This window comes from Castor canadensis, chromosome 12 (genome assembly GCF_047511655.1).
Source record: "Castor canadensis chromosome 12, mCasCan1.hap1v2, whole genome shotgun sequence".
In the NCBI taxonomy this organism is placed as follows: domain Eukaryota; kingdom Metazoa; phylum Chordata; class Mammalia; order Rodentia; family Castoridae; genus Castor; species Castor canadensis.
In genome coordinates, this window is record NC_133397.1 from 56,577,934 (window position 1) to 56,722,112 (window position 144,179).

General features: G+C 44.4%; 1 protein-coding gene across 2 annotated transcripts; it reads right to left on the minus strand.

The window, feature by feature from the left end:
- Positions 1-2,667: 2,667 nt before the first annotated feature.
- Positions 2,668-116,812, minus strand: Spred2 (sprouty related EVH1 domain containing 2). 2 transcript variants are annotated; one of them, XM_020161680.2, is made up of 6 exons: positions 116,155-116,812; positions 36,429-36,606; positions 26,931-27,099; positions 24,737-24,801; positions 8,209-8,346; positions 2,668-5,971 (listed from the first exon to the last, which is right to left on the minus strand). In XM_020161680.2, the coding sequence occupies exons 1-6, from the start codon at positions 116,178-116,180 to the stop codon at positions 5,312-5,314; spliced, it is 1,236 nt and encodes a 411-aa protein (XP_020017269.1). In that variant the 5' UTR covers positions 116,181-116,812; the 3' UTR covers positions 2,668-5,311. The 2 variants fall into 2 exon arrangements, with proteins under 2 accessions (XP_020017269.1, XP_073905956.1); XM_074049855.1 differs by lacking the exon at positions 116,155-116,812 and adding an exon at positions 53,465-56,187.
- Positions 116,813-144,179: the final 27,367 nt, after the last annotated feature.

The window sequence follows — 144,179 nt, forward strand, 5'->3', positions numbered from 1 at the left end:
ACTTCAGTGTGCCTCTGAGCTGGGCCCAGCCTTCTATGCAGAACTGCTGGGACAGACACCATGAGTTCTTCCAAGCTGCATGGCCTGACTCCCCAGAACTCAAGCCAGGAATGACAACCAAATTCAGAATCACAAAGATGTAGAAATGAATCGATTGTAGGTCCAAATATTCAAAAATCCGCAGCGTGCTTCCACCTCTTATATCTTGAAACAGGTTGTTTTCTTCAGCTCCTGATGCTTCCTTGGGGACCAGAACAAAGAACAGAGAAAGGGACTCCAATCTTGAGAGTGCCTCCTGCGGAGACGCTGAGGGCAGGGGTGATTACTTGGTATGAGGCCAAGGGAGGCCAGATCGCGTGCCTGACTCTCTACTTCACCTAACTGACCCTTCTTGCCACAGTAATCACGTGAAATGTGTTTTCTCTCTTTAACATGATTTTGATCAGCAAGAGGGCCCCTCCAGCCTTTCCATTGGGCAATGTCAGGACTGCACCTGCGAATGGGCAAACACATCAGCGACAAGAAGAGCCTGAGGAAACAATTATCTTTGTTTTGTTCCTGCAGCACTAACCGAACAGCACCCTGTGACTAGGTGCCCACCAGTCTGTGATCACCACCTCCTATATAAACTGCCCCTAAGCTAGCCTCCCGGTGAGATGGACTTTGAACAAGGGAGTCCTCCATTGTCTTGATTAGCTGGCTTTTTGTACAAAGTTGACTTGCTTCAACACTCTCTCTGGATTTCACTGAGTGCACAAGCTGCTGGATTGGGTCCCGTGACAATTATACCTGAGGGAACTCAGAAGGGTGAGGTCATTTGCCCAAGGGCTACTGGCGGAATGACTGTCCAGTGAGCCAGGTGCCAGTGGCTCGTGCCTATTATCCTAGTTACCCAGGAGGCAGAGATCAGGAGGATCACAGTTCAAAGCCGGCCCTGGGAAAATTTGTGAGACCCTATCTCAAAAAACCCATTACAAAAAAAGGGTTGGCAGAGTGTCTCAGATAGTAAGAGCACCTGCATAGCAAGTGTGAAGCCCTGAGTTCAAACCCATGTCACCAAGGAAAAAAGAAAGACTGTGAGCTTAGAGTTACATTGTTCCTATACTGTGCTCCCTCATGTGTAAAGTTGAAATGACCCTCCATTTTGCAGGTGAAAGATGCTGTGTAGTGTGTCCAGTTCCTGACCAAGCACAGAGGGCACCAAAGACAAGCTACTCCCAGGACAGCCTAAGGGCATGGAGGCGGCTCTGGCTGCCAACGTGGAGGGAGTGGGGGGAGAGAGGCAGCGTGGCAAGGCAAGACCCTGGGCTCTGCAGCCAGCTGGGCTGTCAGCGACCTCACGTGACTGCAGGTCACATTAGTTACTCATTCTAAGCTTGGGTCCCTCAACTGTAAAACAGGGATGACCGGAGGGGTAACAAGACGGTCACGTAAGGTCTTAGGACGTCTCCTCTAATGCAGTGCTGGAGCCACCCCAGGTCCTCCTCTCATCGCCTAACTTCAGCACTTTTTAAAATTTTTTTTATTATTCATATGTGCATACAATGCTTGGGTCATTTCTCCCCCCTGCCCCCACCCCCTCCCTTACCACCCACTCCGCCCCCTCCCTCTCCCCCCACCCCCTCAATACCCAGCAGAAACTATTTTGCCCTTATCTCTAATTTTGTTGTAGAGAGAGTATAAGCAATAATAGGAAGGAACAAGGGTTTTTGCTGGTTGAGATAAGGATAGCTATACAGGGAGTTGACTCACATTGATTTCCTGTGCATGTGTGTTACCTTCTAGGTTAATTCTTCTCAAACTAAACTTTTCTCTAGTTCCTGGTCCCCTTCTCCCATTGGCCTCAGTTGCTTTTAAAGTATCTGCTTTAGTTTCTCTGCATTAAGGGCAACAAATGCTAGCTAATTTTTTAGGTGTTTTACCTGTCCTCATATCTCCCTTGTGTGCTCTTGCTTTTATCTTGACTTCAGCACTTCTTTTGGCTTTTCTCCCGGTTCTGGGGATTGAGCCCAGGGCCTTGTTGCTAGGCAGGTACCCTACCACTCAAGCCATGCCCCCATCTTCTCTTTGCTTTTCACCCTTCTCAGTGGCTTGGAAAAGTCCCCATTTGGGGAAGTTAACACTAAGATGGAGGGGCTCTCTCTGCACCTCTTCAAAAGAAGGACTCTACTCACTTCTCTAGAGAAGGAGCCAACTTTCCTCTGGGACACTCAAAATACCCCATGCTTTACTTCCTCTGGGGATTGTCACTCACTATAGCTTTTGAGCATTCCAAGAAAGCATTTGGAAAGCAGAGCAGGCCAAGAGAGCTGCTCTGAGGAGGCCGAGGGTTATGCAGTTTTAACCATTGTCTACCCAAATACCCACTCCCTCCTGAGGCTGAGCAGGATCTAGTGGAAAACTGGAAGTACAGCTGTTCCCTGAGGAGCACTTGGGAGGGCAGGCCAAGGATGAAGGGGTGTTCCCCTGGCTGGGCTGTGTGTGAGATCTCAGCCCAAGGACCTCCCCTTGGGAATATGACATAACTACAGGCAGGAAGGGCCTCACAAAAACAGACTGGTGTCCACACATCCTTCTGAGAAGGAAACCCCGTCCCATCCTGTGTGCAAGATACCGAGGCTCTACCACTACCCATTTCCAGCTGGACAAATACCTCAAAGTCAGTGATCTGATAGGATGTTTTTATATTTACATGGTACATTTTAACGCAACGGCTACATTGGTCAAACATATTAGAAACCATAAAAAAAAGTTAAGAACTAAAATATACATCATACACTTGTATATATATTTTTACACAGGTAAAAAGGCTTATTATAAAAAAATCAATACAACAGGGTTTTTAGTATACAGGTAAAGGATGAATTATGCTTCAGGCACTTTAATTTGTTAATGAGAGCAAATAGCTTGGGGTGTGTGTGGGGGTGTGTCCAGGAAGCTTCTAAACAGAGAATCTTTTGGTTAATGTTTTGTTACCACAGATACAAAAATAAAATCTGAATAATTTCTCTCAAATGATTGACGTCAGTATGGCAAAGCTGACTGGGAAAATACTACACACTGTTCAGCTGCAGTGTGGCGATTAAAGAGATGTATTTACACAATGTCCCCATGGCTGTCATTGTGCCCTTAACCGCTGCCTTCATAGATCAAAAAGGATATGCAGAGAAAGATTTGCTAGCATAACTCTTAAAAGGGTTGGAAACTCTTGGGCAAGGGTAAAGGAAGACCAACAAGAAATGACTAAATAGAGGTGACAAACACAAGGTGGCTGGTATGGGTGTGTTCTCCTTGAAATAAATAGGGGACATGAACTGAGGTCTGACAAAACATATATTAGTGTTGTGCTTTGCAGAGGTGACCTTAGAGAAAGGCCCTGAGGCGATCCCTCAGGCTGGGGCAGGTGGTCTCTCACAGCTTGGAGGCTGGCTGAGGGTATTTTAGATGTGCTCCTGGCAGGGAAGGGCTTCTCCTTCCTTCCATCCAACTGGAGGGACAGCTCTCTGCTCCTTTTCCATACTGGAGAGCCCCAGTCAGTCCAACAAACAAAAAACGTCTACCAACTAACTCATAAGCAACTGGGTATTTACACTGATGATCTGTCTAAAGAAATGTGACAGGCTCTCAGCCGAGCTGAAAACATTCCCACGAAGGTAAGCATGGCTAGCATTTTCCCAGGACAATGGGCAGGCTAGAAAAAAGTCCCTTTCCTTGAAGACTGAAATCCTGTGTGCAATAAAGAAGGGAAGGGGAGGGGAGGAGAGGGGGACTAGACTATGCCTTTGGCTGGCAATTACCATGGAAAGATGGTGGTGGGAAGAACAGCCAACGGCGACAAGCCTGTCCCCCTGTGTTCTCCACAAGGTTGATTGTACTATGCTAGGTCCAGGTAACCACTCTACTTTTCTTTTTTCTTCAGTAAGAAGATTTGGCTATTTCTTGTAATATATTAGAAAAATACTCTTTCCCAGCTAATTAGAAGCCTCCTACATGGCAGGTGACAGTAGAATCGGTCTGTGACCAAACCATCTGTGCACCCAATGTGGCAAGTCTGGGAGTGGAGTTGCAGGAGAAAGACACTTAGGCATCGGAAGTTTTTTACATATGGCCTTGTTTTTTCCCAAGTACAAATGAAGAATGTGGTGATGTGAAATTGAGTCCACCATGAAAACAAAAATGTAAACCACACACAAAACGTAACCCACCACTCTCAATGAAATGTCTGACGTTTAAAATTCCCCCTGGATAATAAAAAAGTCACTGGGGGGAGAGAGGGGAAGCTCCAATAGGTTTATTCACTAGAAGCTCGGTGTTTCTCAGTTGGAACTTGCTCATAGAACATTGGTTTGTATTTGAATAGAATATTTGGTTTGCAAAACAATGAGCAAAATTTCTTACTTCATTAATGTGTTATCTTAATATTGCTAAGTGTTTAGAAGTGGTGGCAACACAACTGTAAAAAATTCTATTTTAGGGAAAACTGGGGAGGCTTGTAGAAACCTGGAATCCCCTTTCTAGCCCTGGACCAAGAGGATGCAATGCAGTTTAAGGACTTTTTCCTGATTCTCACAAGTTTATCTGAAGTTAAGGCTCAATTCTCAGTCATTTTACAGGTGAATATTCTGCATCAGTTAGTAAATTCAACAGATTTGGTGGGGGAGAAAATGAGGATGAGTGAAAAGTGCAGCTCACATGGGAAATTTGGCTTTGGAAAAGATAAAGCAAGACTTTTGTGGTACAAAATTGTTAACTAGCTCACCTCCTACACGTGATAGCCGCCTGCAGGTGACAATACTACGTGTGATAGGGTTTCATCATTCTGACATCACATTTCCCCAGGGACCTACTGCTTGCTAGCAACAGGCACGGTACACCCAGGAGTCTTCGATGTTCTTGCAAAAGTCAACTGGAAACCCCACCCAAACCCAGTAGCTTCCACCGCAGACTCCTTGGAACTGGAAGAGGCAGGGAGGAGCGACAGAACATCGAGGCATGGCTAAGACAGTTAGCTCGACTACGGTAGGTAACACAACACGAGTCCATGCGGAAGGTTCCTTTCCTCAAAACACTGTGCGAGCGAGTGGATGGGTGTGTGGCTGACGTAGTGGGCGCTGGGGAGTGAAGAGTCCACCAGGCAGGCAGGTTCCCCAGGCTGGAATGGCGCCTCAAGGGACCAGGGGAGCCAGGAGACCTCTTGCTCTCCTCTGCCCCTTGGAGTGGAAGGGAACAGGGGAGCAGATGAGAGTGTGTAAGATAACAAGTTCCCTCGTGGCTGTGGGTGAGGGACAGGGAAGAAGGAAGGGAAACTGAGTCACGCAGCCGCTTTGTGCTTCCCGCCACAGCACCTGCACATTACTCCGCAGTGGTAGCAGGCCCGAAGGGGCAGGTAACAGCACATACAGGGGGCCAAGAAAGACAAGGCCAGAAGAGCCATCCACCGGAGGCAAAACTTCTCGTCGCTGGTATCGCACGAGCAGGGGTCTGTGTAGTCCCCCTCGGGGTCCGACATACAGTGGTAGAGCATGCTGTGCGCGCACCACATGCAGCTCACTCGGCGGATGCAAGTTCTCACGGAGTCGGGCGCGTCCTGGCAGTGGCCCCTCCGGTTCTCCTCGTGGTTGAACATGTCCCTGCAGTACACGCACCGCGAGCGCTCGCCGTCCTCCTTCCTCCGCCGCGACTTGCCCCGGGGCGGCTGCGTCTTGATCACGCTGCGGCCCTTGGGGTCCTCACCGAGGCCGAAGTCTGAGGAGTCCACATAGGGGTAGTTGTAGTCGTGCTTGGGGACCTCGCCCTTGGCGAAGCGCACGTAGGAGTCCGCGTCCTCCGAGGTGTCCAGGTACTTGCTCCTGACCGGTGCGTGCCGGTAGTCCTCGTAGCCGGTCATCCAGATCTTCTCCCGGGGGTTGATGCGCACGATCTCCTCGTCGTCGTCCGGGAAGCTCACCTGGGGGTAGGGCCTTGGCATCCGCTGCCCCGGGAAGAACCAGAGATGGTTTTACACCAGTGGCCAAACTCACAAAAATCTCCCTCCACAACCTCTCAAGTGTGCCTTTTACCTTCACTGAGGCATTTCTTGGGGAAACTGACCCTCACCCGCCCCCTTACTGGACTACTTGGTCAAAAATGGATTTTGAATTGGGAGTCTCAAGCCATTGCCGGATCAGCAAATCCGTTTAATGGGTTGAGTGGAGCCTTGTCTCTCTTTTTGTGGAAATTTTACTACATATGCGGGAAAGTGAGCACATGCGAGGGTATATGACAAAATTTGAAAGCCTAACACTCTTTTATCAAAAGGCAGAACCTGCCTGCCCCCACCCCAGGGTGCCCTGTGCAAGGTCCTGGGTTTGCTTCCTAGAACCAAAAAACCAAAACCAAAACCAAAACCAATAGGGATGTAGCTCAGTGGGAGAGCCCTGGGTTCAAATCCCCAGTACCAAAAAAGAAAAATCAACCACACACACATATTGGAGTGCACTGCATGTTATAAAGGTTACATTCTGCTTCATGAAGCTTCTCATTATCCATGTGTGTACAAGTGCACAATGGGTCAAAACAGATGCAGTCCACGGTCACAAGAGCAGTTGGGGACATACTAGAAAGTGTCGTTTAGGGCTAGACCCAGAGCTGCACTGGCTAACCTTCAAGTCCAAGATGCACTGTCCCTCAGCGTAAGAGATTTCTCTGTTGTTAGTCCTGCTACAGTGCCTCAACCAGAATGGCAGGTGCTGAGGAAATATTTATTGAATGTATGCCCTGGGTATCTCAGCTGAGAGATGAATGAGATCCATTCTCTGCCACTCACATTCTCTGAAGGCACAGAAGTGCCTCAGGCAAGAAGCACGGCTCTGGGGTGATCCACTATAGTCAATGTGGAATACGACATTTACTAGCAGGACTCAGTTTCCCTGACTATCAAACTGTATAGAGTGCTGTGAGCTGAAAAGAAATAACCTGTGCAGGGGTGAGCTAGCACCTGAGAAAGGATGCTGGACACCTGCTACTGCGGTTACTGTTACAGTAACCACGGTATCCCACGGAAAGAGGTCTGCTCATTACTTCCCACCAGATCATGAGATCCTCAGCCCAGGAGCCATGGCTCACTCATTCTCCACATCACAGTTTCACAGCCTTTGAGAAGTCACAATCTGGAAGGATTTAAAACAAATCTTGGCCTTTCCAAATTTTTTGTTTTCCAAAGTAAGGAAAGCCAAAACGTCAATTTCCAGCTACTGCTACCATGATGTGATTTTTAAAAAGACCAAAAAAAAAAGAGGCACACAATAAAATTATCTTTAAAAAAGAAAAGTTAAAACAGCTGGGTGCTGGTGGTTCATACCTGTAATCCTAGCTACTTGGGAGGCTGAGACCAGGAAGATTGTGGTTCCAGGCCAGCCCAGGCAAGAGACCATATCTTCAAAATAACCAGAGCAAAAATGGACTACAGGTATGGGGTATGGCTCAAGTAGTACAGTGCCTGCCTAGCAAGCGCAAAGGCCCGGGTTCAAACTCCAAGTGTCAAACAAATGTAGCTTTATGTTAAAAACAAAAACAAGACAAAAAAACCCCAAACTTCCTGCCCAGTTCTCATTTCAAAGCAGCCTGGGAGCCACGTCACCCACACAGGCACCAGTCCAGGCCCCACGATTTGAGAACTTGTTCTATAAAGCAGCCACTCAGTATAGATCTGCTGATTACTCAATTCCAGACTGCAGCCACCTCTCCTGAACAAGACTGGGCCTGCAGCCTGCTGTGCCAGGGGGCTTGAGCCAAGCGTGCAGCATTCTTTTACCCAGTCCAGGCCTTGTGTTCTCATATCATGCCAGCAGGCTCTTCAGACAGAGGAATAGAGAGGGCAGAGGCAGCCTAGCACCTGTGTGAGGACAGGCATGGATTTGAATCTCATTCCCCACGTACTCCATAGTTCTTCCACATACTCAGCTATAAACCTGGGCTGCCCATGACCTGCCTCCTGGGATAATTTGTGAAGGTTAAACCAGACAAAAGATATAAAGGGTGTGGTGAGGTATTTGGCACATTTAAACACTGAGTAAGGCCGAGCTACGTTCAGCACCTCCACTGTGCAGTGGGGTACAAAGTAGGAGAGCAGAAGGGGCTTGGTCTGGGCATCTCGCTGAGTGGGGGAAGGAGCCATTCCAGAACCCACACTGATGGATGGTCCCCTTGGGGGAAGAGAAAGTCGCTTACCTGGTCGAGGTGATAATGGTCCATGGGGTATGGGTCCAGGGTATAAATCCTCCTGTGCTCACAAGATGTGGGAGAGGAGATTGTCCGAGTAGGTTGTTCCCTCTTCTGAGAGGAATTAGAAGAACTGTCTGTAGCTGTCTGTTTAGAGGGAAGTAACCAAGAATTAATTAAAAAACACACTGAACCCTAATGTGCACTATTCAAATATAGTCTACTTCTCAGTTGTGGCGTTTTGCTGGACTTTACAATCTTGAGCTTAAAGGTCTAGGTTGTCCAAACAGGACATGGCTTTCAGTGGGTGGAAAACCCAGTCAACAGGCTCTGGAAAGGTAAGCTGGTTTTCTCAATGTAGGATCAGGGCTGGGGTTTAGGAGAAGGTCTCAATATATCTGCTCCCATGGGTGGCTCTAGTGTGATCTACCATGAGTACCCTAGTTGTGACCCTAGCTGTGAGGCACTATGGCAAGCAGAGGAGATGCTCCTAAGTGAAAATAATACCCAAGTATTTACATGTGGGGCAATCCCAGCCTGGGAAAGTCTTTCCAGGAAGAACTTTTGTAATCTCTGGGGCTGAAGGCAAATCTTTGAGGTCACTTTAACCTAGAAGTGAGGTAGATGATTGCAAAGATTGAGGGCCAGCTCTGTGGTGGGTGAGTGCAGAGCTGGTTTTCCTGGTAGAAGTGATGAGTTCCAATCAGAGCCTCCATAACCAAATCAATGGAGGTGATCAGGTATCAGTGTGGCCTGGAGCTGTAGGCACAGCACACACAACCCTGCAGACATAGGGGATCTCACTGCCTCTCGACATTCCACCTAAGTGCTTCCTGCTCCTCTGAAACTCCATGAAGCAGGTGACCCAGGTAAGTGGTCATCCCACAACCTTCAGGGCCTAGGAGTCCCCCACCCATAAAGATACTTGTTAGGTACAGCTGATAGCCACCCTTAGATCAGAGTACCTCAGAGCCACCCTGCCTTCTGCTTCCTTGAAGTGAATACCATCCCACCCCTGCCAAAGACTCAGATGAAAAGAAAGATCTGTCTTGATATTTTGGTGCACTGTTTCTGTCACATCTATAGGAACTCCTTGTTGGCTGTTGCTTCTTTTTCCTTTTGTCTCATTTGTTTTTCACAAATCCTTTTGGGGACAAGGCTAGGTTAAAACACATGACATTTAAAAGTTCTTCTTATCATCTTCCCTCTTTGCAAAGTAGTACACACTCAGAGAAATAGCACTGTAAGAATTCAGGAAAATATTGCTACTATATGACATAACTACTGTTAATTTTTTAAGACCTGGTTAGACATCCCTTCTGGATTTTTTTCTACTTGGCTCACTTGATATGGGGCTGATGCCTGTTTCTGATCCCCCAATCAACAGTGACTAATTCCCATTTGGATACACAGTAGTCCTCTCTGATGTAATACAGAAATTTGGTAAGAGACGTCAGAAAAGCTGCTGTCCATCTCTGAAACCAAGGCCTGAGGGTCCCAAGCCTGGAATTTGGGTAAAGGTACAGGGGAAGAACCTAAGGATGAGGTGAGGCAGCCACCTCTTCCCCAATACCATTTGAGCTGGATTCAGCTAAGCCTGACTCCTGACCCACTCCACAACGTCTCGATGATGTGAACCAGAATGTGCCTGGTTTGTTACTTAGGTGTTCATTCTCTTGCTTTTGATTCCTTCCCTTTGGTGTAGTTCCACCTGCATCACATTCCTGGCCTCTCTCTTTCTTCATCTTCTTTTCATGGAGGTGGAGTAGAACTGGGCAGAGTCTGCCTCTCCTTCCACTGCCTTTTGGGAGCCACCTGAGCAGCAAATACCATATGCTGGATGCCATCCTTGTGTCTGTGGGGTCCACCTGGAGGTTGGGGGGGTGCCTGCATGCTTGGTAGGCAGGTCTGTCTAATCCTGAGGTCCAGTACTGAGAGGTCTACTTCCTGCAGATATAAACCACGACTGACCTCCCATCTAGTGGACCCAGAGAGGGTCTCCCATCTTCCCCTCTTCCCTCAGGTTCAGAGCTCAGATAGGAAAGAGCTGTTACGTGCCTTTCCAGTTCCAGTCACTGAAAGAAACCAAACTAATCCCTAAGACCTTTCACTCTTTTCTACACTCTGTTGCTCACTACCTTTCCTCAGGTTCCACCACACAGGTGGTGGCAAGGCAGATAAACAAAGCCTGGTATTTCTAGATTATTACCTTGCTGCCTCTCAGGTGAGTCTACCTCCAATTCCTACCCCACAGGTGTTTTGTTGAGATTAATACAAGTACAGATTCTCCAAGTAAGAAGGTATGCCTTGCTTTCTACGAATCCAGGAGACAAGGGGATGATTCTCACAATACAAAGGTTTCTGAAAATCTCAACAAATACCCATCAGTTAAATTTTTATTCAGCATCCATATTGCAGTCATCTGTTATGCTAGATGTCACATGTGTATTAAACATTATAACATGCTCCTAGCAGTTAGTTCTAAAAATTCAGTTAACACATCACGGTCACCTCTGCATTAGTCATCTATTCACCCCAATCCACCAGTTTCTGCGACTCCTGCTCGGGTTAACAATGTGTAGGAAGTCATTCTGAGAAATGGGGCACACCCACTTTTCCCAGTATCCGCTAGCCAGCCAGAAACACCACCTCCCTATACACCCATCCCAGCACTGCAGCCCCACACCATGAAGTGCAAAGCTCCCCAAATGTTTGCCTATGAAGTGTCACCGAGAAAGGTCTAATCTACTCTAACGATGGCTTTGTATCAAGGAGCAAGAGGGCTGTACCCTCCTTATGCTCCTATGGCCACAACGGAGGCTGTGGCCCAGCCAATGCCCAGCTGCTCCAGATCTGTTGGAAGCAGAGGCTTATTTGAGATCCACACCATCAGACACATCTTGCAAAGTGGTAAGGTGACCTATAAACAAAGGAATGTACTATCAGGGAGTCTCCTTGCATGTGCATGTACCTGGTCTCCCTCCACAGAGCCATGGAAAAGCACCCTGCATGGTGTGCTATGCATGTGCACACATAAGCAGGTGTGGTTCTTAAACATCCTGTATTTGTATGTACAAACAAATGACACCAATCCAGCAAAACCTGGCAATCACACCCCCTCTGGCTGTTTCATCCCATCTTGTTCTTGGGTGGATGTCTCTGAACTGCTGAGGCTTCGATCTCAAGAACACAGCGGAAGCTCTCTGGGAGTACTCTGGACTTGGGATTGCAGGCTCCTAAGAGCGGCAGCATCCGCAAGAAGCCTCCCAGCACCCAGACAGACCAATGCCAGAGCTGCTTTCTGGGCAGCAGACTCCCAAGAGTTCCATGATGCAGTGAGCACAGCTTTCGCCACCTTCAAATATAACCTCCATAAATAAATAAAATAAATAAATAAATCATCAGTCTTGCCTCTGGGTTTCACTCTGATGCACTGTCAGTGTCCACTTATTAAAAGGATGTCCAATTAAGAAGTTTGCAGCCTAACCTAAGGCACTAAGGAACAAAAACTCTGTAGAGTATTACAATGCCAAAAATAGTAAGGTCTCAGCTCTGGCAGACTAGATGCAAATCATTCTCTGCTAATTATAAAGTGTGTGACCTTGGTCAAGTTCAACTTTAATTCCAGTTTTCACATCTGTACAATGACACTGAAGTCTTCAAGGTTAATGCAAAAGTGAAAAGAGATTTCAAATGCCCGTTTTCTATGGGAGAGTTACTGATTCACTATGTGATTTGGTGCCTGGTCACTCTGCTCAGCTAGCTCCCTTATAAAACCTCAACTATTTTATTGACATTTATGCTTTTTTTTTTTTTTCATCTCAGTGCAGCTTTTGGCGAGGCTTCCAGCAAAAGTGCCCTGTTTGTATCGAACTTGACCTTCATGGAACAACTTCTAATGACTCTCTATTAGATTTGATGTTTCCAGTTAACTGTAGTGACTATAAAGTACATGTGTTTCCTTCTGTCTTTATATCAAGTACACTGACCATATTCACTCTCCTTTACCCTTTCCATTCATACTCCCCCTCCCACTAGTACATTTCTGACCCTTCATTTTTCAGAGTTTATATTCATTGTCTAAAGGGATCTCACTGTGGTATTTCACATATGAATCAGAATAGTGCTTTAATCAGACTATCCCTATTACTCTCCCTTACCCTAACCCCTGTACCCCAATTATTCAACAGCTTTCAGTGTGTTTCGACATTATTCATTCTTTGTCCTTTTCCTCCTCTTCCTCCTTCTGGTCTTGACTGCTAAGGGCTTCCATCAGGAGACATTGGACAGGGATGGCAGATAAAGGACAATGATGGAAGGTGTAGATTTAACTAAGATAAATTATAAGTGCATTTATAAATGTCACAAGTACCCCCAAGTATAACAATAATATGATTAAAAAAAAAAAAGACACTGGATGTCACGCATGACTTTACCTGCTGAGATGATAATTTTACTAATCAGTTAGTAAACTGTAAATCATTAGTAATCAGTTAGCTTTTTCCACATAAGCCATCATCCCTGGGATAGACTTTATAGTCTTTGCATTAAGTTTATCTTACTAATATTTTATGTCATTTGTTAATATCTATCTATCTATCTATCTATCTCATACATACATACATTTATTTTGAGACAGGATCTCACTATACAGCCCAGGCTGGCCTTGATTTGCCTGCCTCAACTCTCCAGTTGAGCTCTGGGCACTTGGTGTGTGCCACCACATCTGGATGATTTAATAATAGTTTATGTAGAAACTTTGCATCTAGACTTGTAAGTAAAATTTCAATTTTATTCACTTCTTTTCTTTCTTCCTTTCTTTTTTTCAGTACTGGGGTTTGAACTCAGGGCCTACACCTTGAGCCACTCTACCAGCCTCCCCCTCTCCTTTTTTGAGATAGGGCCTCCAAACTATTTGCCTGGGCTGGCTTCAAACCTCAGTCCTCCTGATCTCTGCCTCCCAAGTAGCGAGGATTACGGTGTGAGCCACCAGCACCAGGCTAGTCATTCCCTTTTTTAAAGGGTAACTTTCAACTACATTTTTTGTTTTTTCTATGATTACTGCAAAACCTCACATATTTTGAACAATAAATAAACTTGTGCAACCTGGTTTCTAACATCTCCACGTGAGTGGTTAGTGAGCCTAGACAAGACTTTGAGAGGGAAGAACACAGAAAGAACAGAGAATGAACAAAGAGAAGGGAGTTAGAGGGTACATGTGTGACAGTGGGCACTGCTACCTTTAAAAAACAGAAAATTGAGACAGGACGAGATGGACCAAATCTACTCTGGTAAGTAAAAAATAAATAAATAATAGTAGTAGTAGTAGTAGTAATAATAATAATAATCCATCCTTTTTTTGTGGGTTTTAGGGATTGTGCTGGGCACTTTGTGGGATGTGGACTCATACACAGAAGGTAACTATGTCACTGGGACAATGCTTTGTGGCAGAGGCAAGGGTAAAGGCAAGACCAGGATGCTGGTCTCATGTCTTGGAGCACAGGCCGTGGAGCAGCAGGGGCAATTGCAATGCCAGCAGCATTCTATCTGGGTGGACAACGCAGACCAAGGTCCAGAGGAAGAAAAATGAACACCTGATAAACTTCTTCAAAAACAGCAAGCTTCCAGAGGCTGGATTCTGCAGACCTATGCTGGGGCCGTGGCTTAAGTGGTGGATAGACGGCCTTCCCAGCAAGTTCTAGGATCTGAGTTCTAACCCAAGTACTTCTTCCCACAACCAGTTATTTCCTTACCTCTCCAGAGATTAATGAGAAGAAAAGCAGAGCTCTAATGTGAAGATATCTTGCCAAGAAACCTGAATCTAAAGTGCAAAGGACACACTGGGCTGAGGCCACCTGGACTCATGAAGTGGGCACTGCCTCAGAATGGCAATGCTGCTGGTTTGGTTGGGAGTTGGTCTGAACCAAAGAATCAAGAGGCCAGACCTATTGCTTAGTCAACCAGTCACTCTGGGACAGAATCCTGGCTGCTGACCACAGCCTTTTTGGGGTACTCAGGATGAGTCAGGACTCTACAATGCAAACTGACCTGAGTGTCCAGAACTGTCTCCCTTCAATGCCTCTGGATTTTCCCTCTAAATCTTGATTTTTTTTTCCCCCAAAAGGGGGTTGGGGTAGAGAGCAAGGCAGCTGCAGCAGGCAGACCTAGTTGTATGCCTGGGGCTGCCTTCTCAGGGCCACCCAGCTACAGCTTTTTCAGTACAGTGGCTGGCAACTGGCAGTTTCCTTCTTTTGATGGGACAATCCCCACTTCCGGAGAATGAACAAAGAAGCACAGCCATTTCATCTCCCTGCGTCCCAGAAACACAGAGCTGATTGAAGAATTCGAAAGTCCTCTCCAAGTGGCCCATTTTACGGTACTGCGGTTTGAACTCATGGTCTTGTGCTTGTTGGGGAAGCACTCTACCTTACTATGTATTTTTTGCAGTGCTGGGTATTGAACCCAGGACCTCCTATAAGCTGAATAAGTGCTCTACCACTGAACTACACCCCTAGCCCTTTTTGTTTGTTTGTTTTATTTTTTGTTTTGTTTTGAGACAGGGCCTTGGTATGTAGTGCAGATGGGCCTGATCCTTCTGCCTCTGCTTCCTGAGCACTGGGATTACAGGCATGATTCACTATGCTCCACTCCCAGTGGCCATTTCAGAATGTCAGAGGTGTACATGTTTGACTGAGTAAGGCAAAGACAATAAAAAGTTTAGAAGTTGCTTAAGGAATTAGACCATATCACTCAGTGCTGCTAAGCAAAACTAGCACTTCACAGAGGGAAGTGGAAGCCCTCAGTTTCCTTCTGTGTAAATGGTGAAGATTTTGACAGTCTCCTACAACTTTATGTGTAACCCTTCTCCTTCCTAAGATCAGCACAGGTCAGAAGCGTCTGACTAAGTCTGCTGCTTAGGTGGTTCAAGAGTGACAGGAGTAATTCAGCTTAAGTAGAATTTCCACCCTGTCTGTAGATGCTGCTGTTTTCACTTTTTTGGGGGCAGTACTGGGATTTGAACTCATGCTTGCTAGGCAGGCACTCTACTGCTTGAACTATTTCTCCAGCCTGATATTTTGATTTTTTTAAAGGTGGCTAACTAGAAGTTATAACCTCATTCACATTATTTTTGCTGCATCAAAATAGAGCTCAATAGCTAATTCAACCAAAGCAGTATTCGTCCTGTTTCGAAGGTCTCTCATTTTATGAAACCACAGACACACTGATCCCTAATTCCCTCATTCTCAAGCTGGGAGTGCACCAGTGACCTAGACAAGCCGGAAGCCTGCAGAATCCATGGGGACTCACAGACCCCTCCCCCCCAATCCTCTCTCCCTTGGCAAACAGAAAGATGCCGGTTATTTTGTCAACAGGTCTTTGGGAACAGGTAGCTCCAGGTCACCTGCCCTCAGGCCTCTATTGGTTCCAGGTGTCCTCTTTCAAAGAGGCAAGCCAGCAGGAAACAGGTCAGACGCATAGCCTTGTATGATTCCACCAGCAGGCAGTTTGGGCCTAAGAGGCAGCTGCTGGGGAAAAGGTATGACTCTGGCCTGACTCTGGGACACTATGCTCTCTAGGATCTGGAAGACTCTTCCATTGTGAAAAATCACAGAAACAAAGCAATTTTTAATATAAGTCTTATGCCTGGGGCGGGGGGGTGTACATCAGTGGTATAGCACTTGCCTACCTGGTGTGAAGCTCTGGCTTCAATTCCTTGCGCTGCAAAGAAAACCAAACAAAAGACCCAGCTTTACATTTCTAAATTCTGAATTCAGATGCCACGTTGATATGGAAGGAAAGGACTTTGATAAACCCACAGTTCAGCTTCACTGGAAGGGCTGAGGGTTTGGGAGCAGGGAGGCTGGGTTTCAGGTAGTGCTGAATAGGTACTACTTGCTATGAATGAGTAAAACAGAAAAACAGCGTTCTACAACCCACAGTTTCAAAAAGAGGTGATCACATGTGTGTAAATAAAGACACGCACGGGTGTGAGGGCTAGCAAAATGCCTTCAGGCTTCCTGAAATGGAGAGCATTTCAAAGCTTTTGTTTGGATTCCTTAGACATTTAATTGCTTTAATTTAGCCACTGTAGGTATTACACACTGAACTAAAAGATCCTCTTCTTACTATGTAATGTGAGCTTGATAATTACTGTCAATTAGAACATAAAGGGGCCCTCATCGTCTTCTGAGAACTTCGCACCCCTCTTGTGCTGGGTCTCAGCCAGCAGTAGGTTGGGGGTGTGCTGCTGTCTGATGTGAACCACAAGATGGAGGGCTGCCCCGCCCAAAACAGTGTTGCTTTTCGAAATGCTGGAGATCAAACCCAGAGCCTAGTACATGATAAACAAACACTCTAAAATACCCCTACCCCTCCTCTTCTTTAGACAGGTTCTTACCATGTAGTGCAGGCTGGCCTCAAACTTAGTGATCCTCCCACCTCTCCTGAGGGTGGGGATTACTAACAGCCATGAGTCACTATGCTTGGCCCATTTTTGCTGATCTTTATTTTCTCATTTACTTACTGCTCCCCCTCCCCACTCTTGCCCCAATTCCTTAGTTTCAAAGGTAAAGACAGAGTTGGGAATGGTGGCACACACCTGTAATGCCAGCACTTGGAAGGCGGAAGCAAGAGGATTGAGAATTTAAGGCCAGTTTGGGCCATGTAGTGAGATACTGTTTCAAAAATGAGACTGGCCCTTCAAGCAGGCACTTCTTTATTAGAGGGATCTGGTACATTGAGTATGTAAAATTTTCTGAAATTTTTGAGTAAGCACTTCCCTCAAATTTCTCTGAGAGAGCCAGACGTCAGTGGCTCATGCTTATAATCCTAGTTACGTGAAAGGCAGAGATCAGGGGGATCAGGATTCAAAACCAACCCTGGGCAAATAGCTCAAGAGACCCCATCTTGGAAAAAAAAAACCAATACAAAATAGGGCTTTTGTGGAGTGGCTCAAGTAGTAGACCACCTGCCTAGCAAGAGTGAGGCCCTGAGTTCAAATCTAAGCACCACCAAAAAATAAAGAAAAGAAAACAGAGAGGGGTAGCAAGCAGGACTCAGACTTCACATTCTGGAACTAAACACAGGCCACATTCTCTCTCTGAGCCTTGCTGACTTTATCTGCAAAGATGTACCGAAATTAGTCACATATGACAGGGAATGCAAAGTACCAGGGACAGGGATGGCTTCACACCTTAGTCCCTTTCTTCTCCTCTTCTGGGGCTGGAAAAGAGACTCAGAAGAAATCCATTTCTCTGAAAAGGTTTGGAGTTCAAGGGCCTGGTGGTGAAGGCAGGACCAAGATGAAAATCCAGGTCTCTCCCCTGACTCCAAACTCCACAAACCTCAAATCACACCGATTTCGCCCTTTGTACAAATTCCCCTTCTTAGAAAAACAGAAAAGGAACCCCAATCATCCCACAACCTTTTATGCACCAATGTTTCCTAGGGATGGCGTAATTTTGTCCTCTTCCTCTATAATAATGATCACAAATTTCAACAAGTTCACTGTTCCCACAAAGGGCTGTGGGTGTGCCTCAAGCAACAGAGTGCCTGCCTAGCAAGTGGCAAAACTCTAAGTTCAAACCCTAGCACCACCAAAAAGAAAAAAAAAAGAATGAAAGTGAGCACATAGCACAAACACTCAAAAGCTCACATAGGATAAAGCAAGGTGCTTTTCAATGCTTTGGTTTTAACCATGTGCCTCAGACAACACCTGGGGTAGTTGGGAGGGACAACTGCATAACAGTCAGAAAGTCACAGAATGCTCGAAATAAACAGGATGTCAGGGGTTCAAGCATAGGGCATGAGGAAGCACCAAGTTTTCTAGTCTGGGCAAAACGTGGCCACAGGCTGACGCTGACGCAAAGGATGGCACTTTTCCTGTGTGAAGGGGGACTGCCTACAGGAAAAAAAGGGACGATGAAACTGTATGCAACCCAAATGGAGCCCTTCTCAGTTGGGTTCTGAGGGCATGAGGCTCCACACAGAATGAGGGTAGTGACTGCTCAAGCCTGAGAAGGACAGTGCACAGAAAAGAAGTGAAGTTGCTGTATGATTAGGGTGTGGTTGAGAAGGGCTTCCCAAAGGCAGAAAATACACCCTGCTGTTGGACACCCAGAAGGGGACAAAAGCCAAGCACCTTAAATATGGCAGACCTTCCTGCAGTCAAGCTTCAAATAACTGACCTCAAGAATACAAATTTCCTGCAGTAGGCCCTGAGTCCATCACAGGAACGGGCCACACGGAGTACTGGTCACGTGTTCATCTCCTCTCTCCACTTTGCATCTTGGGTACAAGCTGCAAAGTTGTTTAAAAAGCAGAATAGCTGAAGTATCATACCTGCCATTGTTCAATCAAGGAAGAGAAAACAGCAGTGGCGAAATGGAAAGGCTGGTGGATGTTGGTGGTTGCTCCTCCCCAACGAACCAGTTGTGTGACCTTACGTGAGTCACTCAACTGACTCGTGGCTGCTCCTACAATGGGTCTACAAAGTGGGGCATATCCTACTTCATTTGCCCGAAGAAGGAGGCTAGAGCAGATGAGCTCACAATCCTTTTCCGTTCTAAAACCTAACCCTAATCTGCAATTCTAAATCCCCAGCATGTCTACAGCCCTCCTTGCCTCTCAGCAAGCCAAAAGCTCCCACCTAGCTCCTGCCAGCTGTCACACTAGCTGTATAGTGAACTGTTTGTACCCATGGGTTCCACATCCATGGACTCAACAAACCACAGATTAAAACTATTTGGAAAAAGAGGGCTGGTGGAGTGGCTCAAGCGGTAGAGCACCTGCCTAGGAAGTGTGAGGCCCTGAATTAAAACCCCAGTACCGCCACCCCACCATCACCCCACTGCCACCAAAAAAAAAATTTGGAAATAGAAACTACTTCTGTATTGAGTATGTCCAGACATTTTTTCCTTGCTATTACTCCTTAAACAATACAATTTCACAACTATTTATAAAGCAGGTACACGGTGTTGGGCAGTATCAGGTGTCTAGGTTACGAGGCGGGCATGATTTACAGTGCACAGGAAGATGTGCAGACCACAGGCAGCGAACACTGTGGTATTTTATACAGGGCCTGGAGAACTAGAGAACTTCTGTAGTCATGGTGGCACTGCATCCAACAGTAGCCAGAAGAGGAAAAACACAAAAACAAAAACAAAAACAGCGACAGTCGCAGAGCAATCAGAGCCACAGAACACAGCCTCTGAGTCTTTCTAATCTCGGTAAACATCAGGATGGCTGTAACTTGTGTTCCTCTCCATCCCATCTTCTCCCTTGACCCTCCTTCTAAGAAAAGCCCCTTTTTCTCTTCCCTCTTTTCTTTAAAAAAAAAAAAAAATCAAAACAACACATCTAGCATTTAATAAGTCAAACAGCAACCACTTGTGCCACCACTCCCCATCTTAGCCTCTCATTCCCCAAAAAACACTTTGAGCTCTTGTGCCTCTTCCTTCTGGTATGTCTCCATTTTTAAAATACCATAGTTGTACTACTTTTGAGATGTAGATATTATTTAAGGACTTCTTATTATGGAAGATGAAGACTTGACCATACACTCAAGTATCTTCCCATAAAGCAAATATTTCCCTAATCCCCCAGCTCAAGAGCCGGGGTCCAGCCACTCAGCACAAGGAGGACAGCTGAGTTGGCGACAACATTTGACCACGAATTCTGGATTAGCCTGCTCCAGAAGTATGTGTGTACTGCAGCTGCATCCTCCCCAGAGCATTTAAAATTTATCCTTGTTCATCCATGAGCATGACAGCAACATTTTCAAATGATTTTAAGTTTCTCCAGCAGTAAATAAACCACCAAGTTTTAATGGACCCAATTTTCCAAAAGGAATTTGTACAACTTTTTAAAACATGGCCATCAAACCTGGGGCATCTCCAGTCTCTACAGCCCATTCTCTCCTTGCCGCTACAGTCCCAAACAACCTCTTTGTTGCCAGCTAAAGTGCTGGGAGCCCAAGTTTACATGAGAACTGACCTCAGTTGAACCCCTTTTCAGCTCTGTCCTCCTTAAGTTCCCCAGCCCTGAAGTGAAAAAAAAAAAAAAAAGTTGTTGGAGGCACCAACAAGAGTGTGTCAACTCTTAGCAATGCCCTAAACTCTCCTGTCACAGAATCTAGCCTCTTTGAGTTGTTTTATTTTCTTTGCATTATCCAGCTTAAACACTTGTACCAAATGGCTCAGACACTGGAATTCCCTCTGAGTCCACATTCAATGCTGGACTCAGCATTGAATGCCACCTTGTTGACAACTGGACTCATCATTGTAATGGAGGCCCCTCATGGAGTTGAGGGGGTCAGTGGCTGTGCTGCAAGGTAGAAAGTAGGCAAGAGGACAAGAAACCTGAGCAGGTACAAGCTTATTATAGTGAGTGCCAGGTCTAACCACAGACGGAGCAGAAAACACAGCTGAAAAATCAACATGAACCCGAGAAGCCCTCAAACATCATCCACTTTAAACTCCCTGAGGATAACACTAAAGCAAATGAGTAAAATATGAAAACCTGTAATGGGACCACTGTATCTGGGCCATCTCCATCTCCCCATTCACTGAACACCTACAGAGTGAAGGTTTGCCAGCTTGTAGCGACCTCGATGACAAATAAATAACCTGCTTATAAACTGTTAGCAGAACACTCATTCATTCAGCAAATAAAGTATGAAGGAGGAAAGGACAGGCTTTCCAAAGCAAGAGCGAAGTAAAGTGCCATGGGACTGTGAAGAGAAGTAACAGTTATAACTGGTGAGGCACAGATATCAGGAAACATGAAATAGACAGTCAGAGCGATTACTAGCCAGGAATTGCTGCTGGTGGCTCTGGCAGGAAAGACAAGGACAGGCACAGGCTGGGCCGGTGACACGGGGAGTAAGGCGGAGGAGGCCTGCAGAGGAAGCAGTGCAGGGAGGTGGTACCAAAGTACACAGAAGGGCATTTCCCGCATTGGGAACATGGCATCTCATTCCAAGAAGCAAGAAAGACAAGCAGGTTTGGGTAACTGTGACATCTGGGAAGGTGTGAGTAGAGAAACCTCATCATACTTTCTGCGCACCCAAGTTCATACAGCCACTCCACAGGCATGCTGGGTGTGGTGGTGGTGTGTGCCCCTTCCTCTAGGTTTATTCCCTGTATTAGTCTGTTTTCTGTGACTGAAACAAAATACCAGAGGCTGATAACTTTATAAAGAAATTCACTGAGTTCACAGTTCTGGAGGTTCAAGTTCACAGTGCTAGTATCAGCTTGGCAAATGAGGGCCCTGCTGCAGATGGCATTACCATGGTGGGAACATGTGTGGGAGACCACATGGCAAAAGAGGAAGACAGAGAGGCTGCGGAGGGACAAGCCAACAAGTCTCTCTTGAAAATGAAGCAGGGGGTACCATAGAACTAGGTTCATCTCTTCTGAGGACTGCCCTCAATGACCTAAACACCCCTCTACCTCTGGAAGATTCCAGTATCTCTTAACATTGCCACATTGGGGACCAAGCTTCCCACACCTGAGCCCTTGAGGGACTCACTCATGCATATCCAAACCACAGCATTCCTGTGGAGAACACTAGGGAATGCTTAAGCTCTGTGCACACACAGTATCCACCATATTGTTTTTCTCCTAGCCCCAAGCAATCTCCTGAAACAGGGGACTTCTGACCCCAGCAGAAGCTAAAAGATGGACTGTTTATTTCTTGAGTCACAACTCTAAAGGTTTTTCCAATACACAGGCTGCGCTCTTAGAAAGCAACAATAATTCTGGTCCATCGTAAGTTGTACAAACCTGTTCTTTGATAAATGAGTTCCAAGTTCTAAACATCTGTCCTCCCAATAAATCTCAGAACACGACAACACTTAGGAAGCTGTAGACTATACAAGAGATAAAGAGCTTGCTCATTTCCTTGGCTCTGTATTTCAGATTCATTTACTATCTCGGGACGGAAAGTCTCGTTACAGGGACCTCAGGAATGAACGAGCTCCCCTTTTTCCGTGGGCTTTGTTCCTAACAGTCAGTGTCTAAGGATGGGCTTTTCCTGGGGAAGGGAGGTGCCATTATTAATAGATCCTTGTTTGTAAACAAATGGAGGCAACTGAGCGCCACATCAGGGTCCACACGGAACGTGATCCGATCGGTGGCGTTCCTTCCCCTGTGAGTTTTCAAGCATCTGGAAGCAGCAGGGCTGTTTGTAAACTTTGTTCTGAGCACTCGGCACTACCCTAGTGCAGCGGACCCCTGTGGCTTAAAGGACAAAACCAGGAGGGATTCTGGCTTCCATCACCTCTTTCCCTCTCATCCTCTCCCAATTCTATAAATTACTTCTGGCAGGTAGCTGGGAAGCAGCTGCGAATGACAGTTTTGCTCTGGAGCACAGGAAGCCACCTTTTAACCCTCCTGCTGTTGTTTGTCTCCCAAAACGTGACAAAAGAACAGATGTAAGCAACATGCCAACTGTTGAGAGGATCTGCTCAGAGCACTAGAGGAAGCTTGTTCAGAGCCACATCACACCAGTCACTCCAAGCAAGGACAACCGAGTTCATTTCCTGAAACCCCTACGCACACTGTTTGTGTCAGGCTGGCATGGCCGATGCTCAGGCAATCCACCATTCATACCTCAGTTCCTGTCTTTGCCCCTGACTCCTTCACCAGACCCCCACTCAAATGCCAGAGGTCCAGTTCAGCCTCACCTCCTGGTGTGGCCTTTTCTTCCAACCAAGTACTAGCCAAGTCAGACCCCGCTTGGCTTCCCAGATCAGGTGAGGGTTCATCTGTTCAGGGTGGGACCGGCCTTAGACAAGTGAGTCCTGTTCTGACCCCAAGTCCCTCCCTCATCCCTGCCAGTTTCTAGGCCTCTCCTGAGTCAGGCTCATCTCTGCAAACCACCCTGATAGCTCCTTGAGGGTTGGACACATGGCTTGTACACCTTTGTAATCCCAAAGCAGTGGTGTTCATAGCACTAGCTGCAAATCAGGAGTGCACTGGGATGTTTAATGGGTACACCCAATATTTTAAAATGGAAAATGAAAGCCAGATTACAAAAGACAGTCCTGAGATAACTGGGTAACAATGACATAGATATAAGGTGAAATTAATCCCTATTAATTCACTTAGGGATAGGAATGGAGTGACCGTGTAGGGAATGCCTTATTTAAAACAAGCAAACAGTTAAAAACAAACAAACAAAAAAACTCAGAAACTTTATTCAGGGCTCAAGTGACAGAGCACTCGCCTAGCTAGCATGAGGCCCTGAGTTCAAACTCCAGTACTACCATCAAAAAACCAAAACCAACTTCATTCAACTTTATTTTTTGGAGCAGTTTTAGGTTCACAAGAAAAATTGAGTGGATGGAAGGTACTGTAAGTCCTATATATTCCTCGCCCCCATACACAGCCCCCCTACTCGCAATACCCCAACTAGAGTATCCACTTGTTAAAATCAGTGAGCCTTCACTGACACATAAGGATCACCCAAAGTACACAGTGTACATTAGCATTAATTGTGTGGCATATTCTATGTTCTTGGACAAGGTACAATGGCATGATAACACAGACTAACTTCAGTCCCCTAAAGTTCTTGTGAATGCCTTTTTAAGGAGATGCATGAGGGAGAATTTAGGGGGACTTACTTTCAAATGGATTAAAAAAAAAAAGGTGCATGTGTGCACATGGCCCATGTGTGTAATTATACACACTGGCACAAATCAAGCTACTGTGCCAGAACGATACAACTGCTACAGGTATTCACTATGCCATTCTCTAAATTTTTCCGTATTTTGGAAGTTTCATAATAAACAAAACAAAATATCAGAATGCACTGCACAAAGCACAGTTTGTTTTTAGGTCATCTATTAATGCAAGTATGTCTTGTGGGTCAAGGTCCTGAGCTGGCAAATGCTGCCTGACATTAACTTGTGGCTCTAAGTACACAGCAGGCAGGCAACGAACTACTTGTTAATTAACTTCCAGAAGCACAGGATTTAAATGAAAAAGCAAGCTGAGAAATCATTTTGTCCCCAGTTACATCCCATTAACTCAGCTGTGTCAAAACATCTAAGCACTTTCCTCCTTGAGCACACTTGGGCCTAACCTCAACTCAGCCTCTAGGCCTTTCTTATCAGATGTGAATTACTCATCAGGAGAGGCCTTCTGGCTTGCTTCTCTGTGCCAGGGAACATGTTAACAGAAGAGTCCAAGAAGGGTGACCAACTATTCCTAGTTGCCTGTGTCTGTGGTGTTTCCCAGGATGAGGGACTTAAGGTGCTAAAATTGGGACTGTCATGTTTGAACTACAGCAGCTGGTCCCTCTAAATCTGAGAGAAGACTTCGTGAGAACTTGGACGGTTCCAGGAGAGCTGTGCTGCAGTATGAGCAATGGGGAAAACCGAACACACAAAAAATTGAAGCAAGACAGGTATCTTAGTGTTCACATAGCAACGGCAAAGGCCACACTGCACAGGATCTCTCTTGCCCTCAGAGAGCCTTTCTCAGATTATCTATTCCTCACCTAGCAAGGAAAGCAAAGGTTGCAGGAGACTTACTGTAAAAACGTCATCATCACCAAGCTCAGCTTCATTATGAATAGTGGAAGATGATGTTGTTGAGCCTAAAAAGACAAAAATAAAAACGTGTTTCCACAGAGTAGAAGTCAAATTTAATTATTTAAAAAGATTTACTTGTTTGAACCCAGAGCCTTACACAGGCCAGGAAGGTGCTGAGCTACAACCCCAGCCTTAACGCGTGCATTTTAATAAAACCATGCTCTGTTCCTTTTCCGTATGAATCGTTAGCAGAAGCGAGTTACCGGGGAGTTCAGTGTTTTAATGTATTACTGCCAGAGTAACTACAACTAACTCACTCCTCAAACTAACCATTCATACTATTATTCCAATCCCTCAAACTTCTCCACCAGCCACTAGAGGCAGCGCCATGGAGGTGGTTGAGGGGTGCAACTCTGTAGTGACCTTGAGGTCCCAGTATTGTAGGGAAAAGTCCTGGACAGGGACTCCACCCTCCCCCCACCAGTTACACCTGCTATAGTCTCAGGTGTAAACTAGACTTAGCTTTGCTGATCTTTTCATGTATCGATGAGGAAGTTCTGAATGACTAGGTTAATGGTCACCTCCAGTTCTAAGTTCACATACTACGCAGCAACCCCAGATTGTGGAAGCTATATTCTAAGCAGACACCTGGCCTGTTGGCAATCCCAGAAACCCAGGGAATTTTGTTTTTCCAGGTCGAAATAAGGGTCCTGTCAGAAAACTCATCAATTACACCACTGTGGAATGAGCTGGCCAGTTAAGTTCAATTCACTTACTTGTTCTCCCTTTTCTCTACTTGTGAATCAGCACAACTGCCTCAATTTTCCCAACTGATAGCACCCAGTAATGGTCGATTAGAATTAACCTAATTGACCAAAAGAAATAGCCCCCAAAAACAACATTTAAATTTGCATAATCAGTAGATATATCAGAAGAAAAAATTATTCCCTGCCTTTTCCTTTCTTGATCAGGTCTTTTAAAATGGGCACTTAGAAACTATTTGCTACTATACAAAATTGCAATTAAAAGACTTGCTGAGAAAGGGATGAGAAACACTTTATTTCCAGTGAGAGATCACAGAAGGTGATTCCTAGTTGTCTCTCAGGATTCCTCTCTATTCTTTGAAAGAGTAAGGATAGAGAAAGGATAGAGAAAAAAATTACAAGTGGGAGAAATCAAATTTCCGGTGTCACTTGAGTAAGTACATGGATACAATGCAAACTTCTATTGATAATATCAGAGCTATCTTCTCTCTAAACATTTAAAAGCTATGTTTAATATTGACATTTTACCTTATTATTTTTTCAGTACTAGGGATTGAATTTAAGATCCGGCACTTGCTAAGCGAGGGCTCTACCACTTGAACCACATCCCCAGCTTTTAGCTTTTAGTTTATTTTTTAGATAGGGTTTCATTCATTTTAGATAGTTTTGTCCAGGCCAGACTCAGATAGAGATCCTTCTATCTCTGCAAGTCCACGAACAATAACTTCAGAACAGTTGTATTTCTTAAGCAAATGAAATATCCTTTTTCGACTAATTTCCCAAAATTCTGAATTTGCAATTAACACATGTTGCTTGAAATTTCTTTCTTCACAGGATCCAGACATGGCACTAACTAGATATGCTGAAATGGAGAGTTTGTATGTTTGAACCTGTGGACTGTAGCCAAGGCTAGCATGAATAACAAATGCACATACAGGCCAGGATCAGATGTAGCAATACACACTGTCACCCTCTGAGTATGGTCTACACCAAACCAGGACCCCAGGAAAAACAGACCCCTATTGTTTACCCAGGCTCTGATTTCAGAACAGTAAGCAGACCTGGGGCAATCTGGACCTGCCAGAATCCAGTCTCTGCTTCTCAGCCAAGATGGACCAAAAGTAGCCCTTTCAATAGTCAGCACAAGGTGAAATCAGTCAAAACCTCATTGACATGAAATCCGGAACTGCTTGTTTTTCCAAAGCACATTCTATCAACCAATTATGTTCACTCCTACCTCTGAAATCCATCACTTCTGCCCCTGCACTGTCATTTTACTCTCTTTGGAGCTTCCCAAAGTTTTGGCATCTATTGAACTGGCCCCCAAACCCTCCCACAAACCACAAATATATGATGGCAGACTGTTGGAATTCAGAAGAATCTGGAACATTTCCATAGTCCCACTAAGGGTACAGTGACAAGTTCAGTACCTTCTATAAGGTCTTCAATTGCTTTCCTCACTCCCCTGTCAAAGGCTCGAGCATCAGCAGGGCTTTGGAAAGTAAGTCCAAACTTCCTATTATCGACCTTCCAATGATGAAACGTTGGATTGGCTTTGGTGTAGACCAAGTCCTTTCTTACATAGCATTCCAATACCACCTGAAGGATTGAAACACAGGCTGGTTACTTGCAGAACAGCCGTGATGGTGTTTGGTTACAGAAGTCTACCTGGGAAGCATCATTGGTGGCAACTAACAAAAACTATCCACCCCTTGCCTTCACATGAGAGCCTCTCCACCTGGGAAGAAACCAGTGCTACCTGTTCCTCCTGCTCTAACTGTGGAGCATAAGGCTGACGCCCAGGTCTTGAATCTATTCTGTTATGACCTTGGTACTAACAGCTCTCAATCTTCCCTCCCTTGTCCTCATGGGAGGCTGGCTCCCTGGGACCCTAAGTTGAACAAGTTGAAAATTACTGAATTTCTCTGATATTTCTGTCACTAGTTTCTTCTCTCAATTTTGTCATACCTGGCAATGTCAACCCTTCTCCACTCATTCTCTCTGGCTTAAAACCTCCATGGCCATCTTTGCTTCCTGAGTTTCCTGCTTTTCCTTGTCCAATTAGTCACCAAGTCCATTTCCTTTGTCCTCCGGCACCTTTTCTATGAACCTCATTTCAGTTGCTGTCACCCCAGGGTGGGGTGCTATTAACTTTACATCAAGATCCTTATGCCACTCTCCAAGTTTCTAACAATGTCCTGGCAGAACTAAATTTGTTGAGTTTTAACCTTGATTGATCTTTTTAATCTTTAGATCAAGACCCTTGATGTTTTTATCTCTAAGATGGAGATAACACCAAGGTTATCAACGAGAACAAGAATGTGCTCAGAAGTCACTGAGAACACTAACAGGGCCACACTCATTGACTCCACCATCAAGGTGTGGTCTTGTGTTCACTCAGTTCTCCTGGTTACTTCACAATTTAGTACCTGATTTCATATTACTATCGCAGCTCAATGTGCATTACTCTCATTCTCCTAACTAGATATCAAGGGATAGCATAAAACCCCTGCTGTGTCTAGCACAGTGCTACTGGTGACAAAGATACAAGAGTTTATTTCACATTAAAGAAAAGAAGATGCAAGCTACTCATATGACTGCAACTTCATGCTTTATTCATAAAAACACCAAACCAGCTAGGATATTCCCATGGCTTCATTTTAAACACCACAATGATTTTGCTGAGTTTTAATAGCCTTGATCTTGTTCTGGCAAAGCTCTGTAATTAACAGAATGTGATCTTATTAATTTAGACTACGTGAAGGGCACGTGTGAAGAACTGCCTAAATTAGTGCAAATTTGTATTAAAAATATTTTTAAATGAGTACAAATTTCAAGAACACATCAAAGCAAAAAGAAATTAAATGTTGCCTAATAAATGTTCGCTAACTTAATAAATAAGATTAATACTCAAACTGGTATATTAATTAGCAGTCCCAAGCAATTAACTTTATAACATTGTATTGAAAGAGGACAATAGTTCTCTCCCACAATTCTATTTATGATTAAATTGCTTATTATGGCCATTTTCCCCTAAGAATAGTACAATGATTAAATGTGAGCCCAACCCCATTCCAAACTGGGGAAAGCCAAATCACCAAGGCTTTATCTAACAAATGTTATCTATTTTAGAATGTAATGGTCTCAAAATAAATGCTTTTTTGCAAAAACAAAGACTCAGTTTATCCATATTTTTAGGGTAGAAAAAAAATTAGTCTTTGGTTAACATTGTCCAACTGTGAAATTATTACAAAGGTATTATTTTAGAAAAGTTTAAGTAAAGTAAGTCCCTCCATTTAAATGAGAGGATGGGGAGAAATCTGGTACCTCTTTATGTCCTTGTAAGTAAACTGACACCATTATGTATCTAAGTTTATCTAGGTTTAACAGTGAAAATGAAACAGTTCAGCTGCCTTGATCTTTAGAACAGATATAAGGGCTCAGGGGAAGTTCTGACACACACAAAATCAGACATGAATGTAAAACTCAAGAAGGGCTTTGAAAACATATTTTTTTAAAAAGACATGCATGGGGAGAAAAGTGATTAGAGTCTTGTTGGAGGCTTTAAAAAACTGACAAGAGTTAAGTAACTGAGATGAATGCAAGACGCCTCTATTCCAGTCTTACTCTTTCTCCCTCCTCAACATCTGTTTCCATGTCACCCACAGTCCATACGGTGGGGAACACCCCACTTCCCTTGCTGTGTCTTCCTTAGACATACAGAAGTTTGTGTGTTTGAAATGTAGCCACACCCAGAAAGTGTTTGGCAATTTGTCTTTTGTTTTTTTTTTTTTTGGGGGGGAGAGGTTTTTTTTTTTTTTGTCTTTTCTTTTTTGGTGCTGGGATCGAACCCAGGGCCTCAGGCATGCTAGGCAAGCGCTGTACCACCGAGCTACATCCCAGCCCTTGTCTTTTGTTTTCCTTAAAAACATGCCATAGGGGATGGGGGAGTCCACATATCTCAGTGGTAATCATGTGTTTGATGCCCTGGTTCAAATTCCCAGCACCAAAACATAAAAGCAAAACAACGAAAGCTGTCTAAGAGATGCAGGAAGGGACTAACAGATCTGCCTGGTGGCTGTGTGATACTCCTCCATGTGGATATACTGGATTGACTCCAGCATCCTCCATACTAAGAGACAGTTATGCCGAGTGCTATGGCTCACATCTAGCTGCTCAGGAGGCAGACATCAGTAGGATTGTGGTTTGAAGCCAGCCCAGGGAAATAACTTGCGAGACCCTATCTCGAAAAAACCCTTCCCATGAAAAGGGCTGGTAGAGTGGCTCAAGGTGTAGGCCCTGAGTTCAAACTCCAGTACTGCCAAAAACAAAACAAAACAAAACAAAAAAACCCCACCAATATTAAACAAAAACTAACGGACATTTAGGGAATTTGTAATCGGTCACTTTTATGGACAACACTGTAATCAATTTATACATTAACACTTTCCAAAGGTTGGACTATGGGCCTTTTAGTCTCCTTGAAATCCCAGACCCTTTAGGGGGGGTCTAAGATGAGAAAACTATCTTTAGCATCATAATAAGGCATTGCTTTTCCCTTTGTACTGTGTTGACATTTCTGCTACTGGAGGAAAAGAAATGGTGAGTGGAAGTGTCAATAAAGCATCATGGTGGCACCACACTGTACTAAAGCCACCCGATTCTTCACCACTCTGTCTAAGGGAGAAATGTCAGTTTTACTGAGGCATGTCCTTACTGATACAGTAGAAATTATCTGATTCTGTCTTGGCCTCTGATTGCACCGAGTTCTCACACTGCCTTCTGCATCCAGCATGCTCTAACACTCCACTGTGGATGAAGTACAGGAAGAAAACCTGGCTTTGCAAGAGGCACAGGCGGGGAGGGAGGAGTATTTCTCCAGGCCTTTTCTCTTCTGTATATGAGGAGGGATGACAGCCTTAAGGGAAAGTGTGGTGTGACTGTTTCAGCAGTGAGCTGAGCTACCTGTGTGTTTCTTGGGTCATTTTTATTGGAAAAAGAATCAATAGAGTGAACTTGTTCAAGGGACATGGTACACATGTACTGAATTGCCACCACAAAACCCCCTCATTTGATTAATGTGTACTAATTCAAAAGACAAAAAAACCCCAAAAAAACAAAAAAACAACCCAGTAAGACCAAATATGTTTAATCAGAGTTGGGAATTTGACAAGACATTTTGTCACTTCAAGGAAAACCGGAGATATTTGTTGCCAATAATAAAATTTGAACTTTCAAGTGAAAATAAGAACTTTGGATAGCTCTCCTACACTTAAACACTTTTCTTTCTTTCCTTTGGTACTGGGTTTGAGCTCAGGGCCACACACTTGCTAAGCAGGCAGGCACTCTACCACTTGAGCCACTCCGTCTGCCCTTTTGGTTATTTTTGAGGTACTGCTTTATCCTGGTCTGGCCTCCTATTTAGGCTTTCCCAAATAAATGGAATGACAGATGCTTGCCACCAGCCCAGTTTCTTATTGGTTGAGATAGGGTCTCATGAACTTTTAGTCCAAACTGGTCTCGAACCGTGATTCTCCCAACTTCTGCCTTCCAAGTAGCTAGGAGTACAGAGTCGAGTCATGGCTCACGTATCACAAGTCTGTGGTATTAAGAAATGTCTGATCTTCTTTCGCTCGGCCTGGTGGACTGCACTGTAACCCCAGCTACTGTGAGGGATGAGGACAGCAAGTACGAGGCCAGCCTGGGCAACTCAGATATCTTGTCTCAAAGTAAAAGACTAAAAGGGCTGGGGATGCAGCTCAGTGGTAGAGCACTTGGCTAGCATGTGTGAGACCCTGGGTTAGATCTTCAGTACCTCCACAAAAAAGAAAGAAAAAAGGAATGTAATTATTTTTTGATATTATAGGATGAAATGGGCCAACATTTGGGAGCTCTGCTTAACTCACTAACCCCTTATTTTCTAGATGACTGATGGATGTTACAAAATCAGGCAGGAGTAAAGAACCATCTAAAGTGAAAGTAAACCAGTGCATTTTAATGTAAAAGAACACGAAAATTTCTTATCACTGGTTCCAGATTCCATCCATAAAAAACTACTACTGGTTGGAATTTGATGAGGTATCAAAGAAGAATTATCTGAAAAGATTATTAATTATTTCCTCCTTTTCAACTATCTTTAGATACTTCAACCACAATTATGTCTTACAACAGACTAAAAACAAGAGAATTCAACCTTTGCTATTAAGCCAGATACTAACGAGATGTCCAAAAATACAAATTCTTATGAATTATTTTTTTAAAAATTATTTTTCTTCTGAATGAATTTTTTTAAAAATTATTTTCTTATGAATTATTTTTTTTGGCAGCCCTGGGGTTTGAACTCAGAGCCTTACCACTTGCTAGGAAGGTGCTCCTAAAGCTTGAGCCACTCCCCTGGCTCATGACTTATTTTTGTTCTGCAAAATAGTTACATAGTTATTTGTTGGGAAAATGTTATTTACTTACAATATCATTATTATTTAAGAGTCCTTTAAGAGTCCCCCCCACCCAGTACTTGCTAGGCAGGTACTCTATCTACCATTTGAGCCCTTTTTGTGTTGGGTATTTTCGAGATAGGTTCTTGCAAACTATTTGCTGGGGCTGACTTCGAACCATGATTCTCCTTATCTCTGCCTCCTGAGTAGCTAGGGTTACAGGAGTGAGCCACTGGTGCCTGACTTGTTTTAATTTCTGATATGGTAAATATTAATAGCTATAATTCAGCAAAAAAAAAAAAAAAAAAAAAGAGCTCTTTAGGGGCTTTCATACTTAGAGTGAAAAAGTTTAAGAACTGTGGCCAACCATACATCTCTGGGTGGAAGTCTGCTTCTACGGAATAGTGTTCTAGATGTGAACTGTGAGTTACGCACATTTAAGATAAAACCCTGTCAATTTTTTTCTTTTTTGGCGGAACTGAGGTTTGAACTCGGGGCTCCAGGCTTGCAAAGCAGGGACTCTACTGCTTGAGCCACACTTCCAGGCTACTTTGCTTTGGTTATTTTGGAGATGGTCTAACTATTTGCCGGGGCTGGCCTCTAAATGAGATCCTCTCAGACTCCTAAGTAGCTAGGATTACAGACAATTGCCAGCACCAATGCCCAGTTTCAAATTGCCTTTTCGAGAGCTGTGCCAACTCACCTTCCCACCAAATGTGAGCATGCTCACTGACCTACACAAGGCCACTGACTGAGATGGTCAGTTCTTAAGATTTTGTGATTCATCCTCATGAACTGGTTTCTGACAGAATTTGCTTAAGGAATAAACTCCCCTAATCCATTTAAAATAAGATGGCACTCAGCAAGTTTTAATTTGCATATAATTTTTCAGGAAAACTTGATTGTCCCCATTTTAACCAAAAATTATCTGAATTAACTACTGGTAAATGGGTGTCTGGAACACATGTCTGTTTCCCTGCACAAACAATGACAGGTAAGCTCACAAGGCCCCCCAAAACAAACGAAACATGCTCACAACATGCTGCATTCTAGAACTACACTGGAAAAACTACTGGCAAAACAAATGCTTCTGTCAGAAAGAGTTCTCCATACAGTAGATGGAATACTGGGGGGGGGGGTCTGACACCATCCACCCAACAATGGCCTCCACACCTCTACACTCATCACTGCATCTCTGCAAAGCTTGGAAGGACAAAGGAGGAACCACTGTGTCTGCAAAGGACAGCGTGTGGTGGTGGTGGTGGTGGTGTGGGGGTGGTGGTGGTGGGGATGGTGGTGGTGGGGGTGGTAGTGGGGGTGGGGGTGGTGGTGGTAGTGAGGGTGGTGGGGGTGGGGATGGTGGTGGGATGGTGGGGGTGGGGGTGGGGGTGGGGATGGTGGTGGTAGTGGGGGTGGGGATGGTGGTGGTAGTGGGGGTGGTGGTGGTGGTGGTGGTGGGGATGGTGGTGGGGGGGTGGGGGTGGGGATGGTGGTGGGGATGGTGGTGGTAGTGGGGGTGGTGGGGGCGGGGATGGGAGTGTATGGGGACAGGCATCAAGAATTTCCCAGAATGTGAAACAGGCAAGGACTGTAACAGTGAAGTACAACTTGGTGCGTGCGTGTCAGTATGGTAACTGTAAGAGTGAGAGTGGAGAGGGACGGGAAGAGGGAGAGACGGAGCAATGTGATGGCAGAAGAGATGAGGCTGTCTTTCAGGACAACATGACCTGCAGAACAGCAACAAACAGAAGAAACTGGCCCACAACTCCAGCGGGATGGACAGAGACTGGAACTGCCTTGTTAGTAGTAGTGACAGTTACTGCTGTAAAGAGGCTGTGCTTTGTCCTCACAAAGAAATGGACCCAGCGCTGGCTCTGCCACGTCTGTGGTCCAGACCCAGCAAGCAGACACTTCCTGAGCTCAGTGTGGGGACAGGAGTATCTTACTCCTTCAGAATGTAGCAGGAATTCACTGAGGGTGTTTGTGTTAAGGGCCTTGAATGAAGTGGTAAAAGACTGCGATTACAACGGACAACTCATTGTAAGACAGAAGTTCATAAATACCTTTATAAAATTAAGGGCGGTGGGCTCCACAACGCTAAAGGGATTGAAATATTCTATGACAAACCATAAAGATACTAGGAAACATAGCATATGCAACCCTTCACAGAAGGTAACAGGCTAACATAACAACATAAAAAGGGGGGAAATAAAAAAAAAAATCTATCAAAATTTTGTACAAAAAGAACATCAACAAAAATAAAAAGGCAAGTAACAAATTATCAAAATATATTTGTAGCAATATGGCAGAGGAACAGTAATATTTTTATATATAAGCAAGCACATATCAAGGAGAAAAATAAGGTCCCAATAGATAAATATACAAAGAACATTAACAGATAATTTATTATGACTGTTTAACAAAGAGAAAGATATCATTTCAGCTAGATACCACTGTTATTTTAGCAAATGAGTGAAGACTTAAAACAAGACCCTCCATGTGTCATATACATGCTAGTAATACATATATCAAAAGTCTGAAAATCTGACTCCTCCAAATTATTTAAAAAAAAATAATGTGGAAAATGCATGAAGTTTGTGTCTTTATAACACTGGGGCTGGGGAGGGGAGTAGAATGGAAAGAACCTTAATAGGTGACACAGAGGAGATGGCCAAAACAATGGAACACCAAACTGGTATAAACAATGCTACCGACAGGGGCTGGAAATGTAGCTCAATGGCAAGGTCCTGGGTTCAATCCCAGCCCCACAAAAAAGAACCAACAACAAAAAACGCCCAAGCCTGATTACAAACGCTAATTATAGCTATATAAAAATAACTATGCAGGGGACAGAAGGCACTACACTGAGGTCTAAAGGTGGTTTATACACGTGCAATTTGGGTTTGATTTTGGGATTGTTGTGAGAAGGTATCAAACACTGGTACCAGACCCCAGAAACTGGTCAACAAGAACGAGAAATTTTTCCAAATTCTGATCTCGATTACCATACAGGCTGCTGTAGACATACAATAGAATACAGCCAAATGATAGAACGCAACACTGCACTTAACACAGGGAAATGCTGAATACACAGTAGCTATTTCACCTTTTCTTGGAAGTAAGATTACATTGCCTTTATTCCAAGAATCTTATGCATAATTATTTGACTACTATGTAGGAAATTCCCTGAAGATTCTTAAGATTAGCTGTATTTTCCTTTTGAATTTTTTAGAAATGAACCAAGTGTGAAAATGCCATTTCCATTAATCCTTATGTAACATTTACACAGTTCTGTCTTACCTATTTAGTGACTTTTTAAAACTATATTCTTATAGCGGTTGCAAAAGATTAAATTCTTGCACTTAACACATAAAATTCAACAGATGCCACTGCAAATGGTCTCAAACACAACACTGATTTTTTTTTTTTTGCAGTGCTGGAGTTTGAACTCAGATCCTACACCTTAAGCCACTCTACCAGCCCTTTTATGTGGTGTTTTTTTTTTGGGGGGACAGGGTGTCATGAACTATTTGCCTGGGCTGGTTTTGAACTGTGATCCTCCTGATCTCTGCCTCCTGAGTAGCTAGGATTACAGGCGTGAGCAACTGGCACCAGCGACGCTGACATATTCTTGTCTGCACTTTCTCTGTAAGATCCTGTGCAATCCTGCACATTTTGGAAGGCAGCTGTGCTCACAGTGCACCACCACCAACAATCTTGAGCATTTTGAATCATCTGTAGGCTTCTGAATACACACTCCATGATCAAATACAGTCAGGAGTACTATTCTTCCGTGTTTAGGGCCGTTAATTTTAAACAGACCTGGGACTGGGAGTATAGTTCAGTGGTAGGCTATGTGCTTAGTACATGAGGTCCTGGGTTCGATTCCCCAGCACCACATAAACAAATAAAACCAAATAGACTCTGTTTTCCTCCTAGCATAACACAGAACTGGACATCCAAGCTCCTTCATGAGACCGTATGTTATGAACTAACAATCCCTCACTCTTGTGAGATAATGATTACTTTTCCAAGTATTTATTTATAACATGGATAATTATTTATAGACATGTCATACCACTACTTCTTGTTACTTTCTTTTTCCAAACTGGCTTTACTCCTTACTTCTGAAATAAAAGCTACAGCATCTCTTAGATAAACATTTATTTAGAGGGAGCCAAATGCCAGATGACACTCCGTGCCTTGGCGCTTTCCCTTCCACCACCCAAACCTCAATGGCAAGCTCCAGGAGCAAGCCCAGCATTCGCAAAACTCAGGGCTTCAACATTCTGCACTGTTAGGTGACTCATAATAAAGAGTCTGCTTTCGTTTTAAAATACCTTGTGCCATGACAGAAAGAAAAGCCATATTGATCACCAAAAGAGTCTGAAGTCAGAGAAAGAAGTAAAAAATACCCAAGGGAAGAGGGCTATAAGTTAAATGCAGAGAAATCAGTCATTGCTCTTTAACCGCGTGGTGTGTGTCTGCCATTACCAGTTTGTCTTTCTGCCGTTCACCATGGATGAGAAAGCCGCTGCGTCCATTGCCTTCGGGGTGCATGACCTTACACACCCCTACGCGACTGATCCCGCCTCCTTCCTGTGGGAACCATCCCCCGCTGGAGTCATCTCTGGTCATAACCACAGCCTTGACACGCACAATATAGCTGTCACTAAAACGACAACAAGAAGAACGGGGCATGATAACGGTCTGGCAGCTGCAGAACATGCTTCACAACGCAAGATGATCGCCATCCAGGGCTTCTCTGGACCTGGCCACAGAAAACCTGGGCCAGGCAGCCCCGTCTCAACTTTTAGGGGAAAAACACAACATATAAACTCAATATAAAAGTACATTTTAAAGGCGATACCTATTAACTAAAAAGACATATGAGAGTCTTTGAAGATGTACAGAGGCATATTGTTTTCCAGTTGCTAGTTTTAAGTGTTAATAATAAAACGGATAAGCTGATCTCTAGAATTTGAGATCTATCTTAAAGAGGGTGTTATGGTTTCAACCTTTTACACTTAGTTTACAATAAATGACCAAGTCTTAACTTTTTTGTTTGGCAGTACTGGGACTTGAACTCAGGGCTTCATGCTTGCTAGGCAGGTGCTCTACCACTTGAGCCCCAAGCCTTAACTTTTTATGAGCTAATAATCTTCTTACTTAGTACAAGAATAAGATAATCTACTATCACATCACAAATTTTCCATGGAATCATTTACATTGGTGGAAATATTTTAATTCAAACAGCTCTTTACACACTCATAGCCTTTTCTTATGGTTTTATTTTTTTTCCAGTTTAAAACTGTGATTTTGCAATAAATTCTTTTGTACCTTTGCCAAAAATCTTTTCTTCTCCTGAGACCAGCTCTAGATTTTCATTCTTCACCACTTTTGGGGGAAATTATTTGACCTTTGCTGATAAGCAAGGCCAGGAAGTTCTTCTTTGATGTTTTTTCTTTGGATAGAGCTCATTTTTTAACCATTCAAACATCCCCTGTATACCAGGTGCTGCACTAGGTTCTCAGAGAACAAAGATCAGAACAACAGAGAGCCCTCCTGTCCTTGGGCTCCAGAGCTGGGGAACACGGAAACAGTCTCTCTACCTAACTCTTGCTCACCTCACCACAAAGACAAAGTCAGCCAGACTTTCTCTGACCCCAAGGCTCAGCCTTCACTGTGACCAAATTGCCTCCCACCGAGTCCCTGGGACTTAAGGCCCAATGGGGCCCTACTTTCCTTGTCTCCTTTGGTTTTTAAAAATTGTAGCAAAGTAGATCTAGCAGAAACTGACTGTGTGAAGCATTAAGTGCATCTGCATCGTGTGTAGCCATCACCGCTTGGCCTTCCCACCAATGTCTGCACACCCCCAGACCTCAGTTTTAAGCACACCATTGCCTTCTGGCTTTGCAGTTCCCGCCCTCTGATCCCAGCAAGCTTCACCCCACTGGACGGCTGTCTACTGCTGCCACCACCTTCACCTCGCTCTCCATGTCCTTCATGTCCTCACACTGATTCCCAACTTCAGTTCCATCACAACACGACTGCTCACACTCTGACTCCTGTGCCCTTTCTTTCCTCATTGGAACTCCTGGCACGACCCAAACAGGCTAAATCCTACCATGTATCTGCTCCACGCCCCTAAATCCAGCTGCTGAACCTGCTGAGAGGGAAACCCCCACTGTGTTCACAGGTATCATTCTAAAGTCACAGTCACTAACCTCAAGTGCCACCGGCATCCTACTACATTTGCATACTCTGCCCCAGGACTTGGCTGTAACATCTCTGATCCTCCCTCCATGTGAACACCTGCTCTGTGCCCACAGTGTCCACGTTTATGCTGCCTCCTGGCCTCTTCCCTGATGCAGACCAATGACAACAACAGCCAATGTGGCTTCTCCGCCTGGGCAACCAGTACACACCTCACCCAAGAAGTACCAGACTGAGTGAGCTCTTGATTCCCAATGCCTTCCCACCCTCCGGCTTCACCCTTCACCTGACCCCAGCTGCCATGCTTTTCCCCTGAGATGATCTCAAAAGCCTTCTAACTGGCATCCTTACTTCATGCTTGTCTGATTTTCCCCGAAAACAGAAAGGCTAGTCACTCAGATGATAAATACTGTATTCATACAAACTAACAGAATCCCTGTAAAAATAAAGTATTCTATCCTCATTTGCTTATGAGCCACAAGATTCCCTTTTCCCCAGCAAGTAGACTGGAAGAAAAGTCACAAGTCACACATGCTCACCTGTCACTAATTCATTCACCTCAGGAGTCAACATGCTGGAGATTTAGAACACCTGATATCGGCGGTGCAGGTGGCTCATGCCTATAATCCTAGCTACTCCGTAGGCAGAGATCAGGAGAATCATGGTTTGAAGTCAGCCCCTAACAAATAGTTCTGGAGGCCCTATCTTGAAAATACCCATCACAAAAACAAAAACAAAACAAAAAAACAAAAACAAAAACAAAAAACAGGCTGGCAGAGTGGTAGAGTACCTGCCTAGCAAGTGTGGGGCCCTAAGTTCAAACCCCAGCGCCGCCCCCAACCCCTCCCCCAAAACCAACATGTGATGTAACATTTGTTTAGATTAGTTCTATATAAGCAATTCTGGAGAATACCCACATTTCTCTCCCCTGTACCCTATGAATTTCAGAAACACTAGGGTCCTCAGGATTTGTGACCAGCATGTTACAAGTTCACCTCTGAGGGAACTGGCCCAGGTGAAGAACTGAAACTCCACACCTCTTGTATAGTCATACTTTTACTTTTTTGCTGTTCCACTTGTGGGCTGTTCTCCCTTCAGCTGAGAGAATTAAGCAGAAGAGAAAAAGAGGTTGTGTTAGTGCCACAAACATACTTCCAAAAAGTACGCATTTGAGACTAAAAACTCATACCCCAGCGCTACACTCCTTTGCATTGCTGCCTGCCGCTCTATCCTTTTTCAATGAGGACCCAATAAATCTTTGATTTTTTCCTAAAAATCAAAAACATACCCCACCCCTCTGCTTCCAGATTACAAGGCTGTCACCTTTGGCCTTTGTTTGTGCTCAGTGGCTTCTGCCTTCCTGCCTTAAATCCTTCTACCTAGCAAGTGCTTTCCCAAAGGCAGACTTCTTTCTCTGTGATGGGATGGGAGGTAGAAGGGCTTTGGTGGGGTGGGAAGAAGCCACTTCCATCCCCTCCCACAACAACCCCAACAGCCTCCAGCTATTTAAAACAATGCAGGGGGATGGAGCTGCACTAAAAGCTGAGAAGCACTTGGGATAATCCAGCTGCATGGCCACTTGCCAATGGCTTCCTATCTGTGCCATGCTGATGTTACTCAGGCACTTCAATCTGCCCAGACCAAAAATGACAATGAACTCTACCACCAAAAGAGGAAGACCTCCTTCCCAGTTTCTGGAATGGATTAAGCAATATCTGTTTAAAAGAGGCACAGCGGTTTGCTTAGGAGAATGGATCAGGTAGGGAAATGGCAGTGTAGCTTAAATTTGCACAAGAAAAATACTGCTGGTATGCCTTGAACCATTTCTGAAATCTGCTACCCTTGTCAAAAATAACATTTACGAAGTTTCTGAATTTGACAACTGCTGCACAGTGCACTGGCGAGGACCTGGTGAAGCTCAGGTTGTGACATGAACACTAACTGAATGGAGCCTGGGTCTGAACTTGAGCTATACAACCCCCAACAACCAGTGTCATTACCAACGGTGTTCCACTACCGCCGTCAAAACCATACTGTGTTCTTTAGCTGCATCAAGAGTAAAATTGGTGGACTGGGCTCTTCCATTTAAATGTGATTTAAGGAAAAAGTTTTACGTTCTCAACACATGGACTTATCCATCCTATGACCACCCTTTGCAAAAGAGGCAAGTAACATCCTATAGCAGGATAGGAAGGCAAAGAAAGAACAATTTCAGAACTAGACTAGCCCCACAAATGAAAGTTTTAGATTTCAGCCTTTCTGCAGCAAGTTTTCTCAAGATGCAAAGCAGGCCACGTTGCAGAAGTAAACAGAGTAGCTGCAGGAATCAGGGACCAGGCAGCTGAGTGTCCTGTAAGACTTCAGGGCCAGGCAGGCCAGCAGGGTCCCACAACTCACTTAATGGAGGAAATCTCTTTTTGACCTTCAGTCTTTCTTTGTAAAATGAAGACAGCACCTACCCTGCTGGTTAAAAGTAGTGATGAAATTCAAGTGCTGAACCCAGAGAAGTTTGATAAGGTGCAGCCATCATTATTTTTGCTGACAGGCTAGCTTTGATTGCTAAGATGGGTCCTTGAAACCCCAGTCCCCCAGCCACTGGGGAATGGGTTTACAGTCATCCTGGCCTTTTCAGCTGCTACAGCACAGGGGCAGGGAAGTTGCCAGGCCCTTCACAGTGGGAGAACATTTGAGATGGGTCCCCTACTTGTCAACAGAAGTCGGTTCCATAAAGACCAAGCTGAATGACGCATGGCAAGCACACCTGCAGAGGAAAGAACTCCGTCTGCCATCTGTGAACTGGCCCTTTGCTCCAGCCCCCCCTTCCTGAGATTCTTTCAGGATGGAGACTGAAACTTTTATAAGCCCCAGAAATTCTCCAGGCCCCACTTCATCACCAGCCCTTATCTGATTACATGGTTCCTTTATCTCCCCATTACGCTAAACATTAGATTCACTTCCTCCCAGCTTCTACTCCACTCTTCCCCACTTCGCCAGACCTTGAGAGGGATTAGCTGAGATCCCAGCCTCTCCAGACCAACTCCCAGACGCCAGCTGAGCCAAATATAACATCAGCTTCTCCGGGAAGCCAGGCACACTCACTTTATTTTAATCACATACCCATGCCCCATCTTCCTCGTGCCTAGACTTATAAAGACACAAATTAAACGTGTATGAGAAATACACGTGGATATGAGCTACATACATACATACATACCTAGTGATCTCTGTCAAATGAATGAACAAAATATTTTGGAAGAATTAAATATATTGAGAAACCAAAGGTACTAGTAATAGTCTATTAGGTCAGGTAGTGGTTTGGTGGGTGTTCATTTAAGTGTCAATTACTTAAGTATTTTTAAAAAGTGAATTGCCCTGGCTTTAGAAATTTACAGATTCCAACTGTTGAGAATAATAATACAACCTGTAATCCCAGCATTAAGAGGCTGAGGCAGGAGGATTATGAGTTCAAGGCCACCCTGGGCAAGACCTTGCCAAAAAAGAAGGAAATTGACAGATTTTGAAATTGCTGGGTAATGTGGCTTTCTGCATGGCAGTAATGTGCTTTTTACATTGTGTACAGGCTACCGAAGGTAGAACACTTGTCCCACATGCTTAATGTCACGGGGAAAAAAGGCCTCTATATCAGTTACCAAAATGTGAATGGTTAGGTCATTACAAAAAAAACAGTGTTAAGTACACTAAGAGCCCAGCATGGTGAGTATGTCTATCAGGAATCTGAGATAGGTGTCCTAGGGGTCCTGGAGTTTGAGGTCAGCCTGGGCTACACAGCAAAACTCTATCTCAGAAACTAACATTCACTTATTGGCAGTGGGCAAGGTTGGGATGGCACGAGCTTGTCTCAAACACCACAGGGCAGGTATTGTGAAGCAGAAGACACTTTGTGAAGGTTAAATGTTTGCTTTATAAAGAGAATCCATGTGCACAATATCAGTTAGGAAGGCTGAACAGTGGGCTGAAATCACCCAAGAAGAAGGCTTCCCCACAGACAGTTAAGATCAGAGAAATCAACCACAAAATACCTTTCAAGGTCACCTTTGAAACTGCCTTACCCCAACATCTGCTACTGCCACTAACACGATCCATGCACTTGTTAGTTGAACAGGTCACAGCTTCACACTGTAGTCTGAACTCACGGTGCTACCGTGCGAAGCGAGTGGCCAGATCCACTCAACAGTGTGGATCAGTTGAGTGGCCAGATCCACTCAACTTGCTTTTCTGAGATGCTCCGCTAAACTTGCCTGTGCAGGCATTAAAACCCCAGGGGTTACAACACAGCTTCAATACCTTTCATCTTCATTATCAATTTTGGTATTTTTCTAATGCTATGAAGTAAGTTTTCAGGAATGGAACCTAAAAAGGTGTGTGTGCAGGGTCTTTGCCTTCTGGCGAGTGGAGACCTCACTTTCATGCAATAACCAATTAGGCCAAGAGCCACAGGCACCCTGCTTATATTGTGGGAGCCCCAGATCCCTCTGGGGTATGGATAGGTTTGCTTCCCTCTCTCAGAGCTGGATCCAGAATCTGTGAATTCAAACCACAGAAAATATTTTAGGAATCTTCATTATAGTCTTGCACCACAAGCCAGAAATTCTGCTGTCCCACAGAGTCACTAAGTGCCCTGCGTCCAAATCCTGCCCTTGGAGCAGGAGGTAAGGGACATGTCCACCCTCATGCATGCCTCCGATAAACCAGAGCTTGTTGCTGATGCTACCTAGCTACACGGAGGCACATAAATAAACCTACTCAGCACATACCACTGTCTATTGCACACCGTACAGGGCCATGTTCTCTACTATTATGAAAGACACTGGCAATACAACTGGTATTTAAAATAGGAATACTACTAAATTTAATAATCATTCTTTAGAAATAATCCTAGCAAGTCAAAGTTTAGTAGGCATGGGCCTTTACTGCTTTTATTTTCCTACTGAAATTTTAGTACAAAAATGCACTTTTAAAAAAGTAAACTCCTATTTTTGTATCAGTGATCCTGATTCAAAACTGAATGCTTCCATCTTGTTGAACATACACTACAGATTTAGCATGCCGTGTGCTTCTATAAAACTGCCCTTTAAATCACAATGCATTGTAAACATACATATTTTCAGTCTCCAACTGCTACCTTACACCTTCACGCCACAGAAGCCAGAGCTGCAGATCACTACACATTCTGGCACATTCTTGGCCCTACAGGCTTCCTTGGGAGTGCAATGAACCCTCTGCTGGGCTGTCCCAAGGCAAAGGGACCAGGCAGTGTGCAGTTCCCCAGTATGGTCTCTCTTTCTTTGCTGGTGTATTCTGTGACCCATGATGGCCAAGAAACGGAAATGAAGCAAAGACACAAAGGAACAAAGACCAGGGCTGCAAGTTAAACATGTAAGCTTTACAGCAGCTTAAGAGGCCTTGGAGGAAATTATTGGGGAAATACCAGCAGACAATTAGAGGTCCTTGACACCCACAGCCTGGACAATTGATTGAAGCACTGTTTTAAACATGAGCAAAATGTTTGCTGAGGTCCTTAGCTTCAGAACCGAAAGCCAGGTTTTAAAAAAAAAAAAAAAAAAAAAAAAAAAGGCTCTCTGGCCACTCTCCCTGAGCACAGTCCCTTGAGGTGGAGTGCAGCAGCCAGCCAGGGGGAACGCTGGGCTGAGGGTTCAGGATGAGCGAAGAAGAGAGCCAGAGTTTGGTTGTTTCTTGATTGTGTTGTACACACCACTGGGGAAGGAGACCAGCCACTTCTGCTTGAAATTTGAAGACTTAGCTCTAATCCTTACTGACAGCTGAAATTCTAACTTTCTCACCTGGGGTCCCTAGGAACTAGAGACCCTGGGCCTCGACTTTTTAAATCCCAGGTGGGTTTCCTGGACAGTCATGGAGGACCCCTGTGTTCTGTGACAGCCAGCCAAGTGTCTACAGCTCAGTGGGTCAGTTCCCTCAATTGTTGGCTTTGAAATGCATGTGAAATTATTTTCAAGTTTGAAAGCGCTGGAACCAGGAAGTTAAACTGATAGTATGTTCCAATGACAAGAACAACAAATCCATAGATTTAAAAGCTTAATACAATTTAAGAATGAAACAATTATACTGTTTTGGAATTTAAGAAAGTCAGAAACAATTTTTTAAAGGAAGGATTTCTTAAACTTTGTATCAAGTAATTCTCTGCACTGTTCCAGGTGACGACTACACAGGCACATGATGGGAGAACTAAGATTCTTTTTAAGGCAAATCCCCCATCCCAGACAAGACCAAACCCACCAGCCATGTCCTCCTGTCTGCTTCCAGCCCTGCTTTGACCTGTAATGTGCTGTCTACTGTAGATAGTCAGTGAACTAATAAGATGAAAACAGACATGCGAGGGGGTGTGTTTTGTTGTCGTGTCGAATCTATTAGAGTCAGACACTTCTCTAAATGTTAACGTAGACATTTTAAGGCCAGTTAAGACATTTTAGGAAATCATGGGAAAATTTTATCCTAATTGGTTGTTCATTAACTTCTGAGTTTTTGTCAAAGACCATTAAGACATGCACAACTTTGACATGAGTAAAGGACTTTTTAAAAATGAACAGGATTTTATTCAAATCAAGAAAAGAATGCATCCACATCTTACAGACTTAAGTCTCTCCGAAAGGGCTGAATTTCAAGGTGATTACATGGCAAAAAGTGGGGACAAGAGAGCCCTGGGAGGTGAGTGGCCAAAGTCTGGACCTCGATTTATGATTCTGTTTTTATTGTCTGTCTGCTCTACTGAACCGGGAGTTCAGTGGAGTTCATAATTAATCAAGATCAAAGGATTGCCAACTTAAAACAAACAACCACTCCTGAAGAACCCTTTCTTCTACCACTTTTTACCCCAAAAGCAGTAATTTTCTTTTGACTTTTGCTCCGTTTTACACACTCTTTCAACAAATGGATTTACAATCCACATTTCAATCCCAAAGGCCAGTTAGTGGAAATGTTAGATCACTGAACAAAATTAACTCTCACCACATTAAAGTGTACAAGTAGTAGAAAAATTGGTACTTCAAAACACAAATGGCAAAGGGAGTTGTTTAAAGCTAATAATCTCTAATTCAGGGCTTTAAATTGCAGCCCTTGAACCTCTGACTTTTTCAGAATATTTTTGCTTTCTTCCTCCTTATTGGCAAAAACAAAGGAAAGCACGTACTTCATAATCTACACACTGAAATGTTTAGTGAGAAACACACTGACATTGGCAATTTAGTTTGAAATCTAAGCCTACAAAATGCTGGTAACAGGTCCTCAAAAAGTCTGGTTACTTCATATATATATAAATAATACACACACGATTTTTGTTTTGTTTTGGTTTTGCCTACCACCCAACCCCCTTCCTTCCCCAGTAAAGGATGGTCAAAAGGTCAGGAAAGCAGGGCGCTGGTGGCTCAAGCCTGTAATCCTAGCTATTCAACAGGCAGAGATCAGGAGAATCGCCGCCAGCCGGGGAAAATAGATCCTAAGACCCTATCTCGAAACAAACCCTTCACAAAAAAGAGCTGGCGGAATGGCTCAAGGTGAAGGCCCTGAGTTTAAACCTCAATACCGCAAAAAAAAAAAAAAAAAAAAAGTCAGGAAATCACCAAATTCTAAGCCTACAAAATCTTTTATAAGACATTCCTTCCTTCACAAGACCTGTTCTATACAAGAGGAGATGATAATTGTGCACAGGAAGGACACTCAGCCCATCATGCTAGTGACAGGCTGGCAGGACTTTTAAGAGCCTCCCTGTTGATATATTCCCCAAGGGTCCAACGGGTGTCCTTTGAGGTGACACAAATTACTAATTCACTTACTTCCTTCTGCCCTAGGATTCTGTCACCTCCCTTATTAGAGATGGAAAGCTAAGCATACAAGAAACAAACAAAAAGGGGGGCTGGAGATATAGCTCTGTGGTAAAGCACTTGCCTAGCATACACAAGGCCTTGGGTTCAATCCCCAGAACTGCAAGAAAACCTCAAGCATGGTGGCATACACCGTAAAGGCTGAGGAAGGAGGATCACATCCGACTATAGGGAGATCTTGTCTTAGAAAAGGAAAAAGAAACAAATAGAGCCTGCTAAAGGCATCTGTACTCTTTTAACAATAACCTGAAGGTGGTTTAGGTCTGCAATTACTGAGAGTGAAGAGCTTCAAACAAGCTACTTATACCTTTCAAACTACAAAGAACCTGTAGCAACCATCTCCTCTACACCCCCATTCAGATGGAAAAACTAAAATCTAGCCTGGAAAGGGGACTTGTTCTGGTTCACTTGCATTCGGGCTAAGACCAAGGGGAGATCCAGTCTTTGTAATCACTCCTGCCTACACTTCTTAAAACAAGGGTTTGTGCTGGGGGCAAAGTGCCTGTATCTGTTCAAGGGACTCTGGAGGACCAAAGAGAAGTTGATCCCATTGGTCTCCTGAGCTTTACTGGCTAGGCAACCAACTGTGAACGAGTTATAAGGAGAAGTGAAGAGGTATCACTAAGATCATAGCTACATGACAAAAAAAAAAAAAAAAAGTGACAGAACTGGAGAGTGGGACAGGGAAGAAACAAGAGGCATTTCCTTTTGGAATGTATATAATTAGTGCCATAAGTCAGGAGACCTAACGTGTCACGTGTCTTCTCACAACGGAGTGATACACCGACTTAGCTTCCTCCTATGTAAAATGAGGCGTAGGGGCCAAAGGACTTTTGAGGTTCTTTTTCAACTTCATTATTTTTTTTTCAATGTCTTTACAGTCTTTCAGCTGTGCCAGAGGGCTTAGCAAACACATGTTACTGAAATATCCCACAAAAGCAGACAAGAAAACTTTCAGCAGTCAAGTGCAACTGAAACATCTTTTGAACACAAAACAACTGGAAACCACAAGACCTGTAACCACCATGAGCACACACATCCTTCTCTCAGTGCAAGTGTCATTATGCAATCCAAAGTTGCCAGGAGTGAAACTAGCTTATTGATGTATTTTGAAAAAGCAACAAAATGGGGCTGGGATGTAGCTCAGTGGTAGTGTGCTTGCTTGACATGCTCCAAGCTGTTGGTTCAATCCCCAGAAATAAGGATGGAGGTTGGGGGGAAGCAGTAAGAAAATTATGAAGATTGTTTTGGCAACTTTAATTAGATCCTTTGTTGAAAAAAAAAAAATGGCGCAACCTAGTTACCTAGGCTGGACTTCCGCATCCACAAATGTGAGATCCTTTTCAGTCACATGGAGGAAAAGGTCAAGACTACCTACGGACAGGCCAAGTAGAAGGGGGAGAGGGAACCACCTCTTTCCCCCAAAACGGGCATCCTGTGTGCCTTTTCAGTAGACTTGAGAACAGTTCTCCAGTGAAGAGAAGGAAATGTTAGGAAAGCACTGAAGCAACTGCTTAACCTAAAGTGGAAGAGACATTTCTAGCGGCCTGAGATAAAGCAACTCTGTGCTCTTTGAGCTGCAAGTTAGGTCCAGAATGCTTCAACATAACAAATGAGGTCTACTCTGAACATTCTCCTGCAAACCAACTATAGGAAATTAGAATGCATTTTCCCCATAGAGAAAAAAAAAAACAAAACAAAATGGTGAGCTGTGGGGCTCCCAATCCAGTCTACAAAAGCCTACTCAATTCTTAAAATCCCTGAAATGCAGTTATGCTCCCAAACGTTTCGACTACCTGTGGGCTATGTCCTTAATGACGCCTCCCCCACTAGGAGCCAGTGACAACTCCTAGTTCTACTCAGCTCTCTCTAGGTTTTGGCCAAGAACTTTCCTGCCTCCGTCTGGGGTGGAGGAGAAAAGCTAAGCAAGGAAGAATTCTTAAACTCCTGACTTAGGCTTCATTTTGGGAGTTCCTAGAATTTGGCATCACTGGGTTGCAAATGGTTCTAAAGAGAGCCTGATGATTGGCTGATAAGTTTGAGAAACCTTTACGTCTACACAGGCAAGCAAACCAACGAAAAGAACCCACATTCCCAAACTCAAAATAACATGTTTCAATGAGAATTTATCAATGGTTTATAAATGCTGTGGTTTATAATTTCCTAATTAAGTTTCTGTTTAAGGGTCATAAGGACTGGTGTAGAGAAATTAGGCCAAGTGTCAGCTTCATAGTGGGATCCTAACTAGCTGACTACAGAGGGACAGGATTTGATGGACAGTGGCACACTAGGTACATGTACTTATCTTAAATGAATTTCCTGCCCTAAGGGAACTGGGAGGTAAAGAGACTGAACAGGCTAACTACCCAGCTTACTCAGTTTAACACATGATCTTAAGGAGGCCCTCTAGTTTGAGGCATTTGATTCAAAAAACCTTCCACTAAGCTGGGTGTGGTGACTCATGCCTGTTAACCACAGCACTCTGGAGCTGAAGCAGGAGGAACCCAAGTTTGAAGCCAGCCTGGACTACATGGTGAGACCCTGCCTCCTAAAAAGAGAACCTCCAGGAAACACTACAGTTATCTACAACTCCCAAAGCCCACGAGCTTGTGGCAACACTAGAAGGCATTTTATTTCAAGATCATTGCAGATAATTGGTACCTTTGGCATCTACTTTGCTGAATTTGGGCTTTCCTGGGCAGAGCATCCTTGCATCAGGAAGTCCAACTGCCTTAATAAAGAAGGAAATCCTGTCATATGCTACAATATGGGATGGACCTTAATAACATTGTGCTGAGTGAAATAAGTCAAGTCACAAAAAGACAAATACTGCACTATTCATCCCACTTGAGTCACAGAAGTGGAAAGTAGAATGGTGGTTACCAGGGGCTGGAGGGGGTTGGAACTTAAAGGGTACAGGGTTTCAGTTTTTGCAAGATGAAAAATTCTACAGCTCTATTGCAGGACAAGGTATATGCAGCCATCACTTCTGTGCCATACACTTAAAAACAGCTAAAGGATAAAATTGTATGTTGTGTTCTTATCACAATTAAAAAAAAAAAGACAACCTGAGAAATGGAAGAGGGGGTGAGTTAAGTATACTAGTGGACCCTGAGTTCAGAAATTTGGGACTTTGCTAAGGAAGATTTCTATAGCCCTTAAGAGGTAAACATTACCACGACTGCAAAAAGTTAACTTCCCCCTAATTCTAAAAGTAGCATATGTACAAAAGGAAAGTAACACTTCCATTGTGCAAATGACATATATCACAACTATTCAAGAAATGTCTTCTCTGCTATGGGAACAAGAAGCCAATCTGCAAGCCCATCTCAAGGGAACTACAGAGGGAAGCTCTGGTGCCCCAAATGGCAGCGTCAATGCTGCCTTTGTTTTGGTTCCTGGGGGTTCAAAACAAATCACATCTATGAAAAGCATGAACATTTGCTTTGGTATTGGTATCACTGAGATAGAAGAGGCTTTTCTTACAAAGCCATTTCAAAGAAGAACTGAAGAGCATTAAAACAAATAAAAATCGTAATTGTTGGTGCTAACAAATTCCTCTAAACTCTTAGACAGTAATGACACAATCAACAGAATCCCCCAGAACATGTGTTATTAGTCCCTTTTTCCTTCTATTTAATCTCGTTAAAAAGATTAAAACAATCACAAGGGTTAATAATGCTCCCATTTTTTGTACATGGAGGTGAAAGGTATTTTTAATATTACACAAAGAAAAAAAGGTGGTGGTGGTGGGGGGGGCTGTTTTATTTTTCTTCAGAACAAGTTCTTGCCAGATCTGCACACTGCAGTACTCTGGGGCTGTGATGAACATATATGGTCACCCACAGACACTAAGTTTGCTCCTTACCCTTCTCCAGCGGCACACATGGAATTAAAGAGGCCCTGTCAAAAAAAAGGGGGGGTCCCGGGGGGCCAGGCAACAGCAGCAGCCCAGCAACTCTGCTGGATGGATGGGGACAAGGAACATGGGTTTGGAAGAACTCCCTCCCCACTGCCGCCACCAAATCCTAATCCAGCTAGGACAATCGCACGAATTAACACTGAAAACGAAGTCATCTCTTAGCTGAGATTTGAAAAGAGACAGCATCTTTGCCCTGGTTCCTTGCACACTCAGTTCCCTGACAGCCATACAGCTTACCCCCTGAGCCGCCAGCACAGGAGGTCATGCTCTCACCCTAAACCCAAAGCTCTTCTGAAGAGGGCTGAAGTGCCAGCCTGGGTCTGAAGTGATGGTCATTAGTCATCAAGAAGTAGTGATTGAGGACCCAAGAGGGAACGTCATGGTTTCCGTAAGGGCCTCACATCCACCCTGAGAAACAATCTGTGCAGTCAGCACAACCAGCTGTCAGCTTGTTCACACACACCTGAAAGAACTCAAGGCTCAAAGGAAAATCCACACTGGTTTGATACGAGTAGCTCAGTGGTAGAGAGTGTTCACTAGGCATGCATGAGGTCCTGGGTTCAATCCCCACCACTGGAGGAAAAAAAAAAACTACAGGAAAAAGAAAAGAAAAAAGTGGGGCTTATGCTCTAAAAAGCCTGAGCTTTGCTTGCTTCTGGCTGTCTGGGCTATGCAGGAAGGTTGCTATTTCAAAGACTTACCCACAAGTGTTATTAACTCCCCCTACTGTGTAGGAAGAATGACCAGAAACCCCAGATGAGGGGAAGACAAATGGGACAGCAGAATGGAGGCAATGGACAGGTCAGGCCTCCTGTGTGACAAAAACAGACTATGGACTGCAGAAATAGGCCTCTCAAAATGCAAGTAAGTATTTTTAAATGATGGTGATCCAGTCAGGTTAAAAAAGCCTGTTTTTATGAAATGGTTACTGAATTCATAGCTTTGAGTCAATGTAATTTTAATAGATGCTAAAAGAGGAAGGGGGTCTTCCATCCAGCAAATGCTAAGAATTGTCAATTCTACTAAATTATCTTGGACATTCTCTCTGTCACTTCCCCCAAGAAAGAGAGTCAAAACAAAACAAAAATCCTTTTGTCTAAGGTTATATCTCTACTTGGCTCAGAAAACATGCACACCAAAACACGTAGGGTTTGGAGCAGGACAGTTCTTTCTTGATTTCTATCTAAGAAGAGTCAGGCGCTGAAGGATCAAAAGGGAAGAGCTCAAAGCTGCTTATATATGTGGCAACTAGTGGCTCTGGATTACAGAGTCCAGTAAATTTATGAATAAAAGAAAACCCCGGGATGAATCTATCACCAATAACACTGAATGCCCTCAAGAGCAGGAAGTGAAGTAAGGACAGGGCGGGCCTGGCTCTTGACCCCTTCTTAATTTGACACTACCTTACACATGGCTAAGAACACGGGCAGTGGCTCACTTGATAGCCATCGATTGCTTCCAAGGCAAATGATATGAGACCTTTGGTGTTGGCCATGGCTCTGTAGTCTCCTTCCCTCAAAAGAAAGAAGCGCTCTAAAATCCATGTGGTCATCCCATACTGGTGGCTCACAGTGCTTGACAGCAAAGGGGCCTCAAGAAGTGGCAGCCACAGCCCAGGAGTGGAGATCAGTAAACCCAGTGTGCAGAGCCACAAGAAATCCATGCTGCTCTGGGGAACTTGCCCAGGACCTGAGCTATTCCCAATGACATGGATCACAGGAAAACAAGTATTTTCAAAGAAGGGTTTTTATATCTCTGCTTATAGTCATTTTCTGTAGGCCTCAAGAAGGAAAAAAAAAAACGGTATAACACAACTTAATGCTTCAGTGAACTCAGAGAAAGGGAGGTAGTCTGCCTTCAAGACAAAACAGAATTAAATCACTATTTTTCTGATAACTTTCGACAAAGTGAACTGTAAGTTGAGTGTGGCATTCATCAAAGCTATGGGATAACCAATTCACTCTAAGACAGCAAAGTATGAGCTTGAGTTCAAGTTAACATTTTTAAAGTAGCTTTCCTTCCATAACTTTGAGGAAATGCTAACAAGAAGGAATAGCACAGGGTCCTCACTTTGAATGTGAAGTATTTTTTAATATCACCCAATGCTATTATTAAACATGTACTCTCTATGCATGTATACACATATGTATATAAAAATAAGCACTACAGATGTGGGCAGGAAAATGCTCAGCGAAACCCCCACATATTTCAAATATGTTCTTCCTCATTATTGTCCTCTACCATAATTAGCATGTTACAGCATAACAGGTGGCTTTCATTTATAGAATGCAAAATTAATGAAATTTATAGAGGTGGTCCTATCTCCAAATTGGCCATTCTAAAAAAAGCACACCCCTTAATGTATAAAACAAATAGAAACACATCAAACTCCCTTCCAAATTACATGCTGCTATCAGTAATGGAATGGATTTGCCATGAGTTTAAGGGTCACACCCCTTCAGGAAAGCAAGTCACTATTATGGGCTTTATAAGAAAAAGGAAGAGGAACAAAGGTGACCTATTTTTCCAGCTTGATAACCCCAGTGATGACAGGATTTGCCACCACAGACTAGGCTGCTACACCAATGCTAGATCTTAGGCAAATTTGTGGGCAGTTGTGTTAAAGGTCCTGACCCAGTCATTCTGGACAGACAGACCATGAAAGCATAAATAGTACTGCTATAAACTAACTATAGCATCTGTCCCTAACAAGTAGGACTCAAAAAGTATCTTTTAAAAATATGAGGAGACACTGAATAGACTGTCAACACACATGGGAATGTTTTATATACCCAAATAAACAAGATATGTGCCTTTGCTAGCCAGCCACTGTTTAAATTTAGTGAGTGAAGACAGAGAGAAGGTCAGACAGGCGGACACAGCCTCCCAATTATGCAGAGTGAACCTTCAGATCATGTGAAAACTATAATTAAATGTTGCTACCAAATCTGTTACCCTTTCTCCCACCTTGGAATCAGAATAAGCAAATTGCGATCTGTAAATACATATATATATAATTGCTGAGGAGGAGAATGAGGCTTTCCTGCATTAAGTTATGCAGCCTTGGATTGGAGGGGGGGAGGTGGAGGGGAAGCAAAACAATGAAAAATATCCAACATGACAGAATAGTTAACACCAGACCACCTCCTTCAGCTCCCCTCTACTTATTTTTTTAAAGCTCTAAGCTACCCCCTAAAAGACGTATCACCCCTGTAAACTGTTGCCAAGACAGCATCTTTTAGACTCAGTATTAATAAAAGGGATGGGTTAAAACCATTTTCGTCTGAGTATCCAAGGAGGCATTTGTTTTCAGAAACAGGGATGAGAGCCTGAGAACTCTATGTCCATCCAAAGATCAATGGTTACCTATCTATTCTTGCACGTGGGCACACACGCACACATCCGTTTTTTGTAATTAGAGTAATTTTTCTCCCTTAAGAAGCAAACACACTGGAAAGGTTAAGCAGAAGAGAACAAGAAGGAATTGAAGTTCATGTAAACAGTTAAGCACATACCTGCCGGGCGATGCCATCTCTTCTACATTGTGGAGCCCAAGGGCTGGGTATTAGCATTATTGCTACTATAAAGCTTCCGATAAAAATGGATTGTCTTTGGCTGACCTGAGAACCAGCTGGCTGCTTGAGAAGTGGTTTCCCCCATATATGATTCAGTCTCCTTGACAAATATACTGCATTGTACTGGATGAGTCATCCGAGGGTTAGCATTTTATAGGCCTGTTGTGTCATTACTCACATTCAACATCCTGCTTCTCAAAAGTGGAAACTGGAAGCCTGACAGCTGACAGATGCTTTTTCCAATTAAAATATTTTTTAAAAAATTCCTGTAAGTTATGATTATCAATCATTGATGAAAGTCTGAAATGCTCACAAAGCAAAGAGCACAGCTCAATACCTAAGATTACAGTCCCCATAAGAACCACAAGTGTTCACTCACCCCCAGCCCCAAAGTAAATAACTGAGTTTAGAGTTGACGGCAAGGATCCTTCTCTCTGCGGCTATTAGTTGAACCATGATAGGTGGGAGCCTTGTTGCTTCTTGTGTTGTAAGGTTACCACTTGAATAAGCTATGAAAATACTACACATTAAAATTGTGGAGCAAAGCATGATGGCATACACCTGTGATCCCAGCCCTTGGGAGGCTGAGGAAGGAGGACTGCCAAGTTTAAGGCCAACCTGAGCTACTTAGTAATACCCTTTCCCCAAAATAAAAATACAAACAAAAAAATAATTTTAGTCCCTGGATGACTTTGTTAGGTGGGATTGGTGGCATTGTGTTCATAAAATGTCCAGTTTTTAGAGAGGTATACTGAGATATGCTAGTAGGCTGTTATATATATATTTTAGTCAAAAAAATTAAAGAGGGGGGTAAAGAAATGAGACAAGGGCTGGGGATATAGTGGTTTAGTGTTTGCCTCGCATGCATGAGGCCCAGAGTTCAATCCCCAGAATCACAAAAAAAAAAAAAAAAAAAGAAAAGAAATAAGGCAAAAATCTGGATAAATCATTGTATTGGTGTGAGTAAATACAGATTGACTATATTCTCTCCCTCTTTTTGAGTGTCTTTGAACATTTTCATGATAAAATTTTTTAATTAAAAATTTCTCAGTCTCTATGATGTAATTTGTACCCGAATAAGGCACTTTTTCTAGTTAGACATGAGGTACTGTGTGAATGGTAAGGGGTAGGGAGAGGATGAAGGAGCAAAGTGCACCATTTGCAGTGTGACCCCCTGTGGGTATGGGAGCTGAACTTGATGTTTAGATTTCTAGCTGGAAGGTAGGATCCATTTGTCCTCCATAATGAAGGCTGTACCAATGCTTGGACGCCCCCTACCCCCAAGACTGTCTGGTGATTGGTTCCTTATGCTTTCTGTGAGGACACAAGCCCCAGCCTTGTTCATGAGCTCAATGTTAACATTATGAAGGAGAGGTGACCATTTCCAGCTTCCTTTTATGGTTTTGGAAATGCTCTATGAGAGGTTATGTAAGTCATGTTCAGAGTCCCTCATATCAACAAAGCCCTTTGTAATGTGGCAGTGTTTGTCAACTCACTTCATATTGGAATGGAGTTACTGAAACCATCTGGAAGAGGGCTTTGATATCACAGCCGAAAAAGAAAAGCCCCAAAATCCTGATATGGAAGCTCCAAAAGATGTTAAAAGAAACTACCACTTAAGATGACATGAAAAGGCATGACAAGTCACCATGGCAAGCAAATCCAGAGGTCCTACAGATAGATGCCTAGAACTTCTGCAGTACCCCTTAGTTCTGAAACTAAAGGATAAGAAGACATCCTAGTGAGGGCTCCTACCTCAGTCAACAGCCAACTCCAAGTCTGAAAGGACACTGTCTAATGTGACTGCAAACTGGCTACAAGCGGTGGGGACAATTCCCATACCACCTCAAATTACAACCTCACTAATCCAGATAATTAGGACTGAGTGTGGGCCTGAAATGAAGATTTTCTTGGCTTTCAGATTCTTCCTTCATACGGATGGCAAGCTATAAGCTTATCAGAACACTACCCAGCAATTTGTGACCTTTCACATACTTGCAAAGCATAGTTTACCTTAATGCAGATAGAAATGAAAGGAATCAATGAGTTTCTAATCTAAGGCATGTTTGTGTGCGTGCATGTGTAGTGTATGTGGTGGTGCTGGGAACTGAATCCAGGGCCTTGTGCATGCTTGGTGAGCACACTGCCACTGACCTCATCCCCAGTCCAGGAGTTTTTTTTATTATATTTAAAGAAACCTATCTAAACTCATTGAAGAGTTTTATAGCTCAGATTTCACTAATTAAAAATACAAAAATAAATGTAGTAATAATGTGCTTACACATATACATGTTCAGAGAGAATAAGGCAAATATGGTAAAATGTTAATAAATTGGGAATTAGATAAGAGAGGGGTTCTTCATACTATTCTTACAACTTTTCTTTCAGTGTGAAATATTTCAAAATAAAGTTAAACACACAAAAGAAACTTTCTGTAAGTATGACATATTTCAAAACGAAGCTAAACACACAAAAGAAAATACATACCCCTGTTACAAAAAAAATGGTGGATTTAATAATCAGCATAGTTGTCACTGCTGCCATGCCCACCTGTTTAAAAAATCCTGGAGCATAAAGAAATTTACCAAAATGTTAATTAATTCTGGGAAAGCCTCTGGGTTCAGGTTTCTCTTGTAGACGGTCTTATAGAAGGCTCCCCATACCCACACATGAAACCCATATATATATATATATATGTATATATATATTTGGGAAAACAACATACTTCATTCTTGAGAACAATGCTTAGGTTTGTTTGGCCTCGCATCTCCCAAGAGTATTTGACCACAGAACCCCAGTCTTTCAACCCCATCTCCTACCACCTGTTACCCTTTGAAAGAACTTTGAAACACAGCTGGAGGTGATGGGATATGGGATACTTTTTAAAGTGGTCTTTAAAGTTTTCTTGAGAATGCAGTTTGCTTCTCACAACAACAGAAGACATCCAAACTTGGTTTCAGCCATCTTTAACAGGCACTGTCTTTTTGGTGGAACTGCATGCTAATGGCCACTCCTGGTCAGAAATAACTTGGATTGTGCCATTATCCAGTCTTCCCTGACCATCACAGTGGCCTTTGCCACCAGTGGCAGCTGCTTAGTTAGACATTCCTGCTGTAAGAGTGAGCTGGTCCTGGGGGGCCAGGTCACCCAAGGCACAGATGCTGTCTCCAGACCCAGCACTACCCTGCCACTTTCAGAGCACTGGGTCTGGGAACCTAGACAGCAGCTGGGATGTCTTTGGCCTTCACATACTCATTTCCTAGCACTGATGCTTAGGAGGCAAGAAGGAAAACTAGCAGAAGATGGCCCCTAATTTCTTGTAATTTTGAGAGTTCTTATTATGTTTTAATTTGCAAGGGTTTTAAGCAATTATCTGTATTTCTGTTGTTGCTATTAAAGAACAAATACAGGCTGATATCAAGATCTAAAGGCAAATGTGGGTATCAATGATGCAGGTAGTGTAGCAGTAACTACTGTGTAGCAGGAAAAGACCATGAGCTTGGAATTGAGCCATCTTGGTTCAAAATCCAGTCTTGCTTTTACTTACATTACTTAACTTCTCTAAGCCTCTGCTCCTTTGTCTGTAAAATGGGCGCAATACTACGGCTAACTTCACAAAACTGCTTGGAAGGGATGACCGTAATCATTCCCAACAAGTACTTAGCACAGGGCTGGTCACATACAGAACTCTCTTCAAGTACGCAAACAACAGTGTTGAGGATATTTGTGGGTTTTATGGATTTAGATTCTTGGACATAGGCAAACTGTGGCCAGTCACCATACTCATTTGTTTATATACCGTCTACAACAACTACAAAGACTGAGTTAAGCAGTTGTGACAGAAACCATACGATCGATCCACAAAGCCGAAACTAGTTTGTTGAGCCCTGGTGATCAAAACATGGGGGTATGAAGAACTGCTACAGCTCTTTTCCCTATAGAAGTTTTAGCTACGGGTCCCTTATTTTGCTCAATGTTCCTATTTGGAATCAGATATATGGGTTATTTTTTGGTGATCTGGATCGCATGAGCTGTAGCTCCTGCTTTCCTTACAATGAAGGACTCCCAGCTCTCTGTCTCATGGCTGGTGGAAATCTACAGAGCCTGAGATTGCTTGTTGGTCTTTCTGTCTCTCTGCTTTCCTGACCTGCCCAACGAGGACCCCTCCCCACCTCCCCATTTCAGAGTTTAGCATACCAGCTGCAGTGTGTGAGACTACAGTCAGGCCTTTCCGCCCCCAAGCACATCTGTGCCTATGTAGAAACCACATGTGTCCCCAGAGCTTGAAGCAAGAGGTGTAAGATGATCTCAAAGAGGCATTCAGGAAACTGAGCAAACAGAAATGAAGGATGCTTTCAAGAAGGCTGACAACCACATGCAGGATTAATAGAGCAGTGAAGAGCCTTAGGAAACAAGGCTGCAGCCCCACAGTCATTGCTGATAAGAGCCCAGTGAGGAGACTGAGGCCAACCCCAAGAAATAAAAGGCAGCACACCTCAAGAGCAAGTCCTGAGAACCATCCCCGCATCCAATCGTGCTGCGTGTTTTCTTTGGCAAGAAGACTTGTTTATTTGGGGAAAATGAATCCACAGCATTAATGGATAAATGCAGGTGAAGGGACTCCTGGGACTGGTCCCTAGGAGGGGAAATTTGAACAAAAGAAGCCATTCTAACTGCCTTCAGTTATGTTCTCTTGAAAAAAATTAAGTCTTAGCCAGCTGTTGGGGCAGAGAAGAAACCTGGGGTGTACTTAGACATACACAGTATCTTTCTGGTGGTCATTTATTTTACTGGCAAATACCAGCATCTCTGCAAAATAGAGAAATGCCTATGTTAAACAGTAAAGGGAAGCCCAGGACCAGGGGTGGGGTTGAGGGGGTGTGTGTGAAGATTTCTACATTACCTACAGAGACGGTAGCACAGACAAATGTCAACCGAAGCCAGGTCGTTATTCAGCTGCTTTACTTAATGCCTAACTGGCCGGCACCAGGGGTAAAAGACTCTCTCGTGGCTAAACTGGGGGTGTCTGGCTTGCCACAGCCAGAAGGTGTACATGATGAAGGACATACAGGCTATTATCCTAAGCTGACTTTCTTCTTCTTCTTTTTAAATAAAAAGCTATGATGTGAACCCTTTCAGTGCTAGGACCGAGGACTCAGATCAGGTCTCTTTAGGAACAGGCAGGGAGAATTCACTCTCACCCAATGCTTACTCTGTATGCAGCAATTCCATGAGGTTATATCATTGCATCCACAATTTTGTTCCTGACCTGCGTGGAGGAAAAACAGGCATTGAACTAGGGACAGATGTCAGCTAGACAGTCAGTTTCTTTGGCAGAGCACGTTACACAAGCAGCACTGGTGAGAAACAGAGAAGGAAACCCAACACATTAGAAAGGGAGGCAAGTTACTCTGGGAAATTATGGGAGGAGTCAAGGGCTTGATTGGCAAGGAAAAGGGAATTGCTTGTGTTTGCGTGCCAGTTACATGGCTGAGCCAGAAGCTAGGTGTCTATGAGAGAACCAATTTTTCCTTCAAGCCTGAAGCAGAAGGGCTGAGGACCGACCAGGGCAAAGTCTGGCTTCTTCTGAGACCTTGCCTACAGAGAGAAACTGAACCTACAACCAGGATTGGACTAGTAAATTCAATAGATAGGGACGGCTCAAGACCTGGAAAGGGTGACTATACCTGTAACTGGCACCTGCCAAGCTGAACAATGAAGTCTGCACTTGACAACTCATCACAGTTGGGTGGCTTATTCCCTAAGGTACGCTCACACCATGATGATCACTGTACAGACTGAGTGTGCTGGACCCACACTTGCCATTTGGCCCGGCTCAACCCACTCTGTTGTTTCACTACCTGAGTTGTTTCAACTCAGGAAGAGACCTGAAGCTGCTCACGAGCTGTACAATCCCAGGAACTGTCTTCAGGAGAGAAATCTATTATTCATTTTGATATTATTCCCCATAAGAAGAAAAAAGAGAAGAGGAGAAGAGGGGAGGGGAGGAGAGGAAAAAAAAAAATTAGCTAAGACCAGGGTAGCTTCTGAGCTAGGCAAACTTTCCCTATGTAAGCTATCTTTGTCAGGTGACTAGGTGGTCAGCTGGAAATGGAAACCTCTTTTGAGAACTTAACAGTACTCTTTAGTTATTTTACCTATGTAAATATAACACAATTCATGGTATTAGAAATCCTGCAAGCCAGTGGCTAATGCCTGTAATCCTAGCTAGTTGGAGGCTGAGACCAGAAGAACCTTGGTTAGAGGCTAGTCTGGGCAACTAGTTCGAATCTCCAAACTAATCAGACCTATAGACTGGAGATATAGCTCAAAGAATAGAGGGCATACTTTGTTGAGCAGTTGTAAACAAAAGGGCTGGGCATGGCTCAAGTGAAGCCCTGGATTCAATTCCCACCATTGTAAAATAAACAAATAAATAAATAAAAATAATAAAATCAGGTAAGATAAAATAAAGGTTCTTCACAGTCTGAATTCAATTTAAAAAGTAACTTTATTTTTTCTATTTACTTATTCCTGACAAAAATAAAAGTTATGTGCCCAGGGATTAGCAAGATTTTCCTTCTGCTTTAGCTCAGTCCCCAGAGGGACAAATAATTTATGGGTTTCACACCTTATGGACCTTAGATACTAACTAAGAAACTGAAAAAGCAGCCTAGAATTCTAAGACGGACCTGAGAGATACGTAGTTGCAGACCAGGCATGCTTGACAGGTGAGAAAACTAAAGCCACTGATCGAATTCCCGTCTTCGAATTTAGAGACAGGGTTTGAACTGTAGATTTGTAGGGCTCAATACTTGTGACTCAGTTCACAGAGATGAGTTACGGACATCACTAATTCTAGCACACTGTTAACTTTTGGTTTCTGAAAAGCAATTAATTAGAAATGACTTTAGGTGCCAGGTTAAATAAATCATCAGAAGGATGGCCAAAGTTGCTTGATACTTTCAAAAGTTCTTTCTGGCTTTGACAGAAACATTTCAGTTCTATTACAAACCTTAAAAACTGGGTCACTGAACTGAGTTAGGGTTGGTAATTGACAGACTAGAGAACTATCAGATAAGCCTCATAGGCTTCTGACTTCAGCCTCAGTGCTCCCCCATGGCTCACCAGAATCCTGCACACGTTTGGAGAGTGGTCAGGTTGCTTCAAACATCTCCTCTTAGGAACCTACAAAAGTGTTCATAAAACTTGCCAGGAGAAGGGAAGAAGGCGGACATTCAAAAGAAAGGAAGCTTGCTATGTTTGGAAATGTAGCTCAAATGGTGGAGTGCCTGCCTAGCATGAGTGGACTCCTAGATATGAGAAGAAAGAAAGAAAGGAAAAGAGGGTAGGAAGAAGGAGGGAGGGGGAGGGAAGAAGGGAAGAAAAGGAAAGGGGAAAGGGAAGGAAAAGAAGGATCCTGCTGTATGGTAGGTAAAATGGGAGCTGTTTAGGGGAGTTTCACACACCCAGCAAGAGAACAGAAAGAAGCAAGAGCTTGACAATATTTAAAGAGAATAGAAGCTGGGTTCATGCCTGTTACCCTAGCACTCAGAGGAGGCTGAAACCAATCTGGCCTGTATAATGAGATCCTGTGTTTAAAAAAAAAAAAAAAAAAAACCAACCCCCTCCCCCCAAAAAAAACAGAAAGAAGACACTAATCTGGGTATGGTAGCACACACCTGTAATCCCAGGAGGGTGATAGGAAAATTGAGAGTTTGAGACCAGCCTGGGCTATTTAGAAACACTCAAATAACAAGAAATTAATTAATTAGTTAGTTAATTAAATAAAAAGAGTAGAGGATGCAGGTGGCTCATGTCTATAAATCTAGCTACTCAGAGGCAGAGATCAGGAGGACCAAGGTTCAAAGCCAGCCTGGGCAAATAGTTCATGAGACCCTATCTCAAAAAACCCTTCACAAAAATAGGGCTGGTGGAGTGGCTCAAGGTGAAGGCCCTGAGTTCAAGCCCCAGTATGGCAAAAAAAAAAAAAAAAAAAAAGAGGAGAGCCCTTATCCCAGAGTTGGCTGAGATGTGGGGACCCCCATCCACATATTTCCCACCGTATCTGTATCTTGCCACCCCTGATGATGTGATTTTTGACTTTATACTTGGCACAGTAGATACTCATCTTTCAACATGTCTCCTAAATGCTAGCCAACTACTTCATCGGTGCTCCATTCCCAGCACTGTGGGAAGGGGTGAAAGGTTGTAGGCAAGTGTCCATGGATCCTTCAATGCCAGCTATGACACATGTGATTTTCATGATGTGTACAGCTCTGTTCAAAAGAGACAGAGACCTGTGGGAGAAAGAAAAGGTCCCTGACCACACTTATACCCGATCAGGACTCACTGAGAACAGTACTCACTGCAGCTAACCCACTCCCTTCACTTACCTGACATTTGCAAAGATAGCTCTCAAGTTTCATTAAAGTAAGTATCAGATGTTAAAAAGGAAAAGGACGGAGAAAGAACAATGAATGTGGGTTCTACCTACTAACAGACTAAAAACCAGAGTCCAGCACCGACTGGAATGCAATAGAAAAAGTACCTCTCTGAGGCAGAGCTGAACAGATCCTGAGTGTCCTTGAATTCTGACTTTCAGAACACTTTTAAACAAGCCTCACTCCCACATGCTTTTTGTTTCAAGTCCCCCCACAAAGATCCTATCTGCCCCTCTTTCTCCACTCAAGAGAGAGAAAAGACAGGGGGAAGGGGGGAGAAATGACCCAAACATTGTATGCACATATAAATAAAAGAAAAAAATTAAAAAAAAATTACAGACCAAAAAAAAAAAAAAGAGAGAGAGAGAGAAGAGAGTTCTATAGATGTCGTCTGTTTGTTTTCTGCAAACCTTGGAGGGACTGTTCTTGATGCTAAGAATGTGCTCAGTGTGCAGAGCAAGTCTTAACATTTGAACATTCCAAAAGTACCAGGGTGGGACCAGCTCAGCTCAAAAGGATTTTGCTACCACTCAGGAGAAGCTGGAAATAAACACAGACACACACAGACAATAAGGTGCACAGGATGCCAACGGATAAGCAAGAGACAGTACAGAGACTGGGGTGGGAAAGGCAGCCATGTCCCGACCCCAGCCCTCCTGCCAGGCCTCCCCCTCGGAAGACAGCAGCAAAACGTGTTGGGGAACTAGGGCACAGTGCCTTCCCTATCCCCTTCAGATGCTGAACTTCAGATGTTGTTGGCTCAGTTTACATTTCAGGGTGAGGACGGACAAAAGCCCATGGACTTCAGATTAGAACCAAATATTTACAATCTTCTGCTGAGCAAGGCATCATGGGAAGAACAGGACTCATATTCTGTGGGCTGGTCAAAGCCTCACTGGGCCAACTCAGAGCAGATTCTAGGATGTTTAAGTACAAGTCAATACAGATGAACTGGGGCTTAATAAAACCATCAATTAACCTATACAACGTACGTACATGTGTTCTTTTTAACTTACTAAACTGCTCTGTACAGGCCACACATCCATTTGATTCATAAACCAAAACATTAAAAAGTATATACTCCCAACCATATCCCAGCTGCCTCATTCCCTCTCCCACCCAACAAGTCAACAGTAACGGTCTTTCAAAAAGCTTGTGACTAGCTGGACACTGGTGGCTCACGCCTCTAATCCTATCTACTCAGGAAGCAGAGATACTTTCTTGAAAAAACCCATCACACACACACACACAAAAGCGGAGGTGGGGAGGGCTGGAGGAGTGGCTCAAGTGGTAAGAGTTCCTGAAGCTCTGAGTTCAAACCCAGTACTGCCAAAAAAAAGTCTGTGTATCCTTTCAGAATTTATGCAAATACAAATATGTATATATGTATTCTTTCCATCCTCCCCTCCCACTCTTCACCCAAAAGGTGAGAGATTATTTTATTCAGAGGCTCTGAACCTTACTTTTGATCTCTTGGCCATGTTTGCATATTGGAACACATGCAACTAATCTATTTCCCTTTTCCTCATACTTCTAACTTTTTTATTAGTGCGTATTATTGCGCAATGTGGGTTTTTCCCCTTAAAGTCTCTCTCTCTGGAGATACGGGGGATTTCACGCAGGGCCTTTCACTTGCTGGGCAAGGTCTCTACCACTGCAGCCATGCCCCCAGTCCTTTTTCCCTTTTACATCTGCACAGTATTCCACTATAAGGATACCATGTGATACTTACTTATTTTCTGTGTTACTAGAGATCGATCCCAGGACCTCACCCATGCTAGGCGAGTATTCTAACACTGAGCTATATCCTGGCCCCGTGATCTATTTAACCGGTCTGTTACTTATGAGTATCGGGATAGAGGAGGCCCACTTGTTTTGTTTTACAAACTTTTTGCTTCTGAAACAATCCTGTGGTGAATAACCCTATATATTACAGTTGCCTTGATGTAACAAGATGCTTGTTCACTGGTAGTAACTACCTGACCATGATACAAAGAGGAAGAAAACCCTGTAATTGCAAATTCATCCAAAATCAGGACAAAACCCTCTAAAGCTAAGGAAAAATAAAATCAAAAAGGTTTTGATTTGTTGGATTAGGAAAACGTCTAAGGACTAAGTGGCAGGCACTCAATAGATATCTGTGCAAGGAATGAGACAGTTCAATTATTTAGGTTGCCTGTTCTCCATTTTTATCCTTATCCTCCTCCTGCCTGTCCTCCCCACAGCCTCATTACCCATTCAACCTGCAGCATCTGTACCTTTAAAAAAAAAAAAAACTCTAGGTGGGGGCCTGTAATCCCAGCACCGGGGAGACTGAGCCAGGAGGATCAACAGTTCAATGTCAGCCTGGGCTACATAGTGAGACCCTATCTAAAAATGGGAAACAAACAAACAAACAAAAAAACCACATTCTAACAGCAGTCCATCTCAGTGAGAGGCTAAAATGATGGGTGAGATGGCATTCAGAAGACAGAAAATAACCTTCTCTTTCCTTGGTCATCATCCAGGCCTGACCCCAGAGGCTTAGCTGGAGGTAAGTCCACACAGAGCTACCTGCACCCAGAGGGAGGCAGGGCTGAGCTGCTGTTGGCTGGCCCCTCCATCAGAGGACAAGTCTCAAGTGACTCACAGGGTAACTGTCAAAGCAGGATCCTAGGCTATAGACCAGCCCTTCCACAGCCTCTAGCAAAGGAACAGGCAACTCTAAGCTGTCCAGGAGCTGACTCATACTCTTTCCACAAGCATCCTAAAGGTTCTATTCTAAGTTTCCCAAAGGGAACAAGCCTTCAGGCAGAAGCACAGTTGTGCCTAGGGCCTCAATTAGCATTTCCTCTGTACCTTCAAGGTCCCACCAGAAGGGCTCAGGTAGGGGAGAGACTATCCTGTGAAAACATCAGGCAAGCCAGATGCCACCTGTGATGGCAGCACAATGGCAGCACAATTACCCAGGGGTTAAAGTCCAATTATTAAAAATTAATTATATTTGTTTGGATCCTAACCGGAAACAACCCAAATGCATTAAATGACATTTCTGTAATCAACTGGAGAAAACTGAACATGGACCTGGTATTAGATAAGATAAATTACTGTTAATCTTAGGTGTGATAACGGTATGGTGGTTATTTTTTTAAGTCCTTATCTCTTAGAGATAGGTACTGAAGTATTTATGGATAAAATGACATTTACTGGTTTTAAATGCTCCACCTCACTCCTCCCGCCAACAGTGAGTGTGGTAGGTACAGGAGACATGAATGACAGATGACTGAGCTGCATGATGACTCTAGGGGTGACATTAGGCTATTCTGTCTTTGTGAATATTTAACACATTTCACAGCAAAAAGAAAAAAGCTGTCATAATAGTTATACGCCTCTGAGATCACAATACTGACCAGAACAGACAGCTGTGGCCATAAGGGTGACAATGCCTTGGATGATCCTCAGATGACAGAGTTAGTGACAAAAGTAAATCAACTCAGGAGGTAACTCACTATATCTGCTTTTTTTTTTCACTCTGGTTCTCAAACTTGGCTGCGCACAGGCTCACCCGGTAGGTTTTGGTTGCTGCTGTTTTAATTGTTATCTGATTTAGTTGTTTGAGAAGCAGCCTTTATCTCTCAAAGCTCCCAGGAAACTAATTCTAATGTAGAACAAAATTTAAGAGTCACTGCTCTGAGAACCTAGCAGATGGCTCAGGAAGAGGTCAGTGTCAAGTGTGAAAGGACCCTCTCAGCCTAATCATTTGTTGTTCCTCTGGGGTCAAGGCCTGGCTACCCTGAATTATTGATGCAGTCAAGGATGACATTGGAGTTATGGTTAAAGACTAGGGAGACTGATCAAAACAAGAACCTGAGCCCATTTTGCTCCAAATGGGAGGTGGCCTGTTCTCAGTATCAGGAAGAAGTTCATACTCCACTGCTGCCAAACACCACCACCACCCTCCCCTGCATTAAGGGTCCATGTGCATCTTGCTGAGACCAGCCTGTGCTGGCTACAGAAGCCCTGTTTTAACAGGCTGAAAGGGCTCAGGCAGCCAAGTGTGCTGTGGCAGCCTAACAGCTGGCCTTCCTCAAGCAGAGAACCGGCAATCTCTTAGGAGTACAAGCCTTGCCTCACACACAAAGGTACTGGCGAGATTTGCCTGTAGCAGGTGTCACATTGTGATGTACAACTGTGAGCCTCTGCTCACTTTCTTCTGGCAATGGGGTTACTTCTGCCATAATTCACAGAGCTCTAGGAGAGGGAGGGTTTGCATCTGTATGTTAACTACTCTGACCCTCCCCTCACAACAACCCTTAAGTGTAATCGGGCTCCCATTTTACAGATGAGACAAATGAGGCCCAGGCCACCTTAGTTATTATGCCTGAGTCAACACAGAAGCGGAGCAGAAGCTGGATTTTGACAATGATCAACTCCAAAGCCCCTTGCTCTTTGCACAGCCATGTTCTCCAAGGTATCCTTTAGGATAGACTGAACATGGCACCTCTCGGTCCCATCTACAGGAAATAATCCAAAGGTTGCTTGGTCACCCTGCATGCAGTGGAAGATAAAACCTCTTGAACTTGCCCTCATGATTTTCCTTGGGGACATGCTTCACCCCAGGTGGAGCCAGCTAGTGTTGCTGTCTAGCAACACTGGCATTATACCACAGGGCAAGTGATTCCCACACACCCAGCTTTTTATTCATTCATTAATTTATTTCACAGTGCTGGGGACTGAACCCAGGCCCTCGTACATGCTAAGTAAGCAATTTACCAGCTCTTCGTGTTGCCCAGGCTGATCTCGAACTAGCGGACTCAAGCAATTCTCCTACCTCCTCCTGGGTAGCTGGTACTACCAGTGTACACCACCATGCCTGGCCTCACCCAACTGTGAAGTCCTTGCTGAGGGCTCTCCCTTGACACACATTTACTTACTCTTTCAGAGTAAGCACATTTACTTGCTTCTGTGTATCAGAAGGTCAAAGGCAGGTTTTAGTTTGTACTTCTGAGATGCAGGGAACCTTTTCTGCTGCTGCACAAGTCCCAAATCAAAGCCAACTCAGCTGCTTGTATTACTTAACACAGTAGGTATAGCTAAGCCTAACTTTAACTTAAAAATCTCAGTCTTATAATTCTTAGTCAACACTGCCTACTCACTTCCTGCCTTTAATGCTCTTGCCCTGAGGGACTACTGGTAGCCCAAAGATGTTGACCCTATCAGAAGTGAACAGACCCTTCTTTTTTGTTTGTTTGGTTTTGCTTTTTGACTTAAAAAATCACTTTAATAAACTGAATGGCTACGATTGATCTGGTTTGCAATCACATTCTTGATATGTGAGTTTAGACATATAACACTGCAATTCAGCTTTTATGACTAAATAAAAATATAATTCCACACATAAAATGCAAATTAAAACCTTTTCTTTTTTTTTCCCGCAGTACTGGGGTTTGAACTCAGGGCCTACATCTTGAGCCACTCCGCCAGTCCTTTATCGTGATGGGTTTCAAGATAGGGTCTCTTGAACTATTTGCTGGGGAGGAGGGGTCACAGCGTGGCGGCTTTGAACCACAATCATCCTAATCTCTGCCTCCTGAGTAGCGAGGACTACAGTGGCGTCTGGCTAAAAGACCACGTGGTGGAATCCTTTTAGAACTGCCTTAAAGAACAGTTTTACAATGAATGTGCCAGCCAGTAAAACAGAAGAGAATCAATCCATACTATTAGTGAACAATCATTTGGGGGGCTGAGGATGTAGCTCAGTGGTAGAATGCTTACCTAGAATGTCTAAGGCTCTGGGTTCGATACCCACAACCAGCAGCACAAACAAATGAACAAACAAAAAGAATATTTAGAAAACTTATTAATAGGGGAGGACTGTCTGGAGGAGGAACCAGTGGAGAGGGGGAAAGGAGAGGCAAATGGGGCAAATATGATTAAAGTACACAAATGCATGTACGAAAAGTAGCATAATGAAATGTTAAACAGGAGGAGGGGATAAGAAAGTCATAGAGGAGGTGAATTTGATTAAAGTGCATTACAATCAAGTCTGGAAATATCACAATGAAGCCCCTTTATACAACTAATATACGCTAATATAATTTTTTAAAAGAACAAACTTACAGAATATCATCATCTAAGTTTGTTGTCATCATTTACCAAAGTTAGCTCTAACAAACCCTCCCTCGGCCATTTCCAAACTTAAAAATCTACCTGCACAAGACAATCCTTAATACTGCCAAGTCTGGTCCCCCTATCTATCTTTTTCTTCTATTTTGGAAAGACTTCCAAAAAGGCTTCTGAAAGTGTTTCAAGCAGATGGTTTTGAGATCCTGATGAGAGGGCTGACAGATAAGACAAAGGCACACATCCAGATGCACAAGTGCATGCTCTGATAATGCTTCCCTTAAAACAGCAAAAACTTCAGTCACGTGATTAGATCTCATTCATTTTATGACTTAGGATCTACTATCATGTGGCATTACCTGGCATTAATGATAGCCTCTACAAAACGCAAGCTGACCTGTCATGTCAAGAACATGCTACCCTTCTGTGCTGCCTTTAATTTTCACAGAAATTCTTAGTTCTCCCCACCCTACAGCTGGGGAAACAGGCTCCCAGAGGATGTAAAGCCCCACCACGCCATTGAGAGATAGAAGCAAACAACACATAGCTCATTTCTAAAACCTCACTGGGGTTGCTAGCCAGCCAGTATTTCCCTCCCCACCAACACACAGGGTACCCTGGAAGCCAAATCAGACTTCATTCCAGACATCCCCTCATACTCTACCGACACAGCAGTCATGGGGGAGATGCTGCAGCAAACAGCATTGAAACAGTCACGAGAAAGGTATCTTTCCTGCAAACTCAGCCCTTCTCACCGCTCAGCTGGTTCAGCAACCCAAAGTCTAACCCTCCCTTGGTGTCATGCTCCAGCCTGCACCTGCAGATGTCTCGATAATAAATGCTATGCAGAAAGGGACAATGCGTACACAGGCTGGTCTGGGCAGCGCAGACTGACACCTTGATGGTTAAGCACCTGGCACCAGAATCACATTCCTTGTGTCACTCATTTCATGGTAGAGATTTATCTTTCTAAACTGGAGCTGCTCTATCTGCAGGCAGGAAAACAAGCATCTGCCCAGGGATCTTGGAGCTCGTTGTGCTCGTTAACACTGCATATAAAAAGGTACTGTGCAGCGCCTGTACGGAGCAAACACTTAATCCATGTCTACTTCCATGCTCATTATCCCAACAGAGGTTTGGTACACAACAGACAGCACAGTGGACAACAAGTGGCAGAAGTATAGAGAGCTGCAGTACAGGGCTGTCACACTAGCTAGTGACAGAAGTCCTGGCAGAGACTAAACAGCAAATGGCAGCCCAGCAAATGGCAACCATCCAGTAACTCCACAGGTTCTTCCTGGACCTCTGGGGTCAATACGAAACCTCCCTGCGACAGGGAATGACTTGGGCCTTGTTGACACCAACAGAATTTCCCCCCTTCTTTCCTGAAGTCCCAGGCCAACGTGAGAAGGCTGGTGTGGGTCTGTACTTGGGTACTTCCCAGAGCAGGAGTTTCCTAAGCTTCACTTCCAACCCATGCTTACACTTGGGCAACCACTCCAAAGGGGTGGGGGGAACCTGGTCTGAAACCATGGTTTTCAGGTCCCAGGAACTCACTGGGCACTTAGTTCCTGAGCCAGAGATTTAAAAAGGCTTCCTGGATGAGTGAGGCTGGTCAGCAAAGCAGGCTAAGACAAAAAAAAAAAAAAAAAGCCAGGAGCAGTGCTTTTTTGAAAGGATTTTTAGAAATTTCTAGTGCTGCTTATTAAGTAAGAGATAAACTTTCTGCCTACCAGAGGCTGTCCCACCCTCTGCCCTAGGTGGTCTATAAGGTTAGGGTAGGGTCCCCCCTCAACCAGACCAAGAGGGAGAGGAGCCTCTGCAAATGTGTTCTGCCAGCCACAATGGCGGCTGAATCCACTCAAAGAAGACTAGCAAAGCTGACCTTCAGAAATGTAATTCAAGCAACACACACAATTTAAAATTGAAGAGTAGTCACAGCAAAAAAGTAGTAACAAGGCAAAACTAATTATGATGATAGCTGACATACCCAATATATCTAAACTACTTTTACTTCAACAATCAAGATAAAATAATTACTAATGAGATACTTTGAATTTTTTTTCTTTGTAATGAGGTTTCAAAATACAATGTGCAGTCCCCACTGGCTCATTTCAAGGGCTCTACAGCCGGGGATGGCTAGTGGCTGCGATATTGGGAGAGTAGTGAAGGGTGCAGATATTCCCAGTGGAGTTACCTGGACCTTCAAGAGGAAGGGTTGGTCCTTCGTGGTGGTGCAGTTTGAAAAATGTGGATTCCCAGATCCCAGCCCCACCTCAGAAGGCCTCAGTGAGAGGCAGCTGGCCTCCCTCCAAGTTCCGCTTTTGCACAGGCTGCCACCCACGCAGCCCGGTCACCACGGCCTCTCTGCAAGAGTCATACAAGAAGGCTTACATTTTAAAAATACCCACCAGCATGCTAGTTTTGGATTTGTAAGCACAAAGAGTAGGAGAGCAAGGATGGCTCCCAGGGGCAGGTGGACTGGGGCTGATGAGTAAAATGCCCACGCCTATGTAACCTGGCTCATCTGTTTGTCAACAGGCTCTGAACTTAGCCCAAGCTTCAATGTGGCTTTCTCTCTTTGTGCAGTCATGAGCACCAATATGCTTGAATTGCCTTGTTAGTGAGGCCAGAGGCCCTGTTTATGGTTTGAGGATGTTGTAAAAACTAATGATAGTCCAATAGGAATATCTTCAGGTCTTCAAAGGAGAACTTTTTGGGGGAGGGTGAGGGGGCCATACTGGGGTTTGAACTCAGGGCCTCATGCTTGCTAGGCAAGCCCTCTACCTCTTGAGCATCTCCACCAGTTCTTTTTTGTATTGGGTATTTTTGAGACAGAGTCTCACAAATTATTTGCCCAAGGCTATCTTTGAATCCCTGTCCTCCTGATCTCTGCCTCCTGAGTACCTGGGATTAGCTCAGTAAAAGAGCACAATCTCTTTCACTAATATCTTCCTGTAGTATCCCACAGGGCACTTGACTTTTCATCACATAAAGCCCTCTACAGCTACTGCTTTCTATCTCCAGGACCCCGTCCAGAGAGAAGTCACCTTTAACCTACAGGAGGTAGGTGGAGCACACCCATCAAAACCTACTGGAGGTCACTCCCCCAATGCAAACTGGGCCTCCTATGATCTGGAATAAGCCTTTCTAGTTTAGCCTTCCTCCCTGGGATGCCTAGTCGAAAATCTCTCAGAGGAAAAGTCTGACACGCAGTATGGAAGCATTCTCTTATCATTGGGAGAAAATAATTTAGGGCTGGGTGGATAAACATGTACAGGAAATACTTCTACAGAGGTCTTGATCCTCTGAAGATTAATAACCCACGGAACTGGAGACCAGCCTCAAACTCAGAGGAAATAGGCAAGTTATAAAAACAGGAAGAACGGGAAGTTTATTTTTGGATGAATATTTGTTCTAGCGAAGCTCTCGATGCTGACAAAAACCTTGATCTGCAGGTCATTTGCTGCAGCTGAGCAGCTGCAGTGCCTGTTTCTACAAGCTGTCTCACCAGAGGTTTCCGGGTCTTTCTGGAAGGGGCCTCGCCCCACTCCTGCAAAACATCTGCCTTGCTGCCTCTGGCTGAGACCTCTTTTCTCCTGCAGTCCTGTTGGTCACCCCCATGCTCAAAGCAGCCTGTCTTCACCAGGACACAGGGGTGTCTGCCTCATGTCACAGCGGGATGTTCTCCACCACCCTCAGTGGACTGCTGACCTTCTTGGTCTCATTAGCCTCCAGTGCTCCTTCCACCACCCTGTTGCCATCCCTTCCAGTTCTCTTCCCAGTCTGACCCAGCCCACCTTCACCTCCACAGACCAGCTATGTGACTTGCCGAGTACAAAATGAAAGTATTTTGTGGGGCCACCCTTAGTTTGGAAATTAAGAATTTCACAAGTTGGGGTGTAATTCACTGGTGCATTGGCCTAGCATGTGAAAGCCCCAGGTTTGATCATTAGCACCACAAACAAACAAACATAAAGAAGGACTTCCACAAAAACAGAGCATTAAAGCACTGAGAGGCCTGGTGTGACAGCACAGGGTGCACATTCATAGGGCCAGCCCCTTCCCCATGTCTCCCCAAGACCAACCCCTGAGGGTAGCAGATGCCACCACAATGCAGAACACCCTCAGCATTTCTCACCCTCACTGAAGCTCTTCCTTACCTTGGAGGAAGACTTCAAGACAAAAGCAGAGGATGGATCCACCCTCTCACCAACATGCCCTCCCCACAGTCCTGATCTGTTGTCTGATTAGTTATCTCCCCACTTCCACACCTCAATTAGACCTTGCTCATTGCTCAGTCATTTCTCTGTCCTCTCTTCCATCTGTCCAGAACAAAACTAGGCACCCCATAGGCATGGCTCTACACCTCTGACACTTACAAAACCTCCTATGACTTGACAACAGACCAGTGAAAGGATAAAGAAGAGACTCCCTAAGATTTTCCTTTTACCTAGGAGGAGAGACTGAGGAGAACTTCTATTGCTGCCATTATGAATGGTGCTGCCAGACACAAAGTTGACTCTGGCAGTGGTCTTAGGGGGCCAGACCAGTGCAGGGGTAGAAATGGCAATCTGGAGTCAGCGTCATCTTCTCACCTTCCTCCGCTCACAAGGTAGTGTGGACCCCAAGAGGAAGAGAGTGATCTAATGCTGGATATTCCCCTAGCCACTCAAAAACAGGGTAAGGACAAGAGCCTGAGGAACTCTGATGAACTTTCGTTTCCTTGGAAACGGTGAGCTTTTCAGGGAAAATGCTTGTGGGCTATAAGTTCTTTCTGAACAAAGAGGCAGAGTAAGGTAGAGAGCAGAAGAGATTGCCACTACCCCTTAAACATGGACACCTGTGTTATTTTATTTTTTGGTTCAGGGCTTCATACTTGCAAAGCAGGTGTGAGCCACACCTTCAGTCCTGCTGTATTTATTTTTTAAAGAGGAAGAAAAACACTGGAGATACCAAATAGCTTCCTAAAAGCTCAGGTAAAGTTGATTTTTCCAGCAAATAATTGTCAATGGATGGCATCCATGGGAACCGGTGAGGGATGATTGCAGGAGAAAGCCCAGCCTTCACTCTGTGTGGCCTCTGCTTCATTCACTAAACCCTTCCTACCTCAACAGGCATCCAGCAATGGTAACAAACTCTAACCAGGCAAGGGCCAGATCACTTATTCTCTATCCCATCTCTCTGGCAGTGGCACAGCTTCCATGCTTACTGAGTGTCTCCTTCTCAAGAAACTAAGGTTCCTTCTAGTTACCCAGAACCCAGAAGCATGGTGCAAACCTGTCGAGTTCTTCATGCAGTTATGAACTTGTCAAATATATACCCTCTCCATCCTTACAGTGTGGTCCCCATTCACATAGGACATACCCCACTTGGGCTGTCTAACTAAGGAAGGCCCTTCAGGTTTGGGCTCTTCAGCTGTCATTCTGCATGGTCAGAGCCCTTCGTGGATTATGTGGGAGGTACGCCGAGTCAGTACTGGGTTCCTCAGCTGCACTCTCAATGCTGTAGATGGAAATTCTCAATGGCTGACCAGAGGGTGGCTCTTGACTGTGCTTTCCCTTTAAGGAATAATGTGCCATTGGCCTCATTGGCCAATGACCACCACAACGGCCTCCCACAGAGGCCTCTCATCTTTGTAGCCAATAATTTGTAATCCCAAGCAAATATTTTTCCCACAAAATAATGGTATCTCAGTTCTCTTCTGATGCCAATAATAAAAAATAATATGAAAATTTTGAAAACATACCTGTAGATGCTTCAAAGTTATTTTGAAGTAAATAAGACCCATATCAGTAATGGTGTTCCAATGAACTCAAGAAGAGCCAGTGCTGGTGGCTCAGGCCTATAATCCTAGCTACTTGGGATCAGGAGGATCACAGTACAAAGCCAGACTCTGGCAAACAGCCCGAGAGACCCTGTCTCAAAAGTACCCAACACAACAAAAAGGCTAGTGGAGTGGCTGAAGTGGTAGAGCACCTGCCTAGCAAGCTTGCGGCTCTGAATTCAAACCCCAGTACTGAGGAAAAACAAAAAAAAAAAAAAAGAGTGAAGATTCTATAGCACTTGCTTCAAACAAATTGAAAAACTGTCAAAATACAAATGTATTTCCCACTTAGATCTATAGACTGTCAAACTAAGAATGGAAAGTTACTGTAAACCCAAATGTACACTTACATCAAAAGGGAACTTACAAATACTGAGAAACCAGGGACAATAAATTTCTGAAACTCACCATGATTCACCCTTGAGGCGAGTGCCTTAAGGTTTAGTGCTTTTCATAAATTCGAAGAGTCAGGCCAGTGCCTCGCCCACAAAGTGTGTTCAGTCACAAACTTACATGTTTTGAAGGGGGAGAAGAAACTCTGAATCTGAGCCCTCAAGGGAAAGAGCGAGTGTCTCCCATGAGGGCCAAAGACATTATCGGTGCCTAACAAATGATGGTGAGGCAATGCCAGCCCTGGGCGCATGTGAGCAGAACCGCCCCACCCAGCCCCATGCCTGGCTCCCAGCTGAAGTTCCCATTCCTACGAGACTCTGGGCCTTGCAAAACAGTCAAAGTATGTGAACTTGTGGCTTGCATTTTTGGTGATTTCTTGTGCCCGTGAGAGCAGAGTGAGGACCTTGGTAAGTTTTACTGGGGGCTTTTGATAAGGATGAGTGGGAGACAACCTGGTCCCCTCACTGGGGGTTTACTGAGTGCTCTCAGGGTCTGTTACCAATAGGACAGAAGTCCCTCAGTCCCCTCCAATGGCTCCACCAACTGAAGATAAGGCACCAAAACCAGGAAGAGGAAATGGAAGCACTTTGTTTCCTACACAAATACACACACACACACACACACACACACACTCCTGTTGTGCTCTAGGTACCCAAAGCAAAAGCCAAACCTGAGCATGTGGCTTCTTATTAGAAAGGTCCTAGTCTTTAGTTAAATGGTCTTTCTCAGCCCATCCTCACCTCCTCCCCAGTTCTCCTTGGCTGAGGGGTAGATTGCTCTCTGGGAGAGCCATACAAGTCACCAATTCAACCAAAAGGAACAGGCAAAGCAGGCAAACTGCCAGGCTTCTGCAGTTTCAACAGCACGGGTGCAGGGGTTGATTCTGCATTTCTTACAGCTCTGCAGTGATGCTGGCCCTGCAGAAGGAGCAGCAGGCATCAGGGCTCTTGCTGTCCTGACTGCTCCCACCTGCCCCATGGCCTGTGGGTGGAAGCTCCCACCATGCCCCAGCACCAGGATGCCAGGAACCCACCTGACCAGGCCCCAAAGCAATTCTCCCTGTCCTCAGCCCAATAGCTGCCTAGTTCCTCTTCTGAGAGGCAGCAACACAAAAACAACACTTTTTTTTTTTTTTTTTTCATTTAAGGAAACATCTTGCCTTGGGAAGCACAATTCTTTCCTTCGAACACTAAAAATTCTAAAGATACCTTACATTTACACTACCTCTTTTACACCTGGGAAAGAATGTAATTTTTCCACATTACTTCTTTTATCCTCAAGAGTGTGTTAGGGTAGAGGAGGGTGACATATTCATTTGAAAGTTATGTACAAGGCGGGCAGAGTGGCTCAAGTGGTAAAGTGGCTGCCCTGAGTTCAAACCCCAGTACCACCAAAAAAAAAAAAAAAAAAGGAAAAACAAGAAACGTACAGATTTTCTGAAAAGCAGCCAAACTTAAGCTTAGTTTCGGTGTAAACACAATACTCTCCACAAAGGAGTTAGGTAACATTTTTGTTATTTGTCACATAACAGATTCCTAAGACAAGCAAAAACATCTCTCACACTAAAGAGAAATGTGAATTCTGTGCCTCCACCTCAAGGTGAAGAATGCAGTGCCCTCCCATTGTTCAATTAATGTGACAAAACAGACGATTAGCCAGAGACTCTGGCATAGTCTTTGCAAGGTACAAGTTCAGACAACAGCTGCAGGCATTTCAGAAATGGAGTTGCAGTAACTTGAATGATGGTTAGAAAGCTCTGCCATACACAGATTTTGAAGGAGCTAGAAATTTCATAGACAGAATAAAACTCAAAATCCCAAACTTTAGATATAATGTGATAACAAGTGGAAAACTCCACACCATGAAACTTTGTTTCATGTATAAAATTCCTTAAAAGCTGGGCTCCAGAGGCTCACACCTTAATCCTAGCTACTCAGGGGACAGAGATCAGGAGGACTGCGGTCGAAAGCCAGCCCAGGCTAATGCAAGACACTATCTTGAAAATATGCAACACAAAACAGGGCTGGCAGAGTGGCTGTCCTGCCTAGCAAGCATGAGGCCCCGAGTTCAAACCCCAGTACTGCTGAAATAAATAAGTAAATAAAATTACTTAAGATAATGTATGAAATTACCATCAGGCTATATGGATAAGGTGCATATGAACCAAATGATTTCCATGTTTGCACTTAAGTTCCATCTTGGAGATGGAACTTCTAGGAGGAAGATGACTGATGAGCCAGATGGGGCAAAATAAAAAGGAAAAGAAGTGTCTCCAGAAATAACCACAGCTGCACCTGGACCCAGCCCTTGACCACAAGATCATGTGGCAGAACTGAAAGAACTCCATCACCAGAGGCCAGTTAACTCTGCTATGGAAATCCCCGCTCCAGGCTCCCTCCGGAAGGGGGAGGGGAGAGGTGAAGGATATGGGATACACTTCCTCTGTGCGAGGTCAAAGGTCCGAGCTCCTGCACTAGGCTTCAGGAAGCAGCCATGAACCTGGTCTGGTCAGGTCTGTGGCCTGGCAAAAGGAGCAGCAAAATGAGTAGCTGGAGTTGGAGCTCTATACAGATGCAGGTGGTGGTCAATGGCCTTGACTCTGGATCTACACTGGCCAAGTTCACATCCACCCTTTGTCAAGAGCTGTGTGACCTTGGATGAATTATTCAGTCTCCCTATGCCTCTGCAAATGGGGACGCATCTCAGTACCTACTTGCAGTGTTGTAACGACCAGAGTGTTCTGTTAACCACCAAAGGCATTTAAAGCAGTGTGGACCATGTGAGCACAACTTAAGGTTTTACATATACTTTCTTTTTTTTACTGGGGTTTGAACTAAGGGCCGCACGCTTGCTAGGTGGGGACTCTTATTATCGAGAGAGCCACTCCACCGGCCTTTTGTTGTATGATGGGGATTTTCAAGATAGGGTCTTGCAAACTATTTGTCCGGGCTGGCTTTGAACCATGATCCTCCTGACCACTGTCTCCTGGGTAGCTAGGACTAGTCGTGAGTCACCAGCAATTTTTACCTATACATTCTAAAAGAAGTCATTAATTGCACCTTTAGAAAATCTACAACCAGGCTGGAGGCGTGACTCAAGTGACAGAGCACCTGCTTAGCAAGCACGAGGTCCTGAGTTCAATCCCCAGTACTGCCAAACATCATCGTCATCTTCATGATCAGAAATAAAGAGAGGGTAGACTCTTTGAATGATTTTTATTCTCTCCACCCCACCAAGCTGTCATGCCTGTAACACCAGAGTTAGGAAGTGACCACCACCAGTGCTAACACTTTGGTGCTGTTCCTGCCATCCTTTTGCTATGCATGTGTTTTAGACAAAATTTGAATCCTACCATGTAGGTACAGATTTCTGTACCCTCTTTTCACCCAATTTTCCAATGTTCACATTATTAACAATTCCTTGGGAATAATCTTTTCCAAGACTACATAATAGGTGAATGTTCCATGTGGTTTAACCATTCTTCTAGGCTCTTAGCAACCAACATGTTTGTTTGTTTGTTTGTTGTAGGACTGGGGTTTGAACTCAGGGCTTTGCACTTACAAAGCAGAGGCTCTACCACTTCAGACACAACTTCAGTCCATTTTGCTCTGGTTATTCGGAAGATGGGGTCTCCAGAGTTATTTGCCTGGGCTGACACTGATCTCGATCTTGATCTCAGCCTCCCACGTAGCTAAGATTACAGGTGTGAGACACCGACTCCTGGCTTCACTCACAAATTTTTAAACACCACTGTTCACAAATGTTTTTTCTCTGATTGCTACCTTTAAGTTTTTAGAAGAGCATATGAATACAAGTGATCAAACTGCTTTCCAGAAAGCAGTGCAGTAAATTCTTCTCCCAACAACAATATATAAAAAATAGTCCCTCACCAAACCACACTAGTATTTAAAAATATTTTCCATTTGAGGGCTGAGAATGTAACTTAATGGCTGACTGTTAATGGCAAGCATGGAGCCCTGGGTTCCATCCCCAGCATCGAAAAAAAAAAAAAAAAATCCATTTGAGCTGGGCACCGGTGGCTCACACCTGTAATCCTAGCTACTTGGGAGGATGAGACTAGAGAACTGCAGTTTGAGGCCACACCAGCCTGGGCAAATAGTTCTCAAGATCCCATCTCCAAAACAACTAGGTGTGGCTCGAGTGATAGAGTGCTTGCTTTGCAAGCACGAAGCCCATATATATTTTCTGTTTGGCAATAATAGTTGGAAAACTGCCACTGTTTTCACTGTATTAGCTTAATGAGCTGTAGGGTTAACTAGTTCTCCCACTTTTAGCCAACTACATTCATCATTTTCTGAACATCATAATTTCATATTAGCTTTTTATATACCAAAATCGAGGCAAACGTTTTTGCACATTTGTTAAATTTATCTGTGATACTGAACAAAATCAAGCTTGGACATTTATCAGTGATTTCCTCAGTTAGTTGTTATAATACTTTTATGGGTGGGCAATTCTGCTTCTGTAAACAGAGTTAAATATCCGCCTATGTGTTCTTGTACTTCAGTTTTTTCTGAGGTTTTCATCTTAAAGTATTTCTGTCCTGGTGTTGAAATAAAATGTTAAGTGAGGCTCTGCATTAGAAGGAAATCATAACGCTCTGGTACAATAGAGTTGTGTTGAAATGAGGAAACTGCTAGAAATTATGTCCGCAGGATACAAACACTGGGGATTTGCATGAGACCTACTCTTGGTAATGAATCAGATCATTAAAAAGCTGTACCTCACAATGAACAGGATTAATCAGAACGTGTCAGGGACACTCAGTCCTGCTCGGAAGTATTGCTGTAGTGGATTATTGGGAGTTGAGTGGAAAAGATCGGGAGCGGAAGCATGGAGCAGGCAAAGAAGGGGACCAGTCGTCCATCAGACCTCCCCCAAGACGCTACCTGTTACTTAGCAGAAAAAAAGGAAACTTTTGAGAGGCCCATCAAGAGTTTAAATCAGGCTGCATGTTGGGGGCTCATGCCTGTAATCCTAGCTACTCAGGGGACAGAGATCAGGAGGATCGAGGTTCAAGGCCAGCCCAGGCAAAAATCAAGCGCCTATCTAGAAAAAAAATAACACGCACAAAAAAAGGGTTGGTGAAGTGGTGAAGCGCCTGCCTAACAAGCATGAGACCCTGAGTGCAAACCCTAGTCCCACCAGAGAGAGAGAGAGAGAGAGAGAGAACACACTTAAATCAGATCTCTTCCAGTCTCCTTTTCAAAAGGCAAAAGATCATGTACTAGCTGTTTTTCTTATGGAAAGTTATTGCTACAGAGTTAAAAAAAAAATACAAAGGAGCACATTATTGAAAATCTTAGGGACAGCTTTCAACCACCTCTAGATTCCTGCACACAGATGCAGTGGTATGGTAGAAAATTCCATGTTAGAAAAACTGCACCTCTCTTTCTTTTCCACCTGACCTCCAAACTCTATTCTCTTTCCCAAAATACAAAGCTAAATGATGCAATTTTACCCAATACCTGTTTAGGACTACTCACAGTTTTGTTTTTTTTTTTTTTTTTTCTTTATGTTAACAGTCATTACATAGGGAATTATCAGAAATAAGGAATATTTATTGGCGCCTCTTAGTCTACGATCCCCACCTTCAAACATATGAGAATATTTCTAATACTCTCCCAGAATAAGGAAAATGCAAACCAGTCATGTGTTGTTTAACAATGGGAACAGGTGCTAAGAAATGCATTGTTAGGAGATTTTGTCATTGGTGGACATCACTTTGCCTATACAAACCTAGATAATACAGCTTACTACATACCTGGTACATATAACTGTATGTCCTGTATTCTTTTTTTTTTTTTTTTTTTTTTTTTTTTTGTGAGACTGGGGGTTGAATTCAGGGCTTGGCACTTCCAAAGCAGTCGTCCACCACTTAAGCCAAATCTCCGGTTCATTTTGCTCTGGGTATTTTGGTGGAAGTGGGTCTTGAAAACTATTTGTCTGGGCTGGCCTCGAACCTTGGTCCTCTTGATCTTATCCTAAGCAACCAGGATTATGGGCATGAGCCTTCAGCACCCGGCATGTGCTATGATTTTAAGTAACTGGCTGTAGAGTAGGTATGTTTATACCAGACATCATCCTAAACACGTGAGTTTGGTGGAAATGATGTTACCAGGCGACAGGAATCATTCAGCTACATGATCTTTTGTTTTCATTAATCTTTATTTTTAATAGTTTTATTACGTTTTTTAATTACCATGCATTAATGAAGGTGTTTCACTGTGACAATTCCATATATATGTACAGTGTACCCTGAACAAGTTCACCCCTCCATTATATTCCCATTCCCCCTTCTTCCCTTTTTCAGGGTTTGGTGGGTTTCACTATGCTGTCTTCATATGTATATATGAAGCATACTTCAATCTTCTTCATCCTCAGTATCCTCCATTCCTTCCTCCTCCCTCCTGCTGATCCTCCTCCCAGGTTGTCCCTTTTCACATCCATGTGCTGTTATTAGCATCATCATCACAAATGAGCACGAACATGCAATATTTGGCCTATTGAACTTGGCTTGTCTCACTCAACCTGATGATCTCCGCTTCTATCCATTTTCCTGCAAATGACACAATTTCATTTTTCTTTATGGCCAACTAATATTTCATGGCATGCGCACACACGTACACACACACACACACACACACACACATTTTCTTTATGCACTCATCAGTTGTGGGGCACTTTGCTGCTTGGCTATTGTAAAGAGAACACAGTAAGGCCGGGTGCCAGTGCTCACAATACTCAGGAGGCAGAGATCAGGAGGATTGCAGTTAGAAGCCATCCTGGGCAAATAGTTCAGGAGACCCTATCTATCTCAAAAAAACCCTTCACAAAAATAGGGTTGGTGGAGTGGCTCTGGTGAAGGCCCTGAGTTCAAGCCCCAGTACCGTTAAAAAAAAAAAGAGAGAGAGGGAGAGCGCACAATAAACATGATATTCAGGTATCATCCATCTTGTGCACTGATTCACACTCCTTTGGATATATGCCTAAGAGTGGTATGGCAGGCTGATCAGGTAGGTCTGATTTGTTTGAGGAGCCTCCCTGCTGATTTACATTCCCTCCAATAGTGCAGGAGGGTTCCTTCTCATCCCCCATCCTCACCAGCATTTGCTGCTGCTTGCTTTCTTGATGACAGGCATTCTGACTGGGATGAGATGGAATCTCAGTGTAGGTCTGATTTGCATTTCCTTTAGGGCTAAAGATGTTGAACGTGTCAAGTTCAACATGTTCTTCTGAGAACCTTCCGTTCATTTGCTGATTAAGTTATTTGTTCTTTGTTTAGTTCTTTGAGCTCTTTGTATATTCTGGATATTAATCCTTTATCTGTTGAATCAGCTACATAGTCTTAGGGGACCACGGTGGTGTATGTGGATCAATCACTGACAGAAATGTGATGTAGCACATGACGGTATTCTTTCTGTATGAAGGAATTCACCCACTAATGGTTCTTGTCAGCTGGTGGGCTGCTGCTGATAATGGAGCAGCAAGCCATGATGGAGTCGGAGATAGCTGTGTCCATCCCAGCACACCAGCTGGTGACAGAGTACGTCGCCTTCTGAACCTGGGCTCCTCATTTCTACATTGGGGATGAAGCTACCCAAGTGAAAAGTGTGGTGAGGACTACTAGGGATCGGGCAGGAAAACTCCAATAATCAAGAGTGGCTGCTGGTAGGACATTCATGTCCTATGCGTCTATATGAGAGGTCCCCTCATATGTAGATTTTTAAAGTCCAGTAAACAACTTAAATCCTCATTTCCTCTCAGGTAGTTAATCTGCTAGAAATGGACCAACCACAGTTCAGCGACTGAGCGAGTCATAATTCGGTGGAGACAGGATGACACAGACATTTGTTTGGCAAAGGACACTGCTGTAGAGCCGGGCTGCAGATAGCAGGTGGTGCTGGCGCCTGTGGGACGCTATCTGACTGAATGCTGGAGGCAGTCGTGAAGGACAGGAACACAGGCTTAATGGACGTTCTATGTCAAAGCAGCCTCAAGAAATGCAAAAACCAAGCCTTGCCACTAGGCCAAATCTGACTGAGGAGCACAGACCTTCTTATCACCACAGGTTTTGCAAACACTAAATCAACTTTCTTCTGACCCCCAGGAACTTAAAGAGAGCACTGCCTCCTCCCCTGGCGCTTGCTGGGTGCCCACAAAGACAGGGCTCCATCCTCTGTGGGACCTCAGGCCCACCCTTCCCCGTGTTTCCTGTCTGGCTTCCACACTAAGGCTAGGAGCCACAAGGAGTCTTGCTTGTGATTTCTGTTTCCTGGAATGCCAAAGTGCAGTTTGATCATAAGACTCAAAGGTAGAATAAAAAGGACTAGATATCCAAGTACTAGCCAAGAGGTGTATTTCTTTTAATGTGAAGAGAATGTGCTTATTAAGAAAAAAAAAAAAAAAAAAAAACCCTGTATTTTCACACCACTCTTTTTCTTAGATAAATTTATGCCAATTATAGTGACTTTCATCCATTGACTGAATGGGGAAAATGGGAGACTGTTCCAGGTTAGGGATGACTTTCTGGCAAAGCAAATCCAGTACCTAGGATGTGCCTCACCCAGTAATTTCTCCCCATTAGCCAGCTCCCTGAGGTATCAAGCCCATATACCACCCATCCACCTGTCCCCTTTGCTATGATTTCTACATGCCCCACAAATTTCATGTACTGGAAACTTAACCCTCAGTCATATGTTAGTGGTGCTTAAAGATGGGACCTCTGGGAGATAATTAGGATTAGATGTAGCCATGGGGGTGGAGCCCCCAGAATGCACTCGCTGGTAGCTTTGTAAGAGCATAGGGAGAGAGCTGAGCTACCAATCTGTCTTGCCATGTGATGCCCTGTGCTACCTCAGGACTCTGCAGAGTCCCCAAGCGGTAAGGACCTTTCCAGATGTGGCCACCTGATCTTAAACTTTCCAGTCTTTAGATCCCTGAGCTGGATGCTTTATAAATTTCTCAGCCTGTGGTATTCAGTTATAGCAGAAAATGGACACAAACACCCTCCTCAACCACCATCTAGCCTTGAATCCAAGTGCTCTCCAGTGACCCTCTGTCAGTGATAGCTCTACAGCCACCACACTTCCTCCTTACCAACTTGAATCCTCCATGGATTTTACCCACTGTTAAGTACAGCCCTGACACCTGCCCTAAAATCAAGCCTTCAGCCTCATCTGTGGGCAGAATGTCCCAACCTGACTCTTAAAGTCTGCTAAGGGGTTGAAAAGGAGGGGGACTTCCTCCTGGTGTTCCTAACACCAGCATCCTTCACAGTGAAAGTCATCAGTTCTTCAGCCCCTTCAGCTGCACCCCAACTCTTTCACACTTCCTCCGCTGTCTCTCAGGAATTCCTACAGGGGCCTAACTTAATGTCTTTGCCTCTGACCTCAAGTTCACCATGCACAGCAACACTCAATTTTACTTCTAGCAAGTCTTCTAACCTCCCTAAATTTGTTCTCAGTTGCCTTACAGGTAAGAAAGGGCAGGGTGGTATCTCAACAGCACCTACCTCATACGACTGTAGCAGGAGAAAATAAGGTATGGGGTGCTAGGCATCTGGAGGTCGGTGAATGTCTGGCATAGAGTGATGAATTCAAATGTTTCCAGTTACAGTTGGAAGCCCTGCTGTGGCCATGTCACACACCATTAAAAATCTTCAATGTCTCCCCACAGCTTACGGAGTAATTAGCTCAGCATCCAGGGTCCTTTTTCCCATCTGTCCAAACCAAGTTTTTCCAAACTTTATCTCTTCAAATACCTTTTGCTCTAGCTAAAGCCTGCTCTGGCTTAGAAGTTAAAAATGTGAGGTTTGGAGCCAGAGGGTCTTGGGTGCAAATCTTCACATTTACCACCTATGAGCATTCTTGAGCAAGTTATTTCGATGTGGCAGGCCTTAGCTTTCTTTGTCTATTTGCTTTTGTTTTGGGGGCAGGGTCTAACTATAGTCCAGGCTGGCCTCAAACTCACAATCCTCCTAGCTCAGTTCTCAGCTTCCCAACAGGCCTTAGCTTTCTTAACAGGAAAAAAGTTGCCAGGAGGATTAAATGAGGTAATGTGTTAGGTCTCAGGCATGTGCCTGCTACACAGTTCCTTGCATTCTACCTCCTGTGCTGTATCGACTGCCTAGAGCATCATTCTCTCTCTGCCTACCTAAGCCTGTCCTTCAAGGCTCAACACAAATGCCCCCTTCTCCATGAGGATTTACCTGAATTCCACCCATCTCGCTCACCTCCTCCACCCACTCAATGCCTACAGCGCATCCTGCTCTTGGGTACTTTACTGACACGATTTGCAGACATGCCCACATCTGATGCATCTTTGTGCTGTCCACAGGGTCTGTGTATGGCAGAAAGTCCATAAATATTTGCTGAGTGAAAGAACAAATTTTTGGAGGAAAGGCAAGAGGGCGTTCCAGGCTTCTAAGACTAAGGAACCAGCACTGCAGGGTAACTGAGCCACAGGACAGAGATGGATCTGTGCAGCGACACACAGGAGAAGTAAAGAATTCTGTATTCCAAAGGAGTGCTGAAGCCAAGAGCTACACACAGCAAAGTGAAGTCAGCCTCCGCCTGTCTCCTCCAACTGAAGCATGACTGCCTCTCCAGAGCCAAGGGTGGCCGCCATTTTAAACAAGTAAGTCACGCTGCCTCTGGGGCAAACTGCTTTCCACGCCTCAGTCCTGAGGAGAGGGATTCTTCTAGACCATGCATTTGAAAAATTAGATCTCTGATCCCTAAAGGCTATTCTAAAAACACTTCTAAGCAGGTCTGTCTGCTTAGCCGCTCAGTCCATAAAAGCATGTGTTGGTAGCAAGTCCAGCTGCATTCTTAATCACTTACACCGCACAGCCCACTAAAGATAGCTTGAGGTCTGCCATGTGCCAAATTCTCCTTTTAAATAAGAACACAAGAATCGCTCAGGCAAGAAAAATTCAGTCACGGCTATCAGAAAAGGGAAATGAACAAAGAGCTGACTTTTCTCTCCTTGTTTTGAATGAAATACTAAAGCGGAAACACTGTGAAAGAGAAACACGTGCCATCTCCTGGCACCAGGCTTAGGTGATGCCGAGACCCCTGGCCTGGCATTTACTCTGGCATTTACTCCTGAATAACCTGAAAATGAATGATCTGGGCCTGCTGGAGTCAGCCAAGGCAGGGGCAAGCAATGAGGCCCTCAGGGCCAACCACCGTGAACAAATGAGGGTGTCAACTTTTCTCATTGTCAACCAGAGCTGTGGTTGAGGACAAACCTCTTTTTATCCTTTTTTACTAAACCCCACTTACCCTCTCATGGGGAAACTCGATTCCTTTTTCTGTGAAACTTTTCTCAAGTGCCTAAACCAAGAATCTCTCAAATCAAGTTCCTGCAAACTGTTTTTGGCACCATTGGTTTTCCTTTTTTTTTTTCCCCCTTGAGGGTGTGGGGGTTGTTTACTCACAATACAAAGTACTATGTATTTAATCTACATATCAGACCTTCTTAATTAGATTGCCAACTCCTAGAAGACAGGTGCCCCGTCTTAACTAGACTTCTTTAGACACAGCATCTCTCCAAAGCACCTGTACAGCTCACCTTGGTAGGGCATCTCCTACAAGCTTTCTGATGGCTACCTCCTTCTGTCACCCTAGCTCCTCTGCAATTTTCCTTGCTCCTTCTTAAAGGGTTGCTTGACATTTTCATTAAATCAAGATATAATATGCTGCTACAACTATATAAATATGTAGGGCTGAGCCTGAATACCCTATGGTTATATTTTTGCTCTTGTAGCTTTATTTTATTTCACTGATAAAAGTTGCCTCCTTGGGGCTGGGAGTGTAGTTCAGTGGTAGAACCTTGCCTCACATGTGCAAGGGCCCAGATTTGAGCTCTAGCACTGCCAAAAAGCAACAACAAAAAAGGCCTCCTTGTTTATTTTTACTTAGTTTTCAATGTATGAGTTACGATTAATCCACAAACTGGGCTGGAGCTGAGAAACATTCTCTGACTAGGATCAAAAGCATTTTTGCTCTTGGTGCCTTCCCTTCCGGGAATATCTGTCCCCAAGCTGGATCTAGACTGGCTGTTCTCAGGGCTGTGGAGTTGGGGCTTCTTTCTTCCCTTCTTGTACCTCCCGGGTAGGATGGTTTTCTGGATTCTGTGGCGTTCTCCTTTCCCTTTGCTCTAATGGAATGTTCTCTCATTTTGGTTCAGTAACGTACCTGCAACCCCAGCCTTTCAGATTCTACAGACCCCCCTGCTTTGCACCACTCACCTGGCAGGCAGGCCTTTCCAGCTTTCTCTGCTCTGCTAACTCAGCATTCAGGCATTGGCACTTCATCTTGCAAATCTGGTTGATATCTCCCTGGAAGGCCTCTGGGTTTATACTATTTTAATCCTACTGTCATTTTATTAGTTTTTGGAGGAAGCAGAGACATATACATTGTTTACTATGCTTAACCAGAAGTCAAAGACTCCATGTTTACAAACAGACCTAAAAGGCCAGAGCCAAGTCTCCTACCAGTTTTTCCCCCTGCTAGCATCAAATACAGAAATTTAACAGTAAAGAGATCTCAAGATGTATTTGCCAATTATGATTGGTCAATATTCTAGACCACTCAGATTGTAAACTTTAAGGCAATCAAAATAGTAAAAGCATTCTGAGGGCAGACAGCCTTCACAGGAACTTGAACATCGCCAAAAGGAGTAGGTATTTTATGCAGGCTTGTCCTGGCAGGCCCTCACTTCTGACATTCTCTGGAAATTGCTTCTTTACAACAACACAACACAACGAAACAACCTCTAGGAGTAATTTGCATTACTTTTGACCTTTTGTCAAAACAGTAGAGAACAAATAGTAAAAGAAGTACAGCTCTAAAGTTTTTTTCATTCCAAATAAAGTCACTCAATTACTAAGCAAATACTTAAGATTGTATTATATCTATCATATCTAGGTTCTTTCTGGGCACTGGGATACACTAGTAAAAACATAAATGAAGTCAGGCACTGGTGGCTCATGTCTAGAATCCTAGCTACTCAAGAGGCAGAGATCAGGAGGATCAAGGTTTGAAGCCGGACTGGGCAAATAGTTCACGAGACCCTATCTCAAAAAAAACCTTCACAATAAAAGGGCTGGCAGAATGGCTCAAGGTGTAGGCCCTGAGTTCAAACTCCAGTACTGCCAAAAAAAAATAAATAAATAAAAAGAAAAAAGAGGTCCCTGCTCATGTAAAGGGAGACAGACCATAAACACAAATCAACAGACCAGGTGCTAAGTACCACACAGATTTAGTCAGGTGACATGGAAGGGGGGGCTTGGCTTGAGGAAGCCGTCCCAAAGGAACTGACATTTAAACTTACACTTATCAACAAGGAGCCAATTATGGAACAAACAAGAGGAACAGCATTCTAGTCAGAAGGAATAGACAAAATAGAGAGCCTGAGATAAGAGAGAACTTGACTGGTTTGCAGAAGAATAGCACAAGATGAGGGGAATATGTGACAGGAGGGGCAAAGATTAGGAGTTGAAAAGCCCAGTTGAGAGTCCCATGGGAAACTGCTGGTAGGTTTTAAGCAAGGATACCTAAGTGATGTGGTTTCCAAAAAGATCAGGTAGCTCCTCTTCAGAAGAAGCATTATTCAGGGACAAGAGAGATAAGAGGGAGGGGAGAGAAAAAGACAGCAGAGATTTGGGATCTGAACCACTAAGGGATGGTGGCATTTGCTAGGACAGGGAAGGCTGGATGCCTGGGCTGCCCTTTGTAATGGGAAGTTTTCTTTTAAGTTTAGATACCTATTATGTACAAAGGAGCTAGTGATACAAATCTAGAATTTTGGAGTGGGTCAGGCTAGCAACCAACCTCAGCAGCATCTGCACACACATGGCCCATAAAGTCATTGGCCTAGGTGCCATCTGGACAGGCCTAGGGGGCGGGGAGGGGCGTGGGGCAGAAAGAGGCAGGTTCCAGCCCCTCAGGAGCTCCAGTTCCTACAGGGAGAGTCTTAGTAAAGTCAAATAGATTTCATCAGAGAATCATGGCGTCTTGACACAAAGTAGAAGTTAAACTCACACCCACATTGTTGCCTGAGTTAGGTTAAAGTAATTCTGGAAAGCAGCTGCTTTTGAAGAAATTCTTTGGCAATTCAGAAATTATTAAATAGACATGGCAAAGATATGCAAAAAAGCATAATGAAGGTTTTAATTTTGCAAAGCTACAGAAGCTTTGCTTTACAATGTATTAACATAAAGCTGTTACCCGGATGTGGCAGTCCACACCTGTAATCCAGCAACTTGGGAGGTTGAGGAAGGAGGATCACAAGTTTGAGGCCAGCCTGGACAACTTAGTGAGACCCTTCTCAAACTAAAATTAAGGAGGGAGAGGGGCTAGAGGTATAAACCAGTGGATTCGATTCCTAATTTTACAAAGAAAACTTGTGGGGGAGGGGGCAGAAGGAGGAGGACAATGATGAGCATTTTTGGTGGAACTGAGAAATATAAATGAACCTACCATGTTTGAGGCATTTCACACTTCTGCCAAAGAATTTTGGCACGATCTACATTTAGCCAACCCTTGAGTCTAATAACATCTGATTTACATCCAAAAGCCAAAATCCATTCCCAAAAGCCAAATACAAAACTTTAGCCCTTTCCCCAGCTCCACAATAGACCCTAACATGCCCAGCTCTAAGAGCAGCTACAGAGGAACAGGTCAGTCCTCCAGTAACCATGTGCAAACCAAACAGCCCTTCTCAGGAACCTACTGTTTCCTGAAAAGTCAACATTTACAGTAAGATACACTAGACAGAATTCTTTAGTAAAGAACATAGAAAGGCTGGTGGGAGTGGCTCAAGTGGTAACAGTGCCTGCCTAGCAAGCATGAGGGCCTGAGTTCAAACCCCAATGCTGCTAAAAACAAAAACAAAAAATAAAACCAGAAATTTAGACTAGTGGAGTGGCTCAAGTGGTAAGAACACACAGAAAAACCTCAAATTACGAAAAACAATTTAAAGTATGGCTAACTGAAATGTGGTCCAGGGGACAGCAGCACCTGAGAACTTACTAAAAAGACACCACCACCCATCCAGCCCTGCTGAAAAGGAAGCTGTGACTTAGAAGACTGCCAGGGGCAGTAATGGGGGCATCAGACAGAGGTCACTTGCTATCTATGCTAGCCAGACTGGCCACCAGGTGAAATTAATACTCCAAATGTGGCACTTGGACGCAACAAGAATTTCCCAAAGGAATATGTGAAGCTGGGGCAGTTAGTGCAAGAGCATGCACTTAGCCCGTGAAAGGCCCTGGTTGGATTCCTTAGTGCACGCACAAAAATACCAAAACCAATGGAATGTTCTTGCTAGCAATGTTCCCCTTAATTTTTTTTCCTTTATGCAGTAGTGGGGTTTGAACTCCACCAGCCCTCCCCCCTTAATGTTCTTATTTTTAATTTCCTTTTCTCTTCCCCCTCCTCCCCTTTCTGTGCTAGAGAGCCAATCCAGGGCCCTTAAGCATATGCTAAGAAGGGCTTCTACCACTGAATTACACCACCAGCCTCCTCCTAACTGTTTTAAGAACTGTGTGCAGGCAGGTAGCATCGTTAAGTAAGTTAAATTTGTAATCAGATACGCTCACAAAGTTAGTCCCATGTGTTAAATATAGTAGTGAAATGTACAGTAGCTAGATACAAACACAAGCTTATGCTACTTGTCTATGGCCAAACCAAGTTGTTTGAGAATTTCTCTCATCTCTTTATTAGATAGCTAACCAGTCTCAGTAATGACAGTTTCTCAAGGAGTTTCTCAAGGAGCACACATAACTAATGCAGATAAATCATTCACATTGTACTCCATTCATTCATTCATTCAGCAAATACTTCCTGAGGCCTCTATTAAGCCAGGCACTGAGCACAGCAATGAAAAATAGGCAGACACTTTGACCTCACCAAATTAAGCCCAACCAGAGTTTCTGGCAACTGGCAACCCCTGAAGTTTGGGACATAGACTGGGAAGAAGCCACCTAGCAAGCAAACGGTACAGGCTGCACGTGCCCATTGCTCACAAATGAGAGCCCAGTCATCATGCTATGCACCACACTTCCCAAGCACAGACAGACTGCCCTTTCCCTTCTACCAAACAAAGATGGATGTGGTGGTTCGTGGCTGTAATCCCAGCACTTGAGAGGCTGAGGCAGGAAGATCTCCAGTTCCAGGCCAGCCTGGGCTACATACAAAGTTCCAGACCAATTCCTGGCTACACAGAGAGACCCTGTCTCAGAAAACAAACGAACAAAAAATGCAAAACAAAACAAATCCTTCTCCCTAACAGGCCCGGGTAGCCCATTAGTGGACTAACCTCACTTAGCTCCAAGCTACCTTCTCTCTAACACACTTCCATTTTTCACCTGCCCTCCTGTCTTGCGGCTACATTTGGTGAGACATGTTTGTCTTCTGTTACACAGGTGTTACAGACATGTTATAAACATGATTAGGAACACTACTTATGACAATAATGTCAGTTTGCTAACAGTTACCAGGTGCTTTCTTATGCGCTGGGCATTATTACAAAGTCAGCCCATTTTTCAGAAGACAGAATGAAAGCTTGGGGCTTCCACAACTGCCCTGATGGCCGAACAGTAGAATCAGAATTCAAATCACTTTCTTAGTACATTTCACAACTTGATGGAGAAATGTGTAGAGTTGACATAAAAATACTGGTAGAGGAAGTCTGACATTCAAACAGCAATTAACCAGGGCCAGGTGCCACATATCATATCTCGATTTCCCTATTGCTTAGCTCTCATTCTATTCTGACCCCCAAATATTAGCTAAAATGCTAATGCTTTTTTCCTCCACCACACACTTGCTACAAATGCAAAGTAACTGTGAATGAGTGGCCAAATGGAAGGATGAACACTCCCCCAAATTAGTCCAGTCCACACACCTGAACTTAATGGGGTTTCAACACCCCCAGAAGATTAATCAGCACTGGCGCTGCGAGAACACAAAGGCTATTCTGTGGGAGTGATGCAGGCTGCAATCTCTTTTCTGTGATTACACCTCATTTTATAACAATGTGCAGACATTTGGTTTGAGCAAGTATAGTAATTACATTTCTCACTTTGAACTAATTTAAGCAGCTACATCTGAGCTGCTCCACAAGTCCCCAGGCTTATCCGCCTTCCTCCTCCCACCAGAGCCCTCCTGTTTGAGAAGACCAGGGCCTCTCTGCTCAATGACTATTCCACCTTTGCAGGCACTCTCAGGAGTCCTCCAAGCTGTCCTGTCCCTTCTCCAGTGGGAGCACCTCCCCCCCTTCTTTCCAGGCACAACATTTGGATGACCCCAAAAGAAGTCCATCAGGCCACTAGACTCTCCCACTACCCAACTGTATGATCTGGGTTAGTGTCCTCATCTTTAAAATGGTTCTTATGGCCTAAGTCGATGGGCTGACCTTGGGAGATTAGAAAAGCAAACCACCAAAGGTGGCAGGTCCACCAGAGTCACAAACAGGACCGCCAAGAGGTAGAAAAATCCCACATCCTATGCCACAGCAGAAAAAAAGCTGATGGACCAGGACTTTTTTTTTTTTGGTGGGACTAAAGTTTGAATTCGAGTCTTCGAGCTTGCAAAGCAGGTACTCTACAACTTGAGCCATACCTCCAGTCCGTTTTACTCTGGTTATTTTGGAGATGGGGTCTTGAGACCTGGCCTGGACTGGCCTTGAATGGCAAACCTCCTGATCTGAGCCTCCCAAGGAGCTAGGATTACATGCTAGAACCAAGAACCACGGGCACCCAGCCAGGATTTCTTAATACTCCTCACCCAAACCTAACCACCCACAAACTTTCCAATCCTCCAACCCCTTCTTATAAACTCTTCCTAGCAGACAAGAGTAATGAATCGAAATGTTAAAAACAGAACTCCTCACCCACCCCCCGCGCCCCTTGCAAATCAAAGAGCCTGGTTTTGCTAGTTGTGACCCAGTATTTTATGCACTCCTACCACTCAGTTGCACTTAGGTTTGTCTCCAGGACAGGAAGGAGTGCCTACAAAAGCAAGGAACAAGGGCCCACCTGGTTGTGGCAATGAAGTCGGTCCTTTTACCCCTTGTGCAGTACATCAGAATTGCCTGACATTTTTATCTCTGGTGAGAGGTATTTGGGGGGGAAACGGTGAGTTGGAGGCAGGCAGAAACACCCATGTCACTTTCCATCTGCTTGGTGGAGCAGCCCATCCTGCTGCCCAGAAGGGCAGATCACAAACAGTTAACTCCAAGTCTTCCTTCCTCCTTGCTGGAAGGAACCTGTTCCACCAGAATGGCCTGACAAAGGGAGCCACTTCCCTGGAGATAAGGTCCCCCTTACCTGAGAGCTCAGTCCAGCGTAGTCAGGGAGCCTCCACCCTGCCGGGCTCACATAGGTTTCTGGTCCAGGTTACTGGACACTACGTGGGGCAGTGGAAAGTTTCGTCTCCTCGAATGGAGCCTTCGTCTCCTTTATTCTCCAACTCAGCTAATGTGTAAATCCCAAAAGAGACTTAACTGGAAGGGGAGATGGCTACATTTGTGCGTGGGTGTGTGTGTGCTTGTGTGTGCGTGCGCGCGCACACGTTTGGGTGGGGTGCAGATAATTAATACCCACGCCTGAATTCATAGATAACATGATACACAATGGAGACCCATCAAATAGACAATGTTCAGTGCCATTTAAATTGTCCTCCTTACCTAGATGTACCACACAAGGGGGCTCTCTTCTGTTGCTTTGTGGCCACAGATGCACGAGAGCTGCAGGTCAGGAAGAGGTGGGTACATAGCATGCCAAGCTTTTCTCTGCCCAGGGCCAGGGAAGGGACTAGGGGTTGCGCTCAGAGCCTCACGCTTGCTAGGCAGCCGATCTACCACTTTGAGCATGGCCCAAGCCCTAAAACCATTTTTTGCTAAGACTGTTACACAAATTCCCATTCACAAGCTTTGCAAATCTAGATTTTGGTGTCTGGTTTGCTTAAATCAAGAGATCAACTGTATTTATTCTCTCTGACCAGGGCATGTTGTCCTTACCTGTGGTGACACTATCTGCTCCTGCCTCACCTTGTGTGAACAGAGGATGTAGGCACAGTCTACACACAGCCTCAGAACTCCACCCTGACGACAGCGTTTCCCTGGAATCTTGGGAGTTTCTCTACCACCATGAGAAAGTGTGATGCTCTAGATATCATTGTACTTTCCAGGACAAACAACACTAACAAAATACCAAAAGCTGGGCAAGGAAGCCAGAGGATTACAGGGGCAAGAAAAAAGAATGTCATCAAGCTGGGCTCTGGGAGGCAGAGATCAGGAGGTCTCAAGGCCAGCCTAGGCAAATAGTTCTCAAGACACTATCTCAAAATTACCCAACACAAAGCAGGGCTGGTGCGGGCGCCAGTGGCTCACGCCTGTAATCCTAGTTACCCAGTAGGCGGAGATCAGGAGGATCACAGTTTGAAGCCAGCAGGGCAAATAGTTTGTGAGATCCAATCTCAAAAAGACCCATCACAAAAAAGGGCTGGCTAGAGCGCCTACCTATCAAGTGTGAGGCCCTGAGTTCAAACTCTGGTACCAATAAAAAAAAGTCATCAAAATGGTTATGACACGGCCTATATGTAGAGGGTAACTCCCCAGTACACCTCTACCCTATACCACACCTGCTTATCCTATTTCTGTCACTGATCACTCTTGGCACCCTGCGCAATCACAAATTCTTAGTAGTGTAGAGTCTAGAGTACCTGAGATTCAATGAAACAAATCTCTGACTGACTCAAGTTCTCTGCACCTGTGCACCGGCCCAAATGGTATTCACCTGTTTTCTGCTCCTGAAATAGTTCCCCTTGGGCTCTTCTGCTTTCTTGCTGGTCCCATTTTTCAAGATGCTTGTCAGAGGAGCAAGACCACAGGCCTTTTCAACAAGGCTGTGGTTGACACACACTGCTTTCCAGAGGCCAGAAACACTCACCTGGCAGGTATCAGGCACCTTGAATCTGCCAAATGCTGCAGCCGGCACTTTCACATGCTATCTAATTTAATACTCACCAGACCTCTTGCTTATCAGTCTCATTTGACAGACAAGATTGCCAAAGAGGCACAGGCAGGATTCGAAATCAGCTCCCCTTGCCTTTGAGGCTGCAGCTATTCTTATGATGCCACAGCTATTCCCAAAGTAATTCCCTGTACCCCTTTTCTCTAAATTGCTCACGGAGCTCCAGACAGATTGCTGCAACCAGAACCAGGGCCCCTTCCAACGTCTGTATACAAGATCCAGACCCTGGCCTCAGGATTAGTCAGTGGGATGGGAGGATAGCTTGTCCTCAGCCCATAAATATTGCTCTAATGCTGGATTTCATCAAAATGCTTATCTAGATCTTAATCCTCACCCTGCAGGACCACAAATAAAGTGTGTATCTCAAAGATCACAGATGCCATGTACAGTTTACCTCTTCATGGACCCAAACCTTCATGCATACGAATAACTGACTTAACACAACAGCCCACAACGCCCTTTTACATTCACAGCCACTGAGGCTCTGAAAGGGTCAAGTGATTGCCCCTGGGTCACACTACTGACACACAGGCCTGCTGCAGTCTAGAGGTGGTCTCTCCAGCACAATACACATCTTATTTCACAGTATAACAACAACAAAAAAGGTAGAATGCTTCATTGATAAGCTTTAAATATACCAGACTAAATCAAATAGATGAAAATTAATTTCACTTATTTCTACTTTTCTTTAAAGCATCACTACCAAACATTTAAAGCTCCATGAGTGGCCCACACTATATTTCCACTAGACAACCCTGATCTAATGCCTATGGTTTTCACCAAGAAGTCCTACTGTCTCCGTATTACACCCCCACAGCTCTTAGCAATTTGCATCACCTGCACTACTTTAAAAAGAAGAAAGCTACCTTGACAGTCTCAAGTATTTTGTTTCCTGCTGGGCATAGTTATCACGTGCCTATAATCTCAGCTACTCTGGAGATCAGGAGGATCAAGATTCAAAGCTTGCCAGAGCAAAAAGTTAGCAAGATTCCCCACCCCACCCCAAAGAAGACATGCAGTGGTGGTGCACACCTGTCATCTCAGTATGTGATAGGCATAGGTAGGAGGATCACAGACCAAAGACAGCCCTAGGGAAAAATAACTAAAACAAAAAGAGCTGGAGGCGTGGCTCAAGTAGTAAAGCAAACAGAAGAGGCCCTCAGTTCAAAACCCACACTGCCAAAAAAAATTTTGTTGTTTTCTGATGAAATATTTTAAGAACAATTTTAAATGCAAAAAAAAGTGTAACTTCATATATAAGTGCCAAAGGCTCTGCCAGTGACCTAAGGGGTTGTCCCTCTCACCTACTGCCCTATTTCGATCTTTTGTCATTCACGGAATTAGCTTATACCTCAGACAGCACCTCCTTCTGAAAGCACAACTGTGCTCCCTATCCCAGGTTTTAACCTCACTAGGTAGAGGCCAAAAGAGAGCCTAGCTTTTCTCTAAGGACAAGGCTTTTATGGGCAGTAAGTTAGGTTGAAAGAGGCCATGCAGGAGGAGGACAATGGAGGGGGTAAATGTAAGTATCACAATGTATTTCCCTGTACAACAAAGTAAGTGTGCATGAAAGAAAGGGAAGGAAGGGAGAGGAAGAGGGAGGGATAGATGGGGGGGGGTGGATGGAGGAAGGAAGGAAGGTAGGAAAGTAGGGGCCCCGGGTCTATGTGACAATGGAAGGAGCCTACTGTATGTCTACTCTTTTCCTCTGGGGAGGGGTTCTCAGAGCAGGACACACAGCTAGCATCCGGACAGGTCCACACAGGAAGTTTGCTTCAGGTTCCTTCACCTCGGAAAGCCTATCAGAGGATGCTCTTGACTACTTACTGTACCTGCAAACCCTTCCATCAGTTCTCATGCAGGGTTTTCAGCAGCTACCTTTTTTGAAGTTTGCTTACCATTCACTAAGCACACTACTTCATTAAATCCTCCCACAACTCTCTGAGGATCCAATAGGCTCTGAAAGGCATGCTGGGAAAGACTAGGTCTCCTTCCTTCCTCCCTAACATTGATGATGCTGGCACTTGAGGGGGGAGATTTGGTCAGCTGCAAAAAGTGCTATCAAGGTATCACTTAATAGTTACTTACATAACCTGCCTTTACACGACACCCCCACACGACATGATCAATGGCCTTTACACTTACCTGTATGCCGTAACAGGCCACCCATGCACAAGTGTGTGAAGTAACTGGCTTGAAGGGACTTATAAAACTAACCACAGCAGAGGACAAAAGTGGAACATTGACCTGATCAGATCTCTTCCTCACCTTAATTGGCTTCTACCTTAGTGTTAATTGACTTTAAGTGCCTTTCATACAAATCTAGAGAAGCTGACCTTTGGAGCAGCTGGTGACTTGTCAGGTAAATATGTCTTTATGGACTTCATAAAATGCAGCTTGTGTAAACACATACTCAGGAACTATTAAAAGTGCTGGGTGGCTGGAGTAAGGCACAAAGGTGGCCTTTAAGATTTCTGGTATGCAGTAGGTTAGACATTTAAAAAATTAACATCAAGGATCTAACTATAATTTAGGAAATGGATCTCAAACTCTAGCCTGCAGGCAGGATCATTTCAAAAGCACAGATTTCCTGGGCCCCACACCCAGAGAGGCTGATTTTTGAGGGCCAGGTGGGCCCAAGATGTCTGTATTTTACTAAGACCTTCTGATCACTGACTCTGAGTAGGTGGCCCAAGAGCAGCTTCAAACACTTGGGTCCCTCACATAGAACTGGAGAGATCACTGGAACAGGAGGGAACTCCCTATTCCTGCCAGTGCACCAGAAGCCAGGAGATCATCCAGATCCCAAGAGGAGAGATGGCTACTCAAAAGCACACAGAGGCTGAAGGTGACTGGCATCTGCATGAATTTTCCATGCAAACAGCTGGCCATGGCCACATACTACCCTAGACAGCACAAAGGGAGACAAGCACCCATGGTGGCTAAGAGGCCGTGGTCCCTAAGAAAGCATCTTGGTTTTAGGCTCCCACATTACGTAGAGACATGGCTGTACCCGTCCACCACCAGGAGACCAGGACGATGTGTGTCCAGTCAGGACATTGGTTACTGATGCACAGGACATATACATAGTTCCATACAAAGAGAGGCTGACAACAGAGCTGCATCCTCAAGTCCCTATAAACATGAGAACCAGGGCTCCTTAATTTTTTGATTTTGTTTGTCTGTTTTGCTGGCACTAGAGTCTGAACTCAGTAACTCATACTTGCTAAGCAGGAACTCTACCACTTGAGCCACTCCACCAGCCCTTTTTTGTTTTGGGTGTTTTCGAGATAGGGTCTCATGAACTATTTACCCCGATTGACTTCAAACCTCGATCCTCTTGATCTCTGCCTCCTAACTAGCTAGGATGGTGCCCGGCCACAGCTCCTTATTGAAGATATATCCAAGCAGAAACTGAAAGCCATCCCATGTGGTAGTGAGGCAAAGTAGATACATGAGGGAATAGGGAATTTATATTCTTTTAAATAAATATTAAAAGGGCCAGACTCAGACACTGGACAGTAAGTAAAAACTGGAAAAGCCAGAGCAGCTACCCTCTCCCACCTCCTTTTAGATGCTAAGTTACAAGAACAAGGAAACATAGAAGGGCTTTCTGCATCTGTCTTCTTCTTTGAGATGTTAAGAAGCTGCAAGGCTCCTTGAATGGATAGACAGGACACAAAAATGAAAGGCATAGCCAGCAAAAGAAATCCTAAAACACCCACTGTCCCTCTGTTTTGGGTAGCTCTAGGTCACATCTACATGCTTAAAATAAAAAGCAGCACCATCTTAACCACCCAGAACCACTGGCTGATGATGAGGGGTTGCTAGACAACATGGCCATGTGGTGTATTCCCGCAGCTCAGAGCACACAGAACCCATAAAAGGGCTGCCATTTTTTAGTTCGTCTCTCACCCCCTGCAGGAGGTGCTTCTAGCAGCAGATGCTTTTCCCTTCCTTTAAATTTCCCCCCACTTTATCCTGCTATGCTGAAATAAATCGTTGCTAAAAACCTTCACCTGTGAGACTCTTGGTTGTGAGACACCTTGAGATGCTTTTCACGTGTGGCTCTCAAGGACCTGTAATTTTTTGCATGGAAACTGGGAAGCTGAGGGAACCCCCTCATCCAGTCCCCAGCAGAAAATTTCTCAGCTCCCTTAATTTGTCAGATTTTTGGGTCCTGTATTTCAGTCTGTGGAGGGACTGCTAAGTAACCCTAACCCCAAAGTTTATCAGAATGGTTCATCACATTTGTTTTTTCTACTAGACACAGATCACCAAATTAAGCATTAAGTGTTGTGGCTTAAAGTGTTCCCAAGGCTGGAAAGTGCCAACATCTATAAACAGTTTATGAATGAGTATAAATTTTCAACAATCAAGAATGAGTACTTGTTGGTAAGAGTTAGTGTGTCATTTTACTGAAAGTCACAGAAGCTATACACTGTTAACATTCCTGCTCTAGGCATGTCACCTCCTCAGAGAGGCTAACAATCCAATTTACACCAACATGCTATTAGTGAAATGGCTTAAAGAGAACTGCCACAACTTTGAAGGAAGGTGGAGGGCAACAGCAACATTCAAAGTTGCTCCGTCTTCTGGCATGCACTACAGTGCTTACAATTCACATGGGTTTGTCTGAATTAAGTGATTCTTTTTTTGCGGGGGCGGGGGGGGGGGCGGGAGGGCAGGACTGGGATCTGAACTCATACTTGCTAGGCAGGTGCTCTACCATTTGAGCCACACCCCCATCCCTGAATTAAGTTCTTAATTTCATCTGCCTGATTATGAATTCTCCCACTTCCAGACAGGGGACAGGACGAAGGGCTGACTGGCTTGATTAATTTTCATGTGTGTGTGAGTATTCCACTTTATCACAGTCATCTCACCCTACATGATGGAAAACAAAAGCAAGGGTCTTGCTATGTAGTCCAGGCTAGCCTGGAATGAGATCTCCCCCTTCTGCCCCAGCCCCAAGTGCTGGGATCCAGGTATGCAGCACCACGCCAGACAGGAAACCAACGTTCTTGCTTTGTGGATGGGTAGTGCTTGCCACAGAGCGTATCGGCAATCACCACGGAGAAGTTTCCTTGCAACCTCACCACCCCCAACAGAGCTGCAGTTCTTCGGTCAGCTCCATTGCAAGGTAGTCTGGACCTCTTCCTCAAAGGTCCATGCCCTCATCAAGACACTTTAAGATAGAAACGTACATGCTTGGGAAACTGCAGGGCTCCTAAGAAGATGGATGAGTTTGGGAATAACTGGTCAAATTCCAGAACTCATCTACCTCAAACCTCTGTAAGGGAGGTTTTGGGGAGTGGGGAGCAGAAGAGAGGAGCACAAGGGATCAGACAGAGATGGAGTGGAAACTGGCATATCTGTGAATGAGGTGTGAATGGGAGTCTAGGCTCTGAGGAGATCCAGCCAAGACAGTTGTGTTCCAGATTTCATTTCTTGGCAGGGAAGAGTTTCTTGAGTTCCTATCAAGCCCTTAGTTGACTCTGTCCATTCTGTAGAAATTATTTTAAATTTCGATAAATTACACATAAGAAAATAGATGGCTTTCACCATTTTTAAGTGCACCCTTCACTAAGTACACTCCCAGCAAGGAGCTGTCCCATGCTTAAGTGGACCCTTCACATTTTCTGCTAAGATACTGAAGCAATTTTTGGGCCTCCCCACATTTTGCATGCACTGCCGCGCTTGTGGGTGACAAGCTCCAATCCTGAAACCTGGCATCAGCATTTTTGAGACATCTGTTTTAAGTCAATGTTATTTTCATTTCTAGGTGAAAGCATATGATCCTATAGTTCTGCTTTCCTTAAAATCCCAGCAAATACAGCTCCCATGTGAACAAAGGTTTGTAAAACAATCTAATTCTAGAACTATTTCTTGTTTCCTGTAAAATTATTGGTCCTATTCTACCAAAATTAAATACATACAGGAAAAAAATTTAAAGTCCTGTATTTACTACTTTAACAAAAAATCACTAATTTCATATCCTAGGTGTCTGTGTTATATTACCAAGGAGAACTTCTAAAAATAAAATTAATGAGCTTTTTCAGTTTCAGTCAACCCTTTAAAAAAATGTTTAATTATGGGCAGCTGCAGGTGATTTTTTCCATGTGTTTTTATCTATTTATTTTTTATTTTTTTGGGTGGGACTGGGGTTTGAACTCAGTGCTTAGTGCTTGCAAAGCAGCTGAGCCACACCTCCAGTCCATTTTGCTCTAGTTATTTTGGAGATGGGGGTCTCATAAACTATTTGCCCAGACTGGTCTTGAAACCATGGTCCTCCCCAAGTAGCTAGGGTTACAGGCATGAGCAATTGGTGCTCAGCTCCATATGCTTTTACAATGTGTTTTTTAATTTTGAATCAACAATTAGAATTTACTTTTCGTTGTCTCTTATGACCTCACTTTGCCTGCAACATCAATTTGGAAGGTTATTTGTTATTTAACTTGAAATGAGAAAGTACAATATTCCCTGTGGCACTCACCTCACTAATGCCATCTGGTACAACAAACTCACCAGGAGAAATTAATGGGCAGTAGAGAAACCAAAGAATCCTTAAAAAGTATAAAACTCAGGCTGGCAGAATAGCTCAGGTGGTAAAGCATCTGCCTACTACCAAGTTTGAGGCCCTGAATTCAAACCCCAGTACTGCCAAAAATAAAAAAAAAAATATATTGAAAAAGAAAGAAAGAAAAAAAGTATAAAACTCTCCCCGTCAATACTGTCTAGGTTGGTGGCAACCCTTGTGTTTGGTTGGGTGTTGCCCCTTCCACTCTCTGATTCACCTAAGGCATATCAGAATCTCCTGAACTACTGATTCAGGAGGACAGGAGGGTGAAGGTGAGAGTCTAGTTCAACTGGGCTAAGGATGAGAAAGGTTAAGAGCAAAGGCTGGCCCTGGACACAGTGAGTCCTTGTGTCAGAAAACCACACAGCAAAGGATGGAAGGTGTTGTTTCCTTCACAGCATCCCCAACCAATCCCAGATATGCTCTATGACCTTGGCTGCCTCTTACATTGATAAACTGTCCTTTCAACAGGTAGGGCATCTGTTTCAGGATGCACGCCAACGAACACACCACCAGGGAAGGAGTGGGGTGTGGGCCAGGTTGCACTGCTTGATCCCGAGCAAGGGGAACAGGGAAGAGGGGAACTGCCTAAACCACACACTTACTGTTTAGGCTCAAAGGGACCCTTTGTGAGTAAGATTGCCTGGTTAATGGGGCTTAACCTTGGAAAATGGAGCATGGGGGAAGGGGAGAAGATTCCAAGCCCAAAACAAGGAAATGTTTTGGAAATAAGCACTATGAATCTTCTTATTCCACACGAAGTCCAGAATGAAAAGTAGACTTTAAAAGTAAGGCTGGGAAATGGATCAGTTCTCACCAATGCACAGCTGGGTATCCTCCCATGTCATCTGCTGGACCTTGGTCTCAGGGATAGTGTTTTGTGAGGAGACTTACATCCTTCCTCAAGCCTAGGTTTTTACGTGCCCTTGGCCACACACTTACTAGCTGTGTGACTCAGTACAGAAGATAATCTTGACTTTACCTGGAGTTACCCAACAGGGCAGTGGCCTTATGAAAACTTAAGAGTAGGGCTGGGGTGTGGCTCAAGCAGTAGAGTACCTGCCTAGCAAGTACAAGGCCTGAGTTCAAACTCCAGTGCTGCCAAACAACAATACAACAAAACGTAAAAGTTACCATTAAAAAAATACTCCTTGTATGACAAGCAGTCCACTTCTTCCATCTTTCTGCTCAAACCACACCTGCTGACTTATAAGTGCATGCAGGCACGCATAAATTTCTCATGTGCCTAAACTGCCACCCGTCTCATCCTGGCATCTACCTCTCCCACCCCAGGAGACAGGCACATCAACTATTACTTTCTGCTGTCTATGACCACACAGCCTTGGCAGTTAACATCAAAAGTGAACATGTGGGAGAACAGGAGGTGGGGGAACTGGGGAGGAAGAACAAGCACAGCTAATACCTCAGGAACTTTTTTTCTGGTGTCCAGGTACAAAAATCTGAGATCTTCACATGTATTTCAACTGTTCATCTAAGAGTTCATCTTCTCTCTCCCAGGATGGCGAGCTGGACCCTGTTCTGCCTCTACTCCCAAGGCTCATGTACCTGAAATCTAACATGAGGACGTTGTTCCTCAGGACCCTCCTGCCATCTGCAAGCGAGCCCCCCAGGAGCAGTATTTGGAAGCTAACCTGTCTCACCTGTGACAAGACCAGCAATCTACATGTGGATGGTTCAAAGTCTGAACTGATTCAGTCTCTACCATCTTTTTCCTGTCTCCTGAAGGTTCACCAACTCAGCAAATACCATGAATGTTTAACATAGCACCCAATACAGGACTAGAACCAAGGCCAGGTAACATCTTGCTGGCATAGTCCAAACCGCCCACTAGCTATGTGAACCTGCGTTAGTCACTTGACCTTGCCAGGCTGCAATTTATGTGTCAAAGAAAGGAGCTGTGCTCGTATTTTCATAAGGCCCTCTCCAATTCTAAAATGGTGTGGTTATCTAGTTAGAAAGGGCAATACACTTGCCACTCAGTAGGACAAAGTCAACTGATGAGTGCTGTGAAGTAATAATACTAAAACTGACAAACCAGAAAACCTCACAGGGTTATTGTATGCTGGACATCAGATCTATAGAGCAAGTTGTTCATGTTGTTCTGGATGACCCCATGACCACCTTCTAATAAATACAACAAACTCTGGAGCACAGGTCTCTCCATCTATGCTCATGGCACTTAACTAAGCCAAAGAAAACAGTTCTACCCAGAGAGTCTCCCTTGATTCCAGGTTAACCTGCACCCACTCACCGACTAGTTTGATTTTACCAATTTATCACTTCATCATGTCTTTGCTTCAAAGCCATAAAAAGCTGTCTACCTAAAGAGCAAAAGTCTCAGTCCAGCATTCAGAATGCAATTAAATTTAGCCTCAGTGGAACTGAGCTCACCCAGTATAAACTTGGAGGTGAGTGTCCCTGCCTGTGGAGGAAACCTTAAAGGTTTCCCCATCTCATCTGATCTGTCCATCTCCCCTACTTCTCCATGTTTTCATCATCCCTTTCTGACTCCTGGGAATCTCAAGACCCACCTCATGGTTGGGGTTGGGGGCCTGGCTCAAGAGGTAGAGCATCTGGCTAACAAGCTGAGGCCCTGAGTTCAAACTGCATTCTGCAAAAAAAAAGACCCACATCATGGAAAGCAAATGCTCCCCTAGCTGGTAGTGATAAAAATTAATTTCTTTATATTTTTACCTATTTAAAAGAAAATATTATGCCCTAAATAATAAAAGTGTATGTGTTTTTTAGTGTGAAGTCTCCTTGTAATAATATTAGGAACTAGCAGAGTTCTGGGGCTGATGCTTGCTAGGCAGGCACTCTACCACTTGAGCCACTCCGCCAGCCCTGTTTTGTGCTGGGTATTTTCAACATAGGGTCTCATACACTATTTGCCCAGGCTGACTTCAAACTGCAATCCACCTGATCTCTGCCTCCCAAGTTAACTAGGATTACAGGTGTGAGCCGCCGGTGCCGACCTCAATATTATTTTCTCCAACTCCTTCATTTTAGAGTCTAGGGATGTTCACTGTGGTGTTCAAAGCCACCCAGCACTTTAATGAGGCTGCGTTTTATTATTCTATAAATTTGGCCACGCACACTGAAAGAGAATGATATATACATGTCTCCTTGAAAGAGAATGATACATACATGTCTGGGCGACATTGAGGATTCGGTTCTCCACTTACACTGAGGTACCTAAATCCTGGGGAGAAAGGGACTTTATTTTATTCATGTTCCTCTGAAAGAAAAATGAGACAGAAAACTCAACTAGAGGGTCCCACAGCACCCACCTCCATGCTGAAGTAATACCACAGGCTTTTGTATTTTTAATACCTCTTTTGGGGGAACAAAAGGTTTCTCTGGTCTATTCTTGGTTCTCCCAGCAATGCTGCCTCAAGTGCAAGGCCTTATTCCAATTCATATTCCAGTCTCTTCCCCCTTTCTCACCAGGAATTATCTCTAAAGAGTAAGTACTGACAAGTGATGGATAATTTGCATTTTAACCCTATTCAAATTTGGGTAAATGGTTTAATATGCATGCTAATATTCCATCATTATTCCAATTAACGAAACTATTATGTTAAAGTGTTTAATCAGGAGAATTAGGGAGAACTCCAGACACCTAAAATTAACCTCTAATAGTCTTGACATTCATTTCATTTAAGAGCAATTTGCCAAGCTATAAGCAACTCTCACTTAAGACTTCTACTTAGGCACGTGGGGATTCCTGATAAGACCTAAAAGCAATTCATTTCCTAACTAGATTGCTGTCTGAAAGAATAAACTAAAAGGGTGGCAATTTGAATACAATCAAATCCCCTAGCAGTCACATTCCAGGAGACTTAGACATCATCATCTTGATCCAGGGTAACAACAATGCTATTCGCATCAGAAACAACACAACCACTTCCTCTTTCTCTGACCTTCTCTGTTTAATTACTTCCTGTGATTTCGTCTAGGGCTGAGCCTGCATGCTTCCCAGGCTAGATTTCCATAAATGACTGATTTCTCCGGAAGGTGCAGAATGCCAACTGACTGTTCAGATAGTGTGGGGACTTCTAAGTGCTGGAATTCTTGGGCCTCCTGCCATTCACCAAAAACTTTTTTTAAGCCCTAAGAAAGAAAAAAATTCTTCCTGTTCCCATTTAAAATCAAGCTGTGCCTTAAGAGCTGGAGGTCCTGCCAGGGATTGGGGAGGGCATCACTTGATAACATGTCTTTCGGTTATACACCACCTTCCTGTCTAACAAGCTTCAAAGAATCAATTACTAATGCCAGGTATGTTTTGTTAGCTTTTGATTAGAAGCTCTGGACAATGAAGACCAGCAGCAGCAGCATTACCAGGGAGTGGGTTTATAGTGCAAAATCTAAAGCCTTCCTGAATCAGGACTCTCATTTTATCAACTCCTCAGCCGATCCCTATTCAGGTTTCAAGTATTCAATCCCTATTCAAGAAGCACCTCTTCAGGATGCGCCTCTCAAACAGCTGGGTGACAATACAGGTCCAGGTGAACAGCAGGCTGTTAGCCATTCTGCTCACTTTCCATCAGGGGAAAGGGGGTGTGTTCTTTGAAAACCAAGTACCTGTGGCTGTTCACGCCTCAATGCAAAAGAAGCCATCTACGTGGACACCGGCTCCCTCTTCCACACAGCTGAATAGGAATGCAAGAAAGAAATGCTGCCTCACGTTTTGAAGTGTACACAGGATTCTAAGTGAGTTCTAATTTCATTTACTTAATACTAATATGAATTAAGGTATACTAACACAATTTTCCTCTCCTTTATTTTGTTTCTGGCGGTACTAAGGCACTGGGTACAGGACCCCACCTCCGGCCCATAAAAAATTTTTTGTATGAGTAAACTAAGGCCCTGTGGGGTGGGTCCTTTTGCAGAGGTGGGATGTGAAGTGAAGGACCTGGTTAAAAATAACTAACCCTGCTCTGTGACCTCAGGCAAGATAACATCTCGAAGGCCTGTGGCACTGGTGGTGTATGCCTATAATCCTAGCTACTCAGGAGGGTCACAGTTTGAAGCCAGCCCTAGGCAAATAGTTCAAGAGACCCTATCTCTTGACACAAAACAGGGCTGGTGGAGTGGTGCAAGTGATAGAATGCTTACCTAACAAGCGTAAGGCCCTGAGTACAAACCCAGTACCTCAAAAAAAAAAAAAAACTTCTCAGAGTCTTTTCCTCACCTGTAGCTTGTGGATACTTGACTCTCAGGCATACTACACCCATGCAGATATACAACACACACAGGAACTCTACCGTTTTCTCTTGAAGTTTCAACAACGACTTAGTTTAGCGTAGCAGGATAAAGCAGGGAGAAATGGAGAAAAAAGGGGAGAAACATATCCTGCTCCCCATGAAAGAAATGGGAGTAAAGGTTCCTTTTTTGGTTTTTGTTTTTTTCTTTTTTGGTTTGAACTTAGGGCTTTGCACTTGCAAAGCAGGCATTATAGCCTAGTGCTTGAGCCATACCTCCAGTTCATTTTGCTTTGATTATTTTGGAGATGGGATTTCAGCAACTGTCTGCCTGGGCTGGCCTCAAACTGTGATCCTCCTGATCTCAGCCTCCCAAATAGCTTGGATTACTGATGTAAGCCAATGATGCCTGGCTTTTTTTGCTTTTTTTTTTTTTTAAGTTGGCAGTACTGGGGGGGTTAAACTCAGGACCCTGCTTTTACTTGGCAAGCACTCTACCAATTAAGCCACACCCCCAGCTCTATTTGCATTTGTCATTTCTTGACAGGGTCTTGCATTTATGCCAGCAGTGGCCTGCCAGTGATCCTTTTTCTGTTTCTGGAATAGCTGGGATGACAGGTGTGTGCCACTATGCCCAGCTTTTATTGAGAAAAGGTTTAGAGATTTTTTTGTCCTGGCTGGCCTGGACCTGTGATGCTCTCATGGCTCCACTTCTTCAGTAACTAGGATTATAGGCATGCGTGAACAACCACAGCTGGCCTCTCTTCACTTACACACAAAACTTTTCTCTCCTCTTACACCCTAAAAACAATTTGAAGAGCTTTTTAGGGGATTCTGGCATGAACATGCCAGAGCATGAAGACTTTCCCCCACCCCAAATCTGGGAAGCCCAACGCCGGTAGCCTGTCTAGCTGTAGCTTCAAGAGGAAACCTGCAAGAAGGAGGGGAAGAAAAGAGAAAACAATCCTAGCTTTAAGGTGTATAAAAGTGCCTAACACCTTAGAATACAAGTTCTAAGGACAGAGAGGGCCTCAAAGCTGGTTTCCAAGCAGAAGGCTCTAGATCTGAAGCCTGTTCACACACATGGACCAAGCCAGAAGGGAGACATTGAGCCTGTGCACTTCATCCTCACAGGGCACTTTGTTTTGGAATTTTAAGCCTGAGAGAAAACAGATTTGCTTAATCTTTAAGCAATGGAGAGAAACTGAATAACTGTATGAAGATTATTTACATTTATACAGTGTTAAAAGGTCTGTAACATGAATAAAATTACTGGGGTGTTGATGATTACATTAAACTGGTCCAGCACTACATCTGTATTCCCACACCCCCATCCTTTATTCCTTGGCTGGAAATTTAAAATGAAACACCAACATGGCATGCAAGTAGACAAAACCTATCCTAAGCCAACTTAGGCCCAGGAGAGCCCTCAGCTCCGCCCACCACCTCCAAGCCCACTGACTTTTTAGAAACACTTAAAAGGGGAGGGATGGGAAGGAGCCAAGGAGGCTACTATAGGTAGGTAGGGATACTGAGAGTAAGAGGGTAGACAAGTCACAGAAGCCAAAATCTCCAAAAGGAGCTAGCTAAGAGCATGAAGTAAACAGGCTGATAGTCATCCAGGCATTCTTGATATTTCAGGGCAAAAAAGGAAGGTGCTGTTCTAGAGGGATCTACCAGGACAGCATTAAACAAGGGAAGGAGACAGCAAAACACGACTTACGGCCTCCAATTCTCCCACAAGCTCCCCAAGGAGTCTGAGCAAATTACTTCCACTCTCTTAGGTGTAAAGTGAGGCTAAAACTATTGGTGGATACTCTAAATAGTACCTTAATACACCACATGACACACACCAGGGATACAGGGGTTACTCAATTCCCAATTTATCAGGTGCACACTAAAATGCTCTACCTCAGAGTGGCTCAAGTGGTAGAGCACCTGCTTTGCAAGCACAAAGCCCTAAAGTCAAACCCTAGTCCCACCAAAACTAAGTAAATTAAAAAATAAAATAAAATAGCTGGCAGTGACTCAGGCAGCAAGAACGCCTGCTTAGCATGTGTGAGGCCCTGAGTTCAAACCCCAGAGCCACCAAAAAATAAAATCAAATGCTCTCCCTCAGCTACCTCCTTTCCACTCTTTAGCGGCCTATAACTGTTCAGCAAGGTGAGCCCCCTTTCAGTAATCAGGGCTCATGGCTTAGGATTCTTACCAGAGCTTCTCAGTCAGCAAGGGAGAAGAGGTACCTAAAGTCCACATTTGTACCACAACCATCATGGCAGCCCTTCCCTTTGGCAGTTTTGAATAGGCAACCTTAAATTCTATTTTTTAACACATGGGAACAATTCATGGATTTTTTTGGTTTTTTTTGAGACAGGGAACCACATAAGCCAGATTGGCCTTGACCTTGTGATCCTCCTGTTTCAGGCTCCCAAGTGCTGGGTATACTACCACACCCGGCCATAATAATGACACTTTTATGTAAAGTAAAATTATTTTTTCAATTAAGGAGTATTTCCTTCAATCAATAAATGTTTACGGAAAGCCTACTATGTCCTCAGCACCTGGGTAGGCCATGGGTACAAGGGTCAATAAGTTCTTCCCACACCTAGCAGGGCAGAGGCAGCTTCCCTGTGTAAGGGGTGGAATGCCAACCAAACTAAACAGGGCTTATCTGAGCAATCAGCACTGTGCAAAGCCAGAGCAGTGCAAGGGGAAAAGAAAATAAGAGGAACAAACAATGAAAAGACAAAGACGTTATTACCAAATGAACAAGGAAAGACAATTAAAAAGCTTAACCTTTTAATGAAGTTTCAAGCACTTATGAATGGACCATGGGGAATCTAGCTAAGAATAAACACAACCAGGTTCAAAACCTCTATTATCTTAGTACATGGAGGGCCCACACTCACACATTAGAAGCTGCCTAAATCTGCCCCAATCTCTTCAATCATAAGCATTGAAGGCCAGGATGAAGTCAAAATCCATTTTCTTACTTCTACCTTCTAAGTGCAAGTCAACAGAGAAATTTTCTTTTTAAACAGACATCTACCTTGAGAATAACATGAATAACATGAGCACAACTTGCAACATGTGTACAAAAGGCCATATGTGAACATACTGGTGACAAAAGATTACATAAGAAGCAGGGCACTGGTAATCCTAGCTACATGGGAGGCGGAGTGTCAGAGGATTATGATTTGGGTGGCTGTGGATAGTTCTCGAGACCCCATCTCCAAAGTAACCATAGTAAAGTGGACTGGAAGTGTGGCTCAATCGGTACAGCACCCGCTTTGCAAATGTGAAGCCCTGAGGTCAAACCCCAACCCCAACAACAAAAAGATTACCCAAGAAAGGGACACGTGTAGTTATGAAACAGCTGGTACTTATTTGGCAAATTCCTATGGCAGTCGATAGCATGGTCTTTTTTCACTAATCCAGGCCTGACTTCCTTTCCATGGCCCAGTATGTATGTCATCCCATGTACCTATCCTTCATGCCTACCCAGCACGAGCACATAGAACACAGAGCACTTGTGCAAAGTATTCCTTGTTTCACAGTGAGAAGTCCTGAAAATGCCTAAACGCTATCTAGCTTTATAGACTGATGAAAAACAAACATTTCTAAGAATAAATTAACAAAGTTTATCAATGACTTCATCTCTTGAAAAAAAAGTCAGCCCAATTTCTTTAAGAGAAAAAGAGCCAAAACAAACAACCACACTCCAAAACTTCCTGTTCTGCCTCCATTATCACCCTGTTCCATTCCTGAGGATTCTGCTGTTAGACTGTGTATATTACAGTCCTGTCTGCCAATACTGGTGTTCATCAGCACAGCTGTCTCCAACGTCAAGTGTGGAGACTCCACCAGAACCCCACAGCTACTGCAAGTTGTTAATACTGTGATTTCTGCAGATTCTCCTACAGAGGCAGAAACACAGGTCCTGGCTTACTATGCTCAAGATCTTCAACTTCTAAGTCAGGCATCGCGGTGCACACCTATAGCCCCAGCTTCCCCAAGGCTGGAAAAAGGATTGCTTGAGCCCAGGAGTTCAACACCAGCCTGAACAACATGAGAAAAAAATCACGACAACTGGAATCAAAGCAGTGTTGAGTTGCCCATGACAGATCACTGCCACCAGATAGTTCTGCCCCAAATTCCACAAAACACACCAGGAAAGTCAACCAAAAGTGGCTAGATGCTCAGGAGGAGGTTTACATGTATCTTAAATTACAATTACATAATTACTGCCTTGGTCCACAGGAGATGAGAGGTGACCCTGAATCCAAAAGCACAGATTTTCCTGCAGAATCCAGCGGGGGAGAACTCCAATTCTACATGGTCAGAACTGCTATACAGTGCAGGCAGGAAAAGACTACAGTCGTCAGTTTTGATTTAGAGACTGGGGGTGGAAAAAGTCAAGAGGACCTCCCAGGAAGGGAACGGGTGGCTTACACCTGTAATCTAAGCTACTCAAGAGGCAGAGATCAGGAGGATCTCGGTTCAAAGCCAGCCCCAGCAAATAGTCCCAGCGTGACCCAATCTCGAAAAAAATCCATCACAAAAAACGGGCTGGTGGAGTGGCTCAAGGTGTAGGCCACAGGGGAAAAAAAAAAGGATCTGATCTCCTAAAAGGAATGGCTCAGAGTTGACTGGGAGAATGAGAAGAACTGCACCTGTAGAGAGAGAAAAGAAGAAAAACTTCTAGACTAAAGAACAAAAGTAAATTGGCTGTGACAGTATATACCAGTAATCTTAGTACTGAGAGGCAGAGACAGGAGGATCAGGAGTTAGAGGCCAACCTGGGCTAGAGTGAGCCCTGTCTCTAAACAAAAAACAGAACAAACAAAAAAGAGCAAGAGTAAGCAGACTGTTAATGGCAAAACAGTTTCTGGCATTTCTACTGCTTCACTTACACATTTTATCAGTTAAAGGTACTGGACAGCAGAGGGGACCTGCTGTGGTCAGAAAGGAGGTAGCATGTGCTAATATGCCCACAGAAGAAATTCAAAAGAAATCTATTAGCATGGCCTCTGCACAAGGATAACATGCAAATTTGTTAAGTGTACTGTAATTTTAAAAATCACATGAAAAAACAAACTTTCTAATGAACAGATCAAGATTCTAATTTTGCAGTCAACTCCATGGGTTTTTTTGATTTTATTTTTTTGGGGGTAGGGGACTTGAACTCTGGGCCTATACCCTTTTTTGTGCTTATTTGTGTGTGTGTGTGTGTGTGTGTGTGTGTGTGTGTGTGTGTGTGTGTGTGTGGTACTGGGGTTTGAACTCAGGGCCTATACCATGAGCCACTCCAGCAGCCTTTTTCTGTGAAGGTTTTTTTTGTTTTGTTTTGTTTTTTGAGATAGGGTCTCATGAATTATTTGTTCGGGCTGGCTTCAAACTGCAATCCTGCTCTCTACCTCCTGAGTAGCTAGGATTATAGATGTGAGACACCAGTGCCTGGCTCAACTCCATATTTTCAACATGAAAAGATTCTACCTATGTAAAATCAAAACATACTGCCCGTTTGAAGAAAATGGATCAATGCTTCTTGCATTTGGTTTACTAGTCTACAGTTATTATTCCAATTCATGCTGATCTAACATTCCAGGAATAATCACCTCTGAATTCACATACCCCCATAATCTTGGGGCGAACTGCAGATTTCTCAACCCCAAATTCATTTAATTTCACTTTAATTTGACATGCCACTCATGCCTCAGCATATTGGGGGAAGTAAGAAAAAAACATGGCAATGACAGATGGTCAGCAATTCAGAATTATGGACTGACAGCATGACTAGTGGAAATGCTGTGAATTTAAAAGTCAGGATGACTGAGGCTAAGGATGGAGCTCAATGGTAGAGCACCTGCCTCACATTCATGAAGCCAGCAGCCCCCATCCCACCTACACCTTACACCTACACCTATACCTACAGCTTGAACCAGGCTGCTGGGGTGCTCAGTTTCCAGCTCTTTCAGTTACTAATGGCATGACCCTGTGCAAACTACTTAACCTCTCTCTGAGCCTCAGTTTCCCCATCTCTAAATGGATATAATAATACCATCATCAATCTCACAAGATTGTTGAGCAAACTAAATGAGTAAAATATTACAAAAAAATTTGCTGTCTTGGGCAAGGAACTTTATTTAAGCTTCTTCATCAGTTAAATGGGTAACAGCTCCTTCACAGGGCTATTTGAAAATTTTTAAATTGAGCCTGTGAGACACTTGTCTCAGAGCCCTGCAAAAAGAGCCACATAGGAAACCTATTTTATGCTTGGCGCTGTATTGTAAGCTTCATATAAATTAGCTCAATCTTACAGAAGCTACACCAAAATGAGTAATATTTCTTCTCACTTTATTCACTTATATAAAACCATAAGTAACTTGTCTTAGATCATGAAGCAAGCAAACAGCAAAGACTTGAACCTTAAGTATATTACATAAGCATTTAAACCAGGGTCTTTGTTCTCTGGCTTAATTAGTGAATTATAAAGGACATTTTTCAGATATTCAGGCTGAGTGTTAAAAACACCAGGGAATTATTCCTAATTTTGTAAGGTGTGAAAATGTTATTGTGGTTTCTCAGAAAAGAAACCACAATAACACTTTCTCTGTGTGTGCACATGTGTGCTCAGGGTGCATGCAGGTTCCAGCTAAGGATGGAAACTAGGGCCTGGAGCACCCCAGGCAAGCACTCCTCTGCTGAGCTACATCCCAAGGCCAACTTTTTAAATTATAAAAGAAAATCTGCAGAAATGTAAATCTTAAGATATATTTCTGTCTGGAATGAGATCAAAGGAGAACAGTCAGTATATTTTCTATTTGGAAACTATCTCTTGGGATCATCATCAACAAAAGCAGACAGGCCTTCTGAATTACCATATATGTAGAAGAGCTAAATAGATTTAAAAACATAACATTAGAAAAGAAAATATTTTAAGTTAAGCACAACTTTACTAGTTGCAAGATTCTAATTAACTGCATTGATGTTACATACATTTTTAAATATCTCACTATCTAATAAAAGCTGTAACTATATTGTGGACTATCATGAAAACCTATTTTAGGGAGTAAGAATGTAGCTCAATGGTAGTGCATTTGCCTAGCACGTGAGACTCTGGCCACCAAAAAACCAACAATAACAAAAAAAAACAAAAAAAAAACCACCCTATTTTATGCAAGGTACAGTATATCTCTCCTAAGTCTCCAGAATTTGATGTCACCAACTATGTAACATCAAATTCTGCCTACTTCCAAAAAGTAGGAGACCTCAATATAAAACCATTAGAAGACAAAATGCAAGCTGAGCACATGCCTGAAATCCTAGCTACTCAGGAGGCAGAGATCAGGAGGAAGGAGGACCACTGTTTAAAACCAGCCCCAGGCAAATAATATGAGACACTGCCTCAAAAAAAAAAAAATCACAAGAAAGGGCTGGGGGAATGATTGAAGCTGTAAGAGCACTTGCCTAGCAAGCTTGAGGCCCTGAGTTTAAACCCCATGCCCTCCCCACAAGATCAAAATTCATATAGAAGAGGGGTAAATACAACTAGCAAAAACTTAGGCTAATATGTCTACTATAATCAAGCAATATCTTAGATCTGAGCTTCCACACTGTGGCAATTAAAAAAAAAAAAAAGCAATTGTGGCAAACTCAGAAAGAGAAGAGAAACCTTCTTCCTGGCACTAATGTTTAAAAGGAATTTTTCAGATGGGTCATTACATAAGAAGGTTGAAAATATAATAGACAATGACTACCGTGGCAGTTTACTGCCCTTGTGGCTTGCTTCTGAGGCATCTACTATCTCATGCCAAGGTCATCGCATAAAAGGAACCCCAGAAGGCCATTTCTGCAGTGGCTAAGGCGCCAAGGCTTTCTGATTCTCTAACTGAAACCAGAATCTGGCCTCCAGTATCTATTGTCTCAAGAGGGTTTCTGCCGGCAGTGGAGGCTGACTAGCTCTCAAAGTTTGGAACAGAAATATTTATTGCTGGTGATCCCACCTGAAATAATTTTCTTTGGATAGCACATGGGGTCGAATGCAAGGCTTGTCCTGCTGCTGTGAAGTGAAGGGGCCAGGCCCCCGCGTCCAAGGGATGAAGCCAAGAAATCCAACTGAGGGGGATCAAACCTCTCCAGGGACCCCCAGACCAGAGCATGGCTGTCCCTCACTGCTCCTGCTGCTACTGACATGCCCGTATAAATAAGAACTCAAAGAAATACCTGTTCACCGGCCCAATTTCAAAAAAGAACAAGGCCTAGCAGCGTATTCCTTCCCCTCCATATTGCAGTACTAAAAGCACAACTTCTTCCCACTTTGTTATTCCACCATAGGTATAGGGAGGCAAAGCAAAATGCATGAAATGCAAAGCCCAACAGACGTGGTAGGGCCATCTCTTGCACATCGGGAGGGACCTCCTGTAACCCTGAGTGTCAGGCAGACCGGGGGTTACTGCTGTCAAAGGAAATTCCTTTTCCCGAACATTATCCGCCACCCGCCCCCCCCCCCCCCGCCCAGCCTGACTATACAAGCTAAAGGATAAAAGGGCATATAAAAAGAAGTGAGACTTCTTAAAGGGTAGAGCACAGCATTCTGTCACCTGCAGCAAGAGACCTTCAACCTCATCCCTGAGTCACTTCCCCTCCCTGCACCCTGGAGTCTCGATGCTCGGCGGAGGGGGCAAAAGACTCAGGGCCTCCGGAGCTAGCTGCCCGCAGCCCCTATTCCCGAGCAGGGAGCCTCCCTCCCGGACGCGTCCCCGCCGCTACCATCTGGCTCTTTGCACCCAAGCCGGCGCCACCGCTACCTTGGCTAATGGCAGCTCTGAATGAAAAGAGCGAGCAAGCTCCGGATTTATGAATGTACAGGGGAGGAGGGATATCATGTGACAATAAAGGAGAACGTCTTATTCACAAAAAAAAAAAAAGTGGCTGGTGGCGGGTACAGCCACCGAGCGGCGGTGGCTACAGTGCGGTGACCGCTTGGACCCCAGGCCGAACCCCGGTGGCGCCCGGCCAGCGGCCCCGCCCCCGTCGTACCCGCGAGGGAAACGCCTCCGGCGAGGGAGAGAAAAACCCCAAACGGGACCCTGCGACCCGGAGGTTGGAGGGAGGCGTGCAGCCTGGCCTAGGGACGAAGACAGGCACGGGTCCCGCGCCGGGCTGCCCAGAAGCCCCTCCAGCGGAGCGCCGGGAGCATTGTTCCCTCCGGGCTCGTGGGCCGGGCACCCGCGTGCACGCGCATCCCCGAGCGCGCGCGCACATACACATATACACACATACACAAACATACACAGCTCCCTGCCAGCTCGCTGCCCCGCACGCCCCCGCGGCACACGCTTCGGATCCGCCCTGACCCCGCGGGACGCGTGTGCCGGCCCACAAGCGCGTGCACACACTCACTCGCGCCGCGGGACCCCCAAGCGACACCGGCGTCCCGGCCCGCGCGCGGACCCGGGCTCCGCAGACCCCTGCGCGGCCCGCGCCTGTCCTCCCCTCGCTCAGCGCTGTTTTTATGAATGAAAATGTGGTATGCAAATGAGAGCGATTCAAGAAAACGAAATGGCGGAGCCTGGGCCCCAGTGGGCTCTGGGGGGACTGCGGGGCCCGCGCCAGGGCGAGAGTCACAAAGTCAAACCCACGACCCCAGGAAGCTTGAGTGGGGGTGTCAGATCTTCCGCCCCGGCCGCCGAAGATGGGGGGGAGTTCCCCGGAGAGGGACCAGGGACCGCCCGGAGGTCACCCGTGCGCCCTTGGCCCCCGCAGCGGCCAGCAGCCCTCCGACCCCAAGCGTTCCCCAGCCATCCTGCTGCAGTTTTTTGCTCCTTCTCAGCTGAACAAGAGGGACATCTCGCACCCCAACCCCGACGGGTCAACGAGTCTCTGCACCCCACGCCAAGTTCACCCAACGAATCTCCGCCCCCGTCCGCGGCCCCGACCCCCACGCTACCCGGCGGGGCACCCTCGTCCCACCCCGCGGCGAACTTACTCGTCCGGGTGTGTTTCTTCGGTCATTTTCTTGTTCACCTAGACGCCTGTCCCGAGGCGGGCAGCTTTGCTCCCTTCATCTTCCTGTCCGCTCACCCCCACTTCACATCTCCGAGATCGCCTGATTTGGTGGTGGTGGTGGTGGTGGGGAGCTAGAGATGAAGGGGGCGCCGAGGCAGAAGGAGAAGCGGGGCGACCCGAGCTCGCGGCAAGGTTGGGGAAGGGGGTGCACGGGCAAGCTCCGGGGAGTGCGCGCCGCAGCGCCGCGAGCCGGCCGGGCGGGGGCTCCCGGGCGCGGAGCAGGCAGAGGGGCGAGATTTGGGCAGGGGACCGCGGGAGGGGAGAGCAGGAGAAAAACAAGCGCGCCTCGGGGCGGCAGGGACTGCTGCGAGGAGGAGGAGGAGGCCAGCCGCGGTGGGGGCTGGGCCCGGGGTCGCCCCCGGGGGGCCGGGCCAATCACGGTTCCGGGGAGCGGTCGGCGGCCGGGGGAGGTGCGCCTGGGAGGCGGTGCAGGGCGCCCCGTCCGAGCCCCATCTCTCGACTCCGCCGATTTACTCCATATTGGATTCTCACCGCCGCCAACAGGAGGAGGAAGTAGGGCGGAAGGGATGACGTCTTCCCAGCGGCCAGAGGTGGTGGAGTGCAAAAAGCTTCCTACTTGCGACCGAAGGGGGGGAAAAAAAAAAAAAAAAACAGAAAGAAAAAAAAAAACTTTGTCCCGCCTACTGAGCATGCCCGGCTTCCTTTCCTCCTCCCTCCTGGCTTCCAGTCCCCGAGGGAGCCGCGGAGCCTAGTTGCTTGCGCCGCGTCTGTCTGGCTCCGAATCCTGGTCTCCAGGGCTCCGGGTTTTAGGAAGCCCAAGAGGAGGGAGGAGGCGGGAGCGGGGGACTCGAACACATCTGGCTCCTGTTTAGACCCCTCCCTCCTTCCAAACCTTAGGATTGAAAAATCCAGGGAAGAGGGCTGGGGCGGAGATGAAGAGCTCAAGAGAAGGAAAGGACTTAGGCTGCCGAAAGGGTGACCGGGTGCAGAGGAACAACCACCCCAAGGTGGGGTGTGAGCGTAGGGGCGGCGCAGGTGGCAGCGGCTGGCCTTTCTATCCCCCCCAATCAGAAAGGGAGAGAAGAGAGGGGAGTTGCACTTTGCCAAGGGTCTGAATGGCAGAGGCGGTTTAGTTTCACGTGGGTTCTGTGATGTTTTTTGTCTTGGTAGAAGAGCGGGGATTTTTTTAAGAATATGATTTGTGCATAGAAAAATAAAAAGGTAAACCCAACACAACCCAGAATGTTTGCATTTCATAAAAATGATGGAGTTAAAAGGTTAACTCCAAATATGTTTCTTAAATTATTCAATAAATCTTCCTGTTGGTTGAACGATAGTCCTTGAAGACGGCAGTTAACTGGGCCAGAGGTTGCCAGTCCTGTAGGCTTTTCTCCCCCACCCGCATCCCCGTTGTTTTAAAATTACTTTTCCTGCCTTGTGGGCCCTGCTGGAGGTTTTCTGGGAGGGCCATTCTCTAAGCTGTGTGGGCAGGGCAATGGGCAAGACTAGCTTCCCAGGCATGTAACTCACCTGGTGCAATTGCTAAGGATTTGTGCTTGGTTTCAGGCGCTGTTTGGTTTCACGCTGTGTTTAATTGCTGTCTTGAAATCCATTCTAATTTTTGAGCAAGAACCAACCTTGCACTGGGTCCTACAAATTAAATAGCCATTGGAAATTCCTCCTGAAGTCCTGCCAAGGAGCAAGTGGCATAGTCTCTGCTTCTTCCTGCTCTCCAAACAGTATACTTTTGCATCGTCTTGACTGTGTCATGAAACAACTTCTAGCGATTTTAGCTAAATAGGAACTACTGAATAATGTAGACGATTGCCTCAAAAGTAGAATACCTCAAAGATACATGCATATGGAGAGCTGTAATGCTCCAGAGATGAGTTTCACCTTGAGTCAGGGAGAAACTGGTGGTTTACCTTAGGTTTCCTGCTTATCACAACCATGATCTTTGAACATGAATTAGGGCTCACTGCTTTGATGCTGGGTGTGGGTGATGGATGCATGGTGGTGAGAAGGGCAGTAGACTAGGTGGAACACCTGGTTTCTGGTTTTCTCCTAGCAGACCTGAGACCCTGAGTGTGAGAATTCTATAACTTCCTCAGTTTGACAGCGATAACAAAGCCAACCTTGACTTTCTCAGTTTTTGAGACCATTAAGAATGTAAGAGGGGCTGGTGGAGTAGCTCAAGTGGTAGAGCACCTACTGAGTAAGGTCCTGCATGCAAACCCCAGTGCTGCCAAAACAAAACAAAAACAAACCCCAAACCCCAACCCCCCCAAAAAAGTTGACTTATACCAAAAAAAGAAGAGAAAAGAACATAAGCGACCAGGGGCCAGGGGCCCATGCCTATAATCCTAGCTACTCAGGAGGCAGAAATTAGGAGGATTGAGGTTCAAGAGCAGCCCAGGCAAACAGTTCAAGAGACCCCATCTCAAAAACCCAATACAAAAAAAAAAGGCTAGTGGAGTAGCTCAAGTGGTAGAGGGCCTGCCTAGCAAGTGTGAGACCCTGAGTTTAAACCCCAGCACCCCCCCCAAAAATGTAAGAGAAAAACTCCATAGAAGGAAGATGTAAGGAAATACAAAGAAAAAATGGCCATCTCTGGGACAGGAGCAGATTATCCCTCATAGCCTCAAAGGAGCCCACCCTGCCCACACCCTGGTCTTGGACTTCTGGCTCCAGAACTGACAGAAACTGATGGTTAAGCCTCCTACTTGACGTTACAGCAGCCCTCTCAAGCTCATATGAGTGTATTCAAGAGATGTGAAAGCCAACATCATGTCTGCACAAAATTTACACATGGAGAGTAGCATGATTCATAGCAGTGGAAAGGTGGAAACAGCCCAAGCACCCATGGGTAGACGAATGGACACACCAGCATGGTCCATCCACATGCTGAAACATTACTCAGCTGTGAAAAAGGAATGAGGCTCTGACACATGGTACAACATAGATGGACCTTGAGAACATCCTGCTCAGTGAGAGAAACCAGACACAAAACACCACATATTGTGTGATTCCATTGATAGACAATTCTAGAACAGGCAAGTCCTGAGACAGGAAGTGGATTCATGGCAGCCAGTGGTGGAGTAGGGGATGGAGTAACTGTTCATGGGGCTAGGGTTTCTTTTGGGAGTGTTTAATTTTTTTTTCTTAAGTTGACTGTGGTGATGGTTGCCCAGCCTGTGAATATACTTAAAAAAAAAATTAGTTATACATTTATTTTTGTCGTGCTGGGGATGGAACCCAGGGCCTGACACAAGCTAGGCAAGCACTGAGCTACATTCTCAGTTCTGAACGGTACAATTGAAATCAGTGAATTTCATATGGGATATGAATTGTACCATAATAAAGCTGTTTAAAAAGAAAGAAAGAATCTAAGGGAAAACACTAGCCAAAGGCAAGATCTGATGTTCTGTTAATCCCATAACTATCCAGTTCTCACTTTTGCCTATTGTTGCTCTTCTCACCAAGGTATTGGAAGATATTCTACTCTCAGTCATTCCTGAACTTCCAGGAACATAGGAATTTATTCATGTCAAAATTACCCACCCAAGGGGCATCTGGATGGCTTCATCCTCCAATTTCAGAGCGCCTAATTGGTAAGGTGGTGGGTATGGGACTCTAACAGACTGAGTTGGTGTCATCAACACTCACTCAACCAGTTGTCTGCTAACAGTGAAGGATGTAGACAGCAAAGAGAACAATGTAAAATATTGTAAGGTCTAACAGTCACAAAGTGACTAGGATCTCCTGTGCCAGACCCAGCTGGGGCATCTTGGCCAGGTCCTTAGATTCTCTTAGCCTTGGGTTCAGTGTGTGTTGTGTCAGAATAATGTTCAGATCAAAGGGCTGCTGGAAGATGAAATGGGCTATACAATGAAGGTACTGTAGGTACAAGATTCCTGGCAATTTTTCCCTCTCTTCAGCCAATTGAATTGCCAAATGTTCCCCTCCAGTCCCAATCCTTATACCTTTAAGTAAAATAAAGCCTCTACGTTCTTTCGTTCTTTCTTCATCACCTAGAAGGAGACTTTGGATGGAAACATTACTAGCATACTAGCAGATCTCTTGTTCCTCCCCATCAATTACTAACTGTAGTTGAGGTCAGTCTGATTCTTGCATCTCCACTGAATAAATGAAGACACCAGGTGAGTAACTCAGATCTCTGTTTATTGATCTAAATATCAGAGTGCTATCAAAGCCCACTAGATCGATACTAGAATAACAGAGTTATTAGGAGTTTCACGGATTTAGAGCATTAAAGACACTGCTGGGAAGAGTTAAGGACCCGTCTCCCAGTCCCTCCCCCATCCAGCAAAACAGGGGCAGGTGGCTGAGAATATGAGCTAATCAAGAGTTTCGACTCAGAGGAAGATCGTAAAGCTTTAGAAGTAGTAGCGAGCTGCTCACAACTTCATGCAAACACAGCGGAGCCCCCAGCAGGACCCCACCTACCGCCTCTCAATTCCGAATGCTGGGCGGGGAAGCCCCGCAGCCCTGTCTTTCCCGCCGGCGGCGGGAAAAGCCCGGAGCGCGGAAGCGGAGCGACCCTAGGCGGCGGGATGGGCATGCTCAGTAGACCCGCAGGTTCTGTTTCGCTGGGAAGCCCGTTGCGGCCCCCGCCCCCTCCCAGGCTCCCGTCCCCTCCCCCTCCAGCCAGACCCCGGCGCAGGAGAAGCGGACATTTTATCCTTTTCTGTAGTCCACTCTGTCGTTGGTGTCCTTCGTCCCCTCTTGCCTGCCTGGGTCTGGTGGGGCTGCAGTGTAGGTTTCCCCGGAGGTGGACTGTGTTGTTGTACGGGTGGGATCTGATCAGATTCCGCCCCCCCAGGGGTGGGGCAGGGGTGTGATCTGGACAGGACTCCACCTGAGGTCTGCACGGCCTGGCCAGCAGTAGACTCCCCACTGCCTCGGCATCCCGCTCCCCGCCCCGCGAGGCGCGCGGTGCTGCGCCCCGGCCTGTCCTCGCCTCACCCCCACTCTACCCCTTCGGTATTTCTCAATGACCCGCGCTGCGAGGACACTTCCGACGCGGGAGGGAAGGGGTGTCATTAGCACTCGGTTTATCAGTTCCTTCCGGTCTGCCCTGGCCCGGCCCTACGCGCTGCCTGGCCGCGCCTCGGGCGCTTTGCTGCCTTTATTATTACGTTTAAATAAGCAGTCGTGTGCCAGGGTATGCCAAGTGAGTTTGTAGCCCAGCTGTCTGCCCCAGCGCCGGCTGGCAGCTCTCGGGTAATGAAGGGGATGATGCAAACTTAGAAACTGATCCGGCGCCCGGGAATGGTTGCCCCCCCGCCTGCTTTCCCTCCCCCGCCCCCCACCATGCCTGGCCCCAGCGCGCGGCGGCCCTGCCGGGGATGAATGGCTGCAGGCCGATTGCATAACCTGCGCGGTATAAATAGCCGGCGGGCCGGCCGCTGACGCGCTCTGTTGTACCGTTATCGTGAAAGAGAGAGGCTTCACCCCTGAGTCGTCCACTCACAGGGCATTTTCCCTTTCAGCTGCAATGCTGCGATTTTACACAGCTGAAAGGCCCCGGGTACCCCTCCCCTGCGCCCCTCCCCCACCCCAAGTTCATGTATTATGAATGAAACGCCAACCCCGCTGCTTTCCAAGGTCTGCAGGTAGCAGAGAGGCTCAGTGTCCACGCAGCGGGCCACCAAAAGTTGGGTGTGTGCGTGCCTTGGGGAGGGACAGAAAGCAGGAAATAATTGACGGGGCTGGGAAGGAAACATTCTTTTTTCGTAAAAGTGTGACCGCTTGGGGTTTGCCTCGAGTTTCGGTTTACAACTGTACAAGCCTCAGTCAATGGATTATGCAAAGGGTCTTTCGACTGCGGCTGCTCGCCCTCCAGCCGCAGGCCACTGCCTCCTGGGAAATGGCTGTTTCATTCAGAGGAACCGGTTCCTGACCCCCCACATCCCCACCCACCCCACCCCACCCCTACCGACTTTGAGCCCCGGGAGCCCTTGAGGTTCTCGAGAAAAACTCGTGAGAGTCACTTATCCATTGTCTACTTCTAGAATCTTTCTTAGAAGCTTCAGCTACATCCAGAGCTGAGTTTAAAAACTCTTCAACTGTATTTCACAATATGTGGTCGTTTTAAAAATTAAAGTATGCAGAGGGCGCTTTTAAGCACCAAACTGCTTATACTCAGGGGCTCTAGAATGCTAGACAAATGCTCTACACCACTCACCCATACCCTCAACCCTCCTCCTCACCCACACACACACTTCTTTTGTGTGTGTACTGGGGCTTGAACTCAGGGCCTTTAACTTGAGCCACTCCACCAGCCCATTTTTTTGTGATGGGGTTTTTCGAGATAAGATCTTGCGAACCATTTGCCCGGGTTCACTTCAAACTGAGATCCTCCTGATCTCTGCCTCCTGAGTCGCTAGGGTAACAGATGTGAGCCACCGGCGGCGCCCAACCACACTTTCTGGACTGGGGTTTGTCATTTGCCTCCATCAGCCTCTCTAATAGCTGAGATTACAAGGCTGGGCCACCATACCCAGCTATCTTTATTTTTATTTCCTTTTTTTTTTCTTTTGGCGGTACTAAGGTCTCAGCTCTACCACTTGAGCCACTTTTTTGTAGTGGGTTTTTTTTTTTCAAGATGGGGTCTTGTGAACTATTTGTCCTAGCTGGTTTCAAATCTCAATTCTTCTGTTCTTTGCCTCCTGAGTAGCTAGGATTATAAATGTGCACCCCCATCCACACCCGGAACTTTATTTTTTTAGAGTGCCAGCTTTTCACAAATGGATTTCTAGCCTGGGAAGGGCAATGATGAGGTCATTATTTTTCATGTTGGGTGTCTATTCCATCTCCATTTAAAGTGGCTATCCACTAGGCCATGGGATACCTAGGTGAATGAACCCAAGCTCCTGCTCTCTAGGAATTGTGTTAGATTAGGACCACAGACAACTGAGGAACACTTAGGACAGTGGTTAACTACTATAAAAAATGGGGTAAGCAGAAAAGTAAGCAGAGATCAGGGAAAGGAAGGATGCCCAAAGGAAGAGATGTTTGAGTCAAATCTTGAATGATGGTGTGATTGCCAAGTGAGGATGGATACCTGGAAGAGGGGCGTTTCTAGAGTAGAGAGTAAGATAAACCCAAAGGCCCTGAGGTGTGAACCATTGTTGGACATTGGGGAAAGGGAGAAAGGGAGAAGCCAGGTCAGGCAGACCACACAGTTACCCTGAAGGAGGTTCAACTGCATTTTGAAGTCTTGAACCTTTCCAAGCAGATTCACAGCTGGTCTTTGCCTTGGCTCCTATAGTTATACAAACAGTAGGGCAAGTAGGCCTCTACTTTACTAGGGAGTCAAACCAGATTCACAAACTGGCAGCACATGGGCCAGATAAAGCCTCAGACAAGTTTACTTTGCCTGCATCTCCGTCCCCCACCCCCACCCCAACACACACACCAAATAAAGCCAACAGTTAAAACCAGAATGTTTTGTTTTATTTATCTATTTATTTTTGCAGTGCTGGGATTTGAACTCAAGCCTTGAGCCACTCCACCAACCCTTTTTTGTGATGGGTTTTTTCAAGATAAGGTCTCATCAACTATTTGCCCAGGGCTGGCTTCAAACCAGATCCTTCTGATCTCTGCCTCCTGAGTAGCTGGGATTATAGGCACGAGCCACTGGTTCTTGCTCCAGAATGTTTTATATAAAACTCAAGATTTTTGGTTCTTCGTGGAAAAAAATTAAAAGATCTGGCAACTGTGGGTGCCAAGTTCCTGCTTGATAAGCACTGTTGCTGAGTGGTACTACTCAGACTTCTGGCTCCTAGAAACATTTGAGTCTTTGACCCTAGCAGAAAAGAAAGTTTTGTGAGTGGATCAAGGCTCCACTCCAGACTCCAGGTAGGTAGAGCTTGTCATTGGGTAAAGCAATTTCCATGAGGAGTCTAGACCTCTTGAGAGGAAAGACACCAATCCCCAGTCTCCTTCCCTAAAACTGGTATAGGTGAGCAGAGCAGGTAGGAGCTTTGGAGTGGGCCTACTCATGGTGCAGGAACAGGGGGTAGTGAGGCTTCTCAAATAACACTAATGCCTATCCCAGCTAGGCTCTGCTCCCTGGGAACCGAACTAAGATAGCTACACTCTCTGGTACCTGGGGATCTGGGGGTTCAAGCTATCACCTGGAAGAATCACCAAGTAGGATCCCGCTTATACCACAGGATTATTCAAGTCACATCAAACATTTTAAGCAGGGAATGTTACATTCCCATTTTACACTTTTAATAGATCAATTATTCCAGCCATGGTGGATGGTTTACAGGGAGCAAAGACAGGAAGAAATTTTCTTCCAGGACAGAAATAACAACACATGAAAAGCACTGTGACAATGGCCATAAAGAAAGGTAGCCAGTGCCAAACATGCAAATGAGCTAGCAATGATTTGGCTATGTGATCTACTACACATGAGGACCAATGGAGAGGTCTGGGACAGTTTCCTGACTTGGGAGATTCGGTGCCTCCTGGTACCCTAACATGATTTGGGTAATCAGTGAGGAAAAGGTGGAGACTTGCATCACTTAAAATGGAGCCACACAATAGGTACTTGCTACCATTCAAACCTGGTACCCACAAAATATGCCTGAGTTTGAGGGATAGATGTAAGACCAGGACAGAGTAAACAGAACCTGGAGATGGATTTGGGGAAACAGATCCCCAAGGTCATGATCAAAGGAGTTAGATTTGCCAGAAGTCTGAGGATGATCTGGAGTTTTAAGATGTAAAAGCTAGTACATCCAGTTTTTGCTTGAGTTAGGTTGAGTTGGGCTGTCATTTATACCCCCAAAAAAGTTTAACTACTAAAATAGAAAACCATACTTGGAAGAAGAAAAAAGATTGAGAGAAACTAAAGCATGGTATATAAGGAAATTTTTAGAACATGGGTTCACAGTTTAATACAGGGACATCTAGGGTCAGTACCAGGGAGTTTCATAGAGACTTGGGTTTACAGAACAAATGTCTCTCAGATGTTAGTCAACACTGTGAGTTGTCATATCCTGTCTTTCTAGTTTTGGTATCCTGCCATCACCATCTTATATCACATCTCCAGCTTCCTCTCCCTTATATTATGTCTAATGGTGTTGGGATTTGAACTTGGGGCCCCCTGCTTGGTAGGCAAGTGCTCCACCACTTGAGCCACTCCTCCAACCCCTATGATGTCTAATTTTTACTACCTTTATTCCCCCATTGCCTTTCTTCTACAGACAACAGGTGAGAAAAAAAACCAACAATTTAGTAATATGAGAGAATTGAGCTTTTAGAATTGAAAGAAGATGAAAGACCATATGTTTGTGGCAATGGTGGTTCCAATAAATCAAACATCTTTTATTTTTAATTAACTAATTTTTGCCATGCTGAGGATGGAACACAGGGCCTTGCACTTGCTTGGCAACACTCTGCCATTGAGCTGCATTCCCAGCCCAAACTACATGTCTTACCCAAGCTTTTTTGGAATGGGTAAAGTTAAAAGAGGAAAACAAAATACACAGAGATGGTTCCCGTATTTGTTCATTTTTACCATGTAACAAATCTCCACAAAATATAGTTGCTTAAAACGGTAAACAAAATGCTGTTTCTCCTGAGTTTCAGCTTGCTGGTTCTCCTGTTTTAGGCCAGCTGAACTGGGGTTTGATGGTCCAGGCTGGCCTGACTCATAGCTGTGGTGATGGTCAGGCTGATTGGCCTGAGCTGGCTAGCTTATCTCTGCTCCACATGATCTGTTATCTCCATACAGATGGGGTCACATGGTGGTGTGGCAGGGGTCCCAGATCAAAAAGTGGGCAAACCCCAGTGTGCATGCTATTTTTTTTAAGGTCCTGCTTGCATTGCATTTGTTAATTTTCCTTTATCCAAAGAAGCCACATGGCTAACTCTGAGTTACAGTCAAGGAGGGGTAAATAGACTCTCCTCTCCTTTTTTTTTCAGTGCTAGAGATTAAACCCAGGTCCTAACTCTTGATAGGCATGTACTCTACCACTAAGCTACCACCCTAGCCCTGATTCATATCTCAAGGGATATGCATACAAGAGGAATTGGCAGCCACTTTACAATCTAATTCAATTCCTAACCCAAATTATCAACCTACAGGACATTTATGATAGTGTACACTTATCACAAATGTGATACATCTTGTATTTATGTATATATGTCTATGATATATATTAAAAATGCAACATATATGTCTGGTACCAGTGGCTCACACCTGTAATCCTAGCTACTTGGGAGGCTGAGATCAGGAGGTTCACAGTCCAAGGCCAGCCTGGACAAATACTTCGAAAGACTTCATCTCCTAAATAACCACAGCAAAATTAATTGGAGGTGTGGCTTAAGCAATAGAGTGCCTGCTTTGCAAGAGCGAAGCCCTGAGTTCAAACACCAATTCCATACACAAAAAAGTGATACATATTTAAGCATATGTATATAAGCATATATATATAAGTATATGTACATGTAAGTATATATATATATGACCTATTTTTATATGGATATACTATTTATACATAGGAATACTACTGATGAAATTAACTTCTACTTTTATAATCACTGATTTTGCCAGCTGAAACTACTTAATGTCTAATAGATTTGTGCACACTACAAAACTCTTCTCAATTACTTTAGTGACTAAAGAAAGAGGCCTTAATGAACTTGTTATGCTTGCCCTTCTCTCTCAGCATGAAAATCCTGCCTCTGACATGCCTCACTTCTTAAAATAGGTATGTTCCCGAGGAGATCTGGCCAATTAAAATGTTTGTAAACCAAAGCACATTTAAAAAACACTAGAGAAGTCTAATTATTTAAAGTTGCCCTAGATTGAATAATTTGGAAAAGCAAGTAATTATCCCTTAATTTGTTCATATCAACTCAGATTTTTTACATAGTTTGAGATTAATTAAAACAAGGCTCAGTTGTGTGCTTTTTTGATGGTGAACAGAGGTAGTGCTGATGGTGGTGGTGATGGTGGAGTGGTGACAGTGATACAGGTGGTAGGAGTGATGGTGATGGAGATGGTAAGAATGGTTATGAAGATGGTAATGGCAGAGGTGATGGAAGGATCTGGAACAAATGCCTTAGAGTTTGCTGAAGCAGTTTGCCTGGGGGCCTCCCATCCTATCTCAGGCTATATAGATAGCTGGCGTAAATGATTATTGGAGAAAGGAATACAGAAACAGTAAGTCAGAGAAGGAAAACATGAAATGCCCTATGGACCAGGCAGGTTCCACAATATGGGAGCATGAGGGGTATCAACCAAATACTCCTCCTTCAGGCCTCCTTTGGGATCGCTTCCTTCAGGAAGGCTCTCACCTACCCTGCTAGGTGAGTGCTCAGCCTGTGTGTATACTCTCTCCTTCCATCCTAGCCCTCCCCACACTTTCCTTCCAAGGAGCCCAGGTCCTCAGGAATGCTAAGCAAGCACTCTACCACTGAACCACACCCCAGGCCTCTCCACCCCTTTTGGCAATTGTCTTTCTACTTATCTATACTCCCTTCCCACTGATTATAAACTCAGAGAGGGGGCAGAGACCATATCTTCTGTCTCAAATCACTCTGGCCCTCAGTGGTCCTCCTGTAACACTTACTGAGTAAATAAGTGACAAGCCTGTATGCTTACCTTCTTTCTTTCCCTCTAAAAATGTGTCTTGCTTCATGGCGTCAGAGAGGTGTCCTGAATGACTTCACAGTGTCCCTGCCCCAAGCTCTTTAAGCTTCCTGGTGACAGATAACAGGCTGGGCAGGTCCCCTGGGTTGAACAGTAATATAAAGCCACAAAGTACTAGAGTTCTAAAGAACATTAAGGAACCACCTTGTTTTAAGAAGGTAACAGGCCAGATAAGCAAAGTAACTCGATTAAGGCCACACAGATAGTAAGGGTCACATCCGGAACTGTCACTCAGGAACTCAAAGTCCAAATTCTATAACCAAGGTGTCTTTGATGCGATAGGGCTGGGTGCACCCTTGGCATTTGCTTCCAGTTATGCTAGTGGGAGGCAGTGTTGCTTATCAAGGTTGTAACTCATTCATGAAAGAGAAAATGAGGGCTTCCTTTTGGCTCTCCAAAGACTGACTCTGGGAGATAGATGGCTTGGTTTGTGGCTCAAACGAAATTCCTCTGGACACTGCTGGCCTAGAGCAATAATGATAATGGCAAGTCCCTCTTAGCTAGTTCTTGGTTTAGGTGTGGCTTTGGTTTTTCCTTTTGACTGAATATATGTTTTTTTCTCTATGTTTTTCATTACACTGAATTGTCACAGTGTGACAAGTAAAATGTAGGAAGGTGTCTGATGGGAGATTGTGGGAAAGATTTTGATCCCTGGAGAAAAATAGAAATGGGTGAGTGGAAATGCCATGCAGACACCACTCTTAGAAGTTCTGGTGTAAGACAGTGACATTGGAGTCAAGTCAAAGGAAAGCGAAGTTGTTGAGATACTGAGTTAACCAGTGTTGGAACCTACATATGTCTTGATGTTACATTAAGTCACCTTTAGTCACCATCTTGCTACTTTCAGACAGCTAAGTGACTCATACCATGTTCATTCATTGTGTGCACAGCCTTCCCTGCTCTTCAGTCATGATCCCAGTGTTCCAAGGGCAGGTGCCTCACCTTGTTTTGCCACTTGCAGACGAGGTCTAGCCAGTGTGTGCTTACAGGCACACAAGTTATATGCTTGTAATATGTGGGGATTTGTTCCCCTGTTCTTTGTGATTATGAAAGTAAGCCTTGTTCTTTGGATAAACATTTAAAGAAAAAAAAAGTATAGAGAAAAAAACAATAGCCCAGTAATCCCACCCAAACACAGCCCCTGTTCATATTTTAGGTATGTATCTTTATAGACTTTATCTATTAAGAAAATATATGTATACATGTATATATTTAGTAAAAGTAATAGTAAAGTTTTTTAGGAAAGTAATCTAGTATGCTAGGATAAAAGTGGAGAGAAATGGAAAAAAAGGGAGAAGCATTTCCTGCTCCCCATGTAGGAAATGGAAGTAAGCCTTCAAAATGATAAAATATTATATTGTATGTACTCTAATAAAATAGGATGATATTAGACATATACTCTTCTGTAGCACCTTAAAACGCAGTAAAAATATGTATGTATTTAGAATACTAAATGTCATGTGCATGTTTTCCAGAAAACATCTATGAATTGATACTGTTCTTTGTGTTTTCTTGTTTTGCTTTTTTTGTTTTTGTGGTACTGGTGTTTGAACTCAGGGCCTCACAGTGGCTAAGCAGGCGCTCTACTGCTTGTGCCATTCCACCAGCCCTTTTTTTGTGTGTTGGGTATTTTTCAAAATAGGGTCTTGAGAACCATTTGCCTGGGGCTGGCTTCAAACTGTGATTCTCCTGATGCCTGCCTCCTAAGTAGCTAGGATTAAGGGTGTGAGCCTCCACCTATGCCCCTAAAGTTTTTCTTAAAGAGCTACATAGTAAATGTTCTCCATTCTGCAGGCCACATGGTCTATGTCTCAGCTAGTGTAGGATGAAAGTGGCCATAAACAATATATAAATGGATGGGTATGAGTTTATTTCAATAAAACTTTATTTGCAAAATAGATAGCTAAGGGCTGGTGGAGTGACTCAAGTAATAGAGCACCTGTTTAGCAAGTGTGAGACCCTGAGTTCGAAGCCCAGTACCGCCACCAAAGAAAAACATTTTTTAAAAGAAAATAAATAGCTAAATTTGGACCTGGGGGCTGCAGTTTGTGAACCTCTGTACTGAACTCTAATCATAAATCCATAAGGGCAGGAATTTTTGTCTGGTCTTTGTTTGGTTTTTTTTTTTTTGCGGTATGGAGCTTGAGCTCAAGGCCTACACCTTGAGCCACTCTGCCAGCCCTTTTTTTGTGATGGTTTTTTTTCGAGATAAGGTCTCATGAACTATTTGCCCCGGCTAGCTGCAATCCTCCTGAGCTCTGCCTCCTTAGTAGCTAGGATGACAGGCATGAGCCACTGGTGCCCAACTATTGTCTGTTTTGATATAGAAAAATAAATACTTGGTAAATGTTTGATCTCCTAAGATAGGAACTATTTGGGTCCCCATTTTACAGAAAAGGAAACTAAAGCATAGAGTTTAAGTAATGGCCAAGGTTACCACCGGTACGTGAAAAATCCAGCATCTAAACCCACGTAATCTGGCATCAGCACAGTACTCTTAATCACTGCCCTCTGCAGGGCTGATACAGAAGGGTGCCAGCTGTTCTCATGGGAGTTGGAGAGGTTATTTTAACTGGTTTGTGAAGAATGAAGAACTCACCAGGAAGAAAAAGGGGAGAGAGGGAGCTTTGCATTTTAGGACATGGAAAACATAGGTAGAAAACCCAAAATGCTACAAAATGTTTTATGAGCACACTGGCAGGGAAGGAAGAAAGTTCTGTAGGAAATGTACTCACTTTTCAGGACTTCACATGGCTGGACACAAGGTGAGATGAAGGGTAGTGGAGATGAGGGTAAAGAAGTACGCCTGGGGCCTCGTGTGACATGTGAACAAATTTGAATTTTAACTTGGTGGCAGATGGGCTACTGAAGCCTTTTTGAGTGTGGGAAAGAATGACCATATTTGCATTTTAGGTCAATTTTTAAAATTACATTTTATTTTAAAATTAGATGTTACATGCATATTGTACAACAGTTAAACGCTGAAAAGGTCTTCCTCCTGCCTGCTTTCAGCTGCCAGTTCCCTGTCCCACAGACATCCACTGCTTCTAGTTAGAAGGTTTCACCATCCTAGAAAGGACAGATGGGGATAGGGTGGGATGGGTGTGTCTCCATCAGTCCTGGCCACACCCATCTCTTGCCAGGTCACAGTTCCTGTCATGTGATCCTCTTCACTCAGCTGTCTGGCTTCCAGTAATCCTGCTCTCCCTTGACAGTTCGGACCTGAAATGGTACCTCACTTTCTAGCTCCAGAGGACTGCGCTGGGTCAGTGGTTTCTCTACACCAGGTCTTCTCAAGGAGTGATATCACCCCAATGTGATGAAAATTGATCCTTAGGGTACAAAACAAATCAGGTTTTAAAATGGTTGGGGGACTTCCAAAACTCAACCCTACTCAACAAAATCTTATTAAGCAAAAATTTAATATAAATTAAAATTACCTCCTTACAGTGAATGATACTGAAAAAAGGTTGAGAAACACTGCTCTACACTTTCATAAATAGTCTCTATCAAAGTCAGTTCCAATGACTAATTGAGTGTGCATTTCTTTCTGGCCTGGTATCTAATTCCACTGCAGGAGGCAATAGAATTCAGAGCCTCAGACGAAGGTTGATTGATCATGTGGTCACAGAGAAAAGGCAGCATAACACCTTGGGAATTAAGCATGGACTGCTGGGGTTAGACTCTGCAATCTTAACTTCTCTGTGTCTTTCTGCAAAGCAGGTAGTCACGATACCTATCTCCTAAAGACTGAGGATATGGCTGAGTGTGTGCTAGCTATTGTTAGAGTCAGATAAAAGCTGCAAAGGAGGTAGCGTTCAGTAGGAAGGTGGAAGAATAAAGAAGAAGTAAGATTCTGGAATGTGGAGAATGCCAACAGCATTTCCCATGCCTATGGGTTATTGCCAACACTTTCTAGAATCTATCAATGGAAAAACGTGCCTTAGGTAACACATTCACTCTGCAGTTAAGGCAAGAGGAGCTAAGAGGCTAGAAGTGCAAAGAAGTTCTCAACTGAATGAAAGACCTAGGAGGGAAGGCAGAAGGTGGAGAGAAAGCCCAGAGCAGCACAGAAGATTAGAGAGTAGCATAAAGGAGAAGAGACTCGGCTAGATCTTCCCGCCTCAGCCTCCCAAGTGCTGTGATTACACATGTGTGCCACCATAGCTGGCTTATGTGATTTTTAAAAAATGAAAATATTTCATGAAATGTGGAAATAATACAAAATTCAATGTCAATATCCATAAATAAAGTTTTATTGGGTCATAGCGATACACATTTGTTCATATTTTGTCTACTGCTGCTTTCTCATTGCACTGGCAGAGCTGAATAGTTGCAACAGAGACTATATGGCCCACAAAATAAAAAATATTACTGAGTGGTGTTTTGTTTTGTTTTTTGCAGTGCTGGCTTCAAGTCTCGATCCTCCTGATCTCTGCCTCCTGAGTAGCTAGGATTACAGGTGTGAGCCACTGGGGGTCCGGACCATCTGGCGTTTTACAGAAGCTTGCAAGCCCTTGCTCCAGCATGTCATACACAGCCTACAATATGAATAGGACACCCCTGGAGCTGTGCGGCACAGCTGTGCTCTAACCTCACGCTGGCCTCAGAACTCTCACTGAATTATACCTAAGAGAGGAATGGATGGAATTAAATGACCTCAGGATTCTTTTTTTTTTTTTTTCCTGGCAGTTTTGGAGTTTGAACTAAGGGCCTCACACTTACTAGGCAAGCATTCTACAACTTGAGACAATCTACCAGCCCTTTTTTGTGTTGAGTATTTTCAAGATAGGGTCTGGACTGTCTGGATTGGCTCTGAACTGTGATCTTCCTGATCTCTGCCTCCAGAGTAGCTAGGATTACAGGCGCGAGCCACTGGTGAGTAGCTGGCCTCGGGGTTTGTTATGGAATGCAGGCACAAAGTTGCTTTGTTAGAACAAAGCACGGCTGTCAGCCTGGATTTCAGCTCCTACCCCTGGGCTGGTAAGAAGCCAGGCATGGTAAACACTGCTGGTTGTCCACATAATCTTAATTTCTCCTCTTATTTCTTACTAACAGAGCCAGGTTTTATCAGGGGAGCAATGTACCATGTTAAAAATAACCATCTTAAATTTAAAAAAAAGTTCTGAAAGAATGATGGGGACATGTCAACAGAACAGAGAAACCAGCTTCAAGGGGTTTTTAATGATCAACCAGAGACAATGCCAGCATCTAAATGATGCTGACAATGGGTTATTACCCACTGAATAGAAGAGGAATCTACCTATGAGTGCACACTGAAACAAATGAATAACTGGAGAACCAGGGAAGGTGGCATGTGTCCATAGTTCCAGCTACTGAGGAGGCCGAGGCAGAGGATTTCTTGAGCCACCCGGGCAACATAGTGATATAAATAAATAAATAAATACATGGAGAAGGAAGGAAAATTTTGGTAAAAGGAAAAACTAACATTGAAGGAAAAAAAGAATTAGAAAATCATCATTTTGACTGAGCATGGTGATACACTCCTATAATTCCAACATTTGGGAGGCTGAGGCAGGAGGATTGCAAATTGGTGGCCAGTCTGGACTATATAGGAAGACCTTGTCTCAATAGAAGAAGAAGGAGGAGGAGGAAGAAGAGGAAGAAGCTGGATGTCTGTAGCTCACACCTGTAATCCTAGCTATTTAGGAGGCAGAGATCAGGAGGATCTTGGTTCAAAGCCATCCCAGGCAAATAGTTTGAGACCACCTATCTTGAAAAAAAAAAAAAAGACCTTCATAAAAAAGGGCTGGTGGAGTGGCTCAAGGTGTAGGCCCTGAGTTCAAAACCCAGTTCTGCAAAAAAAAAAGATTTGAAACTAACAGGTGAAAATGAGAAACATGTTTATAGGGTCTCAGAAATTAACAGATTCTTGTTTATTTCAAAGGGCACAGTAGGAACCTTATAGTAGGGGAATCTGATATACCACTTACCACGGAACCAAGTAGTCAAAGTGAACATCACTAGTAACAGGGCAAGTCAGAATTATGTGCCTCTGATTGGATACACTGAGTATTTTGTACACCAAAATACTCCTGTGGTATTTTGGCCAAATGTACACAGCCTCAGTCACAAGGCAACAGCAGACAACACCAAATAACGATCATTGACAAAGTTACTGGCCTTTTGCCTTAAAAAATATCGCTAACCACAAAAGACAAAGAGGATTGAAGAACTGTGTTAGACGGAAGTGACTAAAGCAAAAGTGCAACAAAAGTCAGTGTGTGGTCCTGGATTTGTTTGGGACCAGAAGATTTTTCTTCTTTTGCTATAAAGGATATTGGTGGGATGATTGGCAAAAGCTGTAGGTGAAAAGATAGCACTGAACCAATGTTAATATTCTGATTTTGATCATTGCACTGTGGTTATGTGAGAGGAAGTCCCTTGTTTTTAGGAAGTACACACTGAACTATTAAGAAGTCATCACGTGTGTGAGGAGGAACTAGAGAAAATCACAAAGTAAATGTGACAAATGTCAACAGTCAGAAAGTTTGAGTGAAGGGGATACAAGGATTCTTTGTACTACTTTGGCAAGTTTTATTTAAAATTATTTCAAAAGAACAAGTTATAGTTAAAAAAGAATAATGGTACCAGGCACTGGAGGCACATACCTGTAATCCTAGCTACTCAGGAGGCAGAGGAGGATTGAAGTTTGAAGCCAGCCCAGGCAAATAGTTTCCAAGACCTTATCTCGAAAATACCCATCACCAAAAAGGGCTGGTGGAGTGGTTCAAGGTGTAGGCCCTGAGTTCAAGCCCTAGTACAGGAAAAAAAAAAAAAAAAGACGGCAAATGGAAATAGCAAGGGTGGATGTGGTGACATAAACATGTAATCCCATCTCATTGAGGGACTGAGGCAGGAGAACCATGAGTTTGAGGTCAGCCTGGGCTACATAGGAAGATAGGAAGACTCTGTCAAGGAAGGAAGGAAAGGAAGGAAGGAAGGAAGGAAGGAGGGAGGAAGGAGGAAGGAAGGAAGAAAGGAAAGAAGAAAGAAAGAATGGAAGAAAGAAATGAGGGAGGGAGGAAGGAAAGAAGGGAGGAAAGGAGGAAAAGGAGAAGGAGGAGAAGAAAAAGGAAAAGGAGGAGAAGAAGAAAGAAAGAAGCTAGAAGTAGCATAGGTTTTAATGGCTTCATTGAGCACCAGCTCTGCCTGCCTCCCTTTGTAGCCAGGTTTCTGTTTTATACAACCAAATGTGATTCCAACTGAGCTAAAGCATCTGAGGTTCCCAGTGGGCCTTTACAGCTTAAAGAGTGTAGCTTGCCTGCTCAGTCTTCTTCACTGGCAACTGCTTCCACCTGTCTTTTACATGTTGCAGTTTCCCAAGGCTGGCTTCTCAGCCTTTCCCTCTCTATATGGCCTCCTTGGGCTACCTCATTCATTCCTGCTTACCATTTAAACTTTGATGACTCTCAAATTAGTATCTCCAGCCTGAAATTTTCTCCTGAATTACAAACCACATACCCAGCTTACCTACTAGATACCCACAACTATGGACCACAGTCTCACCAACAGTTACAAAGCTAAATTGTCTTTTCAGCTACACACACACACACACACACACACACACACACACACACTTCTTCCAACCACTTTCCCAAGCCAGAATCTTCGGAGTCATCACCCCCCCTTTCTACTTTCTCATCCCCTAGATACAATTAGTCATCCAGATCTCCATGATTCCACCTCCGAAGTAGTTCCTGAATCCATCTCCTCCTCTTCGTTCCCATTACCCAGGCAGATGCCTCATCATCGCTCACTGGTATGTTTTTATTATTGGTCTTCTAAATAATTCCCTTGTCTCTGTCTTCTATTCCCCTAACACATACTGCCTCCATTATTTTTTCAACACTGTAAATACCAATATTCTCTCATAGTTAATTCTCCTCTCATTTCAACTGCTCATGGTAGAGTTTTTTCTTTCTTTCACAGTCCCTTCTGTGATATAATAATGCTCACAGCACTCTTTTCTCTTCTTTTTTGGTGCTGGGGTTGGAACTCAGGGTCTACACCTTGAGCCACTCCATCAGCCCTTTTTTGTGATGGTTGTTTTTGAGATAGGATCTCGAGAACTATTTGCCCGAGACTGGCACTGAACTGCGATCCTCCTGATCTCTGCCTCCTGAGTAGCTAGGATTACAGGTGTCAGCCGTTGGTGCCTGACCAATGGAATCTATTAAAGTCTTCCTGCACCCAAGCAGAGTTAAACTTTCTTCCAAGGAGCAACCATGGTACTTACCACACTCTAGTGGAGTTATGTATTTGCATGTCCATTTTCCTGCAGTTGGTTTCTAGTGTCCAAATGCAAATCTTACTCTTTTTTGTGTGCCCCTTCACCAGTGTGGAGTAGAATATGACATGGAGGATAATCAGTAAGTATTGGCTCACTGATGAAATGAATGGATTTTTCTTTGAGGTTTCAGGTAGAACACAGTAAAAAGGGCCTAGATCTGGGTACCCTTCCCAGCCATTTTCTCTGATAACTAGCTTTTTTGGGGGTGGTACTACAGTTTGAACTCAGGGCTTTGGTCTTGCTAGGTAGGCACTCTACCACTTAAGCCAGGCCCCCAGCCCAGATTGGCTAGCTTTATGAGCACAACCTCTCAAAAGCCTATTTATCTCATCAGCAAAGTGGAGACATTTGCTTCCACCCTGAAAGAATTGTTTTGAATATTAAAAGTGTTAGATCATTTATTCATTCAATTGTACGGCTATGATGAATGTCTCTTATGAACCAGGTACCAATGGCAAAACATTGTCTTTTCCTCATAAAGTTTTCAATCTAGCAAGAAAAGACAGATATGTCAGGAGTCAGTGGCTCACGCCTGTAATCCTAGCTACTCAGGAGGCAGAGATCAGGAGGAACGTGGTTCGAAGCCAGCCTGGGAAAGTAGTTCACAAGACCCTATCTCAAAAAAACCCTTCACAAAAAAGGGCTGGTGGAGTGGCTCAAGGTGTAGATCCTGAGTTCAAGACCCAGTACCGCCAAAAAAAAAAAAACTGAGGTAAAATACTCTCTCTATTCATGTCATGTAGGATATTATCACTATGTAGGAAGAGAAAAGTTTCCTGGAAAAGTGTGATGTTGAGCTGGACCCAATTTTGATGTTACCGAACAATCTTCCTGTGGACTGTGTGCTTTGTAAGTGATGTTTCCAGGACTGGGTGTGGATTTCCTTCATCTGTTCATAATCCAACTGGCCTTGATGCTCTAAGAAACAGGGCCCTCCAGTCAAAGAAGAATAAAAACCACAGAGAGATTTGGGTGCCAGTGGCTCACGCCTGTAATCCTAGTTACTCAGGAGGCAGATATCAGGAGGCTCTCAGGGCAAATAGTTCACGAGACCCTATCTCAAAAAAAATTCATTACAGAAAAAAAAAAAAGGGCTGGTGGAGTGATTCAAGGTATAGGCCCTGAGTTCAAACCCTAGCACAGCAAAAATAAAATAAAATTAAAAAAATCACAGACAGCAGAAATATTGAAGGGAGATCTGAGAGGCCAGCAAGGCTTCTAGATAAGGCAGCAAAGGAACACTACTAACTTCTGTCTTAAGATGCAGCCAGAGTCCAATGACTTCTCACCACCTCCTCTGGACCGTTGGTCCAGATCACTCACTCATTCAGTGGTTGACTTGCAAAAGCCTCCGTGCTGTTTCTACCCTTGTCTCCTATCATGTTTCTGCACACATTCCATCTCTGAAATTGTTCCTGCGCTGGATACATTCAGTCGATGCAGACCAGTGATTTGCAAGGAGGAGGGCTTGGAGGGAAGAGAATGGAAAGAAACTCGTGCTCCCTTGCAGCATGAGAAAAATGTGGGTAGGTGCTGCCCACCTGCTTTCCAGTGTCAACCTGTGTTAGGTAAATAAGACCAATGAAATCTTCCGATTACTTTTGTACTCAAGGATTTTCAGACAAGCCCCTGTGCATTCACCCCTTTCCCAGTCTTCCCTCCTCCACACTTCCCAGACCTTCCTGAGCTGTCTCCAGGCTGCGAACATTCCATTTCTGCCCCCTCATCTCCTTCCCAGTCTTCTCCTGACTCATCCTTCACAGTCTCTCCCAGCAGGGCACAAACTTCCTCTTGTCTATCAGACAATCATCCTAGTGCTTCAGCCTGGAGGAAGAGGGGAGGGAGTCAGAGCCCATTTGGTCAGCCCCCTGAGGGTGTCTGAGTGGACGCTGAGTGTGGGTTTGCAGTGAGGACAGTTAGCCTGACTCAGGCTTCAGACAAGACTATGACCTCCAAACATGGTCTATTTCAGATGTTAGCATTTTTCATACCAGCAAGGTAAGGGAGGGAGACACATCTATGCCAACAATATCATCTAATCACCAAGATTCAGCAGTAACATTTGCCTTTCTCTCTCTCTAACCTTCCTCCCTTAGTAGTGCTGGGGATTGAACCCAGTACATGTTAACCATTGTTCTACCACTGAGCTATGCGCCCAATTCTCCTCTCACTTCTTCAAGATATCCATTTGTATATATAGTTTGGGAGGCCCAATCTTGAAAAAAAAAAATCACAAAAAAGAAGTGGCGGAGTGGTTTATTGTGTAAGCCCTGAGTTCAAAACCCCAGTACCACAAAAAAAAAAAAAAAAAAAAGGCTTTGAAGAGTTCAGTGGGGAAAAACTGCTTTACTATTAAGGAATACAGATAGAAAAGCTCTCCCCATTCCGGATCAGATCAGTAATTAATTGTCAGTGCACCCTGCATTCTGCATACACATACGCCACTTCTTGCTGAGGTTCCAAAAGACTACGTCAAGCCAGATGGAGAATGTTTGGAATTGTTTGCTCCAACATATAATTTTTTTTTTTTTTGCCAGTAAACTAGGGTTTGAACTCAGGACTTCATGCTGGCTAGGCAGGCACTCTACCACTTGAGCCACTCCACTAGCCATTCTTTGTGTTGAATACTTTGAGATAGGGTCTCATGTACTATTTGCCTGGACTGTCTTTGAACTGCGATCCTCCTGATCTCTGCCTCCTGAGTAGCTAGGATTATAAGCATGAGCCCTGGTACCTGGCTACATTTGCTAGAAATTTACAGCCAGGTTGGACTAGTTGGAGAGATGAAGTTCTCAAATTTCAGCACATGGATTATTTTATTGCTCTGCCGTCTGGACACTGACTGTGATCTTAGTTGAAGTAGGGCTTTCTTCAGTGTTTCCTCACCCCTTTTCCTTTATTCTAACTCATTTTTCCTTATATTACCAACCTATATGCTTAGAAATGTTAATAGGATTTGAGTTTTGAGTAAAGTGACCAAAAATGAAAAAAAAAAAACCAAACAAACCCAAAAACCCCTTATTCTCTAGGGAGCAGGGCGGCAGAGAAACAGTAAGTAGTAGAGGGGGTTAATGAGTAAACACAATGTAAACTTGTGTGAAACATCAAGGTGAAATACCCTTAATCAATACACACTTTAAAAATAAAGCATAGGGAGGTAAACAGGACCTGTCTGGGGGAGGATACCCGTGGGAGGGGAAGTGGTAAGGAGAGGATGAAGGAGAGTGAATATGGTTGATGTACTTTTGTGTACGTATATAACGGAGGAACTTTGGAAGATGGCTTCCTTGCTACTTTTAAATTTTCCTTGACTAAGGAGGTCATGCAATCCCCGCTACCCCTTCTGGTGACAATAATACTGGTGAAACCCCATTTCTTCTGACTCCTTCTTTCTCCATGTTAAAAGTTGGGGGGTGGGGGCTTTTCATTCATTTTGGAGCTATGTTCCTGACACACCGAACAAAACAGATGGCTCTCCCTCCCTGTAAGCATGAGGCCATCTGGTGAGGGGGCATTTGGCTTGGGCTTGGGGAAGGAAGCAACCGCCCGAGAATTCCACCTTATGCTCGAAATGCCATCAGCAATGATAATAACTAACATTTATTGAGCACTTACTGTGTGCCAGGCACTGTTCTAAGTATGCCACATATATGACAGTAATTCACTTACCCTTCCAACCATCCTATGAAATATGGTATTAACCCCTTTTTGGGAAAAGGAAAACTAAAGCTACCTTCCTAAGGTCTCTCACTGGTAATTAGGGGGTGGAAGCAGGGTCTGAACCCAGGCAGCCTGGCTCCAGGGCTCATTTCTGGTATTTTTCCCACACTGTGCTAGGGATTTGGTTCTTTAAATGTCTTCTCTCTCTCTCTGCTACTACATTCAGAAGTTGATAGAAAATCCATTTCAATCATTCACACTGCTGTGTAAATTAGATTCTCATGACTTCCTGCCCATTTGATAACAGATCACCAAGACACTGGGAGTTTCTACATTGAGGAGGAAGTATTTCATCCACAAAGTTAACATTCACCGAGCACCGACTGTGTCATTTTATAGAGCCTTCCTCATGGCTCTGCCGAGTAAGAATTGTCCTTTGCCTTGCATGTTTTAGAAAAGTGGGGGTTCCCAAGCCCAAGTCTGGCCCCTGTGGGAGTGCAAGAACACTTGTGGCCAGGTAGGATGACAAAGAAACTTTCTGGCAGGGAGGGAGAGGATGCTAAACGTCGTCATTTTTGTAGCTCTTTGTCTAGGACACTCAACTGTCTTACTGAGTGATAATAACTGGGGCAGGCAGGCCAGCACCTTCCCATCTCTGGGGCTTTTTGCCAGTGTGGAAGATTGGGTACATAGTACTGTGCTCTGTAATTGCAATTTCATATTCAGGCCACCCTCTCCTTCCCAAACAGGAGCATCTTAGTGGCCAAGGATAGAGAAAAGAGAATTGGAGCTTTTTTTTTTTTTTTTTTTGGGTACTGGGGTTTGAACTCAGAGCCTATACCTTCCGCCACTCCGCCAGCCCTTTTTTGTGATAGGCTTTTTTGAAATAGGGTCTCATGAACTATTTGCCTCAGCTGGCTTCAAACCTCGATCCTCCTGATCTCTGCTTCTTGAGTAGATTACAGGCGTGAGCCACTGGTGCCTGGCTTGTTTTATTTATTTATTTATTTATTTATTTATTTCAGTAGAACTAGGCTCTACCTCTTGAGCCACTCCTCCAGTCCATTTTGCTCTGGTTATTTTGGAAATGGGGTCTTGAGAACTATTTGCCCAGGGAAGGTCTTGAACTGTTATCCTTCTTATCTCAGCCTCCCAAGTAGCTAGGATTACAAGTGTGAGCCACTGGCGCCTGGCTTAGATCTAATTCATAGATTTAAAATATTTACCTTTACTCTTTCTAATACAAATATCCTGAATGCATCCATGTGTATTCATCTAGAATCTAAAATCTAAAAATCTAAGACCCCACTGTACACAGACTGTTTTCTTTGTTTTGTGAATTAACTTTATCTGCCCTGCATTTCAGTTTAGTCTGGAAACCTCCTTGCTCAGGATCACCAGTTTTGGCTTTTGTCAGAGGCCTGAAGAAGGGGCAGGCACTAGCTCTCTGATGATTCCACCTGCAAGTAAGAGCATCAAGGTCATGGTCAACGTGCATTTCTGGATTTAGGCATAGATGTTAGTTATGGGCTGACTGACTACTGACCTACAGGCCCTGGTGGAAGCCGGATGAGCACAGAACCAGACTGTGCAAGGCAGTTGCCATTTGGCCTAACACTTCTCTCAGAAAATAACTGTGTAGATCCCTCCCTATCCATCATTGAGAAGTCAGCAAACCACCCTGCTTGTGTGGGCCCCTCCCAAAATAACCCTCAACAGGATATGGCTCATTCTATTAGTTCTGTAATTTTATTTTCCAAATGATGCTTGTCTTTGAAGCTTGGAGGTGGGGGGAGCGTTAGCTAAGATTAAATGGAGTTCAATGTTTTGTGACAATACTTCCTTAGTGACACATGGCTTCTCTGAAAAAAGAATGTTTTTTTGATTTCCTAAAAACCTGTGACACAGACTATTGGATCATCTTCCATCCTGCCATTTACTTCCCACATTTGACAGAAGTATTGAGCACCTCTGGTTTGTCAGGCCCTTCACTGGGGCTGGGGAAGACATGCCAGGGAGCAGAGAGCAAATGTGCTCTGATCATAAGAAATTCATTGCTCTGCAGGGAAGCAGACATTGATGTGAGGATCTCGAAAATCAGTGCACAGTGCAGCTGGAAGATGTGCGAAGGCGGCTTGGGCTGGTAGCAGGAGGGTGTGCACTGGAGAACCCTCGTCTATACAGGTAGGGAGATCAGGGAAGGAGGCTTGAGCCAGGAGGGGAAACTCCTTCTACAAAGGCCCTGGATCATGTCCAGTATCAGAGGCTCAGCCAGTGAAAGGGAGGGGCGAGAAAAGAAAGGCAAAAAGTGCCAGAGCATGTGGCTATTACAAATTTATTACTCTGCCCCACCCTCAAAGACTCTGATTCATTTGGAAGGAGGGGGACTGGATGTAGGTGTTTTAAAAAGTTCCCTAGGCAAATGATTCCCCAGCCAGGGTTCAGAATTATTTAGTGCTTACTCTAAGAGCTGTGGGCAACCACTAAGTTGTTAATAGCAGGAGATGACATGGTTCATGGCATCTTGTGTCCCTAGAATGCCTGCACGTACATATACCCAAAATTACCAGGTGGCATGACTCTGATCATAATAAGGTCAGAATCATGGTGGACCTGACATCGGTTGATAAAACAGGAAATCAGAAGCTAAATGCAAAGAGCAGGTCTCTAGGATGGTCTGATTTCAATCCTTATTTTTGGCAGTACTGGGGATTCAACTCAGGAATTCATGAGGACAGGAACTCTACCATTTGAGCCAGACCCCAAGCCTTTTGGTTTGTTTTTTGCTTTAGTTGTTTTTAGATGGGGGTCACTTGTTTTTTGCCCAGGCTGCCCTGAAGTGAACTGCATATGTCTGATCTCTGCCTCCTGAGGCCCCAGTGCTTCTTCAGGTTTAACTTTCTTGAGTGACTTCAAGTCCTCTAATCTGTCTGTGCTGCTTTGATTGAAGTGGTAAAGAAGGCCTGGGTGGCACCTTCAAACTCCCCTGTGGCCTCAGGACTTGGAAAGCATAGTTCATAATGAGGCAGTTTCTAAGTAGCTCTTCTGCCTCCAGCACCATCATTCCATGTTGTTTGTGCACAAGGAGCAGAATAACTAAAATAAATTATTTGAATCTATGAGAGAACAAGAATGTGCCATGTACAGGAACAAGAAGACAGTATATATAAATATTTGGTGGAACTGGGGTTTGAACTCGGGGCTTCATGCTTGCAAAACAGGTGCTCTACTGCTTGAGCCCCACCTTCAGCCCATTTTGCTTTGGTTATTTTGGAGATGTGGTCTTTTGAACTATTTGCTTTGGCTGGCCTAGAACCGCAGTCCTCCTGATCTCAGCCTTCCAAGGATTACAGATATAAACTGCCGGTGCCCAGCTCAATACTAATACTTGAGAAAGTGTCTTTTAGAAAGGATGTGTTAAAGAAAAAGAAAGAAATTGAAAAGTAAAGGATGTGTTCTGAGAAAGAAAGAAAGAAATTGAAAAGTAAAGGATGTATTCAGAATTTTCTCTCCCCTTCCCCTCCTTTCCCTCCCCTCCCTATGTCGCCTAGGCTAGCCTCAAACTCTCAATTCTTTGGTCTCAAATTCCCAAGTTCCAGGAACAGATCTAATATCTGCTTCCACATCACCCAGTCATTCAAATTCCTGAGACATCAATGAACCCAAAGGCAGTTTGCCTGGTGTTTTTCTAGTCTGCAGTATTGGGTGCTTTAGATTGGTTGGTTCTTTACATCCTGGCACTGCTTACAGAGTACAGACCTCTCCGGAGATAAGAAGGAACAAAGGGCATCGAATGCTTTCTCCTTTTAGCAGATAAGGAAACTGAGTAGTTAAGTGACTTCCTTGGATGGCTTTTTAGAAGGGGCATCCAAGCCAAAACAGGAAGGCAGGGACTGGGGCTTCTGCACATAGCTCCGGTCATTAGGACTAATGGGCGCTCATCTTTGAAGACCTGGAGATTGTGAATTGTTCAGAATGGCTCATCAGACAGATGGGCAGATGGCTTCCAGCCATGGAGCTCACTTACCCTGGATGGCTGTCAAGGTTTAAATAAAGTTCTATTTGCAGGTCTTCCCCCTAAGGCTCCTAATGGGGCTAGTTGACCTGGATAATGGCATACATCCTCTGCTGTCTGGGGCCTTCAACCACTGAGGGGTACACACATGAGCACCAAGTCAGAACAGAAGCTGACGAAGCAGCTACATCCCTTAAAATGCCAGTGTTTTCTTGTAGGGCAGTGAATTGAATAAATGACCTTGTAAACCTACTTCCCTACCATCTCCATTCACTTGCCATGTTGTCAATCCACCATGAC

What these genes read in the sequence shown, in the direction of transcription:
- Spred2 (XM_020161680.2), bottom strand. Translation starts at nt 116,180, where the DNA reads ATGACCGAAGAAACACACCCGGACGA. An exon ending in AACGGCAGAAAGACAAACTG is followed by an intron (nt 27,100 to 36,428) that starts GTAATGGCAGAC and finishes TCAATCCTTCAG; the next exon opens with GTGGTATTGGAATGCTATGT. An exon ending in GTGATGATGACGTTTTTACA is followed by an intron (nt 8,347 to 24,736) that starts GTAAGTCTCCTG and finishes CCCTCTAAACAG; the next exon opens with ACAGCTACAGACAGTTCTTC.